This window comes from Podarcis melisellensis (genome assembly GCF_964234715.1).
Source record: "Podarcis melisellensis genome assembly, chromosome: 2".
Lineage (NCBI taxonomy): Eukaryota > Metazoa > Chordata > Lepidosauria > Squamata > Lacertidae > Podarcis > Podarcis melisellensis.
In genome coordinates this window covers 79,584,285-79,728,463 of record NC_138529.1, presented here as the reverse complement: position 1 = coordinate 79,728,463, position 144,179 = coordinate 79,584,285, and the positions used below count along the sequence as shown (strand labels likewise).

Sequence of the window (144,179 nt, the reverse complement as noted above, 5' to 3'; positions counted from 1 at the left end):
TCACTGGAATGAACTGGGCTTGCAGCACCAATCCAGAGTCCTGCATCTTTGTAATTCAGCTTAGGCTTTGATTTTAAGTACAGTGAAGCAGAAGTCAAATCTAGTGACCCAATGGGACTTCTTTCCAAACAGGTATGTCAAGGTTTGAAGAGTTACGTCTTGCATTGTAACATCGGTCCGAAAGGCAGGTGCAGGTTTCCTATGCACGCTGCTCCAGGCTATTAAATAAGGTGCCCATAGCATGTGTACACTCCACATTGCTTCTACTCTAGTGCATTTGGTGGCTACAGTACTGCAGAGTAATGGCTCATGTCACTATCCACTGTAACAGATTCCTTTGCTTTGCCTTAGGAAATATTCTATTATCCTTCCATCCAAAATTAAATGCAAATTATCCAGTGAAACCAAGTATGAAACAGGATACCTGGGATTAAAAGCAAACTAAATTTTGATCCCGCAGAGCCCCTTTCTGTCTTTTTGCAAATGGAACACAAAAACACAATTCACACTACTACCTGTACACTTATGCGGCACTTTGATTAATACTTTGTTACCATGAGAATCTTACTGCATGTCCACGGGTGCCACCTTACTCATTTTTGTCTTCCAGTGGCACTTGAGTGTGACTTATATTAGAATTTCACTGTTTCTACTCTCATCATTAGTATCTTTTTACTCATAGAGACACAACAATGGGCAGTTGGGAAGTGAGATGAAAGCCAGTAGCATTTGGGTTAACTCACTACTATCTCAATATCCAAATGGATTATTCTTCACAGCCAGACACTAGGAAGGGGTTTCACATCTGGGATGGTGCAATGATGTCATCTTGCTAACTGTCTGGATTACTACTGTTCCAGTGGACTAAATATTATTATTTATGCCTTGAACTGTCGCCCCTCCCCCCACAACTTTGACACATCTGAAAATGAAAACACCAGGTATGCCTTTCTCTCGACAATGTTAAAAATATAAGCTATTGCAAAGACAAATATTTGAAACAAAATCCTGCTGCTCCAGTTCTACAGAGAAATGCATAGCTTACAATACAAATGCCAAGTCAAAATTTAAAATACACTAAGAATCCTAATAATAATAATAATAATAATAATAATAATAATAATGCCACCCAAATGCTAGGACAGCTTAAAGACATTAGCAGTAGTACAGCTCGAAGTGCCCATCCTATCAGCATTGGTATTTCCTGTTTCATTTAGTTATGGTATTTCAAACCAAAACACAATATATTTATTTTTTTAAAAAACAACAACCCGCCAGATGGGAATTAAATACACAATTATCAAGATGCAGACAGAGGAACACAGTACTGCCAGTGCAATTGAGAGATGATGAAGAGAATGTAAAATGAGCATTGTGGTAGCTTCCGATTATTTACACTGCAGTATAGCAACCAATAGGAAGGTATCCTACTACTTTAGATAATATTCTTTATTTCAGAACAATCTACCATAAGCAGATGAGGAGTTATTACAAAGAATACCATTTCAGAACTCTTATGTCCTTATTTTTCTACGCAACTTTTGGAAAATGGCAAGAGACCACATTTTATACAAGGATTCTGAGCCAAAGGGGTTTCCAAAATTCAGGCTGTATATCTTGGATAATAACTCTTTTTTAAAGTACATTTTAAGAAGATTAGGAAGCCTGTATATGCTGTTTTTAGACATTTACCCATACCATCCTTTTTAAAAAAACAAAAAACTGGAAGGGGTGTTTTTACACAGTATCCACAGAAAAATTCTATCAGTGAAGGAAGCATTATTTAATAAATGTTGAGTATTCCACTTTGGTGTATAAAAAAGCTTAAATAATTTGGAAATATTTCAAAAGACCTCAGGCCCAGAACTGTGTTCTGCCATAACTGTTATACTTTTTAAAAATCTCCGTTTTCAAATACTAAGTAACAGTGAGAGGAAGAGTATTTTCTGCTCAGTTGTTTTGTTTCTTTAACAGCCATTAGGTTTACTGCACTAACGGTAATTAGTGAAGCATAAAAGTTTCTTCGCCTTACCAACACAACACAGGAGCAAGGGCACTCTTATCAATAGCAAACTGTTTCAATTCACCGATCTGAATGGCACTAACCCTTACCATGCAAAATACACAGCACATTCTTCATTCGGAGCAAAATCTTATTTATTTGGTGTGTTTTTTTAAAAAAAATCTATTTAAAGTTTAACTTGGTCCATTGAATCATTTCAATCCAAGCTCTAAAAATTGCATCTGGATAGCTGAATTTCACTTCGAAAGCTCATGTCTTCAAATCATGCGGAACTGCAACCCCGGAGCCCTTTTTCAACTTACCACCGGCCTGGATTTCTCATTTATTTTTAATTCATCAACAGCTATATTTAAACACAGGTTATCTGAAAGCAGGATTTTAATATAAGGTTGCATGTTTAAATGAGACCAGATGCAAGCTCTAATAATCTATAAAAGGTCTAATAATCTATTCTCCATTCTCATTACTCTCCAGAATTATGGAGACTTAGCCCAATTTCTCAAGTTTTTGCACTACTTCACAAGCTTATTACCCAGCTGTGCAGCTGAGCAGGAAGATAACCACATTCATTCTCCTTATCTGTAATGATGTAATACATCCCAGCACTGGCCTGAGATGATTGGAGGAATAATAGGATTGTAAAAACTGCAGAGATGACAAACAATAGTCAAGCCTTTGGGTCCCCCACCCCCCACCCATTGCAACGAAGTACAGCCAGAGAGAGCAAAATAAAATTTGCCCAGTTTTTGTACCTCTTGAATGAACTGTGTGTGTGTGTGCATGTGTGTTTACACAGAAAAACTGCTGCTAACATCATAATCCCCACCTAGGAAGCAAAACAAAAGCCAGGCACACTTCTAAATCTAAATAGCTCCACCACAGAGAGACAAAGTCATCTGGGTGGGCTCCGTTTAAGAAAGGGAGAGTAATCTAAAAATAACCAGTGCACGGTGAAGTCTATAGTCTCTGCAGTGTGTAAAAAGACAGCAGGCAGTTAAAAGTGTGGAGGGAGGGGAGGAGCGGAGAATCTCCTCTGACTGAAAGATGTCGTTCCTGTTTCTTCAGGGTACCAAACCGGATTCCATTTTCAGCACTAAATCCATCACTCCCGTGTGTACACCTGAAGCGATCCTTACCTTCTGCAGAAGTTGGGAACCTGAGTATTTCGCTGCGATGGATCTGATCTCCCCACCAAATGCAGAGGCCCAGAGTTTCACACTGCAAAGAGAGAAAGAATTAAAATGCTGAACGGAGGGCAAATGTAGTAACGCATGACAGTTAACAACAACAACAACAACAACAACAACAACACTCCACTCACAATCTGAGCTGCAACTCACATATATACCTGCAGCTCAGGACTACAGTGCGCACCTCTGAGGAAGCAGACTGTGGTCCACAGAAGCTCACAGCCACAAGACATTAGCTTAGTCTTCCAGGTGCCCCAAAACTATTTGTTATTTCAAAGCAGGAAGGGTGCGCTTTCTCAGTTTGAACCCCCTCCCCGTTGAGCTATTCCACTAGGCAAGGCGAGGGGAGTGGGGAGGCCTCTTTCGTCAAACTTGCCGGAGATGAAACTTTATCAAAACAAAACCTCGCTCTGCAGCAGCGGCGGCGGCGGCGTTTGTCAAGAGCTCCGTATTTGTGTTTATTCGCTTGTCCCTGAGCTCCTCGGCTGAAGCGGGACTGCGGGCGAGGAGCGAGTCGAGCGTGTCCGGCCAGTTGCCGGCCCAAAGTTCCCCCGCGGAGGGAAATTTGGGAAATAATAAGAAATAAAGCTCCGTTTCCCGCAACCCCCAATCAAAACGGGGAGAGACAAGGAGCCATCCATGCCAACCCATTTCGGCCACCCCGCTCTCCCTGCGACACTTACACGGCCAAGGGGATCTGCTGCTCGGAGCCGGCCACGGCCACCAGGCTGAGGCAAACACCTGCCCAGAAGAGGGCGAGGAGCCCCGCGGAAGCCCTCCCGAGCCCGGGCATGGTGTCGTCGCTCCTCGGCGTGCCTTCCCAGCGACGCTGCTCTCGGCTTGCGCGGCGGCGGAGAGGGGAAAGCGAGCGGGCGGGCGAGCGCGGAGCCGGGGCGCGGCGGGGCGCGGAGTCACGGCGCCATCCTCTTCTCCTCAGCTCCGCGAGCGGGGCGGCTGGCTGGCTGGCTTCGCTCCAGTTCCTGAGGCGGGTGAGGAGAAATGGGGTGTCCTCGGCAACCCGCCCCACCGGCTTGCCACGCTGCTGGGCAACCACAACTCGGCTCCGCAGTCGGCGGCGCGCCGGAGTTACTTCCGCGAGTGACCTCGTGGCTGCTCCCGCCGGCGCCTTGAAGTGCAGAGCCCGGCAGGTTTGGGCGGGAAGGAGGGAGCTCGCTGTCGTCGAGGGTCAGGTGGGGAGGAGCTGGGCGGCCGAAGCGCGGCTCACTTTGCCCAGGGAAACGCAACGAGGTCCCTCCCTCCGTCCCCTTTTGGGCGACGTGTGTACGCGCGCCTCCCTCTCCCTCTCGCCCGCCTCCCTCTCTCTCTCTGCGTTCATTCAGCGCTGCGCAGCTCCAGCGCAGCCTTCGTCCCAAATCAAGTCCGCGCTGCTAATATACCCTGGTGGAGAGCGGCGCGGCGTCGGCCGCCTTTTAAGGAGATGGTGCGCGCCGTCAGGCAGGCATCGCAGGGGGAGGGAGGAGCAGCAGGAGGAGGAAGACGAAGAAGAAGAAGAGCGAGCCAGGGCCGAAAGTGTCTCCAAGGCGGCAGAAGCGGAGCAAGTCCGCAGGAAAAAGTGCAGGACGGGAGGCAGGACGATCCGCGTTGGGATCAGCGGCAGCAGGGAGCCGGAGGGAAAGGCGTCGCCGCCAGAACCGCAGCCCCGCCGCCGCCGCCGGAGGAAGAGACCTGGTCAGTTTCGGGCAGCGCGCTCCTGCGTGACAAGCCCCGGTTAACGCGGCCCCGGCGATGAAGGGCTGACGGGATCGCTTCACCTCTTCCACCCGCGGCACTTCCAAGTCGCAGCGCGGGAGGGAGGAGGCGGAGGAGCGGGAGGAGGGAGGGCGGCGAGGAAGGCGCGCAAGGTCGCTCCCTGCCGCTCTGCCCTCCTGCATCGCGCTGACGAGGAGCCAACCTGCGGGCGCCCCCTCGGCCCTTCAGGTCAGCAGCCCGCGCGGGCGGAAGGGCCTCCGGAGCTCCCCGCGAAGCGCGTCGCCGCGCGGGCCGCCGGCAAGCATGGTGTGCTCGGCGGAGGCTCCCTCGCTCTCTCGGCTGCGGCGAGGCAAGATCCGAGAGATCTGGACGGGAACCCGGGTGGGTGAAGCGCGGGGAGGGGGGGAGGATCCGATGAACGGGAGGAAATGCAGCACAAGGAAATCAATGCGAGCCTAAGTGACTGCTGGAGCCGGGGAATAAATTATTAATCTGGCCTTGTGGAGGAATCCCCTTGGTAAGGGGTGAGGGGCAGGATCGCGAGCTAGTGGTACAACTGAAGCCAAGATATGTGTGTGTGTGAGAGAGAGAGAGAGAGAGAGAGTGAGAGAGAGAGAGAGACGCTAAGGAAGCAAAAGATGCTATTTTCAGTTATTTGGGGGGGGGGGGTTAAACTGGTCTCCTTAACCTTTCCACTTCCCCCACCTCCACCTGGTGACTCTTACCTTCCAGTGCATCAGAAGTAAAAAATAAACAGTTGCCCACCTGATTGTGAAATAAGCATCCTAAGAATTAAAGGTGAGCTGAGTCATCCTAGTATTGTATTACAGGAGGGGGGGGGAATGTACAGGAGCTGGAGCGCTCTCTCTCTCTCTCTCTGTAAGGTGACAGTGACTGTGCACTCCTGTTTGAGGATGCAGTATCCAAGGCACCCACATGCCTAACTTTCTTAATAACTTTTGAACTCTGTTCAGAATCCCACCTTCTCCACCAGGGATGTTAGGAGTACCAAGCCCCTGTGTCAAGTCTTGGTTCTCACACACACACTCCCCCCACTTTTTAGAAAACTTTAAAAGAAAAGAAACTGCTTATAAGACAGCTGAGCACTCTGCAAAGAGAGGCACTAGTGAGACCTCGGCCACCCACAGTCAGTGCAACTGTGGGAATGTTAAGGAAGGTAGAGAAGGATATGTTGTTTTGATATTACCCCTCCTCACTCACGCTAGTGAGTAAACAGCAGAGTACATTCGCTTTCAACTTATTGGAAGCAAGAGTCATCTATACATATAAATTAGCATATGCAAATTTGTGCTATTATGAGACTGTGGCCTGAATCCTTTTAACTACCTATGAGCCCCCCTGCTTCTCAGCATGTTGGTCACACTGCTTACAATGCGATACACTTCCTGCTACGGTCTTTCTAAATAAGAGATTTTGCCTCGAGAGAAACGAAAGGTTTCTGCCAACCTTACCTTTATCAATCAAGCTGGGCCTATAGGATTCAACAGTATGTACTGATTATTTCATCTCATGGAAACAAGTCCCCTGTTTTCATTTTTATGCTTTAACTTGGGTAAAGCTGCTGCAGCAGCAGCAACCTAATGTTTATTTGTGGAGCAGGATCATCAACATTTCTGCATGTATAAATCCATGCTGCTTTTCCTTGAGCCATGTCATCAGGTGTAGCGTCCACTATCAGCTGGCAAACTGTAAAAAAGAATACTGTGTGACTGGGTAGCCGTATAGCCAAAATGCGCTTCCATTTAAACAGCCAGGTGTTCATAAATACACACACCTGAGCATTGAGGGAAAGGACTGTAACTCAGCAGTAGAGCATCTGCTTTGCATCACAGAGGGTTCCAGACTTCATCCCTGACACCTCCTGGTGGGGTAAGAGAGTCTTTAGTCTGAAACCCCAGCGGGCTACTGCCAGTCAGTGCAACTGTGGGAATGTTAAGGAAGGCTAGGAAAGGATATGTTGTTTTGATATTACCCCTCCTCACTCACACTAGTGAGTAAACAGCAGAGTACATTCGCTTTCAACTTATTGGAAGCAAGTTGATCACAGAATCATAGAGTTGGAAGAGACCACAAGGGCCATCGAGTCCAACCCCCTGCCAAGCAGGAAACACCATCAGAGCACTCCTGACATATGGTTGTCAAGCCTCTGCTTAAAGACCTCCAAAGAAGGAGACTCCACCACACTCCTTGGCAGCAAATTCCACTGTCGAACAGCTCTTACTGTCAGGAAGTTCTTCCTAATGTTTAGGTGGAATCTTCTTTCTTGTAGTTTGGATCCATTGCTCCGTGTCTGCTTCTCTGGAGCAGCAGAAAACAACCTTTCTCCCTCCTCTATGTGACATCCTTTTATATATTTGAACATGGCTATCATATCACCCCTTAACCTCCTCTTCTCCAGGCTAAACATGCCCAGCTCCCTTAGCCGTTCCTCATAAGGCATCGTTTCCAGGCCTTTGACCATTTTGGTTGCCCTCCTCTGGACAAGTTCCAGTTTGTCAGTGTCCTTCTTGAACTGTGGTGCCCAGAACTGGACACAGTACTCCAGGTGAGGTCTGACCAGAGCAGAATACAGTGGCACTATTACTTCCCTTGATCTAGATGCTATACTCCTATTGATGCAGCCCAGAATTGCAGTGGCTTTTTTAGCTGCCGCGTCACACTGTTGGCTCATGTCAAGTTTGTGGTCAACCAAGACTCCTAGATCCTTTTCACATGTACTGCTCTCAAGCCAGGTGTCACCCATCTTGTATTAGTGCCTCTCATATTTTTTTTTGCCCAAGTGCAATACTTTACATTTCTCCCTGTTAAAATTCATCTTGTTTGTTTAGGCCCAGTTCTCTAATCTGTCAAGGTCGTTTTGAAGTGTGATCCTGTCCTCTGGGGTGTTAGCCACCCATCCCAGTTTGGTGTCATCTGCAAATTTGATCAGGATGCCCTTGAGTCCATCATCCAAGTCGTTGATAAAGATGTTGAATAAGACCGGACCCAAGACAGAACCCTGTGGCACCCCACTAGTCACTCTTCTCCAGGATGAAGAGGAACCATTGATGAGCACCCTTTGGGTTCGGTCAGTCAGCCAGTTAGAAATCTAGCATAGTGCTAGCATAGTCAAGACCGCATTTTACCAGCTTCTTTACAAGAAAGAGTTCGGAAAGCAAGAGTCCAAGAGTAAGAGTCCAAGAGAGAGATGGTTGTTTAGCCAGCCCTTTTATCTGGTCAACTAGGTTCACACCCATCTACCTGGTCACACACAGGGGGAGGAAGCTCCAGAGCAGGTATGACAGGAAGTCCTCCCTGTCTGGAACCACATTCCCCTATGTGTCCATTCTACGCAACAGGAAAATAATGTACTTGACTGCTTTAGTAATAATACATCCCACACAGAAAATACTGAACTAGGTGGAACAGTGGTCTGTGGTCAGTATAAGGCATATTATTGTGTTTCTGTGTGACCTATCTAGTACAGCCAGAGTGAAGTACTCCAACAATTCTTTATGTGCATGTACCTTAGAAGCAATGCACACTGACTGTTCCCATAATTTATAGAATCGTAGAATAGTAGAGTTGGAATAGACCATGAGGCCCATCCAGTCCAACCCCCTGCAATGCAGGAATCTTTTCCCAACGTGGGGCTTGAACCCATGACCCTGACATCAAGAGTCTCATGCTTCACCAATTGAGCTATCTAGGTGTATGTTCAGCACTTGCTTATTTTGCTCTGTCTAGTGGCAGTTTGCAGGAGCCTGGGTTACATAGCTACATAGCTTCTGTCCCAGTGTCTCATATGCCTACATATGAGTACTGGCACAGTGATTAGGTGGGGTGAGGCTAACATGTCATGCGGCACCCCCTGGGTGTCCTACTTTCCCCACTGCCTCGGCTGCAGACATCAATGCTAATTTGAGTGAGTTCTCACCAAAATCATGCGAGAGATCTCGTGCAATTTTGGCGCGATCTTGCCTGAAATCAGCACCGATGCCAGAGGTACAGGCGGCAGCAGCAGAGCAGCACTTCCTGTTTCACCTTGTGGCGAAATAAGGTACACCACCCCCTGACCTGCAGTGAAGCAGTCATGCAAGTCATGCTTTGTTATGAGCACAACTTGTGTACCCACCCAACCTAAGGTTGTTCATGGCAGGACACCATACCTCCAACAACTGTTCACTGAGGTCGTCCGAAACCATCAGCATCTGGCAGCATGTCCAAAAGTCATGTGAATTACCCCCATTGCTGCATTGCATTGTAACGTAAAGGACCCCTGGATGATGAAGTCCAGTCAAATTCAACTATAGAGTGTGGCACTCATCTCTGCTTTCAGGCCAAGGAAGCTGGTGTTTGTCCACAGACAGCTTTTTTGGTTCATGTGGCCAGCATGACTAAACTGCTTCTGGTGCATGGAGCACCATTGTAGTACAGCTTCATAGCAATATGGTTTCTCTAGCCATTGATTATTGCAGCCAACATTATGCCTGCAATACCATTAGTAACATCAAAACTGAAACATTATATCACCTTGTTTCTAAAGCCTGAATGTTTGGTGGCCAGGTAAAGACATATTGAAGGTTTTTGAGAGGATTTACATATTGATGTGTCAACAGAGTGAGAAGAAACATTGGACAACTTGCATGATTAAGTTCTACAACCATGGAGATAACATTTTTAATATATAATAATCATGTGTTAGATCTAGACTAAGGCAAAATTGTTTTATAATCTGTAAGAAGCCAGTGTGGTGTAGTGGTTAAGAGTGGTGGACTCATAATCTGGTGAACCGGGTTCGCGTCCCCGCTCCTCCACATGCAGCTGCTGGGTGACCTTGGGCTGGTCACAATTCTCTGAAGTCTTTCAGCCCCACTCACCTTACAGAGTGTTTGTTGTGGGGGAGGAAGGGAAAGGAGAATGTTAGCCGCTTTGAGACTCCTTAGGGTAGTGATAAAGCAGGATATCAAATCCAAACTCCTCTTCTTCTTCTAACTGTTAATGAAATTATGCCAAATTGAAAGCCCGTTAAATGTAGAAGAGGATCGGAAGGTTCCTTCACTCAGATAGGCAGAGCATCCTCCAATGGAAGGGGTCTTCCTTTGATAGAAGGACTATTTTCATTGGAGGAAGGGAATCTTTAGATCCAACCCAATGTGTTTAAACTACAGGAAGGTTGATCTAGAATCTGGATCAGCCTGGTGTCCTCCATGTGGTTTGGGCTACAACCTCCATAAGCTGGGGCACCAGGTTGGCAAAGTTAGGAGAACTGCCTACACAGGAATAGTTATGCACTGGATCAAACTGTTCAGAAAGGTGGTGCAATGTTGTCTCTTGGATTTGCCATGAAAGGTTAGATGAGTATTGGTTTCTGGTGCTCTTTAGGAAAAGTATGTACTGCTTCATTTTAGTGCAATTGATCAATCAAAATGTCTCTAATCAAAAGCAGGGGAGAAATTAGCGGACTTGAAGAAGGGTGTGGGTGGTTTATTATGGGAAACTACAGCAAAGTCACCTTGCTGCTCAATGAATAAGCATTAGCTAGACAATTGTGCAGGGGTCAGGAAGTGTTACATGACCCACTCTGGCCTATTGTTATGAAAAGATTTCCTTGCTGGTCTGGCTAGTCTTTTCCTGCAGTTCTTTGGCCACAGGAACTATTGTCTATATTGCACAGCTGCTGAGCTCCAGGTTTCCATCCACCACGACCCCAAGACAGAAGACCCGTCTTCCAGGTCTATCTGCAGATGCCAAGCATTGAACCTGGGGCCTTTTGCATACAAAACATGTGCTGAGCTACACCCTGTCCCCAGCTTCTGGTCCCTTTGAGGATTTGAATCCTGACTAACAGTTCTGATTTTATGTGAATGACATACTTTGTATCCCATCCTCAGTCTGGTACTGCTGTTCAATATTTTAATAAGGGATTTGAGTGAGAGTATAGTTCTACATCTTTAAGATCATAAAATATTTGAAAGCCTTTAAATGCTTAGGAGAACAGAAAGAAATGCCACTAACATTCAACAGTGGGAAATCTAGGAAAGAATTCAAACACACACATACAAAGTGGGAGATAATTGGCTAGGGAAAAATCACTGCTGCGAAGGAGATGTGATTTATAGTGGAACACAAACTGAACACAAGCCAGCAATGTGATGCTGTAGCAACAAGAAAAATGTTATTTTGCATATCATTAGAAGAAGCAACATATCAAAAGCATGGGAGTTAACAGCACTATTAAACTCAACAGGATTCCTCTGTTATAGTGGTGCAGAGTTGTTGTTTTTAAGGAATGGATCTGCATTAATGCAGAATTGCAGAACAATTAAAGGTAGTATACAAAGCAAATGCAGCCATGTTGTTAAGCTATAGAATACATAAGTTATGAAATGTAACACACAAGGAAAGACCAGGGATCCTCCACCTTCAACCTCTACCATCATCTGTCTTCCAATTCCCATATATTCAAGTCATAAAGCAATGAATGGATGCAAACCATGGGTGGGAGAGAGACATGGCACCAATGTGGCCTAAGCCTATAAAATCAGGAGAGTCACAGTGCAGTGCTCTTCATCAAATAGAGTCTGGATGTGAAATATGCTTCTGCAAACTTAAAGGATTTGAGGAATTTGTTTAGCATGCATTGGAAGCTGCCTTGTACCAAGTCAGATCACTGGTCTATCTAGCTCAGCATTGTCTACGTTGACTGATCAGTTCTCCAGGGTTTCTCCAAGCCTCACCTGAAGATGCCAGAGATTAAACTTTCCGCATGCAAAGCAGATGTTTTACGACTGAGCTATGGCCCATGGTTTTCAGGGAATCTTCACCCATTCTTTTTTAACAACAGAGTCTGTTTGTTTTGTATGGCTGAAATTGTAAGCACCCTCAACTGAGAGCAAGCCCATTGAATGCAATGGCTTATTATTATTTTTTAAAAGAAACTTGAGTAGGATTGTGCCGTAGATGTCCTCAAACACTACTTTTAGGGTTGGATTCCTCCTGCTGTCATATTTTTGTTTCCTACTCTGGTTCAGATCATGCTTCACATTTGCGCAGACGTGTTTTTCCTGAAGCTGTGCCTTAAATTTCATACTCTGCATATCTCTTTTTTACATTACTTTCCTCGCCTTTCATTTTAGAATGAAATATATTCATATATTATAGGCATAAAAATAATCCCACAGAGTTTGAAGTATGGTGGATTTGCTTAAAAGAGTTGGGCTTACCAAATTAACATATAAGAGGTCAAAATAGCATCGCTCTCAGGGAGGGAAATGGCCCCTCCCTCCTTGCCAACCTTAATGAGAAGGCTGGTACGCTTGCACCTCCTTCTGGCTGGCAGGAGCAGCAAAGCAATATGCTCCAATGGAGTTACTTAGCTGAGATCATATGAAACAAGGAGTTTGCCTCCATCAATACCCTGGTGAAAATAAGGCCACAGTTGTGGGTGGATACATGAACAGTCCTGTCTGAAACTTGTCAAGGAGCAGGTTTCATGCACTGCTAATATGTCTCCCCACATTCTTAGAGTCACAGGAATGAAAATAGCAACTGACTTCCCTGGTGAGCTCGGTCCCTGCTCCTGCCAACCTAGCAGTTCGAAAGCACGTCAAAGTGCAAGTAGATAAATAGGTACCGCTCCAGTGGGAAGGTAAACGGAATTTCCGTGCACTGCTCTGGTTTGCCAGAAGCGGCTTTGTCATGCTGGCCACATGACCCAGAAGCTGTCTGCGGGCAAACACCGGCTCCCTCGGCCAATAAAGCAAGATGAGTGCTGCAACCCCAGAGTCATCCGCAACTGGACTTAACGGTCAGGGGTCCCTTTACCTTTTACACTAGGAGGGTGCATCAAACGACTTGGGGGGTTTCTTTTTTGAATTCCAGTCACTCGATTTGAGGGCTGAACCACACATGACTTCAGTCATGATTTAAATAAACAAGCTTAGCCTGGCCACTTTTGCTTGGGAGCCCAGACTGTAGAATATGCTTCCGAACCAAATATTAGCACAAATCTATTTTTCTGCTTTAAAAAATCACACTCTGCCTGGCTTCTGTTTGCCCCCAGAGGTGCTACTTGATTTTCAAGGACAGAAGGAGGACGGGGGAGCAAGTGAGCCAGATTTTCAATACATTTGGAGTTGGTCTTTATGGCTGCTTTTTCTACAAGCAGGTTAAAGTGGCCAGGTTAAATTAATTTATTTTAAACATGTAGTTTGCTCTTAGAGGAGAGTTTGATCTGTATCTTTTCAGCAATTGCCTCCAATACTTAAGCCTGTGCCTTTTTTGTTGGTCATGCATCAGCTACTTTGGAAAGTTCCAAATATCCTTTCTCTGTTCATTTGCTGTTGCTTTTAAAATCACAGCAACTAATTCTAGTCCAAGGATTCAAGCCTCAGCATTTCTGTAACAGAGTCCTGGGTCCTAGGCTAGTTCTCTTAAGATGTATAGAGCAAAGTTAGACAAAGTTAGGCAGGCAACAGAAACAGATCCATGGGTTAATAGCTCTTTTGCTAGGTACAAGATTGTGAAAACTCCAAAACCCACAATGGGGCAATACCTTTATTGGCACCAACCAAAATGTCACAAGGAAGCAAGGCATTTTAAAATTTACAAGAAAATCAGAGAAAGTTGAACAACAGGGAAGTGTGTTAGGCACAGAGACAGTCTCTCAACAGCCACAGAGCAATTCTCTGTATGACAGGTATGCAAAGCAGACAGATATTTTGCACCGTCAATCAAGCCTAAACTTGAGAACCTTTATTTTTACCTGCAAGTAGCTTATTTGGTTCAGCCCTTCCCAAAGCAATCCCTGAGTTTCCTTTTGCAGTTTCTCTTTTCTATAACTGCTCAACCTAGGGAGCATGTGCTCCTGGGAGCTTGCCTTGGCCAAAGCCATCTGCATTTGCTGTACCAAACAGTGAGAGAGAGGGTTTATACCTAGGTAGTAGAAGCACCCCAGCAGAAAAGAGGGGGTGCAGAATAACTGGAAACATGAACATTATTAGTGGGCAAAGGGTAATCTTCTGTGCCTAATGATTAGCTGCAGAAGGGGTTTCTAGCACCTCATGATTCATGTCCAAGGAACGCTTGCATCAACATCCTACAATGGAGGCTATGACAGGTACCATTTCCATACCTTAAGAAACCACTTTGCTTGTGTGCATTTATCTATATTTTTGGCCAGGGGTGGTATTTCATTGGTTTTTGGTGATGTTTTTCTGTTTCGTGTTATTCTGAATGAGCTCCTGGCTGCATGAAAAGTGACAGTGCAACCAACAAAGACTGCAATCGTCTTCTACCCATTTACCTGGCAGTAAGCCCAATTAATCTGAGTTGAACTTCCAAGTAGACATGGATCCGATTGTGTTGTTAGTGTATATTTCTTGAATGCAGCGACCACACAAAAAGCCATGACTTCAGAACCTAGCATATAAAATAGTGAGCTACATCTCTGACATACACACTCAAAATTGTCAAATCCCTGCTTTAATATCTGACTGGCAACTCAACAGCTTACCTGAAATTACACACCTCATAAAGAGCTGCCTGGCAGATAGCAAGCAGAGACTTGGAGACTGTTGCTATAATTTGGTGTTCTTGGAATAGTGCAATCAACCAGGGGAGCAGAAAAGAAAAGGCATAAACAGGTGCTAGAATGATGAATGGTTATCCATTGATCCTAGGCTATTTAGTCCATAGCTCCACACATTTAAAACGCAACAGGACACCCTAATGGAATGGGAAAACCCTAATTATCAGGTTTTTGCACCCCGGATACACTATAGGTTTTCTACCCAATATGTTTTTCCCCTAGAGGCTTTTTGTGGCCAGTGTGCCGGTTTCACCTTACCTGCACTTTATACCTGGTTGGCAGGTACAGATATTACACCTTGAATTCCTGGGAATTTATGTTATTTCCACATTTTCAAAAATGTATTCCAAACACTGGAAGAACGACATGAAAGGAGGGCTGTGTGACATGCTTGGCTTGGAAAGGTGCAATTACTGCACCTGAAGAAGGAAATTAGGAAGGAGATTTTGGCTGGGCATGTGGAGCAGGGGAAGCAGCAAGTGAAAATGAAATAACTGGCATGAATGTTTATTGTGCTTCATTTTCAGGCAGCTACATACGGCAAGCTCTACTCAGATGTGTGTGATGTATAGCATCAACAAAAATAAGCAACTTTCTGATATTTGCTTTTCACCTCATATCCATAGTTTTGATCTACCCATGTGTCTCAATAGCAGAGGAGGGCAATATTCCAAAACCTCATGCAAGTATTAAACCAGAACTCTTAAATTTCCCCCAAAAATTTTTTTATTGGTTTTCACAATATTATAAACAAACAAACAAACAAAAAACAAACATAACAAACATAAATCATAGCCTTATTGAAAATTACAATTATCAACTTTGTTAAGTGACTTCCTCGCTTCCCCTTAGTTGAATTTCATTACATGTCCTTTTAACGGTTTTCCAAATCCCTATTTTTATGAAATTTAACTTAAACATTAATATCCTTAAATCTTCACCCTATATAATTAAACATATTAATTCATCACTTAACATAAACAAAATCCTAAGCCTATTAAGTATCTGCAAGCTATTTCGGGTTACCGTATTTTTCGCCCTATAGGATGCACTTTTCCCCCTCCAAAAATCAAGGGGAAATCTGTGTGTGCCCTATGGGGTGAATGCAGGCTTTCACTGAAGCTTGGAGAGCAAGAGGGGTCGGTGCGCACCGACCCCTCTCGCTCTCCAGGCTTCAGGAAGCTATCAGCAAGCTTGGGGAGCCCGCGGGAGTTCCCATAGGGCTCCCTAGGCTGCGGATAGCAGCCTGCTGAACGGAGCACAGGGCGCGCTGAAGCCGCAGCTAGGTGCGTCCTATGGGCCGGTGCATCCTATAGGGCGAAAAATACGGTAATTTAACTTGACAAATTTAACTAAATAATCATTAAATTTATTCCATTCTTCCTGATATTCCTCCTCCTTCTGGTCGCGGACTCTTCTGGTTAAGTCGGCTAGCTCTGAAAAATCCATCATCTTCATCTGCCATTCTTCTACTGTTGGTAATTCTTGGGTTTTCCACTTTTTAGCTAACAAAATACGAGCAGCAGCTGTGGCATACAAAAATAATTTAACATCTTTCTTGGGCAATTCCAAACCTGTTATTTCAAGAAGAAAGGCCTCTGGTTTCTTTATAAATGTATATTTCAACATTTTTTTTCAATTCATTATAAATCTTTTCCCAGAAGTCTTTCACCTTGGGACAGGTCCACCACATATGATAAAAGGTTCCTTCCTTTTCTTTACATTTCCAACATATATTGTCACAATTATGATATATCTTTGCTAATTTTACAGGAGTCAAATACCATCTATACATCATTTTCATTATACAGTGGTGCCCCGCAAGACGAACGCCTCGCAAGACGAAAAACCCGCTAGACGAAAGGGTTTTCCGTTTTGGAGGCGCTTCGTAAAACCAATTCCCCTATGGGGTTGCTTCGCAAGACGAAAAAAATCTTGCATCCCCCCCGCGGGTTTTTTTCGCTTTTTTTGCCCTTTTCTTAAGCCGCTAAGCCGCTTATCAGCTGTTCCGCTGATAAGCCGCTTAACAGCTGATCGCTGGAAGCCGCTTGACAGCTGTAGCGCTAATCCGCTAAGCTGTCAATGGGCTTGCTTCGCAAGACGAAAAAACCGCTATACGAAGAGCCTCACGGAACGGATTAATTTCGTCTTGCGAGGCACCACTGTATTTTCCTTTAGCAAAGTATATGCAGTGAACTTGACCCCTTTCTTCCACAATCTTTCCCAGTCCTCAATCATTATATTGTGTCCTACATCTCTTGCCCAATCTTGTTCATCTTTTGTATGCCACTCCAACAATAGCTAAACCAGAACTCTTAAGGCTGTAACTTTTGTTGTTGTTATTGGAAATTGAAGGCATAGTCCACAGCTCTGCTTAAGGGGAGAGCAAGTGTGGAATGGCCATAAGTAAGTCTCAGACTTAGCATTCCCATCTCAGCTTCTTCTGCACCCAGCATTCCCCTGCTATGCTGGTTGAGCTTCACCCTTGGTGACCCAATTCCTTGGCAACTCTCTCATGCCTCATATTAGACCATCCAGCAGTCCAATCATACCCAAGCTCATTAACCTCCTCCCCTTTAGCTCACATTTAAGGATCTATTCACTCAATCAATTTAGCATGTCAGGAGAGGGCTGATAGGATCCAGACTGATTCATCTGTGGTCATGGTGAAATGATTGTGAAATTGCAACACAATGGGTTCAAATAACAGCTGGGCACTCCAGCTTCCCCATAGCTATTGAAATATTGATGTTGGTGTTCTCAACTGATCTGTGGAGTTGAGGTGAAACACGAAGAAATGGTAATGGTCTGAAAGACCACCTCGTTATCTACAGACCCTCTTAGGTGTTAAGGTCTGCAGAGAGAATCCTCTTGGTGGTTCCACCACCCTCAGAGACTCAAGGAAGTGGTGGCAGCTGGCACCTTCACTGTACAGTTTTTGATGAATGCTGAAAACGGACTTATTTACCCTGGCCTTTGACACCTATGTATATTTTCAAGACTCACCCATCTCTTGTGGTTGCAATTTGTTTTAAACTGTTTTTAATGTATTTTACATTGTTGTAGTCCATCGTGGGATGTTCGGGTAAAGGCTGGCCTCTTCTTCTTACTATTATTATTATTATTATTATTATTATTATTATTATTATTATTACTACTACTACTACTATTACTACGGCTGCCGCTAATGCTACTCCTATTACTATTATCAACCCATTCAACCAAGTCTGATACATAAATATAATCTTCACTTTGGCTCTCACATTTACCTTCTAGTTGAAGAACATTCTATATTCAGATAATCACAAGATCTCCTAGTTTGATTCTCCTAGTTTCTCTGGGGAGAATCCTGAGGGAAAATAATGTCTAAATCAGATCTGAAAAGATGGGCTTTTATTCTGGCAGATCCACCTCTACACTCACAATTTATTTATTTTTAAAATTTCTAAGTGGTATAAGAAAAAAACTGATGCAACCACAGACAAAAATATAGAAATTTTACATTAATACAAAGTTGCTAATAGATATACAGTGGTACCTCGGTTTTTGAACATAATCCATTCCTGAAGATTGTTCGACTTCCGAAATGTTTGAAAACCGAAGCATTTACTTCCGGCAGCATTTAATTATGGAAAACTCAAAATGGAAGCCACGTGGCATGTTCGACTTCTCAAAAGTTTGAAAACCAAAGCAATTACCTCTGGGTTTTCGGCGTTCAAAAACCGAAATGTTCAACTTCTGAGACATTCAAAACCCGAGGTACCACTGTAAATCCATTCATTTTCCTTCTGAGACACACTTCCTCTCAGCTTCTGGGTTCCTACCAAGGGTCCAAACAAACTCTCAACTCACTCAGAAAAGTCTCACAATGAGAAGATTTCCTGGAAACAGTAGACATCATCCTAGTCTCTCACTCTAGACCTGCTTTTTATGGACAGGCCCAAGGTGGCCATCACTTCCTCAGGCTGCCCACAGTTGTGTCCCATTCAGCTGCATTCTCCACACCCACTTCCAGCTTCAGCAGGTTTGCTGAGTTTCCCAAAGGGTCCCGAGGATGGGGAAAGGGACTCGCAGCTCTTTCTTCACCCGCTGTCCTCTCCTCCTCTCCAGCTGCTTATAGGGTTACAGCTCTGTTAAATTCCATGCAAGTTCCTTAGTTAACTAATTCACCAAGTCAGGATCAAATCTGAAGTCAAGAAACATTTTTCATAAGTTTGTTGTTGTTTAGTCGTTTAGTCGTGTCCGACTCTTCGTGACCCCATGGACCAGAGAACGCCAGGCACCTCTGTCCTCCACTGCCTCCCGCAGTTTGGTCAAACTCATGCTGGTAACCTCGAAAACACTATCCAGCCATCTCGTCCTCTGTCGCCCCCTTCTCCTTGTGCCCTCCATCTTTCCCAACATCAGGGTCTTCTCCAGGGAGTCTTCTCTTCTCATGAGGTGGCCAAAGTACTGGAGCCTCAGCTTCACAATCTGTCCTTCCAGTGAGCACTCAGGGTTGATTTCCTTCAGTATGGAGAGGTTTGATCTTCTTGCAGTCCATGGGACTCTCAAGAGTCTCCTCCAGCACCATAATTCAAAAACATCAATTCTTCGGCGATCAGCCTTCTTTATAGTCCAGCTCTCACTTCCATACATCACTGCTGGGAAAACCATAGCTTTAACTATACGAACCTTTGTTGGCAAGGTGATGTCTCTACTTCTCAAGATGCTGTCTAGGCCTGTCATTGCTTTTCTCCCAAGAAGCAGGCGTCTTTTAATTTCGTGGCTGCTGTCACCATCTGCAGTGATCATTGAGCCCAAGAAAGTGAAATCTCTCGCTACCTCCATTTCTTCCCCTTCTTTTTGCCAGGAGGTGATGGGACCAGTGGCCATGATCTTCGTTTTTTTGATGTTGAGCTTCAGACCATTTCATAAGTTACACTACCCAATAATCTGCATGATTCCAACTCATACATAATAATACTATTGATAAAGCTTAGAAATATTTCAAAGTAATCTGCTTTTTTAAAAGGTTTTTATTCCTACTGATCTGCCATTAATTTCTTTGCAAGTCGTAAAAAAAAACCTGAGGAGAAGTTTAGTTCAACAGATACAGGTTGCAGTTTAAATCATTTCTTGAACAAGGCCATAAAACAAAACTTAAGAATAGGGGAAAGATAATCAGAGTGAAAGCAATATATCAGGTACTATCTTGTCATCTGTGTTTTGCTTTACTAACTCAAAATCTTACCTCACAATTTGCCCCTGCCCCAAGGAAATGATAGTTAATTGAGCTGAGGTGGCTGCATCAAATGCCTCAAGATGGCCGCATTCAGCTTCAGCAAACCCACCATGGGTTAAAATGCAAATGAGCAAAGCACGTTATCACACCCTAGCCAATCAGAGCTCACATTCCATTGGTAAGCTAGAATGCTTTAAGTTAATGATGTTTTTAGCTAACCAAATCCAATTTACCAGGCCAGTTTTGCTCTGGACCCTTAGCCCTGTTTCATATAGCTTTAATTTATTTTCAATTTTCAGTGACAGAGGGGGTGATGAAGAGGAAGACCCATTTTTTTGCTCCTTCAGAGTGTCCAGCTGAAAAATGAATTCTCTGTCTGCAAATTATCTTTTTATATACTGCAGGCAGGGTTACATCGCACGCGTAATGTTGTCACTGCTCTAGAAATGCTAGATACCCGAGAGCGTGTGAGAAAATTGAGAAACTGTAATTGAGAAATATGGCATATAAAAGCATGGCCTCCTGGAAAAATGAGTGGGGGGGGGGGGAGAGACCAGGAAAAGGTTTCTTCCCCTCTTTTGGCTTGCAATGATGAAAAGTAAAACAGCAATCAGAACATTGTAATGGTTTAATCTAATACATGTCCATTACAATAACCTGTACACTGGTTGTATAAATAACAGAAATTTGGATCTTAGAATTTTCCATCTGAAAAGGAGGAGTTTGAAGGAAGATTTTGGGTCAACCAATCATGCTCAGATTTGGCCTCTCTGAAACAAAATGTGCCCTTCCTCGCACACCCGTGGGTGCCCTACAGCTTATCCCCTTATAGTGCTGTTGAAAATTAACAGTCCTTCTGGGGACTTGCTCCCAAATATGTATGTTTAAGATTTCAGCCTTAATCCTCATTCTCTACTGGAACCAAGCTTTAAGTGGATTAAATTGCATTTGCCACATTCATCCCTTTATATCTTACACTTCCTTCTTGCCTCAGGGGATTTCCCCATAGTGTGTTTTAGATTATAGCATGGGCAGTGCCAGCAAGGGGGCAAGTGCCCCCAGGCAAGGAACTCATCCCCTCACTTCTGAACTCCTGCCATTAGCATTTTTTTTCTTTCAGAGAACAAGTAGCCCACCTAGTAGCCCCCCAGCACCACCAACCACACAAATTTGTATAGCCTCTTTGAAAGCATATTTTTGCCTAGAAAACTCCATAACATGCCAAGTTTACTAATGGTGACAACAGCAACAACACGGAGAACAAGGCTGAAGGAGCACAATTTCTTTAAAAAATCGAACCTAAGTGATGAAGCGGGGGAAACCAACTCCAGTAAAGGAGGAGTCACATCAACTGTTACTTCTCACAGGGCAGTTGGTGTCCGATGGCCTTGTTGCCATGGAGGAGACAAACCAACTGGAGCAGAGACCTTTTCTTGCCTCCCTTGGTCAAGCCTTCCTTCTGACCTTGTTAATCCATCTTCACTTTTTCCTGCTGAAAGTTTTCCTCTCTCTTATTCCATGTGCTTCTCTACCCTTCCCTTTTCAGTGATGGGAATGTAGTTGCAGAAAGCCCTCTAGAAAGTCAGTTGTAATAGTGTAGTCTCCATACATTATTAGGCTACTTCTTGCATTGTAATCTTGTGTGGCTCATAAATCATTTGAAAACATGATGGGCAAATTTATCTTTCACCCCCCCTTTATTTTTAAAAAAACTGACCTTGAAACAAAGGAACTGAGCCAACATACCTTTTTAATCCTGATCCTCTCAGGTATTCTGGGATAGCTCCACCTCCTTCGCCCCTAATCAACAGACGACTGTTTGTAGGGTGTAAACTGCAAAATAGTCAAAATTTGTTCACTCAGAGAAGGAGCCTCAGCAAGTTTTATAATGAAGGCAGAGCTTATGGTTTTAAATATGTATAACAAATAAAAGGAGGATTAATAACATCTGCAGCTGTATTTGTGTTTATGTCAAAGGGTTGTTGAAGCATAGATACATTTCCACTGCAAGGACTATTAATCTATCATTGTGACACTAATGTTGTAAGAAATTTCAGTCAGACAGCTATGCATATTACTATTTAATGGATCATTCCATTTTAAGCAAGCAAGCCACATATTCAAGATGTAATGTAGGTGTCTAGAGTTGCAAAGTATAAACCTCTACATATATGTATCTTAGGTTACAGAGTACATGCATACAGTATATGATCTATAGTATTGCTTTTAATCACCCTGGAGGAAGTATATACACTTACAGAAGAGGCTTAAATAATTGAATGAAACCAGCATTTCCTTTAACACTTACCTTAGAAAAATTATTTTCTAGTGCTTCCATCTTTTATCTGCCCACTATAAATTAACCGTATGAACTATAAGTTACTCTGGTATGATTTACAATACCAAATGTATTAGCTGCTATATACAATATTCAATGAGTTATGGGTTATTAATTAGCATGGTCAGCTGTTTGCAAGAAGCTTCAGGAAAAATTGCAGTGCTTGTCTGGTTTTTTTTAAATTCTTCCATAATAATATATGTGTAGAACCAGTTTTCCTGTAAGAGGGGACTCAACAGAAAAAGAGAATCTTTGAGGACAAACTGCTTTGACTTAAAAAAAAAGCAGCATACAAATATTTTCATAAATAAGTAAAATAGTACCAGAGAGGGGGAAGAAAACAGTTGGAGGAAAGGCATCAATTTGCCAATGGACAAGTTCAGCAGATATTATGAGGGTGAAGTAGGAAGCAGGCACTTAGACAATGCTAGACTCAAAGTAGCACTACCAGACTGGATGACCCTCAGTGTCCCTTCCAACTCTTCAGTTCTATGATTCTAGGATTGTAATGCTCCCAGATTTTGTGCCACCAAAACTCAAGCTCCATCTACCAGCCTTTCTTTCCTTTAGATTCTGACTGAGCAAAGCCCCAGCCTCTGTCTTCCGAGCACTTGCGCTTGACTCCCAAAGCTCCTTTGTGTAAAGAGCCATCTAACAACTAGAATATCCTGTCATAGGCTGAACCATGCAAAACTTAAGGCGGGGTGACAACCTTTTTGACCCAGGGCTGTATTCACTCTTCACCAACCTTGCAGGGGTTGCATGCCAATACAGTGGTACCTCGGGTTAAGAACTTAATTTGTTCCAGAGGTCTGTTCTTAACCTAAAACTGTTCTTAACCTGAAGCACCACTTTTGCTAATGGGGCCTCCTGCTGCTGCCGTGCCGCCGGAGCATGATTTCTGTTCTCATCCTGAAGCAAAGTTCTTAACCCGAGGTGCTATTTCTGGGTTAGCCGAGTCTGTAACGTGAAGTGTCTGTAACCTGAAGTGTATGTAACCTGAAGTACCACTGTAGTGCAATCCATGAACTCTGTCTCCTGTACCATGGACAGCTCCCAGGCATTAGACATATTCTAAGACGGCCAAACTCTGAAGTGAACATTACTGATAACCAGAGCCCTGATCCTCAAGTAAAGTGGCAAGGGATTTAGACAGACAGCACTCTGGCCTGTAGCTATGCAATGAAGCACAGTGGTACCTCGGGTTAAGTACTTAATTCATTCCGGAGGTCCGTTCTTAACCTGAAACTGTTCTTAAATTGAAGCACCACTTTAGCTAATGGGGCCTCCTGCTGCTGCCATGCCGCCAGAGCACGATTTCTGTTCTCATCCTGAAGCAAAGTTCTTAACCCGAGGTACTATTTCTGGGTTAGTGGAGTATGTAACCTGAAGCATATGTAACCCGAGGTATCACTGTATCAATGACTGCCCTCAAATTGTGCCCATAGCCTCCAGCTCCGTTTGGGAGAGAATAGTGTTGGATGATTATGGAATAGATTGGTCATCTAAAAGATCTGGCCTGCCAGTTCTAGGTTCAGGATCCGGCAATGCATCCTCCTAAGAGGAATAGTCTAAGGAGTCTCTCTTCCCTCAGAACTAAGATGCCTATTATTATTATTAACATTATTAACAAGATAGAATACCACAGATAAAACAATGAAAACCAGAAAATTTAAAATAATAAACAATGCAATAGCATACGAATAAGGACAAGTCCTAGCCACCTGACAAAAAGATGAGCCCCGCTATATGGCCCAGCTTAATTTCCAAAGGCCTGAGGTCTTAGCCCAGTACCTTAAAACTGATAAGGATTTAGTCAAGCATGCTTCCAGGATGGGGTGAGCATTCCACAGACGGAACCAGCACTGAAAAGTCATGTTCTTGTGTCGCCACCCTCCAAACCTCTCTTTGGTGGGGCACATGGAGAAGGACCTCTGATGAATACCACAGGGTCTGGGCTTGGTTCATCATGCTTGCCACTACCTCTGGATTTGCTCCCACATTGTTCCAGGAGTTCATAAAGCTTCTGTCAACATGATTCAGCTGCACAGCATGTTGATATAAAACAGACAGGTGACCCCTGTGCATTGCTGACACATTTTGCTCCCACCCAGTTGAAACATTTACAAACACAGGGGAGTTTCCTATACATCAGACAAGCCCTTTGCTTAGTATGGTCTTCTCCTTCAGGGTTGGAGTAAAGCAGAATTTCTTTTAAGTTGTGTGCCTGCAAGTCAGAGGTTGGAGCCCAGAATAAAGACCACAGGAGCAGGTGGCGATTAGTTTGGGAACACATTAGTCTGCTTTTTCCTGAGAAGGATATGTTCCCTCTGTCTGTCTTTTCCATCCCATGCACCATTGCACTCTTTGCTTATCAGCTAAATAAAAACAGCATGGGAATGAATACTGAGCGATTGTCAAGATGCTTCTGGTAGCTAATAGCTATAGCCAACGTAATGCATTGTGTCCCTAAGATGCACATGTCTTCCCTGTGGCCCTGAATGCTGTCGGCTAAAGCAATAGTGCTGTGTCAGGAGAAAGCAGCATTCCACACCAGCAAACACGACTAATTCTGAAAGCAAGAAATGCGGCTTTCAGGAGGTTTTAAAAACCAGGGAGCTGCAATGGTTGGAGATTTCTCAGTGTCCAAGATGAACAATGTTGCCTTTTGCCAAAAGAACTGGTCTGGTGTGATCATTTAATATAAAACTAGGCGGGGGGAGGGAGATGCTGAGAAAGGATATGGGGGACTAAAGCAAAACAATGCCATGATCAAGGTCATTTAGGTCATTAAAGGGAACATTTAGCACACACTGACATACTACATAATCACTTACAATGCTATCACCCATGAGACCAAGATAGGAGCTGGAAAACCCTCGCTCCTCTTGAATATGAATTGCCACCAGGGACCGGTAATAATCTCAAGGCTTGCATCATTTCACAGCTGAGTTGTTTGAAGACAGGAAGGCTGGCCATCCCTGGGAGCAGCTGGAACGTTTGGCGTCCTCTCTCATTCCTGCGTAGTCTACACTCCCAAAAATTCTCCCCCGTTTATGACTCTTCCTTTCAAACATGCTGTCGCTAATTTAATACCCAGTAAAAAATGAAAGGGCTCCTTTTTCATCTTGCTCCTTTCTTTTAATTGCCTATAGAAAGCCTCTTTAGAGTTGTTTTAAATGCACTGATGCTGAACAGAAGCTAGCTAGGATGGCACTACTATAGTTGGGGGGGGGGAATGGGGGGAGCTAGGGGATGACTTTGCTATCCCCAGGTAACCCCTTTCACTCTCTCTTCCCGCCCCCACTCTGTCACCACTTGGCTCGGCAAGCATTACTTCAGCACTTTTGTGTGCAGCTTGGCGTTATCAACTAACAGAAGGAACAAAGACACTCGTCTGTATTTCTATGGCACAAAAAAGCCAGGAGTAATGAAAGCCCATTTCGGTGCCCTTACTTCTTTTTATAGGCCATGGAGATACTGCTATCATTTATCCTGAAAGACTGGATGAACTGCTACAGACACATAGATCAACACACACAAAAGCAAATAAAACCACTTAAAAAATTAGGCTGAACGCATATTTTAGTTGTAGTATTTTCCCCCTTTGGTTCCAGGGTGTTTCGGGCTTGAAGATATCTGTTCTGCGCAAGAACTGTGTCCTAGTTATCAAAAGTGCTGCACAGCACTTCCATCTATTGTTACACAGAGGTACTTGTATCTTTGTAAGTTTACAAAAGCATAAAGTGGTAGAGATCCAGAAAATTACATGTATTTTAGAGATGAAGGTGTAGTGGGCACTCTGAAAGATATTGAATATTATCCAGTGTGATTGTCAATCGATATAACATGATACACACAGACACACTTTTTGTTCTGAAACTATTCATTACCATAGGGGTTTAAATTTGTTCTGGATGAATAAAAAATAAAAAATATTTTAAAAATAAAAAATATTTTTTAAAAAAAAAATTGTTCTGGATGAAATATATGTTTATCTCCTCAGATACCTCCCTCTTGTACAATACACAAAATCTTTCTTCCATTAAAATCATTATCAAAACTACCGTTGGCATGATCAGGATGGCACCCTTCTGTTACCTACAAATGCACAACATGTCATCAGACTGTTCCATTAGTCAGCCCCTATTTTGCCAAATCAGCACTTCCAGTGACTGGGGAAAAACATATTGCTAGCACAGAGAATATAAAGGCTCAACAGAAAAGGCTGAAGAAGATATTCCTCCAAGAAATATTACAATATTTGTAATTACAAGAAATATTGTTAACATTTTGGATGGAGAGCAGAAAATGCAGAGCACATGGAGAAAAATAAACTTAGGTTAATAATTTAACAGACTCCTCTAAACCCAAAACTAACAATTTCACTTGCTTTTATTTGCCTCGTAAATCCTCTACAATAAGAGCTCAGTACTTTAGTGAAATCCTCCTGTGCAGTTATTTATATGCTACTTATATATAAATGATATAGACTTTTTTTTTTAATATGCCGTTTTCCAATTGAAAAATGAGCCTATCATTGAACAGCATTGCACAGTGGAAGCGATCTCCTCTGCTCCAAAGCAACATTCACAGAAAGTCACCTAATATATCAATCACATATTAACAATAAGACCACCCTTTTATCAGGCCTTTTCCAACACATTAAGGGAAAGCGCCCTTGGAATCTATCATCCCAATATGACTGATGAGTCTTAGTAAGGTGTAATGCAGGAGATTGCTGCAGAGTTGGTGTATTATAAAAATAAATAGTGGCCATAATTAGCATATGTTATATAGCATGGGTAGGCAAACTGAGACCCGGGGGCCGAATCTGGCCCAAAAGCCTTCTAAATCCAGCCTGCGGATGGTCCGGGAACCAGCATGTTTTTATATGAGTAGAATGTGTCCTTTTATTTAAAATGCATCTCTGGGATATTTGTGGGGCCTGCCTGGTGTTTTTACATGAGTAGAATGTGTGCTTTTATTTAAAATGCATCTCTGGGTTATTTGTGGGGCATAGGAATTCATTCAGGTTTTTCCCCCAAAATATACTCCGGCCCCCACAAGGTCTGAGGGACAGTGGACCGGCCCCCTGCTGAAAAAGTTTGCTTAGCCCTGTTGTATAGTTTGGGTGCTGCATATTAATCAATTGATTGGGTATTTTTTCTCCATTTCACTTTAAGCACTATGAAAATTGACATTCAGGTTGTAAACTCAGCCTAAGACTTCGCATCACCAAGTCCCAAGTCTAAATCCTATTTGGGGAAATGAGTTTCTCCACTGACAACACAAAACAACCCAAGGATTTTCTATTTTTATGAAAGCTTGACAACCTTTTTTTAAAAAAAGAAAAGAAAAAGTTCAGCATATTCAAATTGAAAGTTTATTTTAAGTAAAAGCAAATCCCACAAGACATACCCACATGTGAGAAAAATACTTTGCAGATGGGTCCCACCACTGGTGTGCAAAATGTGGGTACCAGGCATTTGATGTGATCCTCACCCATAATGTAAAGTTTGAACGGAGATACTGTTTTCAGTTCATCTGGCAACACCTTGTTGTACACAGCTATATCAGAATGAAAGCATCTGCCCAATATCAGCCCATAGTCATGACCTACAAATCACTGCTAACTTAAACAATTTTGCCAGACCATTTCAACTAAGGTGGATATACACATTTTGACTTTACCAACAATTTTCACAGCTGTGTGTGGCCATGCTAGAAAAGTCTAATAGATCATAATATGAGATACAGTGGTACCTCGGGTTAAGTACTTAATTTGTTCCAGAGGTCCGTTCTTATCCTGAAGCACCACTTTAGCTAATGGGGCCTCCAGCTGCTGCCGTGCCACTGGAGCACAATTTCTGTTCTCATCCTGAAGCAAAGTTCTTAACCCGAGGTACTATTTCTGGGTTAACAGAGTCTGTAACCTGAAGCATATGTAACCTGAAGCGTATGTAACCCGAGGTGCCACTGTATTTTCTGGGCTCTAATCATTTTGATTGTCTTACCTACCCCATAAAAGAGGAAGCCTAGAGAAGCCACATATTTTTGAATGGAAAGAAAACAAACTCACCTAATTTTATGATTTTTCTCATTTTGTAAAACAGTCAGATGACTTTTTGTGGGTGACTAATGTAGAAATGTTATAAGCCAACGAAGAAAACACCAGAGAAATAAAATAATTCTGAGGGGAACAAAAAACTTTCCCTCTGGAAATTGCAACCAGACTAGAATGAAATCTAAATTCCCTAATTTCTCAAGCTGTGCACTTTAGCTGGAGGAGTAATTTTTTCTTCATTGATTTAGCCTCCTTTTATGCTTTCTAGGGAACATATTTGGACTGTTCAATAAAGGAGGAAATTCATAGAGATTTGGAGGGAAATATCAGAGGACAACCAAATCAGAACATTAAACAAGAACTTGATTGTTTCTCTAAACTAAAACAGAACAATCAGTTGTATCCAATGAAGTCATATTAAGAGTTAGACCAACTGAAATCAGTGGACATGCATAGCTTAAGCCCATTGATTTCAGTGGGTGTACTCTTGAGTATAACTGTACTGACTTCAACCCAGTAACAGAATGTGGCTTCTGATGAATCCTGTAGCCTCACAGCAGAGGGATCTTGATTATAGGATGACACCCTAAAGCTGCTAGAACAAGAAGCTCTGGGCAATTTCCATTAAGTATATCAATGGCTACAGATCATGATGGCTATGTACTACTTCTGGTACCTCTGAATACCAATAGTTGAAATCTCAATGAGGAAGAGTGTTGTTGCACCCAATGTCTGCATTTGGGCTTCACATAGGCATCTAGTTGACCACTGTGAGAACAGGATGCTGGAGTAGATGGTTCTTAGGTCTGATCTAGCAGGACTTGTCTTACGTTCTTACAGATTCCCATTGTCCAGATTAGCTTGTTAATGTAGAAGAAAAGTACATATAAGGAACTATGTTTAATCTGTGCGGATTGAACATAATAAACCTAAATGAACTGGCAGACAGATAGGTAGGTAGGTAGAATCGGTATCAGCAGGTGGCTTCTTTAGAGCATATTTGGCATGCTTTTTCTTCAATGGAGCCTTAAGCTAGTTTTAAAAAGTGTGCTGACTGGTTTTAATTAAATTGTAAAGTGGCAAAAAGTAATGATTATATGCCTGTGGGTGGTGAATCTAATGTGTCTCTCTGAGGAGCAGTCTGATAAACCTCCAGTCTAAGGAGGAAATAAAAAAAGCCTGATTACTTAAAACTAGTAGCCAACAGATTATAATGTGAGTTTCCACTGTCAAGTCACTTTGCAATGGAATGCTTGCTAAAGGGCAAGCCCAGTTCAACAGCCTCAAGAACTGAGACAGAACAACCAAATGCCCAAGCTAGCCTGGGGGAGGGAAGCCGAAGACTTCTTTTAATAGAGGATAGAGAAGAGATTCCCAATAAAATGCAGCCCACTTCAAGCTGCAGTACTATAAGCCCATTGAACTGAATGGACTTACTTCTGAGCAGTGTTGTAGCAGAGCAGGAATGGGAAGAGCACAGTTCTGGTACATCGACCACCACTCACATGAGCCAGCATAGGAAGGGAGCTCCAAAGCTTGGGCAACACTATGGAGAAAGTCTTGCCTCTGGGTACAACCCATATGACGTCAGGGACATCTAAACCAAGGTCTCCTGATGAACTTAGCACATTTGAAGATTCATATGGCAGGCAGATGTCCACTTCCAGTTGTTTTATGTGAGTTGCATTGTGAATTGCACTTAGCAATGCACAAAATACCAGTTCGAATGTTTAAGCACTGGGACAATGTGTTGAGAGGAGCATATCAGATGTAGCATATCCTACATCTGAACCAGTTGTGGCTGTGCAGGCACCTAACATATGAAATACCACATGCCCAGTTATCTAAATATGATCACATATGAGAACCAGTGTGGTGTAGTGATTAAGAGCAGTGAACTGGGTTCTGGTGAACTGGGTTCGCTTCCCTGCTCCTCCACATGCGGTTGCTGGGTGACCTTGAGCTAGTCACACTTCTCTGAAGTCTCTCAGCCCCACTCACCTCACAGAGTGTTTGTTGTGGGGGAGGAAGGGAAAGGAGATTGTTATCCACTTTGAGACTCCTTAAAGGGAGTGAAAGGCTGGATATCAAATCCAAACTACTACTATTCTTCTTCTTCTTCTTCTTCCTCCTCCTCCTCCCTACAAATGGCGTAGAAAAGCATGCAATTGCTATATGAGTCCCTGTGGTGCTCAGCAAGGGTGCCAACTGGAATAAAATATTGTGGGGCCCAGGTAAGCCCTGTTGGAATTCTGCCTGGGTCAGAGGAATGTGCCACATCGTAGGCACCGGCAGATATTCCTTGTCGACCTCCCCACTGCTACTCCCGGCAGATAAGCAGGTGAGGTCTCGGCGATTCTTCCCAGATGTGAGAAGAACACACCGTTTCTTCTCTCTCCCCTTTGGTATCCCCAGGGAGGGGAAAGAAGCAGACAGAAATCTATTTACATCCTTTATTTCTGTCTCTTACATCAGTACAGAGAAACATGTCTGCACTCAACAGCAGTAAGAATCAAACTCCACCCATGTACTTCCAGTACGGGTCATATGACACACACACTGAGCTAACATCCGGTGCTCAGTACAGAATGGAATGCCCCTTTCTTCCCATGGCAACAGTCACAAACATCCTGTCTGGCTTTCCAGCCACAAGCAGCTGACTGAGCTGCTAGAGCCTTTGCTTGCTGCTGCATTGGTGCTTTATGGTAACTTTATGCCCCGCATAATCAATCACATGACGCTGTGCACACATATGATTTGAATGGCAATGATCATCAACTTTGGGGGGTTCTAGTCCCATCAAATATTTTATTTGGGGATTGAAGTCCCTTTTGGCCCCTAGGGATTGGGTCCTATGGTGGTCAATCAGCTTCATCCACAAATGCATGTGAAATATTTAATGCCTCTCTGTCTGAAAATTGTCACCATGTATTAATCCAATAATGGTGTAAATTTAGTACTTATGAAAAGTTTGCAATTATTATATGACTCACTGTTTGCTGCGCCATACTCAAATAGAAACATTAGTTAAGTGTACAGTGGTACCTTGGTTTACAACCATAACCTATTTCAGAGGTCCGTTTGTAAACCAAAACAGGTTGTATCCCAAGGTGCGCTTTCACCAATGGGGCCTCAAAAAAAAAAAAAAAAGGATTGGAATCCAAGAAAAGGTTGCAAACTGGGACACGCACTTCCAGGTTTGATGTGTTTGTAATCCAAAATGTATGCAAACTAAGACGTATGCAAACCAAGGTACCACTGTATGCATTCTCTCTCTCTCTTTCTCTCTTTATATATATATGCAATATCATATGCTTCTATATCTGAATATGATCCATATGAATTGGTCCAAAAATGTTGGAAATTTGGTGCTTTTCTGAAAAAGTGTATGGTTGGTGAGGAATGGCGCCATACTAAATATTGCATGTTCTTTCTATTGTTGTCCTCATAATGAGCAACTCAGAGTAACAGCCTGAAGAAGGTGACAGCCAGAGACTCACTCATATAATTAATAATGAAGCGGTACTTAATAAACATAACAGAACATTCAAAATTCAACAAGATGTAGTTCTGAATGCAACACATACATTCACCACGTACACCTCCCACACACAGAAAGGAAACAGCGTGAACAACAACTGCTGAGAGGGAAGGGCTTTCTTCTGGGTGCTTGCTTCTTATCGGTTAAAAATTACCAGTTTTCCCATACATATCTCCCTGTATAGTATGCTTTTGCCAATGAATTCCAGTGGGTAGGTGCAGATTCATGTTATAGTAGTAAGACAATGGCACCATACACCACAAACAGCACCTCTGCTTTTTTAGGTTACAATTGTGAAAGCAGAGACTCCCTTTCTAAATACAATAATGCATTGAAAAGGTGGAATTAACAATCTAGCCATGCAATCCGTGATCATAACATAATAAGGGATATTAACTGGGTTTCTAATACACATTAAAGAATTTTGAATATATAACTTTACAGTTATTTCTTGGAAAATGGGGGTAAGAAACTTTTGGCCCTTCAGATGTCAGACTCCAACTGTCATCATTCCTGACCATTAGCCATCCTGGCTGAGGCCAATGCAAGTTGCAGTTCAACAACAAAAGCCATCTCTGATGTAGCAGTTTAGGGCAACCATTCCATCCCTCTTGCTGATTCCTGCTAGTCTAAAAATGGCCATTCTGGCTACAGATTAATAGTGTCAGCATTAAGGATGTAAGAAGGCACCCATTTCCATTCCATTGAGACGCAGTTTGGTTTCCACCAAATACTATGCTATTCATCTTGCTGTCCACAATTTAACATAATCCGTGTAGTTATTTATGTAATGTACGTAAGTTATGCATTTAATACAAATGCAATTATATCCATACTGTTCATTTTAATGTAAAGGAAATATCAGAACAATGGGGGGAAAGTAATTAATTGCATATGCAGGCTTTCAAGAAAATAGTAATCATATGTTTCTGGATTAATGCCAATTGTATTTCCTGGGTTGGTTTCCATTCTGCTTCTGTTTCCAGTGGAATTCTCTGGCACGCCAGTTAATGCTGCTGGAAGAGTTCAAAGGTCAGCATTTTAAGAAAAGTATTTATTCATATGCCAATAGATGCACATCTTCCAGGAAAAAAAGAGAGAAAGAAAGGGGGAGAGCAAAAGGTAAATACAGAAAACAAAGGGGGGGATTGTGTGTTTATATCAAGTGACAATGTATAGATTTAATAAATCACACGTTAACTTTCTTTACATTCAAAATTCCAGAAAGTTTTTCTTCCCAGTGCCCTTCATTTTACCACTTTCCACAAGTATATAAAACTTAAATTATTGAGTTTAGTTACACAAGAGGATGTTAATCCACATTAATTGTACAATGTTTTTGTCCCTGAGCTTAATTAGGTTCAAAGGCCTCAGGAGGGCACAGAAACTCATCAGAAAAAAATGGAGATGCAGGAAACAGTAAATCTATGCTATACATGAAATGTAAGGGAGGGGGTTATTTTTTACCTCAGTCAATACCATTTTTATGCAACTAGCAGCGGATTACTGGTGGATATAATGGTCCTGTCTACTTTTAGTTACCACTTCGAAGCTGCTGAAAACCACTACATTTAACCTTGTCAGTGTCTCAATTTTGAAATTAGGATCATCTAAGGAATTAGCCTTATTTTTTTCTCCCATGATGGTTACAAAGTACCCTACCTTTGATGCTTGAAATCCACCACTGAGATAATTAACTAGACATAATTACAATGTGCGTTGCAAATTATAGCTTTGCCCTGTGTGGAAAGGACGTGTTTTATTTATGCTTGCTCCCTTGTGGCCTTGTGACTGATCAAGCATGAAATTTAATATTAAAGGTAAGTGGCTAACATGAACCCTCATTTTCTGACCGCTAGTGAGCTTACTGCTTACTTACCCAGGAGTAAGTGCATTCAATAGGACTTGCTTCTGAGCAGACGTACCTAGGATTGCATTATCAAGCCTTCTAAATTGCTATGTCTGTGCTGAATTAATTCTTTCTCATAGCAGAACAAAATATTTACACAGAAATAATCCAGTTTGTAACTCTCAACATGAAATCATGGCTGTAAACTCTGGGTCAAATAATGCATAATACTAAATTATATGCTTTTTAAAGTGTTTGTGCTGACCACTTATATTTTGAAGGAACAGCAGCCATGCAGGGCTCTGATTCAGATCGTGCGCTCAATGCAGATCAAGGCATCACAGCAGTTTCCTGCTAAAAAAAACCCCTTTTTGGCTATTTACCCACAAAAGTGCTATTGGCCACTTTAAGGAAAAAACAGCAGCCCAGGGGGTGATCAGCAGCAGAAACTCAGCACAGGGTTCTAATCCAGACTGAGAGAGTGATTTGAATCAGACCTCCACTTTTCCTTTAAATTAAAAGTGTCAAGCTACATTTAAAACAAAAGTGTGCCTAACATAACATGCATTCATGGCCCACTCCACAATTCATCTGTTGCCATTTATGTATTATTATTTATTTTATTGATTGACCACTGTGCCATTGCCAGGTAAGTCCAAGCACTCTTGGATGAATCCAATTTTCGCCATCCATTACAGCTGAGTTTCAGGCCAGGTTTTGTCATGGAAGCTATAATGGTCATCCTGAACTTTGCCAGGACAATGATAAGGGGAATGTATCCCAATTGTTTCGCCTGGACATCATGGCAGCATTCAGTACCCTCAACCATGGTATCCTTCTGAAGAGGCTGTACTGAGTGCTGGGAGTTTGACTTCCCAGTGGTTTTGCTCAGACCTGGATGGCCAATTCCAGAAGGTGGTGCTGAGACATTTTTGCTTGCCTCCTTGTTATTTATGGTTTAGGTGGTCATTGATAGCCTTGTCCTCCATGAATTTGTCTAATCCTCTTTTAAAGTATACCTGAAGGAGCATCTCCACATCCATCATCCAGCCCAGACACTGAGGTGCAGCTCTGAGGGCCTTCTGGCAGTTTCCTCACTGCACTATGTGAAGCTACAGGGAACAAAGCAGAGGGCCTTCTAGGTAGTGGTGCCCACCCTGTGGAATGCTCTTCCATCAGATGTCAAATGGATAAACAACTATTTGACTTTTAGAAGACATCTGAAGGCAGCCCTGTTCAGGGAAGTTTTTAATGATTGATGTTTCATTGTGTTTTTAATATTTTGTTGGGAGCCGCTCAGAGTGGCTGGCGCAACCCAGTCAAATAAGCAGCATATAAATAATAAAATTATTATTATTATCCAAGAGATCGGTCTCTCTCTCCCTGCACACTGTCCTCCCTCATCCTTCCCCTCTTCCCCTCACATGCTCAGGGTGTGGGATGTACTTCATTCTTGGCTTGTATTAAACCAAAGTTCAGTTATCTGAACCCGCCAAATCAGCTGAGCACAGCAAATGTTAGTTAACTAATGCTGGTAATAAGCCATGATTGGAGCCCGGTTAGTTAACTGAGATTAAACCAGAGTTCAGATCTAATGGGAAACTCTGGTTTAATGTTAGGAATAAAGCATCAACGCCAACATACAAAGAGGCGGAGATGTGCGGGGGAGAGACAAAAGAGGAGTGAGAGAGCCTAACATTCATTCCTAGCTAGCTTCATAAACCATGATTTATGAAGACAAGAAAAATTACCCAAACCAAGCCATTGTCATATACACCCATTGAAACAAAGCCAAAAAAAAAACCACCAATGACCTACTTGACTCCAGTTTCAGATTCATAAAGTCTCTTGTCGATATAAGAAGGTTAAAATGTGCTGATCTGGACTAGGGATAAAATGAGCTTATCGCATTGGTTGCCAATAAGAAAAGCCTGCTTTCCATGACAAGACTGGAGAACGGCAGTGGAGAAATTTAGCAAGCTGCATCAGAAACAACAGACTACATAAAGGAGGTGTTTAAAATCCATAGAATGCACATGTGCTTTTACACATTATACAATTACATATTGCTTCTTTTGTGCTGGCACAAAATTTAATCCTGATTAAGACCAATTTCCTTTCTAAAAGGCACAATATATATTTTAAAAACTGCCTCTCTTTCCTTTGTGAGGATTCCAGTAAGGTTTTGCCGACTCTCTTCTTTAGTCCACCAGCTTTCTTTGGGGGAGCCCAGCATTTCATTATCGTGGCATGAGGTGTTGCTAATGGCACATTATAGCACTGCAATTAAGAACTACATTCTGAGCGACAAATTAAGGGGTATTTTCATTCTCCCGTGCCCCATTTAAACAAAAAACATACACACAACTCTTTCTGACCCCTGTTGTCAAGCACAAATAATGAAATACTATCATAAAAAGCAGGGATTTTTTTCCCATGCTAGCATTTGTGCTTACAAAACAGATTGCAAATATTTTTGAAAGATTACTCACCTGCTCTTGAATGCCCCGTGGGTGGGTACATTTGTACTGCAGCCATTTTTTCTCCTGTTAAGCCACTATTGCTTTGCATTTGCTAATTACACATAAGCGGAAAAGTGTACATACACCAGGTAGGCTTTATTCCTCAAAGTGTAAGTTTCGACTTCTATCAAACGGACAGGGAAGCATTTTGCATCAGTCAAATGAAAAATGTCTGTGAAAAAATGTTTTAAATAGCTAATAAAGTGCATAACAGTGAGATTGATGAAGCAGGCCTCCCTGGTTTTAAGAATCCAAGTCTATAAAGTTTGTTTGGTTTTTTGGCATGCCGAATCGCCTTATGTACACAAACAGGTGCTTCCACATCTACAATTCTGCAAAGGAGGCCCACTGTGTAACATGGAGTCACACACCAAGAGTCAGTTCTGCTGGATTCCTCAGTGTGTAGGTTCACTGATGTCTATGAGCAAATAGGAGAGTGAACCCTGAGAATGAATGGGAAGCTGCATGCAGCTGTGAATGCAGATCTTCAGTATCCAATGTGATCCTGTGAACATTGCTTGCTGGCCTGCTCCTTTTTCTGTGGGCACTTTCATCTTTTCTATTTTAAAAATGGAACTAACAAACACACCATTACACATCTCACCAAACAGCGAAAGCATAAACTAAAACACAGACATAATCCTGTAAAACAAGAATAAAACAAGAATAACTTGACATCCTTGCAGCCATTATGTATCAGCACAGTGTATCATTGTTAGAATGCAGGTGTGCGGAATCTGAGGCTGTCCAGATGCTGTTGGACTCCAACCCACATCAGCCTCAGCTAGTATGGCCAATGATCAGGGATAACAGGAGAAGTAGTGCAGCAACATCTGGAAGACCACAGGTTCCCCATCACTGTGATTGTGGGTTCACAGACTGGAGATAAGCCTTTGCCTGCTCTTTGACAGTAGAAAGCAACAGACAGAGGCTTATCTCCGATCTTAGCTCTATGGTCACAAACTTTCAGATCTAGGGGGATCTCAGAGGAGGGCCTCGGAAGTATTTAATATCCAGACAGATTGATACAGAGGCAATACCATACCATAGTCCTAGCTCCTTGAATTGTGTGCAGAAATGAGCCAGGAACCTGGCCCCATTTTACAGCCTAGCACCAACCGCATCCCTCAGTCTACACCACTGAGCCTTTTGGACTTGCCAATCAGAAGGTTGCCGGTTCAAATCCGTGCGACATGGTGAGCTCCCATTGCTCTGTCGCAGCATACCAGTGCAAGTAAATAAATAGGTACAGCTGTGGTGGAAAGGTAAACAGCATTTCCATGCATTCTGGCTTCCATCATGGTGTTCCATTGTGCCAGAAGCAGTTTAGTTCTGCTGGCCACAGGACCTGGAAAGCTGTCTGTGGACAAACGTTGGCTCCCTTGGCCTGAAAGTGAGATGAGCATCACACCCCATAGTCACCTTTGACTGGAGTTAAACTGTCCAGGGGTCATTTGCCCACCTTTACCTTACCTTATAGCCTAGCCTAGTCAACTGACTGCCATTTCTAGACAGCCATGCAACTGGAAAAGAGGTCCAGGCAGGGCACTTAGATGACAGGTTTTCTTTTACCCAGACTTATGCCTTGACACTACTCATTTTATACATTTATTCCTGCCCAGATGGAAGAAAATATATCCAAATAATGCCATTAATGATGTTTCTTGCAGCAATGAAAAGCTGAAAGCTTGTTACTATGGTTCTGTTCCCTAGTGGGAATTGAGGAACACTGTTTAAAAAGAAGTGACTAAAAATAATCCGGATTGATGGAAGAAGGAACAACTCCAGATTCCTCTCGTTCCGGCCTGTCATGTTGCAGAGACAGGAGGGAACTGGCCACAATGGCTGACCTCTACTTCCAGTGACAGAAGCAGTGTGCTTCTGAATACCACCTGCTGTGAATTGTTTGGGGAGATAGTGCTATTATTGCAAGCTTCCCATAAGCAGCTGGTTGGTCACTGTGAGAAAATGGGAGACTTGAGTCATAATGCCCACCAGCTAGAAAGCTGCAATGTCCTGTCATCTGTACTATATGCCCAACACATGCAATTAACATTTGAATCAAATATATACACTCCTTTGGGTGAAACCTAGGGCACCCTGTTGACTCCAATGGGGCAAAGATCTTATTCCTTATATACCGTACTTGGCTAAACTTGTATTCTTGGAACTTAACTCTTTGGGCTTGTAGTCAATAAAACACATCTGTATCCACTGTAGTATTTCCATTACCTGCAACAGAAGAGCTCACAAGCAATAGAAGAGCTCACAACTATCATTTAAGACCGGCCCTCTCAATAAGTATAAGAATGATCATACTCAGATTTACACACACGCATGCAGAGAAATGGATGCTGAGAGTTTGGAGTGTCAGTTTGCATGATGCATGGGTCAGTCTCTTCCAGTCCTTGGGTTCCTTTATCTATGGGGCTAGATAGAAAGTATGAAAGCAAGTTTACCAAACCCACCCCTTTGTCTAGGCAATGGTTGTGGCTGACTCATTAAGCACCATGATTAGCATAACCAAAGAAGCTGCTCTGTGCCATAGCATTAATGGGTGTGCCTCCCCACCTAGCTGCTCCCACAATAGCAAGGGAGAGTTTGGAGAGGGATGCCGAGCTGAAATCAAGCTGGAAACTGGATACAGAGACATGCTTGCCCTGTGCTGGATCCAAACCTGTGTTTAATAGAAACAAAATCTGTTGGGGTGTTAATGCCGTAAGCCCCTCCATCTTATACTCAGTTTGTATATATGTGTAAATAAAACCATATAAAGACACCACAGTCTCCACTGGCTTTCATTCCAAGGCCCTGGAACCTCTAGAACAGGGGTAGGCAACCTAAGGCCCGTGGGCCGGATGCGGCCCAATCGCCTTCTCAATCCGGCCCACGAACGTTCAAGGAATCAGCATGTTTTTACATGAGTAGAATGTGTGCTTTTATTTAAAATGCATCTCTGGGTTATTTGTGGGGCATATGAATTTGTTTTGTTTTTTTCAAAATATAGTCCAGCCCACCACATGATCTGAGAGACAGTGGACCAGCCCACGACTGAAAAAGGTTGCTGACCCCTGCTCTAGAATCTCTCACCGCTCAGAGATTGGCGTGGCTTGTAACAATAGAATAACTCACAATGGTTAATTATTGGGTGTTAGGTTTTCAATTGTTTTGCCACAAGTTATGCACTTACAGACAGTTTTTACCCTGCACCAACTAGCAAAGCCATTTCTATATTTATGCTGACAGCCACCAAAAAACTCTGAAATAGTATAAAATAAAAAAGAGGCGATTTGACAGTGCAAGCCTATAAATACTTACCGAAAAGTAGGTTCTATTGAGTACAATGGGACATACTCCCAGGTATGTGTGAATAGAATTACAACCTCATTCTGAACATAATAATGCCACAGCACAAATACATACCAAATAAAGCCCAGCACTTTTCTCATTTATGTTTCACCAAATCTGCTTTCAAAAATGAACTGTTTAAAATTGTTACTTACGGTATGTAACCTTTGGACTTGAACGGTATGGAAATGAATGCAAGAAATACACTGAGAAGCATTTACCTTATATTAACACAGGGGTAGCTAACACCATTGCTCTCCAGATGTTGTTGGACAGCAACTCTCAACAGCTCTAGCCAGCATGGGCAATGGTCAGGGCTGATAGCCGTTGCAGTCCAGCAGCACCTGAAGTGCAGGCACTATGTTGGCTACCTCTTCGGCTCACATTTTATCAGTAAAAGCTTGGATTGGATCCCGAAAAGCTTCTCCTGAGTGTCAGAAGAAGAGATGGGAGAGAAATGGATGAAGGCACCTTCCATGCGTGGGATCCCTGCTCATGGAAAGTTCCTCTGGCTGATTTTGAGGGGTTTCCCTCTTTCCCCGCCCCTCACCCTCTGCTACCACATGCTGGCATTTCTCTGAATCCATCCATATCTCTCCCTCTCCCTCTCACACTCTTTTTCTGCAGATTAATTAGGGCAGAAGCAGTGTTCTATACTTTCTCCTTTCGATAATTCTTAGAAGAGGTCTTAAGTGCTGGAGGACCATATATAAGCCAGCAAGAGCAGAGGTGAACAAGGTTTTTTAGAAGCATAAAAGCAAATGGGAAAGTCCAGCTGTTGTAAAACACCTCAAATTGTATATTTAATCTAGCTTTTCACACACTTCGAGTTATAAGTATAAAAAATGATGCACTACAATGTGCTGTGCAGTAATGGTCTAGAGGAGAACAATGTAGGCAAATAATAATGCAGTGTTTTTCATCTTTACAGTTGAGTGTATTTTCAAAGAGCAGGATAATACAAATGGCAGACTCGACCAATGTACATCATCATTATTTATGCTTACTACAGAGGGCTGTGTGATGAGTGCTCTGACAAATCTAATGAATAGGCCAGAGGGACTTGGGGAATTTCTGTTATGTGTGATAATGACAGAGCCAAAATGCATCTCATTTCGCACATGGCTTCTAGAAAAAAACATGACTACACTGCTTTGCCTCTCCCCCCCAAAAAAGTACTAGAAATGCTAAATAGAACTTAGGTGTACAACCAAGAAGAATGAAGCGCCTCCAGGGAAAATAAATTGAAAGAAGGGGGAAGCAGTTGATCAGCACTGCCACTCCAAATAAGTCTTATTACCATAATCCTTTAATTAAAACTGAAATGATGGTATGAAATGCATACAACAATATAGACATGAGATCCAGTTTGAACAGTAGTCATCATGTATCTGCAGCCTAAAACAGTCCATTGGAGATACACACACACACACCGCTACTTACATTGTTGGACATGAAAGAAAATAGATCACCTCTCAGAGGAGTTGAGGAGATTAAAGGAGGGACTTCAAAAGAAACATTAGTGCTTTCCCTTACGCTAAAGACAGCGAGTACCTGGCTCAAGTAAGATATAATAAAGGTAGTTTGTCTTATTAGTGTAATGCAGTTCAACTATGAATACTAGCTGGGAAGAGGACTTTTGGATATGCTCTGAAAGACTAATCGTGAGGCAGTTGTGTGGGTCGGCACAGTATTCTTCAGGATGTGTTTTCTTTGATATCACCAGAGATTTGGGGGGGTGAAACAAAACAAACACTGCTTGTGTAAGATGTCTCTACAAACAGCACAGAGGTTGGGTATGAACTTTGTGAGGAGGATAGAAAAGAGGTTAAGAGGCCGTTGTGAGAGAATCAGACAAACTTTAAGATCATACAGCCCACTCTTCCTAAGGTGCTTTGTTAATTTTATCAAAGAGGAAGCAGGATAGTACCGTACTTCCCCTCTCCTTTAAGATCGTACAGCCACACGTGCTTTTGGGGCCTACAGGAATGTAGGAATATAAGAAAAGCCCTGCCGGGTGAGGCCAATGGCCTATCTAGTCCAGCAGATTTTAATTTAACACTGGGAGGAACTTCCTGGTGGTGGGAGCTGTTGGATGGTGGGGCAGGCTCCCTCAGAGGGTGGTCGGCTCTCCTTGGTTGGTTTTTAATCAGAGGTGGGATGGTCATCTTACAAGGATTTTTGAGCTGCAATTCCTGCTAACTGACCATTGGAGTCGCTTCCAACTCAACAATTCTATGATTCTAAGGTATTGGTGAGGGCTGCTCCATAGCTTAAGTGCCACTATTACAGAGGCCCCCTGATTGATAGTCACCTGCTTGACTTCACTTGATGGGGCAACCAGAGCTTAAGATTCAGGACCCATCCATCTGCCAAAGGAATGAGAAGCACAAACAGCTATTCAACCATGAACAGCAGCAAGGAAAGAGCAGCGTTGCCCCCACTGCTTTTAGTTTGCCTGCTTTCAGTTTGTCATTTTGCTCTACCCTTCCTTCTCTTTTTAGTTTATAAGCCTAATAGCAGAGCCTTCCTCTGTTTATTTTTATTGATGTGATTAGCCTTGGGAGACAATAATTGTCTGGAAATCTGAAACAATATGTGGAACTAAGTGAGAGAGCCGGGAAATCAAAACTTCCAACGCTATGCTACTGCTGCAGTGCTTTGCAGAAAGCAGTAGTGTTGATAACTATGAGTATCCACCATTGTTTTGGGTGCCAATTGTGGTCAACTATACATTTAAGCTGCCCCATAGTTTATCTCTCACTGCAGTATTCCAGATTCTGAGTGATCTGGACATGCCTGGAGTTGATGGATGTCTCTATTGTTCTGGACGTGCCTGGAGCCAAGCCTGAAGTTCACTGAAAACCATTTGGATGCCTTTCAAATTAATAATGAAGGTGTCTTTGCTTATCACCTTTGCTTTCCAGAAGTATTTACAATAGATGAAGAGGCAGCAATTGCCATCTGAAGTGGCATATGCCATACCCAAGTTAAGACAATAAGCAATTGTTGGATAAAAGTATCATATAACCAACATTCTTATGCCTAATTAATGCATGAAGGGGGTTAATGCGACAGAGTATGCTGTCGTGTCGGGCTTAGCTAGGTCACTCCCCCTTACCTTGGGAGGAAGTGAACTTCAGGCTTGGCTCCAGGTACGTCCAGAACAATAGAGGCATCCATCAACTCCAGTTGATGGCTCCAGTTTTAGGCTCCAGTGGAATAATACATTATGTGAATAAACAAAGCCTATGGCTATTAAGCCATCGAAAGCCTGCCATTCTACCACTTGTTTAAAAGGTATAAAGCTGATCGTTGGAGAACATAAGCCACCCCTCTGTACTGTGCAGCTTCCATTTTGATGTGACTCAAAGAACTCTCACTCACCCCCATTTTGTTGGATCCTGCAAACACTCGTATGCTCATTCCCACTGAAACCAATGAGGCACCATAGGGCACACATTTTCTAAAAAAACAATTTGCCATTTTATTTCTTATGCATACTGTGAATGTGTCACTAACAAATAACTGCAAGTAATAACAGAGAGGTGAAGGCATATTTAGGGTCCAGCCTCAAGTCACTTCTCCTGGTCATGCCGTTTTATAGCTTTTCCCGCAGTGGTTTGGTTGTATTTTTTCTCAGCAGAGCATTTTAATGTTTGGATTTCAGAACCTGACTTCTGCATGCGTCTGCATCGCAGGGGGCTATGAGACTAATTTAACTAATGTTTGCTTGGCGATTTGAGAGCCTTAAAAGAAGGTGTTATTGAAATGTTAAGCCTCATTATAATTTAGTGTTATGAACTCAGAAACCTCTATCCATGTGGTTGCCATTAACACAAGTATTACTATTATTTTAAGGAGTCGGGATATTATAGATGTTAATTTAACCACATTCATGATTTGAACCCTTTTTGCAGCATACTCATTTGTGTATTTTATTCCAAACACCTGTGCTATACATTGAATGGCAGCCAGAAGATTATTTTATGATGCAACCAAAATAAATATCACTGGAGAATGTTGACTAACAGTGGGCCTTGTTATGCACAGGATTTTTCCAATTTTCCCTAAAGCAAGAGGAAAAGACTCTCACAGATGGTTAGAATCTCCCTGCAGCATTTTAATTTGGTGTTTGCCACTGTTTGTTCTGCAAAAGGCCTTCAGGAATTCCCTCATTCATTTTCATCACAGTCTCGAGGACCACCTGAAAGTGCTGCGTGGACCACAGTTTCACAGTTTCTGCTTTAGCCTTACAGAGCAGAAGAGAATCAAAATTTTAACAATGTATATGAGAAGGGAATTTAGAGCATTTTTCCTCCTGTACATAAACACAGGCTTTCAAGGGAAGCTTCTTTAAAAGGAGACATTTGACCTTGGCAAATCACTGTGCTGTGGTGCTGTTAAATCTCACAGGAGAAAAATGCCTATTTTCCTTACTGTTAATTTCTCAATATAGCAGATACATCTAAATTTAGACTTGGGGAGTTATTGAACTTTCTCTGAAAAAAGGTAAGTGAAGCTATGCCAGCACCTGGAGCCAATCCCTGTCTCTTCATCTTTTCTCTTCCAAGTCTCCTGATTTAGTAGAATACTGATGCGACTGATTTAAATTGACCTTGCTCCATTTCATGAGGAAAAGCTGAGTTTTGCCATTGGTGTTCACTGCTTGGTGGCAGTCAACATTTGAGAAGTAAAGAATGGCCATGTGTACTAGTGGGAATGTTAGCAATTAATATTTTTCAGCAGCAAATCTCCTCCATATCTTCAAATTATTAGCTAAATGTTGCAAGTTCAGTTATGTGTTTGTGTATTACACTGCCTTCATATATTTTATGAAAAGTGTGGATTAGAAAATAATAATAATAATAATAATAATAATAATAATAATAATAATAATGCTGGTTGGTGCTGCAAAGGCTGACAAGTCTTGTTTCCAATCACTGTCACCACTATCCTCATAAACTGTTGTTGAGCCAAAAGTTGGAGCCATTGAGTTGGAGCCAAAAGTTCCATTCTACCCGTGGACGGAACTTCTGTTCACAGAAGCCTTCAAAGTAGAGACCTTTATTCCAGTCAGTATAGCTTCACTACCTGGGGAAAACAGTAATATGCTGCCTTCTTCCGTGTTGCCACTGTGCTCTACCTGCCACACCACTTCCACCACAAGGCCTTGTTACTTAGCTTCTCTGCCTTGGGGGTGGGGAAGATGAGCAGCAATGCTGCACACTGGAAGGCCCCTCATCTCACTGAACTTAGTGAGGGGGGCCATTCCACAAGACCTTGGCATTCATCTTCTCTACAGCTGGGGCAAAGAAAGAAGAGCAGCAATGTCGCGCACCAAAGCATCCCCCGCTTGCAGAAACTCAGTGAGAGTGGAGCATTCCAGTGGTGGCAGAAGTGATGGGGCCAGACCCTCCAAGTGTCCCTATTTTCCAGGGACATCCCTTATTTAGAGAAGCCGTCACAGCTTCTTATTTGATCCCGGAATGTCCTTAGGATGTCCCTTTCTTCATTGGAGAAATATTGGAGGGTATGGAGTTATCCGACCCCTGAGCCGTCTGAAGGCAATCCTGTATAGGGAAGTTTTTAAAATGTTTAATGTTTTCTTATGTTTTTATATATGTTGGAAGCTGCCCAGAGTGGCTGGGGCAACCCAGTAATATGTGTGGGGTATAAATCGTAAAATTATCGTTATGGAATGGGATGTCCCTGTTTTCATTGGAGAAATGTTGGAGGCTGTGTGGGGCTGGGGGGATATTGCCTCTTGTGCTTTTGCACCCAACCTTAAGGGTGAGCAGACTCTGGCCTCTTACTTTCCTTAAAAGCAACACAACCATAAGGAAAAATGAGTTCGGTATTGGAGGTGTTATTGATGGGAGCAGAGGATTAAGAGGAATTTATTATTATTTTATTTTTCTGGGCTCACAGATTTCTGGGCTCACTAACACATCCCTGGGGCAAGCATTGCTGCTGCTGTTCCCTTTCAGTGTGTTACATAGTGACCTCTAAAGATGTTTTCCTCACAACGACATCATAGGTGTCCAATATTCTCTATCACCCAGGGAAAATAATCCAGCAAATTTGAACATCTCACCACTTGGGAGGCAGAAAGGAAAACCCCAGGGAGGAAAGACTAAGACATTTTGCTTACACTACATGGTTCCAATATTCAAACTAATTCCAAAGTCAGTGACATGAATCACCCCACAAGGAATTGGTTCCCACCTTGGTGTGTGTAAATGTGTCCCAACACACCTTATATTCAATGGACGGAAGCTTTTAGATCAAACCTTTCCAAACTGGTCCAGGGACCTCCAGCGATCCATGAGCTTCATTCAGGTGGTCCATAGTGTGTCCATGGATTTGTGGTTGAAGATGGGAGACAGCAGATCCATCATATTAAATATTCCTGTTGATTCGTACTGGCATTTTATTGATTGATTGATTGATTGATTGATTGATCGATTGATCGATCGAACTATATTTATTTAACTATATTCTGCACTTTTCATAAAATGTATTAAGGTGGCTTACAATACAGGCAGCTCCCCATTTACGTGCATGACCACTGCTTTTTTCTGGGGGTACGCAGGGGTACGCATACCCCTAAACATTTTGTGAATCTAAGTTTGGCCTCATTGAGGGGCAGTATTTCAATATGAGTAGGAAAATGAGAGTACCCCTAAACATTTTTTTAGAAAAAAAGCACTGTGCATGACCATATATATGCGCATCAAACCGAACCCAGAATTGATCCAGAAACGTCATAAAGACATCACTGAAACATAACTAAAGGCCAAATGGGGTGTTTGCAGGCTTTTTCAATGGGTTTCAATTATACACGATTTCACTGAAGCACGGTGCCTCAGAATATAACCCCCACGTAAAGAGGGGGTGCTGCCTGTATTATAAACAGAATAAAATCAGTCTATAAACATCCATAGAACATAATTAATAAAGCTCAAAATATTGATTCTTTTGTTCTTTATATTATATTTTAGTTTGAATTCTATGGAATTCTAATAATAATACAATAAGCCACAATATATAATAAATAATAAATACAATATATAATAAAATTAAAATACACTTAAAATTCATGCAGCATCTAGCCCAGGACATTACAATAGCTACAATGGAGAGAAGCATCATTAAGTGATTTGCAAAGGTCCTCAGCAAATTTCAAGTGCTCCTTAGGGGTAAAGGGTTTGGGAACCACTGTTTTAAACAATTTTGAAGTTATTTTGCTTCATTCACTATGCTTATTCGGGGGGGGGTATCCACTTGAACATCAAGAATATTTAAAAAATAAGAAAACTCAAGAATAAAAATAAAAAATAAATAAATGAAATAAGTTATACAGAAACAAAAGGGAAAGGAACTTTTGACTGGACAGTGGATTTGCATCAACATTAAAAATATCTCTTTTGTGAGCCATTGGGATGGGGGGAAAGGAACACCAGCTGCAGTTCCCAAACTGTTTTCAAAGGCCGCCTCATGTAGAATGCATGGCAGTATTCTAACCATTCTGGACTCACAGCTGTCCATGGCGGCACAGGTCAATTCTGTGTTCAGGGCAGCTGTTTATCAGCTCCATCTGGTACGCAGGCTGAGACCCTACCTGCCCGCAGACTGTCTTGCCAGAGTGGTGCATGCTCTAGTTATCTCCCGCTTGGACTACTGCAATGCACTCTATGTGGGGCTACCTTTGAAGGTGACTCGAAAACTGCAATTAATCCAGAATGTGGCAGCTAGACTGGTGACTGGGAGCGGCCACTGAGACCACATGACACCGGTCTTGAAAGACCTACACTGGCTCCCAGTACATTTCCGAGCACAATTCAAAGTGTTGGTGCTGACCTTTAAAGCGCTAAACGCCCTCGGTCCAGTATACCTGAAGGAGCATCTCCACCTCCATCATTCTGCCTGGACACTGAGGTCCACGCCGAGGGCCTTCTGGTGGTTCCCTTGCTGCGAGAAGCCAAGTTACAGGGAACCAGGCAGAGGGCCTTCTCGGTAGTGGCACTCACCCTGTGGAACGTCCTTCCACCAGATGTCAAAAAGAAAAATAACTACCAAACTTTTAGAAGACATCTAAAGGCAGCCCTGTTTAGGGAAGCTTTTAATGTTTAATAGGTTATTGTATTTTAGTGTTTTGTTGGAAGCTGCCCAGAGTGGCTGGGGAAACCCAGCCAGATGGGTGGGGTATAAATAAATTATTATTATTATTATTATTATTATTATTATTACCTGGAGGTTACCAGACGATAGGCAACTAAAGCCAGGCTACCCCCTTCAAATAGGATTGCAGCTGGCTGCTAAGAAAGGAATCCTATAAGAACCTTGAAGCACATAATTGGCCTGGCTGTCATGATGTAGATGGCTCTATCTGTGGACACACCCAAGCATACTGTGGTCCATCCTAGGCATCTCTAGATCTGAACAAAATTTTGGAATCAAATTTTATACAGCTGCAATGACATATAAAGCTGCATGCATGTTTCAAACGACTGTCTGCTCCACACAACTTAATACAGCATATCGAAAATCTAAGCTATTTTAGGGAGTTTCTCATAACCTCCCGCTAAGAGATTCTGTTAGAGATGCAAGACGTAAGTATGCTTTTAGCACCATCATTGCACAGCATTTAGATGAGTGTTGATAGTGCTTTGGTGCTGATTAAGGCTCTTTTGCTTTCAATGGACCATAGTCCATTATATGCACTTGAATATGAAATCCTTGCTTTATTTCACGGCATGATAACTCCCCCCTTTTATATATTCTTCTTCGGGTGACAGCAGCAGCAGCAACAACAACACACAGTTAATTTAGAACTAAGCAGAAGCTAACATGATGTCAAATTTATCTAATTGTCCCAGTGAAAATATTAACAGGTCAACTTTTATAAGAGGTCATCTGGAGACAAATTAGTTAGAAGACAGGGGGGAATTCAGATATTGATTAGGAAGCAAATCTATTGGCATATATGTATTAGGCTCCTTATTTGTCAACCGGGCTTTAAATCCAGAAATGAATTGGCATAAATTGACAAGAATTTCAGTAACTTGTTTGACAAAACATAAAGTGTCCATGTTGAATCCCGCCTCTTCCATGTGAGCTTGCTAGTTGGCCTTCCTGACAAGCATTGTGTCTTGAAAATCCTGAACGTAAGGTATACGATGAACCTCTTAAATAAATAAATGTGTGAGCACCTGGCCACTAGTGGTCATAACTGTTTTCTAATGCAATGTAAAGAGATGTTGTTGGACAAAAAGTCATGGTGACCCCTTGTGGGCGTCCTGATCCTCTTTTTCTTTAAGCTGATCACCTGATTGGACTTATGATCATTCTTATTGTTTCTTCTGCTTAATTACCTCTGCATTCTTCAGTCCACGTCCCAGATAATGTTTAGCTGACCCTATTAGACACAAACACAATTGATAACAGAGAGAGGTTACCTAAAGCAGTCCCACTGACTTGTATTTTAATCGCTTCTCTAATCATAGCAACTCAACATTCATCACAAAGCAGCACATTATAACACTTTTACGTTTTTGTTTGTTTGCAATGGATAAATCAGGGTAAAGGTTCTTAAAATAAAATAAAATAAAATTGTACAGGTTTTACGGAAGGAGGGGAAATTTCACCCCAATCCACAACTAAGCACTCATTACATCTAGTCAACCCTCCATGTCTGACATGTACCAGCCAGGATGGGTTCAGAGACAGCTTGCCATAGACTGTACAGCTGCAAGCACCGTTCCCATATTTAAGTTGTCAGATAACAGGACTGGAGAAGATGCTTGCCTGAGATACTAGGAGAGAGTTGCTGTCAATCAGAGCAGAAAATACTAGATGGGCCAGTGGTCCGACTCAGTAGAAGGCAGCTTTATATGATCATAAATAATAAACTGTCAATCTTCCTAAACTGCATATCACCAAGATTTCTTTTTTTAAAAAAAAAAAGGCTATCAAGCTGATACTCATTTTTAACTTCATTTATATTGGACATATTCATTTATTCCTCAGATAATTCACAGAAAACTGCCTTGTAACTATAGCAACTGAGACTGCAGAGATACAAAAATGTCAATACATCAGTGGGATATTCATTTATTCATGTATTATTTCTTAATCAAATATTAAAATAAGATACTGCAAAGCAAGCACCTGCCTTATCTAGTGGTTAATGAAGCAAGATACATGACTATCAGTGCAATTATATACATGCCAACTCAGATGTAAGCTCCATTGAGTTCAATGGGGCATGCTCCCAGCTAAATGTGTGTAGACTGCAACCTGAAGCTTTAGAAAAGAACATGCCATTCTGATTGGGGTGGGGGGAGTCAGTAATAGCTAATTCAATAATTCCCAGGAAATATAATATGAAAACAAAGACAAATGTGGACATCACTAATTACTTTGAGGCAAGAAATGTAGAATGTATGGCTAATTTCTACTGAGCAGATAATTGAGCACAGTAAACAGTGGCAATTGTGTGCATTCAGATTAGGCATTAGTCCCGGTTAGTCACCCTATGCAGAGTGACTATGCAGGGTCCAAAGATTCCTGATTATGCTGTCAATCTATGCAAGTTCCCTGACATCACTTGGAGTCTTACATATTGATTAGGCAAATGCTGTCTTTTTACACCCTTCCTCCCTGTGAATGTTTGCAGTATTTGTGGAGATTCTCCATTCATTTCATACGAACGTATATGCAAGCAAGTTCAGCAAAACAGTGAAAAATGTAGGGCATGAAATAGATGTCTGCATTTCCTTGCTTTGAGTGGCTTAAGTATTTTTTATGTTTTCCTAGTCATTCATGTGTGCTCACTCGTGTTTAAAAAAATTGAACAGTCTGTTGCTGAGATACAGCTACAATCAATGGTGGCATTCACTTTGGGGGCTTGTTCATTTTGCTCTTGCATTTGGTTGCAATTTCTTCAGCAAATACAAGGTTGCAAAAATTAAGTTTGTGTGTCTGTGTAATTGTTCATCAATGCATACTTTTAACCATGATCTTTGTTTCCCTTTGGGGACTTTTTTTTGGGGGGGGAGGGATTCAATGTAGCTCTATGGCAATTGTTTGGTCAACACAATCATTTCTGCCTGACAGGCAGAATGATCCCTGCTCTCCTACCCCTGTGTGGTTCTGGGGGTTCTCCTAGCCCCCCACAAGACAATTGGGGGTGCATGGGGGAACCCTTGTTGCGCTAACGAAAGTCCTTGCGCAGGTTTCTGTTAGCAGAACTGGGTTGTTGAATCTGCCCTGTTATTTTTATTCTCTGCAGCACACCCCCTTTGCTTGAACTTCCTTGCTGTGCTCAGATACTACTTGCAAGGTGAAAGCAGAAAGTGCATTACTGCTAATATGAGCTATCTTTCTATCATTCAAATGTTGTTATTTTGTACTGCTATTTCCTATAATGTTTCTTCTTAATGGATGGAGAAATAGGGAGTCTGTCAGAGCATCTAATTGTTTTTAACTTTTGCTCTTATTCTGTTCCTTTCCAGGGATGTGTAAAAGCATCTTTCTTTGAGAGAAATTGGTCTCACGGCAGTTCTTACACTCTGAGAGGCATTATTGTATATGGAAGTATAGATCAAAGATCTGGAGTGGGCTGCCTCACATCCCACAGATATGGGTGATTTTGCTGGAAAACCAGTAGCTAAAGTGTGCTAACTTTCAGGGTTAGATTCATCAAGACTTACAATGCAATCCTAGGCATGTATACTCACAATGTATATAGCATTGAAATTTTCACCTTATTTTTCATAAATGGACATGTTTTAATGATTGATCATTTGATGACTTTAAAATGTTAGAATGTTTATATAATCAACTTGAGTTATTTGTTGGATTGTCTTGTGTTTTGAAATAATTTAGTATTTGTTATTCTAATGATTTATTGATTTGCATTTTTCTATTGTGAGCCACTTTGAGCATATTTGTCTGGCAATGTGGCGTATAAATTGTTGTTGTTTGCCATTGAGGTTTGTGGGACTTACTCTCAGACAAGTGTTACAGAGTTGCAGGCTTAAATCATAATGAGAAATATGCTTAGCTTTTTTCCCTTCATTTTCTAACTGGGAAATGTGAGCTTGGCAGGCATGAAATACAACATATACAGTTAAAAGAACTGGGGTTGTTGTTTTTTCTCAAGTCACTCTCAGTTCTACAGTGCTGGAAAATGGGCCTCAGTCAAAGAGCACCACTATGTGGACATCAGCCAGTTTACTTCTAAAATAAATACAGAAATCAACAAAACATACTTCCACATTGTAACTTGTCACTGTATTGTCCCCAAGGAGTCATTGTCTCCCCACAAGGAGACCAGCACACAAAAGGTATTCGTTGTAGCAAATATTCTTCACACAACAGTTTATCAGCTTGAGGAACAGAATAGCTTCACATACATGGAAGTTTAAAATGGATTCAATGTATGCGCATGTTTTTCATGTCATCCACACAGTGTTGTGTTCGTTCAAGTGGCAGCTCACAATTTCCTCCTGTTTTCGCAATCCTCAGATAATGCAGAAAGGTGGGGGGGGGGGTATCCAACATAGAATTGGATGTTATCCAGCTGTGGATGTACTGAAGCACACTGTGTGGTGAAGTTTCCTTGTGTGCATGGCGAGGTTTGGCTGAGTGCCATCCATTACAACCCCTACTTCAGTTGGCAAGGCACTCCTCAGTGGGCTGCTGGAAGGGCTAGGCACTGCACATACTTTTTTATTTTTTAACCCACTGTTTTTTGCAAGTCTTTTACAGGTCCTCATAATCCTTGACCATTGGCCATGCTAACTGGGAATGATGGGTGTTAGAATCCACAACACCTGAAGGTTCCCACTCAGGCTGTGCCTTATTGACAGAGAGAACATGATGCAGAGATTATATGTTTCCCTGGTTATTTATGTTCTGCACAACCCGTTAAAAACTATGCAGAGTATAAAGTTAATGCGTACACTGATTATAAGATTTCCCAATATTAAAAATTCAAAGACTCATCAAAACAAGCCTTGCTGATATACTGAAACGATCACTTAGCACATCTGAAGCCTACTTTAATATTTTAATTACTCACTAGGGAAAATGAAGATGTGGTGAAATATAACTTTATTACACTGATGTTTTGACTAGGGAATGTTTGATAATCTGAGGACCATTAATTTTAGTATAGTAATTAGCAAAATGCACTTCATTATGATGTGTGTGTGTTTATTGGGAAGACTTGTATACTGGCAAGGATGCCTAGGGGACCACATTGTATCTCAGCACAAGAAAACACATTGTGCCCTGTGAAAGGGCCAGTTTTTTTGTTCACAAGCTAATGACAGCAATCCAGTTAGATGGAAGACAGCAAAGGGTACACTGGGGAGTGGGACACCCATTGTGTTACCCATTGATATCCAGGCCGCCGCACCACCAGAGCCCGATTTCTGTTCTTAACCTGAAGCACTATTTCTGGGTTAGCTGAGTGTGTAACCTGAAGCGTATGTAACCTGAAGCGTATGTAACCCGAGGTACCACTGTACATTACTTACACAATGAGTCCTGTCTGACTGGCTGATTCTGCTTCCCTCCTGGATCCTGATTGGTCTTTACCTGCAAGCCAATCAATTGTTGCATTCTAGGATCTGACTTAGCTATTGTTCTAGGATCCAAGCTTAGTACATAACAACACTCAACACCTGACTGCTGGAGATAGAAGGAATGATTGAGTTCCGTTTGTTGTGCAGTTGCTGGAAACCACAGAAGGGGAGAGTGCTTTTGTGGTTTCCCACGGGCGACTGGCAACTGTGAGAAAAGGATGCTGGACTAGGTTGGCCACTGTCCTGATCCAGCAGGGTCTTTCCACGTTTCCTACTTACACACTGATATCTGCTTTATTTCCTTGTCTCGGGATCACAACTTAAGCAATCAGAAGGCTACTGGTTTGAGATTTGCAACTTGTGCCTCTCGCACAACTGAATACTTTTCTTCATGATTTGGCTAATTATTCATCCTCTAAAGCAGCAAAAAAAAAAAAAAATCCCGCTTCTTTCAAATTTGCATCAAGTCACATTAGGCTGTATCACAGATGTCTAATTTAACATAACCTGAATATTTTAATTTGGCAATTTTGAAATCAATTATCTCTTACACACAAAAACACACAAAGGTAAATGATTATTGCAAATACGTAATATAAAAGCTATGTGGGGGGGGGGGGAGTAAAACAAAGTGTCTTCTTGTATTATAGGGTAACAGGAGAAAGTTAATAATCCAAATGAGGAAAATGCCTTTTATGAAACTGAAATTAATTATACATTCATCAAAATATATTACTTGCGTAATAGATCCTAATTTTCTGATTTTGATGCTGCTTGCTAGGGATTTCACTGCTTAGCCTTTATTTTGAATTACAATAAACAGATATATAGCTATATAATAAAGTACACAATAATTAATGGGATATATATTAAAAGGGGAGAAAGGATATAATCTATCCAAAATTAAGCACCTTCATTTCAACAAGAAACACACTGTAAAGCCTATACTCATCCCTCTCATTGAAATCAGATGAATGAAGGTACTTCAAAAGAATATAAGATGATGTCTCATACTGAGTCAGACCACTGGTCGATCTAGCTAGCTCAGTATTGTCTACACTGACTGGCAGTGGCTCTGCAGGTAGAAATCTTGTCCTTAAGCCAACATCCATGATGTAAGACAGAGAGAAGTTAACACCAACAAACTCAAATCCAGCTTGAATTCAGATTAAACCTCTGAATCACCACAACAATTTATAGAGGGAATCTAATTTTACAGCATGTTGTACGCTAAAAGAGAATTATATGAAAATGATGTACTGGTGGTATTTGACTCCTAGCTAGCAAACAAAATGTATGGAACAAGTACAAATACCTGCTGGAAATGTAAAGAAAAAGAAGGTACCTTTTATCATATGTGGTGATCATGTAAAGTAATAAAAGCTTTCTGGGAAATGACATATAATGCACTGAAAAAAAATGTTTAAAATAACTTTTGTTAAAAAACCAGAAGCCTTCTTATTGGGAATTATAGGTACAGACATCCCAAAGGAACAGAAAGGACTCTTTATGTATGTGACAACAGCAGCACAGATGCTACTAGCCCAGAGATGGAAAGAAGAAATAATCCCTACCAGAGAGGAATGGCAATCCAAGCTGTTAGACTACGTCAAAATGGCAAAACTGACCAGAAAGCTCAGGGACCAAGAAGACAAAAGCTTCAAGAAAGAATGGGAAAAAAATTATAATTTACTTAGGAGACCATTCCAAGCAGATGAAAACATTAGCAGGATTCTAACGTAATGTAACAAATACTATGGACAATATGGATATAAAATATAGATTATGATATACTGTAATATGCAGTTGAAAATGTTGACATTAGGACCCATGGAGGGGTTGGGGGGAAGTTTTGCGATTCAGAAAAATCTCTTTATATGGATATGCATTTGAGTTTGTTATAAATTTATATCTTTAAAATCAAATAAAAATCACACACACACACACACATTTTATAGAGGGAATCTTATCCAGCCCTGCTTGAAGAAGCTGATGATTCAGCCTAGAACCTGCCAGTGTGGTGTAGTGGTTAAGAGTGGTAGTCTCGTAATCTGGTGAACTGGGTTCGCGTCTCTGCTCCTCCACATGCAGCTGCTGGGTGACCTTAGGCTCGTCACACTTCTCTGAAGTCTCTCAGCCCCACTCACCTCACAGAGTGTTTGTTGTGGGGGAGGAAGGGAAAAGGAGAATGTTAGCCGCTTTGAGACCCCCTTAGGGTAGTGATAAAGCGGGATATCAAATCCAAACTCTTCTTCTTCTTCCACATCCAGAGAAAATGCTCTGCTACTGAACTACAGCCCTTCACATTTACCTGGATCCAGTTCCAGTGCCAGGCTATTTTACAGCCCAGCCAAGGCTGTTTTATGCCCTGGGCAAAGCTAGCTGCTTGCACGCCACCCCAAAATTTCTAACTTCAATTTTCAAAAACATGTCAATGATGATGATGATGAATTCAATTTATATACTGGCCTAATGATTGCACTGGACCTGCCTGGATCATACCTGTAGCATCTTAGTTGTAAAAAAATGGGTAGAGCCATAGCTCAGTGGTAAAGGATCTGCTTTGTTTCTTTTTGATTTGATTTATTAGGCTTGTGTATTGCTTTATACAAAAAAAGGAGTATTAGAGCTATTTACAATGTTTATTATTGTTGTTATTATTACTAATTATCTCCCTGATCCCTAAGGATGTGCTCTACTCTGTGTTATGACCGACTCTGTGCTATGTCTTCAAACGTAACATGAAGGCTGGCAACATCAACCGCACCATGTGGGAATTCCTTGCAGACGACCGCAGTGCCTGGAGACAGGCAGGTCATACATCCATAGCAGTGACCAGAGGAGGAATGACCACTGGGAGGAGCACAGAGAAAAGAAACACCTTGGTGCATCTGCAACAAAACATGGGTCCCCACAGCAGCCACAGCAGGCGCTATAACCTTCCAACAATTGGACTTCACTCCCAAAGGCGCACTCCTCCATTGTCTCCTGAGACGGATGGATGACAAGCATCCCTGTGAAAAATGCACGAAACTTTCCTTCTGGAAAACGCACTCCAGTTTAAGCTCTTTCCATTAGTTGTGTGTGTATGCCCAGTATACAGATCAGATGACTCTTACTCTAGATCAGGCATCCTCAAACTCAGACCTCCAGATATTTTTTGGCCTACAACTCCCATGATCCCTAGCTAGCAGGACCAGTGGTCAGGGATGATGGGAATTGTAGTCTCAAAACATCTGGAGGGCCGAGTTTGAGGAAACCTGCTCTAGAGCCAAAAAGCCATACAAATATTTAAGTCCTTGAATTAGAAATTTGATTAGGGGTCCTGTTTTGAGGTCTAATGACCAAGTTTATTGCAACCCTTCCTGGGAAGAACTGAACAGCATGGGGGAGGGTGTTGCCTATTAGTATTCAACGAGACTAACTGCTGCAGCTGTAGAAGTTGTAGCCATCATTAAAACTATTTTGAACAAGTGTTCTGGTCCAGTTGAGTTTGAAGGGGAATTTAATAAGACCTTCAAAAGAGATGACATAGTAAATTTATGCTGGCAAGAGATATTTCACAATTGTGAAAAGGAAGCAGGGAGAAAAGCACACGGTAGGAACACACGAGGCTGCCTTATACGAAATCAGACCATTAGTCCATTTAGCTGAGAGTATCACCAGTTGCTGGAACCTGTTGTAAAAGAGAGAGTTGTTGCACTCAGATCCTGTTTGTGGTGTTCCCATGGGCATCTGGTTGGCCATGTAAACTAGATGGGCCATTGGCCTGATCCAGCACACTCTTATGTTTTAGTATTGTCAACATGGATTGGCAGCAGATCTCCGAGCTTTCAAGCAAGTCTTTCACAGCCCAGTCAGGAGACACTAGACACCCTCTGCATGGAAAGCATGTGTTCTAGGGCTGAGCTGTGGCCCTTCTCCTATAGCAGGGTTGCGGAACCTTCATCATCCTGATAGACACATTCCCTCCTGAGCAACCTTCTAGGAGCACATGCCAGTGGCGGGACCACATACAAAAGTGGGTGGAGCAATAGATGTATATTTCACCACTGTAATGTAAGCTAGTTTCTACACATACTCACATTCTTGTCTCTATCTTGCATCCAGGGACTAATGGGGCATTATTGGAGTTGAAGGACACATTTCCGCCAGCAGAAAGGAGGGTGTGAATCAGGACCAGTGAGACGTGGGGAGAAGGGGAGTGTTGGGGGAAGAAGGTGGGGTGAGAGTCCCAAGGGCCATATTTTCTATGAAAGTACAGTTTCTACACTATCATGGACTGGTTGGATGCAGAGGAATGGTGAGAGGAAGCAGCTGTGAGAACCCCCATGGAAAGACGACTCAGAGCCTGGGGACTGGTGGTGGGACAACGATGAGTGGGAAGAGGGAGGAGACTGGGAACAGCAGGTGGAAGCTGAAGAGATAACAGGGCTTAGTGAGCTGGGAGAGTGCCAGGGGGAAGTCCAGAATCAGAGGCAGAAGCCGAAGCAGATCGAGTGGCAGGAGCAAAGCCAAGAGGCAGAGATGAGGCAGGCTGGTGAGGAGTCACAGGTGTCTACCACTCCTAATGTGACAAATTCCCCTCCCCCTCTGTCTCCCAGAACCAGAAGAGGGCTGAAACAGGAAGACAACAACAGACTGCATGCAGGTGCAGTCTCTGATGGCTTGGGAAAAGCCTGGGCAGGGGGGTGGCTTAGACAGCTGTGGGGAAGTGGGGACATGCAGTCTCCGCAACTGATTCATGGGTTGAGACCTAACGGGGATGAGCTGCTGTACTCATTTGGCCTGACACTCAGCCAAGTCTGTGAAGATCCTGTTTTTGCTAATAAAGAGTTAACTCCATCTTTGAACTGTGGGAGATTTACTGCTAGCTCATTCTGTGACATACACGTTTAAATAATAAATAATAGATGTAGAGAGGCTTGGAGAACCTCACTTAGCGCTCTGGCCTGAAGTTCAACACTCTTGCCCTTAGGGGTGAGGCAGACACAAATAATCTGCACCTAATATTTGCCTGTTCTGTGGGTGAGGGAAAGTTTCTGTGATTAATGGCTTTCCCCCCTATATATAATATGGCTCAACCAAGCCATAGGATTGCCAGCTGAACACTGTTCAAATGGTTTTGTTGTTGTTGGCAGGGCACTGAGAGTCTGAGGTATATACTCAGCTGGATGTTACTGAAAACAATGGGTCACAATTTAGCCAAACTTCTAAATGCTTTTACGTTCGCCTGATTTACATTTTGAGGTGGGGGAGCAGGTGGAGGACATGTTCAACTCTAATGTTGAAACCAATGAGCCTTAAAAATAGGGGGGGGGGGGAAATCACAAAATGGGTTACAAAAAAAACCCACAGGAAGAAAAACTGCAACACATAAGAAAGTAGCTTATTGATAGCACCTTGCATCATAAGAACATAAGGGCTGTTTCACACAGCTTCCTATTTCCAGTAGCAGCCAGAAACTCGAAAGCAAGACATGATGGTGAGGGCCATCTTGCTGTAGCTCTTAGCATCCTATATCCAGTCAGTGACATACTGCCTCTCAACACAGGAGTGGCATTTCACTAGCATTTCTGAAAGCTAAAAGAATAGACCTGTCCTAGGGACTCTCAAAGGAAGCCATCAGTGTGTGGCAACTGTGTGTAGCTCTAGACAGGAAAAGTGCAAGTCCTCCCTTGTGCACATGCAAAGGCTCTTCCCATTCTCTTTGGAAGGGCTCCGTGGAATCTAAGCATACTTTGGCAGGTGAATATTCCCCACTCTTACATTGAGCTTGAGGTTATCATCCATTGAAAGGGCTGGCTACACCCACCAATAATTGCAATTTGATCCTTCTGGTTCTACTCATTGTAGTTTATTTTCTTTTTTAAAAAAATCAAGTATATAGTTACTGTGCAAGAGCTTGGCAACTAGTTAACTGCATTATCAAACCCGTAGACTATTTATTTGGGTGAGCCTGGGTTAATCTGGAATTATTTGCAATTACCTGGAATGCAGTGATGTGCAATATTCATCCCTTTAGATGTATCCCATTAGAGTGGGGGGGGGGGAAACCCTATTAGAGCTGATAAAGGCAGATTCAGATGCCTGGTGCTTTGAATGACATTCTAATGATGCTCAGGGATTCATCAATGTGTCTTTTTTTTTAACCACCCCAGATTGTAGGGGTATATAAACAGACACACAGGAGAATTACTGCAAGTCCCGTTTGTAACAAAAATATTTCCAAAGATAAAATTCATAAGCAGCGGAACTTGAAAACAGAGTATATTATTTCAGTGCTGAAAAATTCTAAAATTATAATGAGATGGTTCATGAACATCCTCATTATGCTAATCCAGATTCCTTCAGGAACATCCAAGATAAAAGCCAAAACTGACAGAACCTATTTGTGGATAAGCAACAGTCCCTGCACTCACATTGCTGAAGTGCATGTTAGTTCTACAGAAATGCTTTGTTCCTAATCTCTTGAGCTGTACTTCATTAGACATGTAAAGCTCATGCTAGTATAATTTGACTAGGTTGAAAAGGCAAAAGGAAAGTTTAGATGCTGAGTGTTGCAGCCTAGCTGCAGATGAATATGGCCAGATAATTGACACAGTTATCTGAGATGATCAGCTGATATCTTCTTTTAACTTGCTTTAGTTGAAGAAAACCTTCACAAACAGAAATTATATCTTAGAGCTACAAAAAAACAAACCAAAACAACAAAAATAAAGCTAGAGATGGGGCAAGAAACCGTTGACCCTCAGATTAATTTTATGTGGGTAGAAAAGAGGAAGAAATGTGGGGAAAGGGAGAGAAGGGGGTGGCAGAAAAGGAGAGAGTAAAAGGTGATGGAAGAAAGAGAGTGGAACTCCCATCAGCCTCAGAAAGAATTACCAAAGGGATGATGGGAGTTGTTGTTCAGCAAAAGCTGGATAGCTACATGTTCCCTCCCTTGGTTCTAATGAATAGACTAGCTGATATTCTCTTATAGCCCTACTCAGTCCCCATGACCCTTGGCAAGTTCAAAGGCAACTTTCTGAAGTCTGCTTCTGCTGATGTAGGCTCCTTGGGTGGTGTACAACCCTGATTTTTGAGGGTTCTACAGTTTGCAGAAACCTCCATGAGTACAGTAGGCTTGAATACATAGAGGGCAATGGGGTTGAGGAGGTAGAGCATGTCCTCACACCCACCTCGCACGTTGAACTTCCCATTTATAACAACACCTGCGTATGGTTATGTACACTGCTTTGTGCTGGTGGAATGGATTTTTTTATTTACCTCAGAATTGTCTGAACTGACTGAACTCTCTAAAATTTCAGACTAGTGTCTCTCCCCATGCTACCTGGAGCTGCCAAGGATTGAACCTGTGACCCATCTGCATGGGTTATATCAGAAATATTATAGATTCAATGCAACATCTATGTGTATATCTCACCTTTCACCAAGGACCTCAAGGTAGCATTCATAGGTCTCTATTTTCACCTCACAACAATCCTGTGAAATATGTTTGGCCAAGAAATTGTGACTGGCCCAAGGTCACCTTGTGAATTTGTGGCTTGGTAGGGATTTGAGCCTTGATCTCCCTCATTCTGGTCCACCACTCTAACTACTACAGCACACAGGCAGATAAGACAATGCAGCTTCAATATTTGTATATAAAATTAGCAGGCCCTCACTGATGAGGGTGAGGCCACCTCAAGACATTTTGCTGCCTGGGGTGAAGGACAAGATGGAGCCTTTCCCCAAGGCACAAACAGAAGTGTGTCTGACTGTTAGTTGAATCTTGCCCCAATATTGGGGAAAGGACTGTATCTTCCACTGCACCTGAGGGCAGAAGACTAGTGTCCTCCTCATACCTCAGCAACTGCCTCACTCTGCCTCATCATAGGATCGTCCCTGGATGAGGGTACACATTGTTAAGGTACAAAAGACAGAGACACATTGGGTACAGACACACTTAATGTGCACTGATGACTATTATCCACCATGTCATGCAGGAAGCACCTTTTATTTTAGCTTGAGAGTCCCACCCCCACCCCCCACCATCACCACTCTGTTTCTCTTCTTGGCTGCAGGAAAACACGTAGCATTGTCTTGTCTGATGTTTGGCACACAGGCAATGTGTAGCTCCTTGCCAGAGCCATCAATATCGAGCAATGCCAGTGCAGTGTTCATCATTCTTTCATGGTTATTCAGATCACTTTGTGTCTGAACACTGAGACACGGTGTGCTGGCCTTGTCAGTCATTGCTAGCATCTGCATTTTGGCTAGCGATGCTCGGGAGTTTTCAGATTTCCTTGGCAGCATCTCCGTGTGCTGCTGCATCTCTACACCTGCATCTTTGTGTGCATCTGTATCAACAAAGGCAGCTTGTGGTGGATTCACCTATGATTGTACAGGTCCCCAGTGCTCTTTGGAACACATCTGCCTTTGGGTATACATGGTGCTCTGAAATGCTGTGCTTAAAACAAACAAACAACATGTGATGTTACAGTTCAGCCTTAGGAAATCATGGCTCCACAGGCGAGGAAGCCAGTTTTAAAATTCCACAATCTGAGCAATATAGTTATATGTGTCAACAAAATAGTTGTGCATCTGTGCCACACTGACCTGCCCACTGCGTTGCTTCTCCCTTTCAGTAAGCAGCACTGGAGGTGACAGACTAAGGGAAGGTAAGCCATGGTGCTACAGGAGGCTTTTGCACTCTACCATCACCTGCACACTTGCTAAACAAATATTTTAAAAAACAGATCTCCCCCACCCTGCTGCATGTGCAAATTGGGGCACACATGCAGTCCTCCAAGTGTCCCTATTTTTCAGGGACGTTCCTGATTTAGAGAAGCCGTCCTGGTTTCTGATTTGAACCTGGAATGTCCCATCTTCATTGGGGAAATGTTGAAGGGCATCTGAAGGCAATCCTATATAGGGAAGATTTTTTAATGTTTAATGTTTTGTTATGTTTTTATATATGTTGGAAGCCACCTAGAGTAGCTGGGGCAACCCAGTAATATGTGTGGGGTGTAAATAGTAAAATTATCATTATGGAATGGGACGTCACTATTTTCATTGGAGAAATGTTGGAGGGCACATGGCTTTAGAAGCAAAAGCGATCCACTATGATGTGTAGTTTGAGCCTGAGGTAAAAGGGCCTAACTGCTTGTAAAAGCCTGCTGGTATCTGTAAGCTTCTTTTTGTTATTTCTACCCAACTTTTCTGTTTAAAGGAAGCCTCAGAAACCTTACTAACATTAAAGTACACAATAAAAATAGTTAAATGGGCAAAGTGATCTGAACACCCCCAATGAAAACAGCATCCATATTAACAGAGGACTGTAGAAAGATTAGCTGCCTCTTTAGCCTTGTGCAGCCATTTTGCTGATCCCAAGCGAGCTTCAGGACCCCAAGCAAGAAGCCGCTGCCCCCTGCCCAAGGCTTGAGCATCTTTCTTCCATTCCCCTCACCCTTGTCAGGAACCTTTGATAGATCTAAAGAGAAGAGACAAGGACAGTGCCCATGCTCAATGACACACAGCCCAATTAAATTATCTTTTCCATCTGTCTTACAGCCAAAATATGCCGTTTAATCTTTCCTGTCTCCAAATCGTAGCGAACATTAAGCAGTGCATTAGAGGCACTGGGCTGTTCTCTTAAACAACAAAACAAAGGTACTGGACTTTGCCCTTTTGTATCAGTAAGCCCCTTGCATTCTGATGAGGGCCTCTCAAAAGGAGGTGTAGCAAAGCAGCAAATTAGGTTTTTAACGAAAAGCCCAGCCGCACATTACCAGCCAAAGATGGCAACATTTGAGGCCACGTTTCATGAGCTTAAATTGAACTGCCCTTGGGGACGAAATATCATTTATGCTACTGAACCTCCTTTTGTGCATAGATGCCATTTCACACCCCATGAACTTTTAAACATTATTCATCTAAATCAAAGAACCAAATACAAAACCTGGCAGCTGGGACGTCGTAGGGATTTTGGAAGCTCAGTGGGAAAATGCAGGGCACTGATAGCACTGGATGCATTGAAATGGTTCATAGAGGTGGGGGATTTCCTCCTCTTCATTGTATGCCCCCAAAGCCATTAATATAATAAGGGGAATTATAATTTTGCCTAACTCTTTTCAATGTATGGCAACATTACGTGGAAACAGATTTTACAATGAACTGCGGCTTTAGTGAGTCTTGGCATCAGGCATGTCTCAGAATCAAATTAAGGACATTTCATCTGCTGCCACCTAGGTGCTGCCAGGCTGTGGTATGTTTTCTATAGAGCAGAATCCCCTCCAATGAAATGGTGCAGAGCATTTTGCAGCTTTGCTTGATTCCTTTCCCCTCCCCACACACTTTAAAAAGTCACAATTAGCATTTGAGATTAAAGGTGGGGGGGGGGAGCTATTCTCATGATGTGTTTTTGAGAAAACAGAAACAAAAATGCTACTTGCACTTGCTACAAATGGCCTTTGCTTCTTTTAGCATCCCTGTATATAAATTGGTTTAATGCTCAGTTTCTGTGGACTGGAAAATGAGAATTCTGAAATGTGGGGCAAACCCACAGATGAAGATAAAAATGTGGGTTGCAGCTGATGAAAGTGACTCTTTCTTATCAGAGTGCACGCCTTCCACAGTGTCACTCTCTATATGTCTACTCAGGAGTAAGTTCAATGTGGTTTTTGCCCCAGATTAAAGGAGGTGGATAAATTCAGTTGGTTAGAGTATGGTGCTGACAACGGCAAGCTTGCAGGTTTGATCCAGCTGCATATTCCTGTACTGCAGGGGGTTAGACTTGATCATCAGGGTCCCTTCCAACTTTATGATTTGTTGAGGCCTACTATGCACACGGGTGGCGCTGTGTGTAAAAGCCTCAGCGCCTAGGGCTTGCCGATCAAAAGGTCGGCAGTTCAAATCCCCGCAGCGGGGTGCGCTCCCGCTGCTCGGTCCCAGCACCTGCCAACCTAGCAGGTCGAAAGCACCCCCGGATGCAAGTAGATAAATAGGGACCGCTTTATAGCGGGAAGGTAAACAGTGTTTCCGTGCGCTACGCTGGCTCGCCAGATGCAGCTTGTCATGCTGGCCACGTGACCCAGAAGTGTCTGCGGACAGCGCTGGCCCCCAGCCTCTTGAGTGAGATGGGCGCACAACCCTAGAGTCTGTCAAGACTGACCCGTACGGGCAGGGGTACCTTTAGCTTTACCTTTGCCATGCATTCCTACACACACTTACCTGGGATCAAGCCCTATTGAACTAAATTGAACTTACTTCTGAGTATACATTCATAGGATTCTAGTTTAAGCCCCTTTGTTATTAGAGTCTTGTACGACTACTTCCCTCCAATTAAAACCAAAACTCTATACTAATCAGATTATTAATGGATATATTTGAAATAGAACAACTTGGCACCAGTTGTTTTAAAAATGGTAAAAAGAAATGTAATTTTGACAACATGACAAAATTATTGCTTAACAATTTAAAATAATAGATTTGGGGCTGAAGCTTAGGGAAAACACCGTTGCATATCAGAACAAAATTGCCTAGGGAGGTTAATAGAGGTTTGATTGTTATCATGTCCCAGCCCCATAATCAGTTATGTCAATGGCAACTGGTGATGGGCTTGAGATTTGAAATCTGTGAAAAGAATGAATAATCAAGCTTGTGGTTTGTTTATTTGTTTGTTTGTTTGTTTGTTTTTTAATGCCCCTCCCCAACTCTTTTCTTTTTGTGTCATACCTTTTAGATTTAGATTGCAAGCCTGGTACTGAAAGGGTTGGAAAGCAGAATATACAGATGGAGAATGAAAGATTACTTGTTAGATGACCAAGAGGTAGTAGAGAAAGCTCAAATAAGGTTTAAGGAATACTTTGAAGACAATTTAGGCAATGACACAAAGCCGAAAGTGGTGTGGGACGCAGGAAAGGCGGTGATGCGGGGTTTTCTTATTCAACAGAGTGCAATCAAGAATAAAAAAAGAGAAAAAGGGAAAAAAGAAATCTTACAGCAAATATGGGAAAATGAACAAAAATTAATTAAAAACCCCAAAAATAAGAGAATAAAAGAGAATATTAAAGTTTTACATTCCCAGTTTGCGATGTTGATAAATAGGGAAATAGAATGGAAAATAAAAAAAATAAGACAGAGAAGCTTTGAATACGCCAACAAATCAGGGAAGTTACTAGCCTGGCAACTCAAAAAAAGGAAAGAACAGAATACAATAAATAAAATAGAGGTGGAAGGTGAAGAAATAACCAAGCCTAAAGAAATAAGGAAGGCATTTCTGGATTTCTACAGAAGACTCTTCAGTAACACCGAAAGGAATAATCTGAGGAAAATAGAAAGGTTTCTAAAAGGTAAGAACATAAAAAAGATCCCCACAGAGGTAAAAGGGAAACTCAGCGCCCCAATAGAAGAAGAAGAAATCAAAGCAATAATAAGGGACTTAAAAAAAGGGAAAGCCCCAGGCCCAGACGGGTTCACTGGCAGATTCTATAAAGAAATGGAGTCAGTGGTACTGAACCCACTGCAAGAGGTAATGAATAATATTCTCAAAGAGAGAGAAATTCCAGAAACATGGAAGGAGGCATTAATCACACTAATTCCCAAACAAGATTCGGATTTACAACAGATTAAGAACTATAGACCAATTTCCCTATTAAATATAGACTATAAGATCTTTGCGGGAATTCTGGCAAGGAGACTAAAAGAGGTTCTGGTAGAAAGACTAAATAAAGATCAAGCAGGCTTTCTGCCGGGTAGGCAAATAAAAGATAACATAAGAAACATTGTAAACATTATAGAGTACCTAACGGATAGGTGTGACAAACAAGGTCTGCTGTTATTTGTGGACGCTGAAAAAGCGTTCGATAACATAATCTGGGACTTCTTACTGAAACAATTGGAATACATGGAAGTGGGCACAGAATTCTATAATGGGATAAAGGCAATCTATACAGACCAAAAGGCAAGACTAATCATAAATAATGTGGAGACCGTAGAAATAACAATAACAAAGGGAACAAGACAGGGATGTCCGCTGTCCCCACTGCTATTTATAATGGTGCTAGAAGTGCTACTAAACTCAATAAGAGAAAACAAAGGAATAAAAGGTGTAACAGTCGGGCGGAACGAATATAAAATCAAGGCATTCGCAGACGACTTGGTCGTAACAATGGAAGATCCAACTGTCTCACTAAAAGAGGTACTTGCAGAATTTGACCAATTTGGAAAGGTGGCCGGCTTCAAACTAAATAAAAGGAAAACAAAAATGATAGTTAAGAATATGAACACGGACAAAGAACTACAAAGAGAAACAGAAATAGAGGTGACTAGAAAGGTGAAATATCTAGGAATATGGGTAACACCAAAAAATATAGATCTATTTAAAAACAACTACGAAACAGTATGGAAGGGAGTCAAGAAAGATATAGAATCATGGGGTAGGCTTAAACTGTCATTTTGGGGCAGAATAGCCACAATTAAGATGTCTGTGCTACCAAGAGTACTGTTTCTATTCCAGAATATCCCCGTGATTAAAGGCATGAAGATATTTAAGGATTGGCAGAGGGTAATTTCAAAATTTGTCTGACAGGGCAAAAAACTGAGAATAAAATACAAATTGTTAACAGATGTAAAGGAAAGAGGGGGCTTTGCCCTGCCAGACCTGAAATTGTACTACGAGGCGTCATGCCTATGCTGGGTAAAAACATGGATAAAACTGGAAGATAGGGAAATGTTAGATCTAGAGGGACACGACAACCGGTTTGGTTGGCATGCCTACCTATGGCATGGGCGCAGGAAAGTACATAAAGACTTTGGAAATCATATCTTTAAGGGTCCACTGATTGAGGTATGGGAGAGGTACAGAGACATGCTAGAGCCCAAAACACCGCACTGGCTGTCGCCACTAGAAGTTATGGGTGTCAAAAAGATAAATATGAGGGCCAATTGGGCCACCTACGAACAATTGCGGAGAAAAGAAGAAGGAAAATGGACAATGAAGCCGTACGAGCAGGTTAAAGAACAAGTCTATGACTGGCTGCATTACTTTCAGTTAAATGACATGTTTAGAAAAGACATTAAAGATAAAGGATATATGGATAAAGCCTCCAGATTTCAGACTGAGATACTAAACAATAATTACAAAACCCTATCCAAAATGTACAGTATGTTACTAGATTGGAATTTAATAGACGAAGAAGTTAAGCCGGCAATGATACACTGGGCTAGGGACTTCGGTCATAATATATACTTTGAAGAGTGGGAAAAGATTTGGAAACAACATATTAAATTTACGGCTTGCGTGATACTGAAGGAGAACCTAATGAAAATGTTCTACCGCTGGTACCTAACTCCCGTAAAATTAGCCAAAATGTATGGTTCCTGTAAAAAGTGCTGGAAGTGTAAGAAAGGGGAGGGGTCTTTCTACCATATGTGGTGGGAATGCCAAAAGGTTAAAGGATTCTGGGAGAGCGTCTATAACGAAATGAAGAAAATTTTAAGATACACCTTTGTCAAAAAACCCGAGGCCTTCTTGCTGGGTATGTTAGGAAGGGAGATAAAAAGGAAAGACCATAAGCTGTTCCAGTACGCAACAACGGCGGCAAGAGTATTATTAGCCCAAAGCTGGAAATCAGAGGGTATACCAACAATTGAGGAATGGAGAGCGAAGCTGTTAGAATATGTGGAGATGGACAAAATGACAGGGAAAATCAGATACTTAAGGGATCAGAGGTTTATTAAGGACTGGGAAAGCTTTACGAACTACCTGGAAAATTTAAGTGAGGGACAAATAACATTGGTGGGTTTTAAGGGAGCTCTGTAAAAAAAAAGCAAAGGGTATTGTCTAAAGAGGAATGGAAGAATCAGATAGATCAACGACATTACAAAATAACAAACGCGAAATTGTATAAAAAAGATTAGTACGGATGATTTGTGGAAAGGTTGAAGGAAGTCACATTCTAGATTGGTGAAAATGAGCATTTAACGTTGTGTATTATGTTCTTGTATTTTTCTTTTATTATGGAAATCAATAAAAAGCATGTTGGAAAAAAAAAAAAGCCTGGTTGGTTGGCATCCCTCAGTTTCCAGAGACAATGGAGTGCGCCTTTGGGGGTGAAATCAAACCGCTGCATTAGCAGTACCAAAGTGACCGCCCTGAGGCACAAGCTTGGGCAGTGTGTATGGAGGTCCTCAGCTGCCCAGACGACATAACTCTCCCCTTGGCCTCACTGATACGGTCCAAAGGTCTGAATACTGAGAAAGTTGTCAGGGGGATAATTTTCTGTTCTGCCTTGTTACAAAATTCTCTTGGACACCTTGTCAATAAGTACAACTCAGTCATCCTGTCTGAGCTTCTGTAGATCACCTGTAACTCTTTTTCGACTAAAGAGGATTTGGGGATTTGGACAGAGTGAAGGCATATGTGAAGAAAACACTCTTGTCTATGAATCAAAGAAGTGACAAACCTGCAGGTCAGGTACTGTCTAGCTTTTTTCTTGTTTTGACACATGCATAGTTGGAGAGCAACACTCCATTCTCTTTTAACTTTTCATATTTTTCTTCAAATCCTCAGACATGCCTGGAATCATTTTCTCACTTAGCCTTCTTTCTTTTGTAAACTTGATCTCCTTAGGGCTTTATAAAGTTTTGACAATGAACCAATGGATATTTTTACGCTCTTTGAAATTTTATTACATAAGGTAGTTATCCTTTTTCTTCAGCCTTCTTTTCCTGTACAAAATGTCTGAAAATCGTAATAGGGCAACAATAAAGCAAACTCACCCCAAATATAGAAACTGACTTGCGATCCCTCCCACTTCTTTCAGAGACGATGGACTCTGAATTACAGCCCCCTGAAAGCACATAGACTCCCCAGTGTCTTACGTGGCAGACAGAATCCTGTGAGCACATGGGGATTTGCCTGCTACAAAAGAGGAAAGGGGGACATGGCCTGCTTCGGATCTAAAGAGTCCCCTTGCAAAGTGTCTTCTCACCATGGTCTTCTACAAGCTTGCCTGCTGCCACCAGCAGAAGCAGGTCTTGTCTTTTAACACCTACATAGGGCTGCCTCTGAAGACAATTGAGAAACTTCACCTGGTGCAGAATTCGGTGGCCAGGTTGCTAACCAGAGCAAAGACAGTTTGAGCATATTACACAGACCCTGATCTGACAGTACTGGCTACCAATTAGTTTCTGGGCCCAGTGCTGGTTTTGACCTATAAAAGTCTTAAATGGCTCAGGACTGCAATACCTCAAGGACCATCTCTCTCCATAAGAACCTACCCACACCCTGATATCGTCTTCTGAGCCCCTTCCATGTGTGCCGCCTCCATGAGAGGTCCAGAGGGCGACAAAACGAGAACAGGCCTTTTCTGCAGTGGCTCCTCATTTGTAGAATGCTCTCCTTGGGAAGGTTCGACTGGCACCTTCATTATATACCTTCAGGTATTTATTATGGGAGCCTTTTGGTGGAACCATATGGTCCATGGTAAATCTGGCAATGGAAAATTTACGTGGTGCCCCCCCCTTCCCTTGATGCCCTAAACATGTGCTTATTTTGCTTAATGGTTAATCCAGCCCTCGTCATGAACCTCACTGGGTAACCTTGAACCAGTCACTGTCTCTCAGCCTACTTCACAGGGTTGTTGTGATGATAAAATAAGAAGGGGGGAGCCATGTATGCTGCCTTGAGCTCCTTGGAAGAAAAAGTGGGATATAAATGGAATAAATAAACAAGAAAGCAATTCAGCACTGGGCCCTGTCAAGGTCCCACAGCTGCCCAAGGGTGCCAGGTGCGAAACAAGCCCAGATGAGCATTGCCACGCAAGAACTACAAAGTACATTGCTTTTTAAAAAATTGTCATTTCCTCATATTCCATCCCAGTATGTCATAGAACCGGGTTGCATTTACCGGATGGCTCTCATGTTCACTAGAAACACAAAGATAGCATAACTTTAGGATGAAGCTCATGGGAAAACTCATAATGTTATTGTGAAAAGCAGCATATGTGTTTCCCAGCTGTAACACAATCACTACATGTGCCTGCATGTATTACAACTGCAGAACTGAATTGAAAACTATAACCAATATTAATTTATTATTAAGAATAATTCCCTTATGCTGAAGCGTATGTGACAGGATGCCAGGAGATAATTAGATGCCAGTGATAAACTTGTTGCACAAAACTAAGTTCCATGGAAACCAAAGGGACTTAATTCCAAGTGGTTTGTGTTTTCATATTTTTTTGGAACGTGTTATTCATTGTTGGCAGGCTCTGATGGAATAAAATGTATTGGAAAAGCAAACATTATCTTAACATAGAGCAGAGTAAACGGGATGAGATTATGTACAAAAGGAATGCCAGCAGCCTGGAAAATGCAGACAGTGAAAATAAAATCAAAAATAAAATAAAATTAAGAAGCTAATAAAAAAAAGTCACACACACATATACACCCAACTACACACTAATTATAACTGACAAAAGTTACTAGCAATGCAATTAGTACCATTTCTACTCAGAAGTAAGTGCTACTGAATTCAGTAGGGTTTACTCTCAGTAAGTGGGGTTAGGATAGCAGCCTTAGCTAAATATGACATGATGATACTAGGAGCACTTATAAGTACATGCATCATTCTCAGAGCTTCTCAGGGCTTGTTTCCAAATCTTGTGAACAAAGATTCTTTCATGTTCTTTATATGAAGTCCTATATTTGAGTTGGTTTATGATTTAAACATTTCCACACTGCCCTATGTACATGCCCTGGAACTTTCCAGCTCACTCAAATCGGCAATGATGGGCAAGGGTCAAGAGCACATGTTGCCACAGAAAGCACCATGTGCACATCTTCAGATCTCAAAAAGCTGAAGCTGATCCCATAAAACCAAGCCAGATAGTGCACCAGGCAACTTATTCAGACTTTCTTCTAGATGTGCCTTGCAAACCTGTCAAAGCAGGCTTCTGAGGGTTCCACCACGGTACCATTCACCAGAGTAGATGTTCTTAAGCCCTGCACCACTTGGAGAAGCCAGACAGTGCCTCAAGGATGCAGTGGAGACATGAAAGAATGGTCTCTCCACCACTTCCACTGCCATGCAGTAGGTGATCTAGGGAGGTTCACCTGAATCCCTTTGCACACTCAGAGAATGTGTAGGGGGATAGTATTGTATATGTACAACCTGAGCTCTCCTCCCCTGCCAGTACTTTTGGATCCACTTCTGTTACGCAAATCGACTGGAATGACAGAATGTGTGTGGCCATCCCAAAATAGTCGAAAGCACCAGTTGCCCTGGATGCATATTAAAAGTCCCATCTGGAGGCCCCCCCAAGTGCCAGGGTGCATGGGGAGGTTCTTGCCTAGCTCTCTCCCAAGCATTCTGGTTTCTTTTGTGCAGGAATTTCTTCATGTGGTAGAAGTTTTTCATACAGGCCCCCACCAACAGCCTGAAATGGTACAGTTTTACAACATGGCATGCTCCTGTTCAATGTCCCAAGCAGTCACCAGCGCCCTCTCCCAGGATACTCCATTCCACCTCCCTCTTACCTGGGACACCATTTTCCCTCAACAGTCAGGCAGGATTCCATGGCCACTTGGGTCACATCCATACTTGGGTCACTATACATTTAGCATACATTTACCATGCATGGTGTTCACCAACAGAATCCTGGGAAATGTAGTTTACCCCTCACTGAGCTGTATAATTCTGAGTACCCTTAGTAAACTACAATACCCAAGATTCCTTGGAGGAAGCAATGTGCTTTAAAGGTATGGTGTTGATGTAACCCCAGTCTTCATTGTGTTGTTTTAGGGTCCTAAAAAAGAGTCCTCCCACTTGAAGCTTTTTAAAATACTTTTCTCAATGCACACACATTTCTAAACATATTTTATCCTAAAATATAATGATGATGATGATTGTTTTATCATTTATACATGACCCACCTGGCTGGGTTTCTATGCATTTCTATGTATTTTGTACTTTTTTCCCCATCTAAGAACCATATTACAAAATTTGCAGAAGGGTGAAATCCGAAAGATAATAATGTTCTGATTGGGTATTAGTCCCAGAGATGTTGATTGGGTTGGTTTGCATAAACATGTTTCTCCTTCCCTCATTATGCTTGGATGGTGCTGTTTTGGCTACCTGTGGATCCACACTCAAGAACTTTGGCACTTCAGAAGCAGAGGGGATGCTCCTACTGTTATGTCTTCCCAGACTGCTGATACTGCCACCCTCTATTTAACATTACAGCCTTGTCCCCCATCTGCAATTAACACACAGGCTCATAGCCTAGCATGCATAATGTCCCACACTGTTACAGCTCTCAAATACCCAGGGATGCTCTGCTGAGACCTTCCTCCCACTTGCAGAAGATGTAAGGCTGCTTCAGAACCTGCATGCACCAATTAGCACCAGCGTTTTGCTTTCATTAAAGAGTTGTTTGATTCCTTCAACATCTTGTACAGCCATGGATAAATCATTAAAATCTGAAAATGCAGCTATTCCTTGACATGTGTTAAAAAAAACCATATGTTTCCAAGTCTGTCAAATCTTGGTTGAGTTTAAATGTATAAACGAACAACAAAGCTAATCTCTAATACTTCCTTCACTCCCGTGAATGGTTCCTGCATATGGCTTAAAATAAATACATTTCTGATTTCTGTCTCCTCTTAAATCATGTCAGTGGACTTGGGAGAGCACATTTTATTCCTAATAAGTCTCTTTCATGGACCAACTCTAGGTATTTGGATTACCATAAATATGGACAGACTTCTGCATTCTGTCATCTCTCCATCCCAGAGTTCAATCTCATGAATTAGAGTGCTTGGTTGCTTCAATTGTTGTTTCCTTACGTCATCTCAGGCAAAGGATCGTTGAGATCAAAAGGTGATATGAAACCTTCATACTCTTGCCAGATTTGCACCAAGGACAGCTCAGGTTTAGGGTGTGGGACAGTTGTAACTGAGTACAGGGTTAGGCTGTGTCTGCACCATACATTTAAAGTATACCCTTCCTAAGAATCCTGGGAACTTCAGCTTATGCCTCTCACAGCTATGATTCCCAGCACCCTTAACAAACTATACTTCAAAAGATTCTTGGGCGGGCAAGAGGTATGCTTTAAATTTATAGTGTGTATGCAGCCAGGTTGAGCTCAACAGGTGCTCATCGTTAGTGATGACCCTGTGGGATAGCAGGAAACAGGATGAGCAAAGAGTCCGAGCAACCACGGATCACTATGTGATTGACTCACAGTTGTATTCATTCTTTGCCATCCTAACATGGCTGGCAAAGCTGGGACCCAAGGTCACTCAGCAAGTAATTTTTGGGTGTATCTCGTTACAGACTGATATATAGGGAAAGCTCATACCTGCACAAAAGGAAAATCAGCCTTGACCCTTGGAAGAATTTTGAGGGTGAATTATCATGTTAAAAGTAATGACAGCTGGTGCCCACTAGACCAAGTGGGGCTATTGAGAAGTCATGGGGGTGTGGCCACCAAGAGGTCATGGGTACATGACCAAATTCTGGTTCTCTCCACATTCTCCCTCCCCTTGCAAAGATATTGCGGGCACTTAAGTATTGCTGTTTTACAAATAGCACCTAGCTAAGCTAACAAATGTCTTACTTTGGATTAGAAGAGGTCGTTGCTGTCACAGTTGCTTATCTGTTAGGAGAAAACTTGTGCAGCCTCCATCTGTTCTGGTTCTCTCCCTATCCTCCTCCTTTGCATAGAACAGTGGACACTTAAACATTCAGAGCAATGTGAGGTAGCATAAGCAAAGTCTCAGCAGCAGTTCTTGTGCAGAGGACGGCAACCAAGATGATCAAGGGTCTGGAAACCAAGCCTTATGAAGGAGTTGGGTATATTTAATTTGGAAAAGAGGAAACTGAGGGGAGATATGATAGGCATCTTCAAACATCTAAAGGGCTATCAAGTGGAAGATGAAGGAAGCTTGTTTTCTCCTGCTCAGGAGGGTAGGACCCGAACCAATGGCTTCAAGTTACAAGAAAGGAGATTCCAACTAAACATCAGGAATAACTTTCTGACAGTAAGAGCTGTTTGACAGTGAGACAGACTCATCTGGGAGGTGGTGGACTCTCCTTCCCTGGAAGTTTTAAAGCAGAGGTTGGATGGCCATCTGTCATGGATGCTTTAGTTGAGATTCCTGCATTGCAGGGGGTTGGACTGGATGATCCTTGGGTGTGCTTTCCAACCCTATTATTCTGTGTTTGGTGATTTATTTATTAAAAATATTTCTGTACAGCTTTTCATTTTTTAAAAAAATCTCAAAGTGGCTTACAACAGTAAATCAGGTGGACATGCAAATGGCATCGAAAGGAAGAAAAACAGCAGCCTTACCCACATAGGTACTCCAGATGCCTACCTCTTAGCCACGCAACATCCCACATCACATGTGGTCCTGGCAGATGTTGCCCAGACGCTGCTCATTAACGTCCTGGTGCATGGAGTAAAGAGCTTTTTATACTCGATGCTAGACCCGTGGAACACCTACATGGATAAGTGCTTTTCAGAGGGCTGTGTATGGCAGCTGCTTGTGACCTTTAAATCTGACTTCAATCTTTGGATGCTGGCACTGTGAAAGGGAGCATTCAACACAACTGAGGATCAGGGTCAAGTAGCTTTCAATGTCAATCATAATGCCACAGAACAGTCTAATGGATGGAATCAGAATGTGCTAAAAGTCTGGAGGGTAACAACAACTCGGGGTTGCTTAGTGCAAGAAAAACAAATCAGATAAATCTTCTTTGCTATTAGAGAAAGTTACATGGCCAAGCACATCTGTGCTTTTTTGTATTGGAATTCTGCTTTCCAGTCTATATTCCCTGCAAATTATAGATGGTAAAGTGATTCCTGCATAAGAAACAAACACGCAAATTAAGTGTAACATCATTACAGACTTCACTGTCTAATGTAACTTCATTGACATTATTCCATAGTGCATGTTTGTTTGTTCTCTCTCTCTCTCTTTGCAATTATTAAATATGCATGATATAGTGCATCACTTTTGCTGCCATTCAGTGACAACCACGTGCAAACTGCTGACTAACCAGCCACAGCTGTACAGGAACTTGCTGTTGTAGCAATTCAACCTCTCTCAGTTAGTTGCACACTACAAGCTGATGTGGCTGAAATATTAAGGAAGGTGTAAATGGAGGTCACAAATAGGAACTAGGAGACAAGTTCACTGTGCTGAAGGAAAACAACAGGTTAAAAACAAACAAACCCACAACACCACCCAACTCTACAATCCACAAAACTGCAAAATGATTGCAGGGGCATTGAAAGAATTGGTTACGCAGAAAACATCTAGGGGACAGCACAGCAGCAAATGTTTCATGTTCACAGGAACTGATAATGGCTCTATTACTAGACCGAACCAGATCGTTATGGGACCTGACAGAGTGGCCCATTCACAGCAGTTTTCTGGTGGGCAAGCACTAAAAAGAATCAATTAACCACACCCTTCCCAATGGTACTGCATAATGTTTAAATCAATATGAAACAACAACTGCTTTTCCTAAGCTTAAATCCATACTCTACCCCCATCCATCTATCTTCCCCAACAGGCCCGCTTAAACCTAGGGTCACAGGAAGTTGCCTTATACTAGGTCAGACTAGGCATCCATTTAGCCCACAATTATTGTTTACTACGGCTTGCTGTGCTTCTTCAAGATCTCAGGAAAAGGAGAAAGAGGACACATGGCAACTCTACCTACCATCCTTCCCCATGCAGATGTTTCTAGGTGCTCTTTTTTTAAACACAGTAAATATGTGGCTTTCACTCAGATCCAGATGCTTATTTTCAGGGTAGCATTTCTATTATTTCCTTGTATTACCTTTGCCCAGGGCTTCAGGTGCAGTGTGTGGTCACTGGGGCAAAGTTATTCAGGTCGGGCTTCCATCGCTATAACAAATGCAGGGCAGATCTTTTCCTCAATCCAGACCAAGATTCTGCAGTGCTCTGGCCAAAGCATAGGATTGTCTACTCCAGGAATTGCAGAGAATTCTGGAAGGAAGAGCACCACTCTGTATGTAACTGGGGGCCAGGAAAGTACTCTAAAATAAGCCTCTTCATTTAACAACCATAGTCTCAGTCCATGTACTGATTTTAGTAAGAGTCCCTGGCCTCTGAACTCAAAACTGGTGACGAAAGTGATAACTGATACCACTAGTGACAATGAAAGCAAAACAGAAAGAAGACACTGAAAGTAACAGGAACTAAGAGAGTGTTCTTTTTCATGCACCCAGATGTTTGTCCCCCCCCCCCCCGGTGTGGTTTATATATGAGATAATTCAACAGGACTTGAACTCACCACAGAAGCTATAGAGCAGGGGTCGTCAAGGTTTATAGCATCAGGAGAAAAAGATTTTGAATGCATCAGTTCCACAATATGACAGAAGACTTATTGACCCAGCAATGAAGTGAGGAAAAGTCCGGGTAGCCTAAATGTGGTTCTTAAATAGTGTCAAAGAACTTCTGAGGAGCAGAGAGAGAAAGAGAGACTGGCTAGCATACGTAAGCTCTCTTTAAGCCAAAGTTTATTGACTCCATTATGCATAATTTACAGCAGAAGAGTATTAAGCAAAATGCACATTAATATTCACACCATTTCCTTACTTCTAAAGATTACAGATGTTCTATGTAGTCAAATGGAGTTTAGTTCAATTTATCATGTAGTATGGTGTCACCTAGTGGAAAAGCAGAAGAAATACAAGGGTGAATCTGACTGAAAAAGGATTTCTAATCTATACCTGAGTGTATACTATCCATTCTGAGAGAAATATTGACGAATTTCACTCTACCCCCTCATCCCACACTCTCAGTGATACTCTTTCTTGATAAGGAGACACATTTGTATTCTTCTCAGACTCAAATATATTTTCTTATTCTGTTATTTTATTCCTATTTTACAGTTGTTGAAGGACAAAGCTATAGCGTTAAATTCAATAAAGAATTAAACATTATCCTGTTTTAGCTGCAGAAGAGCCTAAGCACACTGCCCTTATTAAGTATGCACATACTAATTAAAAAGCTCAAATTGAATATTTACATTTCTGTTCAATACTGTCTTCCTTTGTGCACTAAACATCAGGGCAGAAATACATAAATTCAGTTTGATCCTTTTTGCTTGCACATGTGTACTGGACATAGTGTTGAAAATGCTAGAATTGGCAAGATGTGTGTTTTAGTCTTAGGGTAGCCAGGAGCTAATAGTTCAATACTTGCTTTTCGGCATCTAAATCTACAATGTATACACTCTGGCTATAAATATCTGGCTATAAATACTCACACACAAAAAAAAAACACACTGTGTGTGTGTGTACACTGTTTTTGTGTTTGTTTTGTGTGAGAGAGAGAGAGAAAGAGAGAGACTGCATGGGACAGTGCTTATCAAGTTGCTTTATGGCTTCTTAGAGAAGTTTTCCCTGCAACAGGGCAAGTGACTGGAAAGCTCTGGCGGCTACAGCAGGAGCAACAGCAGCTTCTTTGATCAGCTGTGCCATCTTTAAATGCTCACGATGAACATCTTCAAAGGTTTCCACTTGTAATTCCCATCACTGCTATTATACCAGTTTGTGGTGCCAACTTTGCAGTGAAACAAAATGACTTTTTATCAGGGTACTTTACATTCCGTGCCAGCAATTGTCATGTTTTCAGATCAGGAGTTTTTATTTTTATTTTATTTTTTAAAAAAGGTTAGTCACTTTTCATTTTAAGATAGATCCTCTTTCATTTTACTTAAATCTGAGCAGGTGGCAGGACTTATTCCTTATTTGGTAACATGATGGAGAGAGGAACGGTTTTTCAAATCAATCTTCTTTTGCCACAGTTCCATGAAATATGTGCAGCTCTGTCAAATCTAGTACTTGCCTTTCGGCAGGCACTTAAAAAAGGACAGCTATTTTTAACAAAATATTAATATATTAACCTTTTAGCACAACCTCTCTTCTTTGGAATATTAGATCTCCTGATCAGGACCCACAACATACTACAGATTGAGGGGGATACCTTGCAATGTACCAAGCATTATCTAAATTCTCAGGTTTGTGGCTGGGGCCATATGCCAAACTGGATAAGAATACAGCCCTCATAGCTGTTATCTATTTATTTATTTGCCTTTTACAGTTGTTTCAAGGTGATTTACAAACCTACCATGAAAATGGTTTTAGAAACAACTAAAGATACGTTTAAAAACGTAAGGTAAGATATGGAATATGCAGGAGAAATGATTTTCAGGAGATATAGAGAATGTTTGTAGAATTTGTGCTGTTAAAGGGGAAAAGGGGTCAAACCATCACAAGAGGTGGTGAAATTTTGGGAGGTTGGATAGGTACAATGGAATGGTCTCGGTGGTGGGGTGCACATGTTTATTCTTGTTTATTTATGATTATTACATTGTCAAAATAAAATAAATACAATTCCAAATTAGCACCTTTTCACCCAACTGGAACTTTGACACGATAACGTCTTCAATTGTTTTTGGAAAGTGCAGATAGTAGCACTCAGGGGAAGACTTTTGGAATCTTTCATAAGATAGCATCCTGAACAAGGCCAAAATTTGGCACCCCAATTGGATCTTCTGAATTATGGATCTTCTTATTTCTGCATGCACCCTCCTGGCTTGGCGCCCTGTGCAGGGGAACCACCCACACCGCCCTAAATCTGGCATTGTGTGCACCTGTCATATCTAAGTGGCGATACAACAGGGGAAGCCACACTGAAAGCCCTGTTTGGCGTTACTGTGGAGCAGCCTTCTGATATTTTGAGGACTCAAAGGAGAAACTATTTTGCAGAACGCAGTGACCTATTGGGTGTATAAGAGATAAGGTGCTCTCTCGATGAACCTAGTCCTTAACTGCATACTGTAGATCAAAATCTTGACCTTGATTGGCAGTCTGTCAAATGCCACACACAAAATGCCACATGGTGATGGTAATTTGCGTACGCGCGCGCGCACCCACCCACCCGAACCACTGCTTTCTGCACTAGCTACAGCCTTCAAGGACTACATCCCCAAACCAACTGGAGGTTACCAATGCTGGTCAACTATGGTCAAGTTAGTTGTCAGCATAAGAGTTCCACTATGAATGACCCACATCTCTTTGGTCCTTGCTATCACATGTCTAAAATAACACTGAAGTAAATGCTCCAAGTCAAAGCCTTCCTATAAGGAAATTTGTAAGGTCCCCATTGTGCACTGCTAGAATTCAACAAATTACACCAGCACTGCAACTTTCCAGCTGCTTCTCTAGAAATCCATTATATTCTCTGTGTTGTGTTGTACTGCAGCTTTTGATATACTTAAAGGATTGACGGCATCTATTTCCTTTAGAATAAGGCCGTTTTCAATTTAGTGCCATTCAGCAACCTGCAGATTGGAGTCTATGAGGCACTCTTTAGAATATCACTTTCAGATGACGGATGTTTTGCAGGTGGTTTTGTAGAGAACCATGAAATGCAGCTGCCATGAAACCTTTGATGAGACGTAAGTAGAACAACATCAAAAAGTATGCATTTCTTTTGAGCGAATACATGAAAGCACAAAACTAGCTGACACTGTCACATCACAGAATTCATTTTTGTTAGCAGGCATAGACCAAGAGGAGACAAGCTTTCTGTTTTCATAGCTAGAAATTCAAGTAGAAAGGGTATGGAAACGGCACACACGTGTGTGTGTGTGTGTGTGTGTGTGTGTGTGTGTGTGTGTGTGTAACCCCACTCATTACTGAATCCAACTGCCCAGTTGACCCATGATGCATTCCTGAATGCAAACCACACTGAAATTCATAGCAATTGTTTAGGAACAGTGCCTCTCTGGAGAATTGCGTATTATGTCTGAAATGCCACATGCAAAAATCCTATTAAAATAGTCTTTAATTAAAGTAGGATTGTACCCTGTATTTGTGTTTCCATAATTAAAGATCTCTCAGTATTTCAACTAAAACAGTTTGTTCCCACCACCCAGTACAGCTAAAAATCTGGCTGATCCAGGCTTCAGTATTTTTTAAATCTTGGGTTGCCTTCAAGATAGCGCTGAGGTGAACATTGTGTCAGCACAAGAGCTTTTCTTTGCACCGTGGAACATTCTCCCCCTCTCCCCCTGCACACACCCTAAATCTGTCTGGGGGGAGTTTTCCCCAACCCTCCTGAGCAGATTTGTGGATGGCGCAAATAGGAGGGAGGAGATGGGGGAAGTCCCATTACCCAAGTAGAAGCTGTTTCACTCGCACCATCTGAAGCCATACAGGACCCCACTTAGCTTTTGTTTAGTTGCCTGACACCCCCTATTGGAAACAACTGGGCAATGCTTTATCCTGGGTTCAGAACTGGGCGTCTTCAAATAGGCTCCTGTCTGAAACCCTGGAGAGTCACTGCTGTTCAGTGCAGACAGTGCAGGGAGCGAGATGGGCAGCCTCGGCATAAGGCAGCTTTCTATGTTCCTCCATCAGATCCTTTGGAATCAACTGATGCTTTGAACACATTTAAAAGCAAGTTCTGTGCTTATTTGGCCATCATATCCATGTTAGATTTTTCCTCGAGCTGTCGCCTGCCAAGTCTTTCTTAAGAAGCTGGGAGACTTAAGGGCTGCAATACAACAAGGAAGCGCAGGGTGGTAATTATCCTTTGTTGCCAGACCCTTGAGTTAAATCGCCATCCTAAAGTTACTGTTAGCTATAGAGGAGACAACTTACAGTCTCCTTTTTGGTGCTTTCCCCTCCATAGCTAACATCAATCTTGAAAGGGGCAGCTTGGACTGGGCCTTCAGTGCGGGGGCAGAGCATTAGATTCCTCTGCTTGCTGTGGCCTCAACCCAAATCAGCCCTACCTCCTCCAGGGGCTGCTTTTTAAGAGATAAAATGCAGAGAGCTCCTCCGGTCACTGAACACCCAAGCCTTGTCTAGTTTGGGCCTCTTCCAGCACATACAAGAGCAGTGGGGAACCTCCAGTCTGCAGGCCTAATTTGGCCCACCAGTCCTCCCCCTTTGGTTGGCATAGTGGTTTTGAGTGGGAAGGTAACATCTACCTCTCTGTCACATAATGTATGAGTCACTGGACTGGTGAAGCCATGACCTAAAAATTCCACAGTAGAAACTGAGAGTGTGCTCTAAGTGCACTCCCAATTCTTCCTTTTCAGCCACTGGAGGTATGCGGGTGGTGCTGTGGTCTAAACCACTGAGCCTCTTGGGCTTGCCCATTGGAAGGTTGGGGGTTCAAATCCCTGTAACAGAGTGAGCTCCACTTGCTCTGTCCTAGCTCCTGCCTACCTAGCAATTTGAAAGCACACCAGTGCAAGTAGATAAATAGGTAGTGCTGCAGCGGGAAGGTAAACGGCATTTCTGTGTGCTCTGGTTTCTGTCATAGTGTTCCATTGCACCAGAAGCGGTTTAATCATGCGGGCCACATGACCTGGAAAGCTGTACGTGGACAAATGTTGGCTCCATCGGCCAGAAAGTGAAATGAGCACCGCAACCCCATAGTCACCTTTGACTGGACTTAACCGTCCAGGGGTCCTTTACCTTTCCAGCCAGTGCTTTCTTTATGCATTTTTTTCTCTGTTGTTGTGCCCCCAGTTCCCCCATTGAAACCACATCAGGCCTGCAAAGCAATAACAGGGAGCACATTTAGAGCATGCTCCTAATTCTTCCTTTGCAGCTGCAGCTTTATATTTGAATCACCTGTTGCCCTATCTTCATAATTCTCATCTGTTTATTTGTTTGTCACTTTCCCACAGAATTCTGCCCACAGTTGCTGATAATATATCAAATGAGCAATAAGTACAATGGCTCCAAAGGCCTAGGAAACAATTCGAAATAACTGCAATATGAGCAAGACAACCCTGCCCACCTATCAAAATGGCTCATGGAGGATGAGCTGGTTCTTTGTCTGTTAACACTAGCGGGATCCTGTTTACCACTTCTGGTATGCAGAAACCAGAAGAAAACTTCTTGATAGCATTTCTCACATTAATATAACCCGCTTTCCTCTGAGGAGCTCAGGATGAAATAATAGGGTGTTCCCCATTTTTTCCTGACATCAGTTCTTTAAGGTTAGATTGAACATGTGTGACATCTATCCTGAATGCACCCAGGTGGCCTCTGGGACCTAAGTCCCAAACCCTAATCACTACACTTTATTTGTTCTTTATTTTTAGAGGCAGATATAATTTTATGAGAATCAATAAATATAGTTATTTTAAAATGTAAAAGAAACCAATTGTTCAAAGTATAACTTAGTATACATTTTAAAATTAATTCTGATAGCACTGTGACCAGTCAAATACCATATAAATATATTGCATATACCTGACAACAATTTGTCCTTTTAAACAATAGATAGAGTAGATAGACAGATCAAAGTGTTAAAGGCAACTTATATATTCAATGTCCTGTTTTACCTTATTAAACAGGTACCAGCTAGTTAGCTGTCACAACAATATTAAAAAGAGGAGTTTTGACATAGAAAGAACAGCTTCTGTAGCCTCAAGTTATGTTGGTAAGACTTTAGGGATTTGTACAATGACTGACAATGAAAGAGCATCAGCCAGGATACTCCCCAAGTTCCTTTTTCCTTGCAAAGCAGGATGTTCATTAACAATGAAGAATGGCTGTTATTAGGCAAGCTTGATGACAGTTCCCAATTGTCACTGTCAGAGCAACAGAAGCAGAAGGGCATTCCCCCAATAACATTACAAATGTTCATTAAGGCTGTTTGCATGCAGCTTCAAGTTAGACCTGAATCAACCTGCTCCAAGTTTCAGATCCAAATCCATGAACATGTTCACAAAACTCCCAAGTCCCACAACCACAGCTGCCGCCCCCTGTGCACTGCTCCCCTAACCTCTGCTTACCACTGCCATTTTAATGCACTGCACATATGTGCTTAGATATCAAAGTAGTCGCTGAACAAAAAGGGAAACAGGAGTGAATTTGAGGCTGTGTGGAACTCCTTGTGTGGTAACCTCTCTCAATAAAGATGGGACTGAGGTAATGTGAGGTTTTTTTTGAAATTTAGACATTCCCTAACACTTGAGAGACCTGATATTATCTGTATGTGGTAGTGTTTTCTTGTAACTAGCATCAATGAATTTTAATAATGTGAAGGGAAAACTTGTGACCACTTCTCTCCTAGCCAAAGAATCAAAGCAATTATGAGGTGCTTTGTAAACAAATCTGGAATTTTATTTAAACACACTCAATGAAGGTTATAGCTCTATGGTTACTCTGATAAAGCATAATACTTGGCTTCAGTCAAAAACTCTGTAGAGTTTTGTTGTTCCTAACACAGCTTTTTCCAGTCCTCTGCCCTCCCATCATCCCGAAATATTGACCGTGCTGGCTGAGGCTGACAGGAGTTGGAGCCCAAAACTGGCTGAAGAAGGCTGATTTACCTTGTGAGTTTCCATGTTGTGCAGAACTCTTCTTCAATCTACATATCTGGGGGGAAATAAGCATTTGAGACCAGCTTGTTACAAATTTACAAAATACCATGCCTACCTAGAGTAACAGCAACAGTGCACTCCCTTTCCTTTTCAAGAGCGCAATCAAGGGATTATCTTAATGGCAATTTTGCCTCTGTTCTTAACTTCCACAATACTTCCCCCCACCCACCCCAGCATGAAAGAGCTCTTCTATTTAACACACATAACATATGCAAATACACTGCTAAGTATTAACGTCTTTAACTAAGGTAAATGCATTAGCAAGAACATGCTGACAGTGTTACAATTAACGACCCAGTGCATTAGCATGTGATATTAACATAATGATATTAATTGCAATATTAGGCCTGCTGAAGAACAATCAGTTCAGTGCCCCTGAAAATCCTGAAGCAGCAACTTTATTCATAACATTAAGGGTGCAGTGACAGCTATGCTCTTCAAGTAACTAAAAACTTTCCAGTTATTGGAGAGTTTCAAGGGTGGGCTACTGTTTGCGTCACTATGAAAGGTTTTTGTGTCCTATCCTCAACTGTTTTCATGTTATGTACAATATAATCTGAAAAGAGAAGTTGGTATAAAATTTGCCTGGTTGACCTACACAAAAACTGTAAAGTCAAGTCTTCCTTGGCTCTTACTTACCGTTTTCAACCTGCAGTTTATATACTCCAAACTGTACCTAAATATGAAAAGACAAAAGATTGAATCTTGCTGGTGACTTCGGCAATATCCTGTTTCATTTCTGTTTGCTCTGATTTCTGTAATTCAAATAGATAGGAGAGGTTAGCGGTTTGAGCAGGCCAGGCTCTACCATTAGGCAGAATGAGGCTGTGTACACACCATAAATTTAAAGCACCCCCGAGACTCATGGGAACTGTAGTTTACACACCACAGAACTATAATTCCCAACACATTTAACAAACTGCAGTTCCCATGAGCTGGTTCAAGGGCCGACACCAAACACACTATATCAATGCATTCCCCTTCCCCTGTTTGATACATGTACATATCTTTCTTGTTTGTCCTTTAGGAATTATAGGGTTAACCTGAAAATCTCACAAATGCCCTCAGGCTCAGATCTCACAAATGCCCTCAGGAAAACTCCACTGCTTGTGTGAATAATCTTGTCTGAGGGTGGGAAAATTAAAAAGCTCCAAACTTCTTTGAGCCTGTAACCCGAGGGCAAGAGGATGCCCTAACCATAACATGCATTATTATTTCATTGATGGCAATGAATTGTAGCAGAAGGAATTGATAAATGTGGAAGGAAAACTTTGGAAAACATTTTGCATGCAGTAAAGGGTAGCTTCAAATATAGTGTTGCACACCACCACAATATCTGAATGGTGCAAAATTCCAGGTCTTTCCCAGGTTTTGTGTTTCCTTTTAGAAATGAGGCACAGTGGAGACTGCAGTGTCCTTATATTGTTTATTTACGCATATATACAGCCTGAGCCTGCAATGGAGGGGTTCACAGCATTAACACTCCAAAAGGGTATTGTTTCTTTCATAGCCACAGCCTTGCATTCAAACAGAAATCAAACATTGCTCTCGTTGCCCTGATTCTCCCTCCAGCTTGTTGCTTTTCTTCTAGTTCACATCACTGCAACTCAGTTCTAAACACTGGCTTTTCCTTCCAACTAACCGAGACCTGGCCCATCACCCAGGCTATCACCTCAACACAAGAACCTAGCCTGGCTTATTTTTTTTAACACTTGCTGGAACCAGGGGTTAGAAGGGTCTCACACAGAGCCCACTTTTGCCCCACCCATCCAACTCATAACAAGATATACTTACCAATCATAAGCCTGTGGAGGGTTTTATGCATGGACTAGGGACATGTCCAAAGTATGTTAAAGGTGTTAAAAGGTGACCAAAGAAAGAACACATTTTTGCCCGCGTATGCATGCTTAGTAGAGAAAAGCACACACATGTTGAAAAGTGATGGTTTTGTGCCATGGCAAATCCACAGCAGAAGCTGTTTGCTTGCCAAGGCCTTCACTAGTATACTGAGGTTCTTTTCTGAGAGTAAATAAATTCCGAGCCAATTTATGTTGTCAGGGGTACCATCTGCAGAGAGAGTGAAGAGAGAGTTTCGGGAATGAAACGGAAAGGTCTATAATCTTCGTTCTGTCCCCTTTCATTCTGACTTTCCAGTTGACATGGGGAACCCAGGTGGAAAGATTCACTCAGCATGTCAGGGAGGGAAAAACCATAATTGATTATTCCTATTAAGGAAACTGCTTTCCCAAATGCATTTAGATTGCACAGGTTCATTCTTAAAATGAATTATGCACTCCACTGCCCTAGGAAAAATAAAAAGTTCTGTGCAAGACATATTTCTCTGCTGCAGTAATTATGATGAGTGTAGTGCTAGATTAATTAGAAAATGAATGATGAGGGGAGAATTATGATCAAAGAAATCCGGATCTAAGGATTTGCTTTAAATGTTGTGTAATCCATGGAATATCATGCCTTGTATTTCTTGAAACATCAAACGAGAAGGGGTTTCATATCTAGAGAAAAGAATGACTGGAGACTGACAGGTAGCACAACGCAAAAAAGCTCAAATAGTATTTTATCTCAGCTTGGTGTCTTAACAACAAATGGATTCTTTGGACACCAATCCCTTGTCAGTGAATGTCAGCACAGGAAGAGTGGTCTTGATGCCTCGTATTGGTTACACTATAATTGCAATTATCATGGCAATATCTTGCACTTTATCAGTAATTCTAAATACAACCGTTATTGCAGTAACTATAAAATACAGACAGCTTCGTCAGCCAATTAACTATTCCCTGGTCAATTTAGCCATAGCAGACCTTGGAGCAGCCTTGTTGGGAGGAACTCTGAATGTAGAAACAAATGCTGTTGGGTATTACAACCTGGGTAGAGTTGGCTGTGTCACCGAAGGCTTTTCTATGGCATTTTTTGGTGAGTACTTGTCTAAAACTGATTTGTTGTATCATAAGTTAGAAAGGAGCCAGATGCCAAAATGTTTAAAGTTAGCACAAGCAACTAAATTTTCTTTGCATGGTAGGAAGAGCAACAGATTTCTGTAAGACTCCTAGCTGTGCTAGCATTTCAACAATGCTGGTCTCTTATTTATTTTTCTCCCTATTGCAGCAAATATGCTTACAGTTTTAATATGTGTGTGTTTTAATATCATGCATTTTTTATCACAATCTTTTTAGCAGGTAGAGTTATGTCTTAAAAATAAAATTACATCTCTCTTAGCTTTGCATAGGTGCAAAATCAGGGGGTAGAAATGGAGCAAATTGGACCTTTGTTTCTGACTTTGCTATCAGTAATGCAGTTAGGTAATTTTAAATAGTCTTTGGTGGTAATGTCACTTCAAAATGTGCTGCATTTGGGAGCCCTCCTGCTGATTCTCCTGTGGGGGTGCCCTGAACCTCTGCCCCAAAATATTGCCTCTGTTTGCCATTCAATCGGTTGGTATTTAACTGTAGGAAGTTAAATAAGCCTCCATTGCTTCTCTGGGTGCACCACCTATCAAATAGAAATAGCTTTTGACTTTACAGTATGTACCATATGTATGCCAATTATTTTACAAACCATTTATTATGGAATAGTGTTGGAGTATTAACAACCTAGCGCTAGTGCTGCAGAAAAAGGGAGGATTGTTGCTCCTTAGCTTTCACTATGTCCAGCAGCAGCTGTAGGGCTGTGGATATGATGGCAAGTGCACCTCTTCAAGCCACCTCTACTTCAGGATTGCTTTGCCTGTAGGTTTGTTTCCTTCTCTGTCCTCACTTCTCCTTTAATCAAGCCCTGTCTTCCCTCCATCTTTTAAAAATAACAACACTTAGAAATTAGGCAGCGTTTCCCCTAAAAGCTCAAAGCCCTTCGCATACTGTCTTTCAGTACATTTTAAATGTGCTGAAGATAAAGACGATATATGATGAATTAGTTAAGGAATAAACACTCATAAAGTTTCATTTTTAAAAATTATAACATGTCACATATTATTATCCAGAGGCGTAGGAAGGGAGGGCGGGGGGAGGACCGCCCTGGGTGTCATACCTGAGGGGGGGTGACATTCGGTGCGCCGCCCACCCGCGACTCCCAAGCGTACCCCGAGCCATCAGGGGAAGGGGGGAGCTGCGCCGCTTTGCCTTCATTTTGACAGCTCGGGGGAGGCTTGGGAGTTGCGTGTGGGCAACACGCTGAATGTCACCCCCGGGTGAGCCACCCGCCTGCAACTCCCAAGACTACCCCGAGCCGTCGATGGGGGAGAGATTGACAAAAAAAAATCCCGCACCAGGTACCACCTGACCTTGCTAGGTAAAGGTAAAGGGACCCCTGACCATTAGGTCCAGTCGTGACCAACTCTGGGGTTGCGGCGCTCATCTCGCTTTATTGGCTGAGGGAGCTGGTGTACGGCTTCCGGGTCATGTGGCCAGCATGACTAAGCTGCTTCTGGTGAACCACAGCAGCGCACGAAAACGCCGTTTACCTTCCCACCGGAGCAGTACTTATTTATCTACTTGCACTTTGATGTGCTTTTGAACTGCTAGGTTGGCAGGAGCAGGGACTGACTGAGCAATGGGAGCTCACCCCGTTGCGGGGATTCGAACCACCGACCTTCTGATTGGCAAGTCCTAGGCTCTGTGGTTTAACCCACAGTGCCACCTACTACGCCTCTGTTATTATCCTCATGTTTCATGGGATGGGGTTTTTTGCTGAGGATAATAATAGAGACCCCTGAGTGAGTCCATTGCTAAGATTTGATCCAGGGACTTCCTGGCTCATACTACATGCTCTTAACAATGGCAAAACAAAGCAATGACAAGAGAATAGAATATGCTCAGGAAACATACATGTTCACATTTTTATGTTAAATCTTTACTAATCAAGATACTGTACTGGCATGTTTTTAAAATGCTGTGCTCCTTCTAAAAACATTTTCCTGAGATGAAATGTCATCTACTACACTATCAAAAATTCTATGCCCTTTGCCAAAGAACTCAGCTGAAATAATTGCCAACCTATAAAGCACATATACTGTTAGTTGTTGCAATACCAAGGGCTATTGCTAAAAAATAAATAAAAAATCAAGGGTTAGTCAACATATAAAAGAGTTTTTTCACAATAGAGAAGCATTTCTTGAGAACAGTTGTGACAGAAATTTGGCTCCAGGCAAGCAAATCAAAAATAGCAGCTTCAGTGTGTTTCAGAAAAGAAATGGGTTTTTATAGTGATGCTCAAAATGTTTTTCTAAAAAAGCTCCTGACATGTAAAAGCATGAGGTGTCACTCTCTTGGATGGAAGTGCAGTGACCCAAACATGGGGAGGGAGTTGTTCTAACAAAGCATTTCTAAAGAGCCTATTTCTTCAGTGAAGATTATGAAATGAAGTTAGCCTTGTAAACTCCCTCTGAAAACAGAGGCATGATTCCCAACGCTAGGGCTTCAGAATGAGGGCCCACCAAGGAATCTAACTCCCTGTTCTTTCTTAACCTTCTTTCATGGATGCACTGTGTACCAGCAAACCCCCAGAGGGCCAGGCACTCAAATGATGGCTAATAATAATAAGAATAATTTATTTATATGCCACCCATCTGCCTGGGTTACAAAGTGCAAAGGCTGGCGACCTTTTTCTGTTAAGGGTCACATTCCCGCGGTAGGTGGAGCCAGGATCTTTGATGAGCACAGCGAGAGACAAACGTGTCCTGGATTAACTTATAGAGATCACCATTCTCCAGTTTTCACCATGGCTCTCTCATATTAGAATTCCCAATCCTATGCAGGTCTTTTCAGGTGTAAGCTCCTCCAAGTTTTCTGGTGGCATGGTTTGGTTGGTTTTTTTCAGTTAAAGCACATGTAACACATGTAAAACTAATATAGCTACTATTCAAGAAAGCCAGAGAAGGAAATTCATTTCCTCTTCACACGCGCGCGCGCGCACACACACACACACACACACACAGAGAGAGAGAGCGCGCGCGCAGAAATCTATCAATTTGCTCTTTCCCGCCAAGCCATACAACCAGAGTTACTTATTTATTAAAAATCAATTAAATAAAACATTTCCCCTTCCAATTGTTCAGAAACTACTTTGAAACGAAAGGGGAGGACCACTTTTAAAAACAAGGGAAAAACTAGAGGGAGGAAAAGGGGGCAAGCCAGGAGAAATACAACAGGAAGGAACTCTAGTGGAATGGAAGAATGGGGCACCATTCAAGAATGAAGTTAGGGGCTTCACAGGATTGCCCACGTAAAGTCCAAGCCACTTCAACTGCATTCCCAAGCCACCAATGAGGTCCCATGCTGTTCCCAGGCCCTTTTGTATTGCAATTTTAAAAAGCTAAGCAGCAATTGAAGCTTCAGCTGTCCACCATAAATGGCATAATATTATAACATAAGAATAGTTTCGTCCCATATAGTTCAGTAATGCTGTTACATTTGTTAATAGCTCTTGGTGTACCCAAAATGCCTTGGGTGGTACATATCAAGTTTCTCGTTTGCCCGAGAATGCAAACTGAGCAACCCTCACTTCCAAACCACTATTACGCACACATACAGAATGGAAGAGGAGGCGAGAACCTTAGAAGCCAAACTACTTATTTATATAATGTTCCACAAAAGGCCCTTATATACTGTCCTCATATTATATTAAAATCGGACATGTTGTCCTTTCCACTCTTGTACTAAGCTGTCATTTACACTAGGGGTATATTGATCCCTGTGAAGCTTTCTAAAATCACGCCGCCCCCCCCCCCTCCACCACATAAAAAAAGATTAATGATACAAGGTTGTCTCTGCAAATAGAAATGTGCAACTGACCCTAGTAGGCATCATTTGCACTTCTGCAATGTCAATCCTAGACAACTCCCGCCCGCCCCATTTCATTTATTGCATTTATGTATATCCCACCGTTTCTCTCAAGGAGCTCAAAGTGGCGTACATTGTTTCCCCCATTCCCAATTAATCCTCACAACGGGTAGATTAGACTGAGAGGCAGTGACTGATCCAAAGTCACCCAGTGAGCTTCATAGCTGAGTGGGGGTATGAAGCTTGGTCTCCCAGGTTCTAGTCCAACACTCTAACCACTGCACCACATGCACCACACTGGATTTCTATACAACACATTCTCTGTAGGGCTGTTCTTGACAACTATTAAAAGTCAGAGTGCTTTTCATCATATATTTATTTTGAGTTTATTTCTAGGCGCTGGTGTGACAGAAAGCCCTACATGGCTTAGGCCAAGTGTATTATTCTTGACTATACCATCTGTCTTTGTGCCCGGTTTATACCAGTGTAGTGTTGTATATCATTGAGCTTGGAGTGGACAAGTTCATTGGGTGACTTAGGGCCAGTCACAGTGGCCTACTTTACACTGAAGTAAATTTGTGTTTAGGCCAGGCTTCCTCAACCTCTGTCCTCCAGATGTTTTGAGACTACAATTCCCATCATCCCTGACCACTGGTCCTGCTAGCTAGGGATCATGGGAGTTTTAGGCCAAAAACATCTGGAGGGCCGCGGTTGAGGAAGCCTGGTTTAGGCTATGCAACTTTACATGGCTGGCGTTCTCCCAGATTCCGACACTGTCAGGGCTGAGCTGTATGCAGCTGTCAGAGCACAGGAATAGGGAGCCAGGATTGTGCAAAGGAATTGGAGCGGGGAGCCCAAGCCTGGAGCCCAAGCCAAAGAACTCTTCCAAATGCCTCATAGCTAGGAAATCCATTGTTGCTCAGGCAGACAACCAGCTTAAACCCTGCTGCGGGGGGGGGGGGGAGAGTAATAGTGTCATTCCTTCTCCCCCTCTGCTGCAATGATATTTAAGGGGTGGGAGTGGGGAGAGAATGAGTGAATGGGGTTTCAATATAAAACAGGCATATAGGATGCCTGCAAACTGCCTATTTAAAGGGACCCAGCTCACTTTTAAATCCATACAGCATTTTATGTACATTACAACAAAACTACTTTTTTCTCATCTATCCCCCACAATGCACATTTCCTTTTTATATGCACCCGGCATCCTTTCTTTAAAAAATCAATCTTCATTGCCATTTCTAAGCTTGCCACACTGTCTATTTTTATGATGCAGTAATTAAAACGTGGCTCAGTATTCATGGGATGGCTTAACAAGACATTTTATAATCTCATCAGTTCTTTTACTTGCATCCCATTGTTCAGCCTAGGAGCTCAACTTCATATGGGCTGTCCTTAGAGAACTCTAATTTTTATAGCACTTACTGGTGAATGAAAATTGCACTGTTTTCAACACTTTTCTTCCTGGTGCATTAAGAGATGACAGTTGAACTGAGATGAAGTATCAATAAGAAATTACACTTTACTAGCTGCAGTTAGTTGCTTGGAATACAAAGCTTTATATCTGACTAAGGAGTGAAGCCAGTATTTATCAATAAAATAAAAGTGGGCAAATAAAAACACTGAATGCAGCACAATTACAAATCTCTGAGGATAGTTTCCTAAAGCCGGCATCTTGATAGGAACAATCCTAAAGTGCATGTAGCCTGTTTCACTCTGGCTAGCCAGATTTCCCCAGGAAGGTCAATAGCCAAACATGAAGGCAACAGCTCTGCTCTGATGTTTCTCCACTCCCTACCCCAGGAACTAGCATTTACTGGCCCATAGATGAGCCATCTTTAACAGTGTGAGGAAAATGTGCACTCTCCTATCTCTTCCTCTAGGAGGAGGAGTACCATATTTTGTTCAACCACAACTTGCTGTGTTATTTCAGCAGTGGAGGCTCATTATTTAGGGTGAATGGATCACTGTCCCAAAAACCTCAATCTGCCCTCAATCAGGCCCCACCTCCCTATCTTCTTTCTTACACCAGGTTCCACTTACAAATTGATGCTCAATAAACAGGTTGGTCTAGAAGTGACCACCATATCCCAATGTGCAGGTTCTTCATAGCTAGGGCATGCTTCCTGAATGAGCTTAAAAGCCCCCTTAGACCTTTCTGCTCAAGATGGAAAAGTCAGGGTGAAGGGGGCATGCATGCACTCATTTAGTGAATGAAGCTGATATTATATACGAGTCGGCTTTAAAAGCAGGGGTGGGGAACTGGGTCCATCCAGCAGGCCAGATCCTTATCTCTCCCATTCCACACAGGCCAAGTTTGACAGATGTGGAGCTGGTCTTCTAAAATCAAAATGATGTTGGGTAACCTGTATCTCACCCCCACCCCCACCACATGGTATGAAATCAAACTGTACAAAAGCAAAGGCAAAGCCCCATGCACTGTGATCTAACCAGAGACTCTCTTCAAATATTCTGTTGTGTGTTGATGATGAATTATTATTATTATTATTATTATTATTATTATTATTATTATTATTATTTTGTTGTTGTTGTTGTTGTTGTTGTTGTTCTGAATAAAGTGGCAAGCTATTAAAGCAAGTGATCCCAAGTTCTACTCTTATGGGTGAGGGATAAAAGTTTCTCTCTTCCACTTTTTCCACACTATACAGAATTTTAAAACTTCCTTCCTGTTCAGACTTAGCATACCTCTTCTCTACACTAAAATAGCTCCAAATGCTTTAACCTTGCAGTGTTGAGAGTTTTCTGCTCCTTTTCTTGCTCTAGAACTTCCTTCTTCAGGTAGAGTGTTAAAACTGTATGCAGTATTCCAGTGGGGTGGTACCATACATTTTTATATGGCAATATTATATTGGTGATTTTATTTTCAACTCCTTTCCTAATAATCCTTCACTCAGAATTTGATTTGTTCAGTGTTAATTTGTAATCTGACAAATGACCAGACCCAATGGGTTTTAATGGATAGTTCTAGAATGTCATATTTTAAATTTGTTGTTGTTGTTGTTTAGTCGTTTAGTCGTGTCCGACTCTTCGTGACCCCATGGACCAGAGCACGCCAGGCACCTCTGTCCTCCACTGCCTCCCGCAGTTTGGTCAAACTCATGCTGGTAACCTCGAAAACACTATCCAACCATCATTTTAAATTACTATAAATTTTTAAAAATGCTATAATTGTTTACCACCAGTATGCTCTTTGGAAAAACTGTTTTGGCTGTATCGCTAATTTATATTTATTTTGCCAGTGTTTGTACTACTTTTAGTTCTTCTCATTTTGGCAAAACTTTCTCTTTTACAGATGCCCTTTTTGCCTTTTATAGCTTTCTGGACTCTGCTTGTTAAGCATACTTGTATCTTATTGGAATTATTAGTACCTTTCTAAATTTGTTATATACATTTTATCTGTGTGTCTATATTAATGATTTTTAAATAACTATCAAGCTTGCTGAAGAAATCTAACTTCCCTGGCTCTCTCTTTTAACTAATCTACTTAACTTTGGAAGTGGGGCAACTCCATTTAAAATTAAATGTGACCAAGCTAAATTTCCTGAATGTTGCATATATTAGCACTTAGTCTGCTTCTGAGTTCTGGTAACCCCTAAGTTAGATTACTTCAACATGCTATGCATGGGACTGCCTTTAAAGACAGCAGAATTCAGTGGCCAGGTTGTAGCACCGATCCTGGCCCAATTGCACTGTCTGCCAACTAGTTTCCCGGCCCAATTAAAAGTGCTAGTTTAGAATGATAAAGCCTTAAATAGCTCAGGAGTGCAATACGTCAAGGACCAACCCGGACCCTACAATCATCATCTGAGGCCCTTCTTCATGTGCCCCCTCCACAAGAGGAATGTGGAATGGGTGTGGAATGCTCTCCCCAGGGTGGCTTGCCTGGTGCCATTATTATACATCTTTAGATGGCAGCCAAAAACATCCCTTTATGGGGATGTTGTCCCCAGGCCTTTGTCCCTTTCCATGGCCTTTTAGAAGTGAGAGAGGTGGGGAGATGTTTTCAATGTATTTCTTCCCTGGTTTTAATATACCTATGTGGCTTTTGTTTGCTGGCTTGCAAATTGCTTTGGGTTGCCTTGGGCAAGATAAAGCAATGGACAAATTTAATAAATAAGAAGTAGAAGAATCAGGGGGAGATACTGGAGTGTGGAACCTGTGACCTTCCAAATGTTGCTTGACCCCAAACTCCCACTAGCAGAAGTCAATGGCCAATGGTCAGGGGATGATTGGAGCTGTGGTACAACAGCACTTGGAGGGCCACACAGGTTCCCCATCCCTGATCCAGGAGATACTAGTTGAAAGTAATGTTGTCAATGGAAGGAAGATTTCTTGTGAAGGATGCAATTCAAAACTACAGCAGAATGTTGCAAATTCCTCATGCTGGCTCCCTAGAAAGGTAAGGATTTGAATGCATCGAGGCTCTTCAGAAATTCAACAGTACCAGTTGTGATACAGTTTGTGTAATATTCTTAATATTAAAAGGAATGAATAACATATTTCCACTTCAATTGCAGGCATTGTAGCTTTATGCACCATAGCAGTGATAGCTATAGACCGTGCGATTGTGATCGGCAAGCCTATGGGAACACTTACTTTTACCACCAGGAAAGCCATGATTGGAGTTGCTGCGTCCTGGGTCTGGTCTCTCGTTTGGAACACTCCCCCTCTTTTTGGTTGGGGAGGATACCAGATGGAAGGCGTCATGACCTCCTGTGCTCCGGACTGGTACAACAGTGACCCTATTAATGTTTCCTATATTGTCTGCTACTTTCTATTCTGCTTTACAATTCCGTTCGCTGCCATCTTGGTTTCCTATGGATATCTACTATGGACTCTGCGCCAGGTAGTACTGCATTTCGTATTATGTTTTGCTTAATTTGCTGACCTTAAAAGTGTTTTAGCACCATTAAAAAAAATTCCAGAATTAAAATGTACTGACTCATTCAAAAGACAATCTGGCCCAAGGGCTTGAGCTACATTTTAAAAAAAACAAAACTGGGTCAATATCGGCTACTTTATGTTGCATACTGTCATCATTCAAGGAATCGGAGCACATGGAATCTGAATTTAGGCAAATGTTAAACTGGTGTGCTTAGACTTCACTAAGCATGGGTGCTCATATCTTACATATTTTCCATACCAAAGCATAATTTCATTAACGATTTATCTGTGATTCAGATTCACACATAGCATTGGGGCTGCTTTTGCCACTCACAAGGGCTGTGTGCGCACACACATTAATGTGTGCAATATAAGATAATGTTAGGTGCTCCTAGATCCATCACTGTCACTGAAAGCACAGGTGTCCTCTAGTGTCCATGCATTGGCAACCTCAAATGTGTATTAGTGCAATGTGCTCTATGTGGAGCTATCCTTGCAGCTGGTGCATAATGTGGTAGTTGGGTTGCTTGTGGTGGCAAACCAGTGGCAACATATTACAACACCTTGTTTGTGGGATTTGCTCTGGCTGCCAGTCTGCTACTGAAGCAAGCACAGATTTGCTGAACAGAAACCCACACCACAGGTTAGCAGGGGAACTGGCTATGAGACAGATTACTGTATTGTATTTGGAAGGTGTTTTCAGTGCTAGTTCAAATTTTCAAAAGGTTGTAGGTTCAGTCTTCTGTGGCTTCAAGTAGGATGGGGAAAGGTTCCTGCCTGAAACCCTGGAGAGTCACTGCCAGTCCGTGTTGGCACTCCTCAGCTAGATGGAACAATGGTCTGACTTGGTATAAGGCAGCTTCTCACATTCCTGGCTTTGAAAAGTGTTTACAATTTGTTTTAAATTCACCCTCTTAACTAAACGCCAAAACAGATATTTCCCCTCACATTTATCAAGCAAACCTTCTGTGTATAACATATGAAGCACTTCTTTAAAGTCTGCTCAGATGAAAAAACAAAAACAGGCCTACAAGGAATTTATCTGTCCATCACACGGCCAGTTTCCGTGTAGCAATGGAGTTTGGTCCGTGCCTTTACTGCTTTCCTCGCTGCCACATTAGAGCGTTCAGGCCCAGACCCTGTAGCATTCCTGTATCTTGGCAAATTGCATTTCCTCTGGCGTGCCTTTTTCCATCATATGCTATGTTTAAGGGAGAACTTTGGTCACTCTGGATTTCTCATTTCTTCCCTACCTCATGGAACTTACTTTCACTGCGCTTTCCAATCTTTGGCCTCACAGCTCCTCCTTTTCCCAGCTTTTGCAGCCAAATGTCTTTTAGGTGAACTCGTAAGACTACACAGTTGCAAACATTTGGAGGCAGACAGACTGAATCAAGGGTACCCAATGTGCTACCCTCTAGATGCTGATGGACTTCAGCTCCTATCAGTCCCTGCCAGCTTGGCCAACGGTCAAGAATGATGGGAGTTGTAGTCTATAATGGCTGGAGGGGACCACATTAACTATTCCTGTTCTAAGACATCATATCAGCTCAGAACATGGATGCCACTGTCACCTTTACATGTCAGATTGCCAGTATCCATACACTTGCTTCTGCATCCCTCAAGACCTGTTCAGACTGGATATTTGCAAATTAGCAGATTATTACAAAAGCCTCCTGTTCTCTCTTTCCCAAAATAAACTTGCTCTGTAAAGGCTGACCTGAACTTCCTGCTGGCATGCAGAATAAAACATTCTTAAGCACTTCCACATGAACTGTCATCCTATTCTTTTATGTGCAATGAAATGTAATTACACTGATGTATGTCCTATTTTTGATAGGTATTGAATGTGCTATTTTTAACTAGGTTGCTAAAGTTGGAGTAGCTCAACGAGGCTCAACAACGAAAGCGGAAGCTCAAGTGTCACGGATGGTGATAGTCATGGTGATGGCATTCTTGATCTGCTGGCTTCCTTACGCAACTTTTGCCCTGGTAGTTGTGGGTAATCCTCAAATCTACATTAATCCTATTATAGCCACCATTCCTATGTACCTGGCGAAAAGCAGCACGTTCTATAATCCAATCATCTACATTTTTATGAACAAGCAGGTGAGTTTAAACTCAATATGATCTGTGGAGCATGAAAATCAAAGTATAAATATTGTATAGACTCAACATCCATTGGGAGTCTTTTTTTAAAAAAAATCCACCACCCTGCGAATTTTACTTCCAAATCCCTCTGCTCCCTCTTCTGAACTACACTGCAAAACAAAATCCGCTGCCCTGATCTTAACCCCCACCCTGCATGATATGTAGAGTATACTATACCACAAATCATCTATCTGCAGGTCTGGACTTTCCCAAGAAAATAAAATTGCTTACATTGCTTTTATATCTATTCAGGCATGCCAGCTTTCCTTGCAGGCTCACAGGGATGGTACACATTGCAAAAAGGGAAATGTTCTCTAACCAAGAATTTTGTATGTGCTTGACCTGCTTTTTAGGTTGCACAACAGATCAAACACACGTTGCTGTCTGTTCACTAGTCAGGAAGTAAATCGAGCAATACAAAACATTCTTGTGCACAAAGAATATAGCATAATGCTCTGGTGGGTTTGTCCCAAGATTGCCTTAAAGCGGCCTGCTGTATGTGCAGAATTATTTTCTATGCTGCCACCTTGTGGCTAAATGAATTCTTATTATAATGATTTATCAAGGATGCTTTTTCTGTTTTCTTCATGCACTTGTTTCAGTAACAATTATATCAACATTCAGGATTTTTTGCCCAGTTACACAAAATAAGATCCTAATCTATTATAGCATAAAAAATGCCTTTGAAACTTTCATCAGTGCATAAAAATAGTATGAATGCTTAATGTGCTTATATTAAGGTAAAGGTAAAGGTACCCCTGGCTGTACGGGCCAGTCGTGTCCGACTCTAGGGTTGTGCGCCCATCTCACTTAAGAGGCCGGGGGCCAGCGCTGTCCGGAGACACTTCCGGGTCACGTGGCCAGCGTGACGAAGCTGCTCTGGCGAGCCAGCACCAGCGCAGCACACGGAAACGCCGTTTACCTTCCCGCTATAAAGCGGTACCACTTAGGGGTGCTTTCGAACTGCTAGGTGGGCAGGAGCTGGGGCCGAAAGACGGGAGCTCACCCCACCGCGGGGATTCGAACCGCCGACCATGCGATCGGCAAGCCCTAGGCGCTGAGGTTTTACCTACAGCACAACCCACGTCCCCATATATTAATAACAAATAAAAAAACGCAACAGAGCTAGGAAGCACTAAGCCCATAGAATACAATGGTCTTAAGCATGCCTAAATCTGTGCTGGATTTAAACTTAAATATCATTTTAATAGTAAATGAGTCTTTTGACATACATACATACTTAAAGAAGATAAATACTTATTGCTTAGAAATTTATGTCATAGCATGCATAATAATATGTTGTCTTTAGAGCAGTGGTCATTTTGGGGATCACTGACCCCTTTGAGAATCTGATTGAAAGCTATGGAACCCCCTGCCTAGAAAAATGCATATAAATATATATAGGCACAAGATTTTGCATACAATTTGTTTTATGACATGGAGGAGGTGGCTTTATTTTTTGCAGCCATTTAATGGACCCCTATGAAGCCACCGGTGGAAAAAACCCTACTTTAGAGAAAGAGGGAAAATACCCTATTCTAGCTGTTAATATGCAGGAAGAATCTGTTTTCTAAACTGCTGGCATGCAAAAACTATGTGCTAAATCCCAAATCAATTTTGCTTTTTGTTCTGGTTTGTTTTTAAAACTTGTGGTTTTCTCTTCCCGCCTCCGCCCCCATAAATCAATTACCTCTTCTGAACGTTTCCTTCATCCTTTTTATCTCAATGCCTCCTGTCCTTATCTCAGAGGCAGATTTTGGGGAGCACAACTGTTTCCGCTGCACTGGGCACTGACCCTCCATGTCTCAGGCTGCTGTTTAAGGCATAGGAGCAGGGCCAGGGATTTCACAGTGGCAACCCTAGTTGTATGAGGTGGGTTGTAACATACCAAACATACTGTGCCAGTGGGGTTCCAGTCTCTCTTCTCCCTCCCCCCCCCCCCCCCGCAATCTGCTTCAGAGGGTTTACCCCATCCCTCCAGAGCTGATATTCGAGGATGCAAGGGGAGGAGTGGCAGAAAGGAACAGGGAAAGAAGAGGAAATTTAATTATGCACATGGCAGCCCCTTCTACCCGTAGAGCTGCAATGTTGGATACAGTCTTTACGTGTCTCACAGCAGTACACACACACAAACACACACATATATATATGTGTGTGTTTGTGTACATGAATGACGTATAATCAAATGTGGCATGAGCCAAAAGTAAATTTGTACTTTTCATTTCCAGTTCCGCGATTGTCTCGTTAGGTGTCTCCTGTGTGGAAAAAATCCATGTGCTTCCAATCAAGTGGATGAAACTGATCTAGAAGTTTCTACTGTTGCCCCTGCTTCCTCTTCAAGATGCGGCAAAGTTTCTCCACAGTAGAACACAATTCAATATATGTATTTTTATTGACTTAGAGTAGAGCGCTCTGCATGTTTCCTCAGAAGTAAGTCCCACTGGGTTTAGTGAGGCTTACCCCTCTATATGTGTGTTTTAGCACTGGAGCTCTTGTTATCCTCTTTTTCTTTCTTTTCCAGTTATTGTCTAATGCAAAATCTGAAAGCCTGACAACTCTTTCTTGGCCTTTGAGTCTTTTTGTGAAAGGTGGTTTTATGGTGTATAAAACATCCTGCAAATAATCACTATGTTTGGTAGTATTTATTAATATATTTAATATCTCATTTACACTTTAAGGCACCTGAGGTAGCATCCAGCAGTTAAAAATAAAATTGGAAAAAATAACAATAAAATACAAATACAAAGACTCCACAGCAGTTAAATGTTAAAAAGCAATAATCAAGAACAAACACAAATGAAATGCATGCATAAATCAAATGCAAATTAGGAATCAAATCAAATGCAAACAGTAAAAGCCCATAGGGCGTGAGAGAAACAATTAACTGAAGTTCAAAAGAATAAAGTTGTTCTAAGTCGCTGGTGGAAAACAATGAGAGGGAGCAAGACTATACAGATGGCCACATCCCACTATCTCACTAGCTGGGAATAGAAAGCAGTATCTACTGCAATGATTTCAAAAGGCCCTATAAATATCAATTTATCAGCAGTTGTATCTTCTGTTCTCCAGTCCCTGTATACTGGAGAGATAAGAAGATGAGCTTGCTTGATCAAGCCATTGACCCATCTAGGCCTGCATCGTGTTCTCACAGAGGTCAACCAGATGCCTATGGGAAGCCTTCAAGCTAGACTTGAGCACAACAGCACTCTACCTTCTTTTTAGTTGTTGAGGCTTAGGGCCACGAAAGTAGGAATGGAAAGTTATGCTTTTGCAGCAGATCAATCTGCTGTTAAAATGATCAGCAACAGATAACAAATGAAATTGTGGGTGGTTTTCTTCTTAATGAGATGTAGAATTAGGTGCACCTTTTAGATAGATTCACAATGCATTTGTAGACAGAGCCTATACTCATCTTTGTGGGCTGCAAACCACCACCACTCAGCTTAAGCAGCAATTACGCTTAGAAATAAACTTCTATCGACACGAATATCCTTTTTCCTAAGCTTAAATGCTGCATGGGGAGCAGGAACAAGGAACAAGCTGGATCCAAAGCATCCACTAGAGGCCACATATGACATGCAGGCCTGAAGGTCCCCATCTGCACTACAGAAAGGCAACTCTTTGAAAACAACCGAAGTATAGTGTCCCAATCAAGGGAAGTAATATTCCCACTCTAGCTGCCTTGGTCAAACCACACCTAGAGTACTATGTCCAGTTCTAGGCAATTTAAGGATACTGACAAGCTGGGACATATACAGAGAAGGGGGACCAAGATGATCAAGGGTCTGAAAACCAAGCCTTATGAGGAACAGATGAGGGAGTTGAGTATGTTTAGGCTAGAAAAGAGAAGACTGAGAGAATGTATGATAGCCATTTTCAAATATCAAAAGGGCTGTCACATGGAAGATGGGGCAAGCTTGTTTTCTCCTGCTCTGGAGGCTAGGACTTAAACCAAGGGATTAAAGTTACAAGAAAGGAGGTTTCAATTAAATATCAGGAATAACTTTCTGACAGTAAGAGCTGTTTTACAGTGGAACAGACTCCCATGAGAGATTCTCCTTCCCTGGAGAATTTTAAGCAGTTTGGATGGCCATCTGTCATGTATGATCTACATGAGATTCCTGCATTAGAAGGGGTTAGACTAGATGTCTCTCAGGGTCCCTTCCTACTCTACCATTCTATGATTCTATGTTAGGACATGTCTGAATCAGCATAGTATTAGGCTTGCAGATCTGCTCCTGGTGTTCAGGCCACTGAGTACAAAGACCCCTGAGTGATGAACAAGTACTGTGGCAAATGGCGCTTTTTAATTGCCCACGGAACATCCTGGATTCCATCTCCAGATAGGGCAGCCTTCCTGGATCTCCATTGCCGGTCAATGTGGACAATACTGAGAGAGATGGACCAATGGTGTCTGACTCACTATTATATGTACCTACAAGACAGCAGTTTTATACACACTTATTTGGAGGTCCCAGAGGATCCGGCTGGAAGTACACAGCCTAAGCGTCAATGTATTATTACATACCGTTGGCATGGCAACAGTTGTGAGGCAGTCTATTATCTGCGCTCAGCCAGTAATCCCTCTTCAGCTGGAGCTTTCTTCTGTGCTGAGGAAGAGGTCCTATGAGGTTGGGGAGAAGGAGAAAGGCAAGAGAAAAGAACACCTGGGAGGCAAAAACAACAATGCCCTATGTTTCAAACGGTGAGCTACAGATACTGGCACTGATCTGAGAGAAAAAGAAGAGTAGGAGGTATTTCAGAAATTATGTGGAAGGGATATTGCCACCAGAGGTGTATTTAAACTCCATTGCGCCCTTGGCAGGGAGCTGTATTTAAACTCCATTGCGCCCTTGGCAGGGAGCTGTCCCTTGCGCTCTTTGGCAAATATTGGCATTCCTGTGTCCCTTGTGCCCTTGCAGAGGAGCCTGCATGCCACACCCAGCCACCCAGAGCAGCAGAGGAGTGGTCCAGGGAGTGTGTAGACAGGCTCCTAGCCGCTCCATCCAGAGTGGGGAGGCACAATTGTTGCACACTGTAGCGGGGAGTTCCCTGGGCTCAACACACACCCCGGGCCTGTATTCTTCTTGGGGGGCCAGCCTATCCAACACAAATGATCTCCTCTATTGGCATGAAATCATATAATTGCTTTTGCTCAGACTTCTACACTTTTCATCCTTTCGCTCTTGCGTTTTCCTCTATGGTTATGCTTATTAGTTCTTTCTAGCTTACAGAACCATAAAGACAATGCACCAAGAATGCTCCAGTGTAACCCCTTAACACCTGGAAGCTTGTTTTTTTCTGGTTCCAGCTTCTCATGTGCAGGCTACCCAGGTTGCAGTCCTTAGGTGCCATTTTGACCAGACTTCTATGAACTCCCCACACACTGCTCAGCTTCTCATATTGAACCTGGCACACAAACACACCCCATCCATCTCCAGTCGTGTACTATGGCATATCAAAGCCGCCGAGTTTCTCTTTATTTCTGTTTCCCGCCCACCGAGGAGCGCAGGGCGCGCTGCTCTACCATTTTCCTATCTCTGTGGTCTAAATGAGGCGAGTATGCTGTCAGAGCCGCCGAACTGGCAGGCCAAGGGCGGAAGGAGCGGCTGCGGCAGCTGCGGCTGCTTAAGGGAGGCAAAGTGGTGACGCAACGGCCCATCCCGTGATCGCTCGGCCTATGGCGTCTTCCCAGCTCCGACTTCCTGGGTGACAGAGGAGGGGCGGGGCTGGAGCAGGAAAGAGAGAGAGAGACCTCTGAGCGTTCGGATCCGGGACGGTGGGGCGAAGCCATGGTTTATATTTCGAACGGTGAGGGGCAGAGATTCCGCGGTGGGGAGGGAGTGGGGTGGGAGTGGGGCAGAGCATGGGGTGGGAGTGGGGCAGAGCATGGGGATAGCCATGATTTGTTTTAGGGGGGGGCAGCCTTTATGTTGGGGAGGGTAGAACAGAGTTATCTGCAGCGCAGTTGGTTAGTTAAGTATTTTTATTTATTTTCTTGATTTAGGGAGGCAGCTGCCCCACCCGGCTACGCCCATGGGGCAGAGGAAAATTTATGCCTCATCCTCTCTTTTTCTGCTCCTTTTGTAGTGGAGGTGGAGGTGGTGTAGATCGAGGCCCCTACGCAAGATCACGCTTTCTGCAACCTGGTAGATCCGGAAGGCTGCCAGTAGTGTTTTCATAGTTGCTGAATAAACTTACATAATTCCTGCTGCTCCTGTCTGAAAAGATGCACTGAAAGGGTTGTCATGTTCGTATGACAGGGCTTGAGGTTGTTTTTCAAAGGGTAACTCCGAAAGAACCCGGGCGAATGGCTTCGTGCGGATTAAAAGCCTGTTTTATTTTTCAAAAGCGGGATAATTAAATCGCCTTGTGGGCACCTCGAAGTCATTATTCAGATGCACAAAGAATTGCCTTGGTCTGTAAATCCTATAAGGTTGGAAACAGGAATATGATTATCATTGCAGGTGTCAACCCAGTACATACCTCTTCTGATAAATTCTGGCTCACGGCCAATGCAGTTTTAACTAGATTTCGATTCATATTTTTAATTGCTTGGTTTGTCATCTCAAACCATTCTTCTGCCTCCTAATTTGGACTGTCACCCCAGAAGAAAGAAATTGTTTATATGCCTTAATTTACAAATTTGGGGTGGAATTACTTTTGGCTCCTCTGCTTCATGTTAGCAGTAGGTGATAATCTTAAACTCTGTTGAACTTTGTTGAAGTAAGCATAGGATTAAGCTGTACAAATAGCATTTCAGAGTAACTATCAATTGATCTACCTAATGTGCGTTGGTTCTCTGAACCTTGACTATTGCTCAGCAAATTAGAACTCAACTCTATACGTTCTTAAAGAATAATATACTTGACTTAAATGGTCATTGATTTGCGTTCTCAGTGCTGACACTAGCAGGTAATTGTGGTTTGATTAGTGCTTTTGGGGAATGGGAGAAATCTAATAACAATGATAAAAAGCCTAATGATTAAAATACCTTTTTTATTATTAGGGCGTTAATAAGCCTGCAGTAGTTCTTGCTAGTTTGCATTTTCCCTCTTTCACAGACAGCACTGAAATGTAAGCTTATAGTCTTTTAGCAGTCTGTTTAAAAACAAACAAAACATTTCTATCAAGGGAACTGCTGGTGGAGAGGTGGGATCATATTTCCCCACCCTGGTTTACTGAGTTTTCACTCTGGTTGTGAAGGAAGGTAATTTTCTTTTTCTGTGCTATCCAAGTAGGCTGACGGTGGAATGATGGAGCAATCTGTCCCTCCTCCACCAGCCGCCTTACTGGGTTGCTTGAAATTCCTGGTCACCTGTTGTTAAGTACAAGACTGGGTTTAGCACTAGAAGAATTAAAAAAATTAAGCATTGATTGCAATTTCGGCTGGAGAACTAGTGTATCTTGTCTGTAGTTTGTAGTAACAAAAATGTGCAGGAGTACAGAAGCTAGGGCTGCTATGCTGTGTTCATTTTTAGGAGTAAGATTTTCTAACCCGTACATAACTTCTTAAATATATAGGACTAAGCTATAAGAGAGCTTTTAGGTGGAAGGATTTGCTAGTGATGGTTGTTGCTCCAGATGGGTTGAACATTGGAAACATAGCAACTATGATGCAAGAAACTAGCATTGTTAGGTGTGTGTGGGGGGAGATGTTTCCACTTGATTTGTTACACATTAACGTGTGTTGCAGAATGGACGAGTAAACTTAGATTTGAACAAACAGAAATTTGCAGTTGGGCCCATATCTCCAGTTACAACTATTTTAAGTGACTATTTTTATGTCAAGTGAAATGTTACTTCCAGTAAACCAGGGGTGGGAAATTCTCCGAGTTTTGTTGGTCTCTTAACTGTCAGCAACCGCTGACTAGTCATTAGAGATGATGGGAGTCACAGTATAGCAACATCTGGAGGACCACAGATTCTCCACTCCTGTAGTAAATTATGTTAGGGAAGCATATAACAACTGGTAAAGTACATTCCTTGGCCAGGTTCCCAGGCTTTATATTTTTCAAACAGTAAGTCCCCATGCCACATGATTAAAGGGAAATAATACTGATTTGTGTTTTAACTTCTAAAATACCATTTTTTGTGAATAATACTGCTTTCTTCTTCATAATGATGTGTACATTGTTATTTTGAGATGATATTTATTATTATTATTATTATTATTATTATTATTTACAGGTCAAGTGTTGGATAGCCGGAGTCGGGCTCCATGGAGCTTGTCATTTATAACTGACTTCTTTTGGGGAATAGCAGACTTCGTAGTTATGTTGTAAGTAGAATTGTTCTCTTAATCTAAATCTTAAATTGTGCAACTTCAGAACCATCTGGAACTAGTCTTATGGCAGTGTCGATAGATGATAGATAGATAGATAGATAGATAGATAGATAGATAGATAGATAGATTATAGGATGCAATTAACAGTCAATTGAACACCAAGCAAAGCTTTTCTTCAGTAAAATAGACCTAGATTTAAATCTCTCATTGTGAAGAGCAGTATGCATCTGATAATAAATCCTTTAGGTCGTCCCTTCTTTTAGAGTCGTGAGATGACAATACACAAAGCAAGAAAGAAAAAGAAATGATTGATTAAAATTAAATTGATCAATGCACAGGAAACTGACTGAAATGTCACATGAGATGCTTGTGACATCTGAAAAAAGGAAACCAGCATTCTAGGCTTTTGGGGACACCCTGATAATATTTTGATGTCTCATAAAGGCTATTTAAAATAAGTCCTGACTCAAGTTTAGATTTTGTCAGTCTTCCATTCAATTGACAAATGTTGGACCGGGATAGATAGATAGATAGATAGATAGATAGATAGATAGATAGATATTCTCTTCAGAAGATATATATCAGAGATATATATCTTCTCTTCAGAAGTAAAGATAGAAAATAAATTGTAGAAAGGCAATTTTACTGTTCATTTAAACTTAATACTACTACTGAACTGCTTAACCCTGCTGCTTAACCCTGTTATTTGTAGCACTGGATTAATGGGAATCTTTTGTCATTTCAGTTTCCAGAGCATTATTCACCCAGACTTGACAAGGAGAGGCTACACATCTACCTCCTCTTCAAGATACGATGATGGAAGGGGGTACTGCTTTTTCATTTTAATTTAGGGTGGGAAACTTGCTGCACTCCCGATGTTTTTGGATTCCCATATCCCATCAGCCTAACCAAATAGGCAGTCGATTTAGATGGTACACAAAATACTACTATCTTCTTAAAAAGTCAGGTTGTTATGTGTGTGTTTTACTGAAAGAAAAAAAAAATATGAGCAAACAATATGTGACAGATTATATGGAAACATAAGATATTTAGGCCTGATTCACACACACACCCAGTATTTAGATCTTGCACATGGTGAAGAACAGGAGCAAGGTGAGGGAGCTCAAGTAGAATCCCTATTGTGAGTTTGAGCCTGAAAATCCATTTACAAGTAAGCTGTCACCAGATAGCCATCATCACAGAGGATCATATGATGTGGGGCCCACTTGTGTCAGGCCTTGCTCTATGCTGAAGGTCTGTGCATAGCCCAACTGGATGCAAAACTACATGTGGAGGCCATATGTGAGCCCCACCCTAACTTCAGTTATTAAAATCTTCCAAATTTAGTTCAGAATGAGAGATGCTGCATTTACTTCAAGCTTAGCTGGCCATCCTTGTAAAGATGCCTCACATTATAAAGGTATAAAGCAAAGCTTTGAAAACTGTGTGTCACAACACGTTAGTGTGTCGGCTGCCATGTGTAGGTGTGCCATGTGAATGCTCCCTGCTCTCGTCCAAGGGCTGGAAAGTTTAACCCAGTGCATTTTTTTCTAGGGAAACGAAGGGGTACACATACCCCTAAACATTTTGTGAATCTTCGTACTTTTGTCCATTTACTGTATTTATTTCCCCCGATTTGAACTATAAAATGGTGATTTTATTGAGTCAAAATGAGAGTACCCCTAAACATTTTTAAAGAAAAAAAAGGACTGGTTTAACCTCTGGTTTGCTAGTAAAACTGAATTACTGTCTCATGAAATGATGCATGTCTAAAAAGTGTGTCACCAACATGAAAAGTTTGGAAAGCTCTGGTATAAAGGTATCTTATCTGTTGATAAGGAATCTTGCATTTTGGGGAGCCTAAGAAAGGAAAACTTATTTTACCAATCTTAGAAACCCATAATCTGCTACATCTGAAGGTGCTTCTCTGATGGGATTTCTTGCCAGGTGTTTTCTCTTCACATTTTGCTTTTGTTTGTTTTAGGCCTCCAGGGATTCCTCGTCGTAGAATGGGTCGAATAAACCACTTTGGAGGAGGTCCAAGTCCTCCACCAATGGCTGGAGGTGGATGAGGAAGGTAACCTATGAGCTGTCGTTTTTTGGATTCTGAATTAAAAAATGAACTTTAGTTTGGCTTAGGAACACGATATTTTCTTTTGCAAAATCAGAGGAAAAATCTAGTAATTGGTGGCTGCAAAGCTAAATAATTTTATAGTTTTAAGTGCATATAGGGCAGATGGGTGAGCTTTAGATTTTGCCGTTCCTCCTCCTGCCCGCTATTCAGAAAGGAAAGGTGTCTGCTCTACATGCTTTGACATTAGGCAAAGATCTGCGAAGGGAAAAACCAGTGTTCCCCTTTTTTTAGTACTGTACTTGGTTTGGGGTGTAATTTTAATCCCATTTACCTGGGACCAAGCCCCATTGAATGAAATACAGCTTACTTCAGAGTAGTGTTGTTAGATTTGCGCTGTGTCCAGACCTATAGTGTTCTAATATTTTGAATACTTAGTGGATTTCAGTAAGAGAGGTTGAGAGATAAGGAGCTGCATAATGTATCAAGGGGATATAAACTGAGCAGCAGTACTATACAAGTGGGACCTGCAACAAAATGTTGCATTGTGAAGTGCTCCTGATGAGGCTTCTTGGTAGCTAAGCTCTCTTCTCTGCCTTCTGTTCCCCCTTGGCTTTTCATTTATTTCCCCCATAGACATCATTTGATTTGTGGCAACTATGTTCAGCCCTCATTGGGCTATTTTCTAATTTATAGAAAAAATCTAAGTTTTTTGCACTTCTGCAAACCTAGAAGTGTGAATGGTACCTTTTATTTGTTTTGTTTTGTTTTTTGTTTTTTGTTTTGTTTTTGTTACATAAGGATCAGCACTCTGATAATGAGTGACCTTTCTGCATCCTAAGAATATGCTGAAGCACATTACCAGGACAATGACAAACTCTCCTTCCTGGCTGTTATTGTTCTTTTTTAGCACGTTAAACATCACTTACTTTGGATTTCCATGGTCACAGCTTCCACACTGAACTTCAGCACATGTCAATTTTTGGTCCAGCTCCAACAGAAACTTATTTGTAGAGAGCCAGCTACTTCAGTAAAAAATCTCTGCAATTAGAATCGGTCATTAGAATCCATCCTTATACTGTACAGAAATTCTTTGTATATTGAGGATGATTATGTTTTATGCTTTGTGTTAAATAATGTTTACTTAAAAGAAATATACTTGTATTGATATCTTACTGTAAATGTATCATACTTTGTTTAATAGCCAGGATTTTTAAAAGCTACATAAGACTCAAGTAAATCTAATGCGATTTTAGATTTCTTTTCTTTTCTTTGACTGCCCCATACTACATGACAAACCATGTTCAACATTTTTCTGGGTTCAAAAGCAGTTTTGTCAGGTTTGGTGGAGGTTGCCGCCTGAAGAAAAACAAATGTGATGACCTCATGAGCTCCTGGTGCAAATTTCATTGTTTGTAATGTATGGAATGTATGCAATCGCAACATAGCCAGAAAACTAATCAGTATTTTCTTCTTCTTAGGTAAATGCCTCTTCTGAGAGGCAGACAACTGGACATACATTTGCAACACTGAAATGACCTCCTGGCAGATGGACCAAATGGGTCTGAGTGTTGTGTGTGTGTGTCTAAATGATTCACTGCTCTGTGGATTAGCAGAACAATGAAGTTGTGCTGGGAATTCCGACGTCCAGGATCCAGTGTAACTGAAATGCAGTTCTATTAAATTAAATGCACCTGTTTAATGTCTGTTTTAAGCCTTTTTGTATAGTTTGTGAAAATTTTGTTGTAGCTGTAAAGTTATAAGAAATAAATATAGCTTTGCAAAAGACTGGCTTGGAATAATTTTCTTTTAAAAAACTGTTCTAAAGGTTCACAAATCATGCCTATGACAAAACTTTTTTTAAAGGTTGACTTCAGAATACATGAATTGAAGAAAAGGGTAGAATCAAATTCACACCCCACGCATATCTAAAAACAGCATTTCCTGTGAAACCACTACTTATGAATGGCAATAACTCATCCTCGCTGGATTGTGCAGCCCCTAAACTAGTTGTGATTTGCTCCATCGCTACTGTCTTTAACTGAAATTTATAGAGCTTATGGTGGAATTTAAGAATTGATTTAAATTTTTATTCTTTCATATGATGTATAGTTAATCTTCAAGTAATTTCCAGTGCCATTGAATATCACTTGTGGAAGTCCATAGCTTAGCAGTAGAGCACCTCATTTGTTATACCATATTCAATCTCTGGCATCTCCAGGAGGGGCTGGACTATATTCCTGTCTGGGGAAGTTGCTAGCCTTTTCCCAGCCAAGTGTCCTTTCTTTTGAATCCCACTCCCACCAGCCCCAACCAGCAGTGCCATAGTAGTTCAGAGCATATGGGGGGGGGTGCCAGAGGTTGGGTGGAGAAGGCTGTTGTAGCCGATACTGAACTACAGTGGTACCTCTACTTGCGTTCACCTCTGGTTATGTATCCTTCGGGATACGTGTGTGGCAAACCTGGAAGTATTTTTCTGGGTTTTGTCCTGCGTGCATGCGCAGAAGCACTCTAAACACCATGCGCAGCACTCTACATGTGTGCATGTGCAGAAGCACTAAACCGCACCATGCGCAAAAGCGGCACCTCCGGTTGCGAATTCCTCGGGATGCGACCGGAGCTCCAGAACAGATCCTGTTTGCAACCGTAGGTACTACAGTAGCTGGGTCGCTGCCAGGGCTGGCCAACCCATGAGGTGACTGCTTCAGGCAGCAGGATCCACAGGGTGGCAGATGCCAGTGTCGCTCTTTCTCCCCCGCCCCCTTAAGTAAAGGTAAAGGGACCCCTGACCATTAGGTCTAGTCGTGACCGACTCTGGGGTTGTGCACTCACCTCGCTTTATTGGCCAAGGGAGCTGGCGTACATGTGGCCAGCATGACTAAGCCGCTTCTCGCGAACCAGAGCAGCGCACAGAAACGCCATTTACCTTCCCGCCAGAGCGGTACCTATTTATCTACTTGCACTTGGACGTTCTTTCGAACTGCTAGGTTGGCAGGAGCAGAGACCGAGCAATGGGAGCTGACCCCGTCGCGGGGATTCAAACCGCCAACCTTCTGATCGGCAAATCCTAGGCTCTGTGGTGTAACCCACAGCGCCACCCGCCCCCTTATCCTTAACATAAACCTTCCCTGGTGGGATGAGGAGCACCATTTTGGAGTCCACCTCAGGCGCCCAAACATCTTGGACCGGCCCTGGTGGCTAGTGTGAAGTATGACAGCTTTCTGGGTGCCTAGGGATAATCCCACTTGCTCTCCCTGAGTGCCTCTGCCATTCCCCTTGCCACAGGGACCTAGACAGGATTGATTTATTTGGGGAGGGGGAGGCAGAATCGATTTATCTGCGATGCAATAGGTCAATTAAGTATTTTTATTTATTTACTTGATGGGGGGCGATGCACCCCACTGGCTACGCCCATGCCTCGCCTATAAAAAACACAGCAAGGCAGGAGGGGAAGAAGTTAGTACATATCGGGAAGCTCAGCTGAAGCACTAAAACGCCACTCAGGCCGTCTTGCGGCGGCCGCTCACTTCCGCCTGGGCCTTGTCTCTGCGCCACACCCGCCGCAGGGTGGCTGGAGGCGGAGGAAGGGGTCGGGCGCCAGCTTCCTCGTCGCAGCCTTTTCGGGGCGGAGAAGAAGCGGCCTCCGCCTCCCCGGAGCCTCCCGCTGCCTCACTCGAGCGACCCGCGGAGGAAGCGGGTCGGGGTCGGGGATGACCCAGGCGGAGAAAGGGGAAGCGGCGGCGGCGGAGAATGGGAAGGACAAGGAGCGCGACAAGGAGAAGGAGCAGCGCGGCGCCAAGAGGCCCATCGTGCCTGCCGCCGTGCCGGAGTCCCTGCAGGAGGTGAGTGAGCCCCGGCTTAGGCGGAGAGGCTCCTCCCGTGGCCCTCGGGGGGTCGCTCTCGGCTCTGGCGGCGGCGAGGCCCGGGAAGCACGGCGCTCTGGACGGGGCTTCTGCGCCTCCGTCCTCGCTCGCAATAGCCTCTGCCCAGCGAGATCCCCGCGGAACAGCCTAGGCCCGATTTCATAGGGCCGGTGGAGTCGAGTGGTGAAGCTTTCCCTGGGCTGCGCCCCTTCAGAGAGGTGTCCCACGATGGGATACTTGCAATTGCCTTTTATTTTAATGACTTGAACTCATTGCAACATGGAATCACGCAAAGCATGTCAGCCTCGTGTATCCTCTTTTCTGATAGGCGGAACACAGTATGAATACATTAAATGATATTGCAGATCTCATTTGCACCTATACAGTATTTCCAAGCAGCAGTTTACTCACTGATCTTTAATTTTATTTGTAAAGCACTTCACTTATATGCCAGCTGTATTGCCACCTTAGCAAGGATGTGTGAAAAACCTTGAGCTGGTAATGAAAATGCTATAGAAGTGAAGTACCTTCCCCTAGGGCAAGCTAATGCTGTTTCAGTGTGTTGGGGCATTTAACATGAATTTCACTCAGCAGGAACATATCCCCTATAGCATCCTATGAAAAGAGGTTCATAATAGTTTCTAATAGTAATATTATAGTGCCTTCTCCTATAATGGATGGTGCTCACTATTGATGCTGTCTACTGATGTTGACTGGTTGCCTTGTTGTCGTTTTGTCATTTGCAAATGAGATCTGGAATATCATTTAATACATAGAGCATTCATACTGTGTTCCTCCTATCAGAAAACAGGTTGCACGAGGCTGACATGCTTTGCATTGTTACATGTTGCAATGAGTTCAAGTCTTGGGTTCTCTGAATGTCTAAATGATATTAGCATTTCCATATTACATATTTTGATAAAATTGTCTGCATCAGATGTGCCACTCAAGGCATGTACCCTTTCTGTTAGTTTTTCAAATACAGTGGTACCTCGGGTTACAGACGCTTCAGGTTCCGCGTTTTTGGGTTGCGCACCGCATCAAACCTGGAAGTACTGGAATGGGTTACAGTGGTACCTTGCAAGACGAATGCCTCGGAAGACGAAAAACTCGCAAGACGAAAGAGTTTTTCGGTTTTTGAGTTGCTTCGCAAGACGAATTTCCCTATGGGCTTGCTTCGCAAGACGAAAATGTCTTGCGAGTTTGTTTCCTTTTCCTTAAAACCGCCTGAAGAGGTGCAGTTGCGACTTGACCGTGCTTCGCAAGACAAAAAGACTCGCAAGACAAAAAGACTCGCGGAACGAATTAATTTCGTCTTGCGAGGTACCACTGTACTTCCGTGTTTCGATGCTCACGCATTCACAGAAGTGCGGAATTGCGACCTGCGTGGGCGCAGACGCAGAGCTGCGGGTCGCAAACATGCCTCCCCCACAGATCACATTCGCAACCTGAGGTTCCACTGTACAGCAATTGTCCATCTAAAACACTATTCCAGATGTGCAAAAAAGCTTACGTAAATGTCCATTGTGGGAGGGGAAAGCACTGTTACAGAACTTAATAGCTATATTTTGCTGGTGGCAGCTCAAAGTGTAAAAAGATACAGATTTTCAAAATGAGGCATAGACTGTATGTTTGGGCACCTACCGAGTACTGTGCTTTGCTGGTTCCTGTTCCTGTTTGTTTATCTATTTTACTATTTTTAGCAAATACAGAGCAACTTCATTGTTGTGATACATCCTGGCTCAATGACTTTAAGGATTGGAAGAGCTACAGACACACTTCCTATTGGCATTCCTCACGTCATTGCAAGAAGGCACAAGCAGCAAGGGCAACCCACATACAAAGACAGTTGGCTTCTAAGGGAAGGACTCAATGTAAGTCTTAGAATTTGAGTATTATGTAAAATTGAACTGTTTCATTTCAACTACATTTTTTTTTGGTGTGTTAAATTTTCCTAGTCATCCTTACTTCTTTGGGTTGCACGATAACAGCTTGCCTCTGTAATAACATGTGTTTGTCTTGCATCATCTATAGCAGCTACATATGGGAATTAATGCAGGCTATGGCATTAAACTTACTATAAATGGCACAAGATTTAAGAGGGACAGATTTTTGCACCAAGCACTGAGGACCACATCACACAGGACTCTCTTTTATGTAGATATCAGTTTGGCACAAAAAAAAATTGAATGTACAATGTAATATTATATATATAGGTATCTATTTTTATTCAAAGGTCACCAGCAGTTCTTTAATTTACACAGGCATTTTTTGCAGAGTAGTGTAGCAAGTATAGCTTTTCTGGCTTCATTGATAAATCACCTGCTTCTGACAATGGTGGCCATCATGAAATCACAGTCAAAGGAAAAGTAAAGAAAAATGAAAATATTGTCGAAATGAGTGAGCCAGCAGATTTTTTAAAAATGACTTTTTAAACAAGGAGTGGGAAAGGTATTGTTTTGTGGATCTGAATGGGAAATGCATTAGCTTACTCTGCTCCTCAAACATTTGTGGTCTCTAAAAATGCAAAGTCCATGGACAATATAAAGAAAATCATAGCAGTTTTGCAAAGGACTATGCTTGATTCTGAGCTTTCTTTTTGGGGCAGAGGGAGAGAATGTCAACGTGCTTATGCAGCTGCTTACATTTTATTGGTTAGAGAGCTATTTTAATGATTATTTTATATTTTTAGGGTGTTTTAGGTTTTATTGAATGTATTGTGCCTTGATATTTTACATGAGTTTTAAAATATTTGAAAAAGTATTTTGAAAATAATTTCATTAAGAAAGTCAAAAGACCCACTTCTATGTTTAGAGGACGGTTACTTATTGTTTGCTTTTATTTAGAAACCTGAAAGTACTGAACAAAGACAGAATGGTCTTAAAATGGTTGACCAAGCAATATGGTCCAAAAAGATGTCAAATGGTGCCAGACGTATACCAGTGTCACCTGATCAGGTATCTCATTTATAAACTGATTGATAGAAATTGCTTTTTGAGGGGTGTAAAAGCAGTGAAAAGCCTTGTAGCAGCACTAATAAATCTAGGATAGTATTCAACTATGTTTTAGTCAGAGTAGGCCCATTGAAAGCAATGATCATGACTAAGTTAGGTCCATTAATTTCACTTGATCTACTATGACTAATCCTTACTTGAACACTACCCCAGTCTTCAAAATACAGTGGTACCTCGGGTTACATACGCTTCAGGTTACAGACTCCTCTAACGCAGAAATAATACCTCGGGTTAAGAACTTTGCTTCAGGATGAGAACAGAAATCGCGTGGCAGTGGCATGGCAGCAGCGGGAGGCCCCATTAGCTAAAGTGGTGCTTCAGGTTAAGAAGAGTTTCAGGTTAAGAACAGACCTCCGGAATGAATTAAGTACGTAACCAGAGGTACCACTGAAGTTTAAAGACAGGAATGGACCATAGCCCTGGGCTTGACATTCAGAGGATCTCAAGTCCAATCTGTGGCATCTGAAATTTAAACAAGACCAGGTAAGCAGCTGATGTGAAAGACCGAGGCCCTTGTTGCTGACCACGAGTCAGATTAGATAAAACTTAGCCTTAGCGGGCTTGTCTAAGGCAATCTCCCGTGTTCCCTCTGGAAATTTATTTTCTGTCGTATAATAGTTCAATAGAGGGATAGCAGTTCAACAGAGGGATATAAATTACGATAAATTTTGAGCAACTCATAAAGCATATGACTACACATGTTTGTGCTCTTAAGATACTTTGAAAAATAGTTTAATTTTAAGTGTGACCATTTCCCCCCCTATTCCTTGTTTCAAATTTCCATTTCAGGCCCGATCTTACAATAGGCAGATGAGACCTGCTATTTTAGATCATAGCTCTGGAACAAAATGGACAAACACTTCCCATCATCCCGAATATGTCATTGGAGAAGAGGTAGGAACACCTTGCCTCATTTCATTAAAAGTAATTCTCCTCCTGTATCTCATGTACAGTTCAGCAACCATAAGTATTTTAAAAAAAATGTATTTGGGAAAAACACAGTTTTTACATTAGTTGTTTGTGGATCTCCTGAAGTTTGAAAAAGAAGAAGCAATCATCTTGCAGTTCACACAGAAATCCCTGCTGGGTTGCCTTGAGGATATTCCTAATGCTCACAAAGCAAGTGGCTATTTACAAGCCTGAGAGAAAGAAACCCAATTAGTGAATGCAGATGGAAACACAGTAATACATTTTCAAATGTAACCTATCAAATATTAACTTTTAAGCTGTTTTTATAAAAAGGTAAAGGTACCCCTGCCTGTACGGGCCAGTCGTATCCAACTCTGGGGTTGTGCGCCCATCTCGCTTAAGAGGCCGGGCTTTCCAAAGACACTTCCGGGTCACGTGGCCAGCGTGACAAGCTGCATCTGGCGAGCCAGCGCAGCACACGGAAACGCCGTTTACCTTCCCGCTAGTAAGCGGTCCCTATTTATCTACTTGCACCCGGGGGTGCTTTCGAACTGCTAGGTTGGCAGGCGCTGGGACCGAGCAACGGGAGCGCACCCCGCCGCGGGGATTCGAACCACCGACCTGACGATTGGCAAGTCCTAGGCGCTGAGGTTTTACCCACAGCGCTACCTGTGTCCCAGCTGTTTTTATAACAGTCTTCAATTGAATTTTTAGTGTTTTATACTGGTAAGAAAAACATCTCTGTCAGGATTCCTCCGCCACCCCTCTACTATTGACACCAGTGGCAGACTTGGGGCTCTCAAATTTCAGCAGCCCCCTGTGCAACCCTAAAATTCAGTCCCCCTTCACCTGTTGCTCTCCCTTCTACAGCATGCAGGGAAAATAGAACTGAAGACTATGCAAAGCAGCTGCTTTTTCCATTCACTGCTGCTGTAATATGGGTTCTGGAACACAGGCCATCAAGGGCAGTGTGGCAAAATGCAGTGTTTATGATGGTCTTATTTTAAGAACAGCAGCAAAAAGAATTGCTAGTTTTCTACAGAGAATATGGCATTTGGAACAGCATTTTCCAGTGGGAAAAATGCAGTTTATACAGAGCAATGGGCGAGCTTAATAATAAATGGGAATGTTACAGAAAAATGCAGCATTAAAAAAGGGACAAGGCAAGGATGCCCTATGTTGTCACTGTTATTTATCCTAGTATTAGAAGTGTTGACTAGAGAAATACAAAAATTGATGAAACAACAGGAATTAAGGTCGGGCAGGGAGCGTACAAAGTAAAAGCCTTTGCAGACAACATTGTGTTGACGTTGGAAAATCTGATAGTAAGCGTCCAAATGATAATAAAAACTATAACAAAATTTGGCAACTTAGGATTCTGTATAAATAAGGAGGGAAATTGATAGTAAAAAGTCTAGACTCGGAGGCAAAAGATAAACTTGAGACTATCACCGGGGGCAGGGAGGTTAAATATTTGGGGATATGGATATCCGCTAAGAACTTAAACCTTTTCCAGGATAACGATGTTAAAATCTGGAATGAAATTTTTAAAAGTCTAGAAAAATGGACTAGAATGAACCATTCTTTGTGAGGAAGAATATCCGTAGTCACAATGAATGTTTTGCCCAAGATGATCTCTTTATTTTAAACATTGCCCGGTGATAAATAGCCCAAACTGTTTCAAACAGCCGAAGAAAGATGTGACAAACTTCATTTGGCAGGAGGAAACACCCCTGAATTAAATATAAAAATCTGACAGATGTAAGAGAAAGAGGGCGCTTTGCCTTTCCAGACCTCAGACTTTATTATGAGGCAGCAGATAAGATCAAAAAAGGAAGACTTGAGGTGATAATGGGTGGAATATCAGGATATGCAGCAGATCAAGGTTTCCCTAGAATGCCACCGAGAGATGGACTGAGAAGTGATAAGTGGTGGATATTGTATGGTGTGTGTATAAAACCTTTAATTGGCATAAATAAAAGTTTTTGTCTTTTTTAAAAAAAAATTGCTAGTTTTCTGTTACCACTAAAGGCTGAACCGTGTTGTATGTTTCAGTTTGCTTTGGAATGCTTTTTTGTGTCAATGTGTTACTGACTAGCAAATGTACAGAAATTCCAAGTGTTCGCAATTAAACTTTGAACGAGATAAATATAGTCAATTCTTCTTTTCAGGCATTATATGTTAACCCTATGGACTGTTACAATGTTCATTGGCCTGTTCATCGAGGGCAGTTGAACCTTCACTCAGGGCCAAGTGGTTCCCTTACTGCAGTCCTAGCTGATCTTGAAGTTATATGGTCGCATGCAATACAGAAGTATTTAGAAATACCTCTGAAGGATTTGAAGGTGAGCTATGGCAGACTTCATCTGTTCATGACAATGACTGTCAACGTTTCATCATTGTTGCTGCAAAAGGGTTTGACTATTGAAGCCTTTGGCAGTCTAGGTCCTACATTCCTTAGTAGCACCTTCTTCCATGTATACTTCCCATCGGATCATCTAATGCACTACTCTGTTTAAAAACCTTTAGAATAAGAGTTTAATTAATTCATTAATATCCCGGCCTTTCTCTAAAGGAGCCCATGGTGGCAAACATATCAATACTGAAACATTAGAATGAAAACAGTCAAAAACTCCTAAAAATAATTGCCTACCCTCAAAACAATTGATTTCAGGGTTTTCAGGGACAGGTCTTTCAGCCATCAAGTACCTGGGTAAACAGGAATGTTGTTAAATTGCTCCTAAAATTTAATGAGAGAGAGCAACACACCTCATAGGAGAGGGCATTCCACAAATGGGGAGCAACCACCAAGAAGGCCCTGTTAAGGAGGTGCTTAGTTTATAACTGTGGTGTTCACCTTGCAGTTCCCTACCAAGTGAGCTCTAGTTGTTTATAATTAATTCCTTTATTTTTGAAAATACTTCTGCCCCGCCTGATTTCACAAAGGAAGCTAACAAATCAGATAATAACAGTAGAAGAACAAATGACCCCAAATTAACCCTCTTGTAAAATGCAAAATATAAGCCTGAGTATCAAAACTAAAGAAAAGCCAGAGGAATTCTGGTTCCCTCCCTATTAAGATTTATAGCAAATGGTTGTGGTTGCCTTCAGGAGAGGGAGAGGATGTCCTGTTGTGCAGATGGAAGGTCTTGTGCTAGTTAGTACCTGTGTGTAGGTTACATCCTCACCACTTTGTGGCCTCCCTTGTGGGTTGTCCAAGGGAGAATGTAGACTCTGACATTCTCCAGAGAGTATGAAAATCCTGCAATTAGCCCTACTGCATTACAAGAATTGGTTCCACATCCAGGAGGAATTTTGGCACCTCACAGCCAAGCTGCTAGATTTCCCCATGCCCTGGATTAAAACATTTCAATGATGTAATTGGCCCTAGCTCTTAACCAATATTTTCTCTTCCTTCAATAATTGAAATTGTTTAGATAGCTCGTGGCATGAACCCGTTCCACTGTATGAAGACCAACAGACCGGAAAATGAATCCTGGTTTGTTCTTTTCTCTTTCAGTATTACCGGTGTATTTTGCTAATACCAGACATCTATAACAAGCAGCATGTGAAAGAAATAGTAAATATGATCCTAATGAAGATGGGATTCTCAGGTAATAAAGCAACATCTGTCGTCAGCTGCTTAGTGCAAGGGTTTTGAAGATACCTTTTGTTTCTAAGTTGGAATCATGAAACTTCCAGAATGTTTTTTTGCTCTTACTGCCACTCATGTCTCATCCAGGTGAATAAATAGTTCAGTCTTTGGCAACATATATCATGAAATTAGTAATGTGCAACTCTATGGCCAAATTTTAAAGAAATTACTTCAGTGTTTGGTCAATACAAAGTTGTGTTTGCTGAGTCAAAACCATCTAATCTACTTATGTATCTTACAGAGGTATTGTCATCTAGTTTCCACTATAGCAGTGTTTCCCAACCTTGTGCCTCCAGATGTTTTTGGACTACAATTCCCATCATCCCTTGCCACTGGTCTTGCTAGTCAGGGATGATGGGTGTTGTAGTTCAAAAACAGCTGGAGGCACAAGGTTGGGAAACACTGCACTATAGGACAGGCCCCAGCTGGATGTAACACTACTGAGATCCAGAGCCTTTGCTACAGTCACTCCCAGCTGTCTCCTACCAACAACTGCATTGGGCAGATGAGTCCTGCTCCGAATAGCAATTTTCAGCTCACTGTCTAAAAGACTGAAGTTGGTTGGGAGATGCAGAGACATGAAACACTGATTTTAAAAAAATATTAAAACAGGGAAGCTGGAAAATATTATCATGGTGACATGTTGATCTATTTATGAAACGCATGGGTAGCAATAAACACATTTCTTCCTCTCTTTTGTTTAAAACACTTCCCAGAGTTTTATATATATATAAGAGGGCATGTTATGATGACGATGATGATGATGATGATAATAAATTTTATTTATATCCCACCCTCCCCAGCTGAAGCTGGGCTCAGGGCGGCTAACAACAATCAAAATAATCCAACATTCTAAAAATATTCAGTAGTGGGGCCCATATGAGTAATGTTTCTGAATAGGGTAGCAAAGCAGTGTATATAACAGTATTCCTGCCATTTTGTTTTCAGGCATAGTGGTCCATCAGGAATCTGTCTGTGCTACTTTTGGAAGTGGTTTAGGTAGTGCATGCGTCGTTGATGTGGGGGATCAGAAGACAAGTGTCTGCTGTGTCGAAGACGGTGTTTCGCATCGTAACACCAGGTAATTATTATAAAGTGACAGTAACATTCAGGTGAAAAGAAGCAAGTCTTCTAATGGCTGCTGCTGCTTTTTTTAGGTTATGCCTTGCATATGGAGGTTCTGATGTGTCAAGATGCTTTTATTGGCTTATGCAGAGAGCTGGGTTCCCTTACAGAGACTGCCAACTAGCTAAAAAGACAGATTGCCTTCTCCTGCAGCACTTAAAAGAAACATTTTGCCATTTAGACCAGGTAAGTTCAAAGACCTAGATAAGGAGCTCCACAATTCTGATTTGCTGTTTCCCATGTTTGGTCAGAATCTAGTGTGACATTATAGATTTTTAGCTGTATAATTAATGGTAATAGAGGTTATGAAGTTACCAACAGTGGGGAGAAAACTGAAAATTCACATGTGTGGATGATCTCTTCTCAGTGTAGTTTGAAAGATTTGAAAGTTCATTAAAGCATTAATACCTTTTTCTATGTTTTATTATCAGGATTTATCTGGACTAAAAGATCATGAGTTTCAAGTCCGTCACCCAGATTCTCCAGCTTTGCTGTATCAGTTGCGCTTGGGAGATGAAAAGTTACAGGTAAAGACTGGGTGGGGTATACATGCACATAAGGTGCAAAGATATTTTCCCTTCTCTCATCCCCCTCTGTGCTCCCTAAACCTGTTATTTTGGTTCTCCTAACCCTCCAGGGTAGATTTAGCAGGATGCAAGAATGCAGACCACATTCTGTGTACACAACTTAGTTGAATCCTGCCCTATGATATGTTGGGGTTTGACCGAGCTACTCCTCCGGTCAAGTCCTCCGACGTTGATTAACGACCTGAGCCTTTGATGAGGCTTCAGGCACGTTCCCTCATTACACAGAGTATCCAAGCAGCAGCGAAGGACGAGAAATATGAGCTACATTGCTAAGAGTTTATTTCTAACTACGTTTCTAACAATTTCTAACAATTTCTATTTCTAACAACTGGACAAAGAAACAGGAAACCAGTTACATCAACATCCGTCTCCCGTGAGACTTCCAACAGTCTGGAATGTAAACAGAGTCTTGTGACTCCAAGCACTGCACAGTGGCAACAAACAGAAACCTAACATGATAGACATGCCCTGGGATGTAGATACGGACTTAAGTGCAGAAGTCAATGGAAAATAGTGGGGTGTTAATTAGTTTTCAGCAGCTCAATCTGCATGTTTCTCTTCTTATAGTCTCATTGAGTGCTGTGATATTCAGGAGATACACAGCAAATACAGATGTGGCATAACTAGCTCAAATGCTTAAATGTTGAATTAAATAAACTTGACATATGTTTCTATCTACACCGCTGCTGACAAGTATTATATCGTTTGGAAGACAGGGCTGTACCCTATGCAGCTCTAAGTAGCTTGTTACATCAGCAGAAGGATTTAAGTTTGTACAATATAACTTCTCCCTCCCCCCCCTGCACACCCCCTAAATCTGTTCTAGTTGTTCCTCTAGCCTTCCAGAGCAGATTTGGGCAGGGTGTGAGAGGGGGAGAGTTCCATTGTGCAAGCAAAAATCCTTCTGCTAACAACAAGTGCATTAGATACCACCCAAGATCTTTATCCGCCTCTGAAACTGATTGCTCTGTTAGAAAGCAAGTGCAAGCAAGCATTGATGAAATGGTAAAGATAATTTTAAGCTCTTTCCCATCTCTCATGATTAGGCTCCCATGGCATTATTTTATCCAGCAACCTTTGGAATTGTGGGGCAGAAAATGACATCTTTGCAGCAACGATCACAAGGTGATCCTGAGGATCCGCATGATGAACATTATCTCTTAGCTACACAAAGTAAGCAGGAGCAGGTGTGTTGTGTGTCTTTTTCCTTGTTTTCTCTTCCTAGGAGACTTTTCTGCACAGATCTAATTATACTTAATTAAAGCCTTCCTCTTGGAGAATAGCTAGAAGGTTCATGCTAATGTTGTAAACTGCCATGTGATCATTGGTTGAAGGGTGGTATAGAAAATATAATAATAATAATAATAATAATAATAATAATAATAATAATAATAATAATAAAGGGTTCAACTCCTCTTTGCAGCCATGCCAGAGGTCTAAGAGGAGTTCAGAAGCTTTTGCTTTGTCATTTGAACCTGGATGAGCGGTGGTTAATCTCAGCTATAGTTAATTGTAGGAAGCCAACTTCAAACCACAGTTTATAAAGCTGGCTTGTTCCAGCTAAGCATAGTTAAAATTTAACTAATTTAACTAATTTTTGGGTTTGGACAGCATGCAAAACAGCAGTTCATTTAAAACAGAAGTAGCAGTTTCTGATGTTTTCATAGTCATTCTGGATGAGAGCAAGTGAGCTCAAGGCTGACAGACTTTTATAAAGTTAATCTTTGTCTGAAGGCAGGCATAGTGTGTGTGTGTGTGTGTGTGTGTGTGTGTGTACATACTAACAAGAAGTACTAACAAGAATCCTTTCAAAGCATTCCATCGTGTAACAGCAAGCTATCACTCTGCTTGGGAACACATTTTTAAAAGAAAAGCCTGACTAGCTTTTCAGATACATTTTAATTGAATAACTTTCTAAAGCAATGCCTGAAGTAACTGATATTCTAGTTTGAAGTCCTGTTTGTTCTGTTATGTTTTACTCCAGGAAGACCCATTTATTCTAAGTACAACCCAATAAGGCAGACATGTATCTACAAAATAATTTAGTTAAAAATGTGATCCCATTGAGATCACAAGATGAAATTTTGCAGGTAGATCTTAGAAATATTTAATAATACAATTTCTTTGGAAATTTTAAATCAAATTAATTTTTTGAATCGCTTTTTAAAATTAAAAATTTTGTAACCTACCTTTGAAATGTAAAGTAAGCCCATCATGTGACATATCATATTAAAGCCCACAATGTTCTGAAGAGATTGGTATTTTTTAGTTTTGAAATATCTTAATTCTGGACTGAGCTTTTACAGTTTTTGTGTAGTCAGACATGGTCAAAATTGTCAATTTGTTAAAATTTCCAACTATCATGACTCAAAAACAGGATGTGATAAAAAAATTAAACTTTTAGATTTAAACTATTCAACAAGTGTGCAAAATATTAAGAAAATTGGATGACATGAGGTTAAAAAAAATGGATCATGATATGGAATGACCCGGTATGCTTGATTTTATTGTCATTACCTTAGTTATGTAAAAGCTTTTTACAAAATAATAAAAGCAAAACTTCAGTAGTATTTCTTCAGCTACCACTCATCCTACAGGTGGCTATAGTTTGGGTGGCACATGCAGTTGCTTCCACAAAGGTCGCTATGATTCTATACTGCGTATCGAATGTGCTGAGCCATTGGAAATGGAAGACTTGGGGAAGGGAGCATATGGTGTTTGTGCCAAAGAATATGAAAATAATATGGCGAAAGGCCAGAAGCAGCAGTGTGGCTTTACTCGCCGCCCAGTCCCTTAGTGTCAGGTGTGATATGTGGGACTGTTTTTAACTGCAACACTCCTCACACCTATTTTGGCAGATGCAGTGGAATGTGTTTTGCATCTAACAAAATTAGATCTTTTCAAATGATAACCTGCCCTGTTTTGCTTTTTAAAGTCCGCGAAAGCAACAGCCGACAGGAAGTCGATTTCCAAGCCTAGTGGATTTGAGGGGGATCTGCGTGGCCAATCTGCAAGCGTTGCTGAAAATCTCTATCCTCCAGAAGTCGAGATCAGCACTTCGCACGGTGACTGCATTATGGGTGGAAATGAGTCTGAAGAACCCCTTACAGCTCACATGTCCAGGAAAACTGCTGTATCTCAGTTTGAAGGGAAAGCGTTAGGCCTTGACAAAGCAATCTTGCACAGTATTGATTGCTGTGGTAAGAAAACTATATATACTTGTTTATTAACAGTAATACCGGTACTTTGGGTTAAGATAGATTCTAGTACAAGAGGATTCATAAGTTTGCAGGAACTAAATATCTACTCTCGCTTTCATCCATTTCTTCTTTAGTTACCTGGTTCAATCTGTTTTAATGTTAACGGCTAATTCTGTATTGTTTCAATTCATTCTTCACAGTTTACATAAAACTTATTTTGATTTTGATTTCTCAGCATCTGACGATACCAAAAAGAAAATGTACAGTTCTATCCTGGTTGTAGGAGGTGGTCTGATGTTCCACAAAGCCCAAGAGTTCCTTCAGCACAGAATTCTCAACAAAATGCCTCCTTCTTTCAGGAGAGTTGTTGAAAACGTAGAAGTTATTACAAGACCAAAGGTACTTGTGTATGAATCTAGGCATACTTTTAAGTCAGGGTTGGGAAATATTTTCTTTTCTGTCAGGGGCCACATGACTGAAGTGGTGGGTGGAGCTAGAATCAAAGGTGGGTGTAGCCACCTCCTCTGTCTATGTTAATACACTTGCTACAGCAGCTCATATCCTCTTCTAGTTAATTATAAATTGCAGTTACATGTATTGGCCAGTACAGAATGTTATTTGTATATTCCAATAGTGTAGTATATAGCGAAGAACACGCATTGGTTCTTTTGTGCAAGGGGCTTGACTAATAAACTAAAGGCCGTCTCCTTCTGCTTAAAATTCATTAAGAACAGCAGCAACAAAGCGATTCTTCTTTTGCTACAAAAGTAAATGGTATCTTTTGTGCTGATTTGGGATTGTAAAGATTTTAAGCACTGAGCACAACGTCTCACAGTAGCCTCAGTTAAAAACAGTAACATTCTTAAAGCAAATGTAAGTGGAGTTGTGGGGTTTAGTTTACACCATTTACCTTGCTCATTCTTTTCCTTTGCATTAATCGTAGGACATGGATCCTCGTTTGATCGCATGGAAAGGGGGTGCTGTTCTAGCCTGCCTGGATACAACACAGGAGCTCTGGATATATCAACGAGAATGGCAGCGATTTGGTGTCCGTATGTTACGTGAAAGAGCTGCTTTTGTCTGGTGATCTTGTGCAATATTTAGATAGGATAAAATGCTGAGTATTACTTTTTCTCTTTATAGCTCTGACATTTGTGTTTTTAATAAAATCCATATAAAAAGAATCATTTTTCTTCTGGGCTGTTTAAGAAAACTGTAGTTGTACTCAATATTTTCTTAAAGCTTTTCTCTAGTTTTATGCTTTGGAGTGGTCTCAATGAAGCACATGGCCCTGGTCTAGCTCATATTGTGACTAAATTAATAATTCTCATTTAGTATGAGGGAGGTATACAGCTAGGGGTTGTCTCCATCTACTGTCCAGAACAGGCAGTCATCTGATTTGTTTAGCTCACTTTTCAGTTCCTTTCTTGCCTCCTCCAGGATCAGACCAATTTTTCAGCTATTCCTCTTCAGCATTTTCTCTCAGAACTTAATTCTTCCCCTACTCATCATTTGCTCACTTCTTTCTTGCCCCTGTTGACTTATCTTCCTCCACTTTAAAATGGGATGACTGAGGAAAGGTGACAGCAAAGCTGATAAAAAATAGCATGTGTTCATACAGCCAGAGGCTTCTAAAGGTTATTGAGCAGGCACTGTTGAGTCCCCAGATGAGAGGTACCTGTCAGAACCGTGGGGTGAAAACCCAGCTGGACAGGCTCCAGCCAGAGCGTCTCCCTTCTCAGACTTGCCACTGTGGAGACCCATCAGTCATCCTCCAACTTGCATCTGCGACTCAAGCTATTTAGCAGGAGCACACATTTGCTCAGCAGTGTAAACACACAACAGATCAGGCTCGAGGCGTGGATACTGTACTATACTATGCATTTATTATACATAAATCAGGACAAAGAAAAACATGGCCTCTCTCCTTGTCGTTCTTCTCGGAGAGAGAAAAACAAAAGCAATACAGAGTGGATGTTCCACTCATGGGACTCCAGCAATCTGTGCTGGAATGTAAACAGACATGTGACATATAATAATCCCCTATATCTGCAGCAAGGGTGGAATGGAATTCCCAACAGTACCAGGGTGACTAATGTCCAGAACAAGAGACAGAAACGGACAGGACTTCAGTTTCCCAATTGATAAAATCACCTAGGAGTGATGCAACAATCTACTAACAGTCATAGTGAATCTCTTTTCTTGTCATCTCGTCTCAAGGCCAAAGGTCCAGTAGTAGGTCACTGATTGCCGTATTGTATAAACATTGCAGAATGGGTTGAAACCATGAGTCTCGTGTGTGTCAGGTTGTGATTATGTGGAATCTCAAATGGTCTCTTCTTTGGTTAACAGTTAATAAAGTTTGAGGGATTTTCCTTGCAACTTATGTCACACTCCCTCCCTGTCTCCCAGAAGCAGGAGCAAGCTCAGCTAGGTGGTGAGGAAATTAAAAGTTTCAGAATTTTATTCTGTGGAACATTTGGACACATATGCTTCAGAAGCAAAATAGGATGAGCTCTAGAAGTGGGGGTACTAAAGGGTTCCAGGAGAGCTTCTGCAGAGGATGTTTGGCACCTTCCCCCTTAGAAAGAGATGAAGTCCTGAGGGCTGGGGACTTCCCTGCTCCCTTCTCCCCATGCTCCCAGCATGAAGCAGGTAGATTTGGAAAGAACCGAGAGCTGCATCTTTGACTCCAAAGCCCTGAGGGGGCAAACAGGGGAGTGTTTCCAAGGTCAATAAATTTTATAAAATGCCCAACAGGGATCCTACTGGGCTTTAGGATGTAGCCTTGACGACCATTGGAGTCTTCTGCACCGTCTGAACTACATGAGATGATTATAGTCAGTGCTTTTTTCAGGCTCAAAGGTATGCAGTGCCGGCAACTTTTTTTTCCTAGAAGAAAAGCACTGATTATAGTAATTGTAATGTTATTCTTTATGCTAGTTATTGTGTGCTGCTTTGAGCTCTATATCATTGGAAAAGCAGAATGCAATTATTAAAATCAAGATAGATCTGACACTAACCTTGTACCTTCACTATACTTTGTGCTCTGAAAGGTCTCTACAAAAGGAATCAATATCCTTCATTAGGACATACTTTGGACAAATATTCAAAGGACTTGGGAGACTGTTCGTTGGATTCTTTTCACTGAAAGAAACCACCATGTATTTATGGAGAGAAGACTGGTTTTTCCAGTCACTGCAAAAAAGGTTAAATGCAAACTTGAACATACATTCAGAGTTCCCACTGTGGCTGTCTACAGTTGTTCTGCAAGTCGAATCACATGCAGGATTTGCATTGTTTGGACTGAGAAAAATAATTTTATCAGCAATTTCTTTCTGAGTTGCAAGCCACTGCACTGGTCCCATTTCAGCAATTCTCAGTTTTTGCCATGCATCTATAATGACATTACTATGACAGCATTCATGTAGAAATTCAGCAAAAGCAAGGACAGTATGCTGAAAACATACTTCTTGGGAATATACAACAAGGATTGTAGCCGGTATGTGTTGCATTAGTGGAGAAAGAGCCCAGTTTCTACCTGCACCTGTTAACAAAAGTAAAACCCACAAACTGTTAAATGCCACCTTTTGGAGCAAGCAAAGTTCATTGTTAAGTGCCTTTAAAAATAGCATTTGTTTTCTTGAACTTACAAAGCAGAAAGATTTGTTTTAAAATACACTTGTCTAATATGTACAAAATACTAAACATATAGAAACTACACCAAATACATAACTATTAATACCAGGAGGGAAAAGGTTTGTTTGTTAATACCCGACCTGCTCCTGTTTTTGTAGAGAAAATTGGAAGCCAGTAGTTGATAACACATTACTGTCTGCCATGCCTCAAACTATATATATTCCATAAATTTGGGAATTCATTATTTTCCCAATCCTAATCAGAAATGTTTCTTCCCTGAGCCTCCCAAATATTTGCTACAGTATTTGCCAACAAGTGCCAGACATGTATTTCAGTCCTATGCACACAGGAGGAGGGGGGAGCGCACGCCCCCAGCAGCGCGATCCCAGTGGGGTGCCATCGCACCTCCCCCCCTGCATACCACGCCCCTACGGGCAGCGTGCCACGCCCATGGGATGCATGCCAGCCCCGCCCCTGCCTGCTCTCCGCCCCCCGGTGCCGGAGCATGAAGCTCTGCCACTGCCTATGCATATCAACTCCGAATTGAGTTCCGTTGCCCTACGGTTAAATCCTAACCATACTCTCATATTAAAGAGTAAGTCACAATGAAGCTTACGGTACTTTGCTACTTCAATAAACATGGCTTTGTTACCTGAATAGCACTGGACTGGAAAAAACTAGTTGTGAAATACCTGCCAGGCTACAATACACATATGATCACTTACATCTAACTTAGTGGGTTACAAGTTGTGTATGCCTAGTTCTAAAACTTGTTCAAAGACTTTAAAGCTAACATGATCCAAAGTAGATATTCAAATATGAATGCAATACTGTGGTGAATATCATGGAATTAATATTCCACCTTTCTATGCCATTGGTTGTAAACTAGTTTTATTGGTGAAACAATTTATTTAGAAATTGGAGAGCCTTGCTGCCTGAAAGTCGAGTTACCGTAGATTCCGGTGTATAAGGCAACTTGTGAACCCCAGAAAATCTCCAAAGTCGGGGGTCACCTTATACGCCAGGTATGGTTGTGGCAGGTGGCGATGGCTACGCAGGATGCAGCCAGGCAGCAGCTGCAGGTTCGAGAGAAGAACCGGTGGTGACTCTTCCCACCCACCCCGTTCCAAGCTTTGCCCTCTCGCTCGCTCACCCGCCCTGCCACCATGGGGAACATTGGATAGCAGGCAGCTATCCCGAAGCAGCAGCAACTGCAGCCTCCCCTACCCGCGGCTAGGTGGTGCGTGGCTTCGGCTGGGGCTCCAGGGAGCTGGGCATCCCCATAACTGCCAGAACTACCAGCCGGTGAGCGCATCCCCCTGCTTTGCTGGATGGCCGATCGGGGCTCGCCTTGCCTCGCCTCAGGCTGCTGCTAGTTGGCTGTAGGCGGGGGTAGTCTTATACAGCGAGTATATCCCAAACTCTATATTTTAACAGGAAAAGTTGGGGGTCATCTAATACACCCAGTCGCCTAATACACCGGAATCTACAGTACCACTTCTCCCAAATGTTCTAATCTCCAATTTCCCTCTGTACTGGATACAAGGGAATGACGGCAAAGGAGAGGTCAACACATAAAACCTCAGTCAGCTTTCTCTTCTACCCTCCCCTTGAGAAAAGATGCCAAGGAAGAAGAAAAGGCTCTGTTCAAGCAAGAATATTTGTCATCTCATTTACACTCAAGAGCTTTGTCTCTCCCTCAAACTGCTTACGGAACTACATCAGCTTGCAACCCTTGTAGTCGCAGCAAAACAAAAACACATATACCATCCTTCACACAAAGTGCACAAGTGCATATTATTTTAGTGTAGGAAAATTGGCATGTGTGAGAGTGATTGAGTCTAAGGAACCAAAGTGTTTCTTAAAAAAAAAAAAAGCCTTATGGCTTTCTCTGAGGAAAGACAAAAACTTACCATACTTCCTCTTGTAATGCAGTAGAGCAGCAACCATGCATACTATCAGAAATAAGGACGCAAGTAGGCAACAAATAATTATGTAATTGCCTACAAAATCTGTTGAGACTAGAAGAGAAAAAGAATTGTCAGTTGCATAAGAAGCCAGTTGTGAATAAGCATATAAAGCAAAGGCCTAGTATATAAAAAAAGCTAAAATTGGCTTTTCTACACCCACAAAAGCTCTTTAAAAAGGTAACTCAGTTGGACATCACTAAGAAAAGTTAGAAAGTAAACTGGAAGCAATGTTCTAAGGCTTAACAGAGGCAGAAACAGATAATTTCCCCTATGAGAGATACATTTGAGGGGAAGATCACTGGGGAAAAAAGAGATTTGGCCAAGGTTAAAAAAACGAGTCCCTCTTCCTTCCACTTCATCTATTCCAATTTTTCCTTCATATTCCCCCTCTGCCTCTTTCGTCCTTCTGATAAAGGCCAACCACTACACCAGCTTACTGTTGCCTACACTGAAGTGAAATTCAGCAGGTTTCAGCTAACCATCTGTAGGTTCTTCAGTACACAGCTCCTGATGCTCTGCATGTCGTGGGCAATGACCTTCGCATAGTGGAAAATGAGGAATTAGCTGGAAGATTTAAAATAAACACACAATGCAGCTAAATTATGTGCTCACAAAAATATTCTTTTTATTTTTCTTAACAACCTTGTTTCCCTGATTGGCCCCTCCAATTTCTTATTGTAGTACATAAAATAAAATTCAAATCTGAAACTAAGGACTGTATCCAAAGGCTCTGACCCTCTGACTAAAGTAATCTTCCTCCAGCTAAGGGAGGGAACCTTTGGGTACAACCCAGTATTTCCTTAAAATATTTGTTTTCTTGTTCAAACTTGACACAAAAAGGCTTAGCACAGTATAATCCTGTACATGTTTACTCAGAAGTCAATCACATTATATTCAGTGTAACTTACTTCAAATGTAAAAGATGATACTGGTCACAGTAATCCTAACATCTGAACTGTGCTGTTAGTGGGGGGGGGGGGGAGGATTCTTTGTCACCAGTAGCAGGGGATTGCATGACAAATGCCACAGGTAGTTTGAATCCTAAATCCCCTCTCCAAAAGCATATTATTGTTTCAAAATTAAAAAAAAAATGGGACTGGGTCTCTTTTAAACAAACATGTATTGCGTATAACGTACAGTCAGCCCTTTAATATGGAAAAAGGTCTGAAAACATGTTTTATTAGATTTAAGCAGTAGTATGAGAAAGCACATGCAGAACGATAATTAGAAACAGTGACTAGAACTCACAATAGATTTGTTTTTTCCTTTTAAGCTGAAGTTAGATTTTACCTCTTTAAAGGTTCTGTTGCTTTGATCAGTCAACAATATTTTTTCAGAAATTCGAGTATCATTCCCCTAATCCAAAGAAAAAACAAGATAAAAATTATATGCCTAATTATTACGTACAGCTTCAAAAGAGCAAATACATATTTGTACAGAGCCCTTTGGATTCTTCTTCTTTTTGCTTTGTAAAATTCTTGACTATTTTTCTTAAAAGCAGTAAATTTGCACTAATGCTTGTTACTCTCTTCACCTACCTTGGTAACCACAATATGATCATACAGGTCACCTGATGGATCAGGCTCATGAAGGCGGATTACATATTTGGAACAAAAGGGACTTGCTGTAAAGTTCACTACCACTTCTGACTTCTTGTGGCATACTGTTATATTTGGGACCCATAAGCTTCCTGTGAAATAGAGAAGTGTCTGATAAAATCTTATGCCAAAATAATTTCTATTGAAATTTCAGTAGTCCTTAAAGAAGTGTTATCCTACATGGTGGTGGCCTTCCTATGTTGTTGGACACCCAACTCCCATGAGGCCCAGCCATCATGGCCAATGATCAGGGATGAGGAAAGCGGTAGCGCAGCATCTGAAAGATGACATAATGGCCACTCAGCCGTAAAAAGCAGGCGCACAATTGCTGCTAAGGCACCATACCCAATCAGCACTAAACATATAAAAATCCTACATGTTCAGTTAAAGAACTGATGTACTGTAGCACTGATGTTTCAAGTGCTTTACTTCAGATTGCCAACCACCTTGCAAAGGTAATGGGGTGGAAAGGTGGGAAGCACCTGTTTTGAATAATGATCAGATAGCCCTGAGCCGCTCCTCCCACCACTACTGCATTCTGCTTTCTACATATTGTATCCCAGGGATAGCCTAACTACTGTAATTGATGCTCTGGTAACTACTAGGTTAAATTGCTCTTTCTTCCTTTGCTTGAACAAGATGTCTTCATTAGATACAACCCATTACAGTGGTACCTCGGGTTACATATGCTTCAGGTTACAGACTCCGCTAACCCAGAAATAGTACCTCGGGTTAAGAACTTTGCTTCAGGATGAGAACAGAAATCATGCTCCGGTGGCGTGGTGTCAGCTGTGGCACGGCAGTAGCGCGAGGCCCCATTAGCTAAAGTGGTGCTTCAGGTTAAGAACAGTTTCAGGTTAAGAATGGACCTCCGGAATGAATTAAGTACGTAACCAGAGGTACCACTGTATTTGAAACCCTCTTTTTATTTGGAATGAAAATACTTTTCAACATCACTAATGAATAGTTTGCACCTACCTTTCTCTATGCAGGTTTTACAGTATTTTAACACACTGTCTTTACAACCTGAATTTAAATAAAGAGTTTTTATAATTAGAAACTGGGCAAACTTTTTATATCAAGATACAGCATATTAACTGAAGAATCTCATTTGCACAAAATATTTTCAGAATGGAACCTAAATGTCAAATACTAAACTGTTGGTTCACCTGGAAAACAGATATTAAGGAATCCTATCATGGCAACTGGGACACAAGTGGCACTGTGGTCTAAACCACAGAGCCTAGGGCTTGCCAATCAGGTTGGCGGTTCAAATCCCCGCGACGGGGTGAGCTCCCATTGTTTGGTCCCAGCTCCTGCCCACCTAGCAGATCAAAAGCACGTCAAAGTGCAAGTAGATAAATAGGTACCACTCTGGCGGGAAGGTAAACGGTGTTTCCGTGCGCTGGTCTGGTTTGCCAGAAGCGGCTTAGTCACGCTGGCCACATGACCCGGAAGCTGTCTGTGGACAAACACCAGCTCCTTTGGCCTATAGAGCAAGATGAGAATGCAACCCCAGTGTCGTCCATGACTGGACCTAATGGTCAGGGGTACCTTTACCTTTACCTATCATAGCAACTGCAGTAGCTTTAACAAATACTGCAGAAGTATCTTACAATTGCTTTGTAGCTCGATGAGCTTTGTCAGTAAAAGAATTCTCATATCACTCTGTTTAAGGTTTTGTGTAATTGTAGTAGTGATAAGGGGGAAGCACTGTAGCTAAGTAGCAGAACACCTACTTTGCAGAGGCACCAATTCAAGCTCCTGGCATCTCTAAGCAGGGCTGGGTAAGGCTCTTGTTTGATACTGCTGAGCTGCTGCCAGCTAACATAGAGAGCACGGCACTAGATGGCCCAGTTGTCTGCTTGGTACAAGGCAGTTTCCTATTTTCCTTCTCTTTTAAAATGTTTCAGTCTCCCAATCTTGAAATAAATATATTTTCAGTGGTTAGGTTCACTTTAGTTAACAAAATATTTTAAAATGTCAGAGAAAGGTTCGTTTTACACATTACACAGCTGGGTTTGCCATCACATGGATAATTAATTAGCAGCATGCCTTGGCTGATCTCATTAATTGGATAATTCATGTATTTATTATGCATCCATGTTGGTTGCATTTACACATTGCATTGGAGCCAGAAAAGCTTCCTGTGTCAGAGAAAACTTAGCTGGATCCATTACTTTTTCAAAGGGGTGTGCGCGCGCAATACACACATATATATCATATTCATGAATGAAAATATTATGATTTGGATAAACTGAAAACAGTTTATGGTTCTCCTTTTAATAGCTGTTTGTTTAATTTGAAGATAGACTGAAAAGCCCATCAAACTAAACTTACAGCAGGTATTTTCATGTGAAAATATTTAAGATCACATTTGTTCAATTACCTGGAGAAAATCGTTTTATGTGTTTTTTAGGAGGATCAAGACCTGGATTTGGTGGTGGTAGGTTGAAAACTTCAATGTGGTATTCATTTTTTTCATCTACTGGAAATCCAATATAGTAGAATTGCCACTGAAATAAGACAAGTTTGAAGATCATAATATATTCATATTTGAGCATATATTTTTTTAGGAACAAAAAATGAAGATGCTAGAACAGGGGTCGGCAAGGTTTACCTTGCCTGGGCTGGTTCACTGGGCCGGATCGTGCGTGCAGCCGCAATTTCCAGCGTCTGCGTCTGTGCAGACGCAATTTCTGGCACCACGGAAGCGAGTCCCCACACCACGCTGTACCGCTTTAGCACAGACTGATCAGGATATAACAAACAGGAGCACCAGCTATATCAACCAGAAGCTTCCAAAGGGTTCCCAGGAATATATTTGGATACATCAGTATTCATTGGTATACTATTCTTATCCTCCCTGCCTCCTTCCTACAGTGGGATAAAGCTGCTGCAAGGAGGATGGGAATCAAAGAAAAATCATCCACAGCAAAACACAATCTTCCAGCTTAACAAAATCACAAAATCCAAAGTGTGACCTATCCTATCCAATAGTCCAATAACATATTTGGACAACCCCCTGATTATTGTACTCCACCCTTTTTTTATAAATAATAAATAAATAAATAAAAATAATGTCAGATCCCAAGCTAGCCTCTACAAAGTAACCTTGACATGTATGTTGTTGTTGTTCCATCAGACCAGTAAGTCAGTGGATCATCAACACTAACAAACCAAAAGTAAAAATTTAAAATATAAGCCACAGAAGCATCAGCCATGTGTTTTGTTGGGGTGTGGGTCTGGCTGAATTAAGTACCAAACAGATAAATGGATGATAACCAACTAAGTCAGGAGTCAGCAAACCTTTTTCAGCAGGGGGCCAGTCCACTGTGCCTCAGACTTGTGGGGGGCCAGACTATTTTGGGGGGAAGGTGAATGCATTCCTATGCCCCACAAATAACCCAGAGATGCATTTTAAATAAAAGGACACATTCTACTCATGTAAAAACACGCTGATTTCTGAACCGTCCGCAGGCTGGATTGAGAAGGCGACTGGGCCCCATCCAGCCCCCAGCCTTTGTTTGCCTACCCATGAACTAAGCCATACTCACAGAAGGCTTAAGTCCATTGATTTAAATGAGAGTACCAGGAGTATGGCTAACATTATATGTCAACCATCATGCCTGTATGTGCTCTTAGAGGATAGCTATCTGAACCATATGGACAGATTTGCTAAAATGTGTTAAGATTCTGTGTTTCAGTACAGGGAGTTGTGCTGCAATAGCCTTCAAGCTTCTTTCATTCCTGCAATCTTGTAAAAGTTTGCAGTGTTTGATTCTCTGCCTGTTCCATAACCATATCGGTTTGCGGGCTCTTATCTAGCTTTCTGGCTGTAAATCCTTAGATAAATTAAAATGAATTCACATTCTTCCCCATTGCCCCACAGCAGCACAATACAAAATCATTTTCTTACTTTTTCACCACTGAGCATGGTTTGGTTTTGAAACCTTTCTGTGTAATCACATCTAATACAGCTTCGACTTCCTTCCTTCTGCAAACATATCTTGGAGGCTTTCAGGAATATAATGCTGCCTGGAAAGAGAACAAACAAAAAACTCGCATTATCTTATTTGTGTTCGAAGTGTTATAGAAATACTAGCTGTTTACTAGCCATTGCTCTGGAATTCTAATACACCCCCCCCCCAAAAAAAATCTGAGGTTTTGAAATCAGCAATTAAAATCACTGCAGTGGGAATGCCGACCTATTAAACAATTTTGGAATGAAATATATGAAGAAATCAAAAAGATGTTTAAAATATATTTCAGTAAAAAACCGGAGGCATTCCTTTTAGGTATAATCACAAATGATATTCCTGACAATCAAAGGAAAGTATTCCTTTATGCAACGACAGCTGCCAGGATGCTTATAGCAAAACATTGGAAAGGGAGAAAAATTCCATCAATGAAAGAATGGCAAATTAAATTTTGTGAATGTATAAATCTGGCAAGCATTCATAAGGGGACAATCGGACCAGAAATTATTAAAAGAAAGGGGATGTGCTAAAGAGTATATGAAAAAACATTGTTCTGGGGTAAGCATATCAGTATGTAATGAATGATGCTTTGCAGGGTTAAAGAAAAAGAAATTTGGTGTAAAAAGTATAAAGATAGAAGTAATCTACATTAGATACAACAATTTAGAAAAAGTAAAATTTTTGAGGTCTTAGAACAAAGGAAGGAAGTCAATATGTGTATATGTATGTAATGACTAGATTAGAATGAAGATACGGTTTTATTTATGCTTTTTTGTTTTTTATTTCTTTCTTTTGTGTTCTGTTTTTGTTTCTTGTTTGTATAGTTTTATTTTGGAATCAATGTTTGTAATTTTTGTTGTAATTTTGCATTGAAAATAAAATTTATAAAAAATAAAATCACTGCAGTTTTGAAAGATTCAGTCTGCTGTCTTGATTCAAAGTGGCACCCAGTTGTCTCCAAACAGACAAAAACCTCCTTCTTAATCTCAGGAACCATTGTGCAAATTCTGGTTAAAGCAAACAAGTATATATTAATGTCCTAAATCAGGGGTGGGGCACTGGCTCTTTAGATATTGTTTGCCTCCCAACTATCACCAGTTTCAGCCCAGCATGGGCAATAGTCAAGGATGATGGGAGTTATGGTTCAGCCAACATCCCAACCCCTGCTCCAAGTAAATATGCAGTGAGTGCCTCTCCAAATTCACACAAAGCTGCTTCACAGAGTGACATCTCTGCCCACCATTATGTTTTGTTCCAGTTTCTACCACGTGTATCTGCATGCTTTAAATGGTGGTAAACATGTGTGTGCCAGTTGTGTGTTCACAAAGGACATAAAAGTATTTTTGTATGTGCTTATCGGCTGGATGCCAGGGAACTGAGGAGGAAGAGAGCAGGGAAATAAGGAACTGGGGTGTGAGTTTAAGATTTCAACACCCACCCACACCAAAGTATTAATCTAAGATAAATAATCAAATCAGTATTATGCAAAACAAGGCTAGGGGAAAGTGACCTTGTTGTGATCAATCCTTCTCTTTCTCGTACTGTACGTGTGATTATTTCTCACATATCTGATCAGTTTTACTGGGTTTCCCCACACAGGTTTACAGTTAAATAATTAAGTGAACTTAGATATACACACCAGGCATACATGTTACAGTCAAACCTCGGATCCTAAATGCCTCCGTTTTGGAACGCTTTGGCTCCCAAACACCGAAAACCCAGTATATGCTCCAGTTTTCGAACTTTTTTCAGACGCAGCTTCTGCTTGAGTGCAGAAAACTCCTGCAAGTAATCAGAAGCTGTGCCTCGATTGTCGAACATTTCGGAAGCCAAACAGGCTTCCGGAATGGATTACGTTCAACAACTGAGGTTTGACCGTACTCCCTATTTTAGGAGAAAGGCTGTGGCTCAGTGGTACAGCACCTCTCTTGCATCACAAGGTCCTGGGCTCAATCCCCATTATCTTCAGGTGGGGAAAGTCCCACCTGAAAGGAATGCAAAGAAAGCACCAACCGCAGAGGCTCTTAAAGCACACTGCATATTTTCTTTTGTTGCATTGCATTTATGTAAGTGGAAACAACCTTACTCTGAATATTCCTCCTCCCCACCAAACTGAACTGGAGCCCCTGGTTCTATTGCTAGCAGAAGTCAGGGCTGAAAGGGCCAAATCAAAGCAGGATGGACTGGTACTCTTGATGTATGTAAACATATGTTACACTTCAAACTTGAGTGCAAGATTTGGTGTGGGCTACACTATTCATTCTACAGGAAATCAGCTCTGAGTGCTCACTGGAAGGACAAATCCTGAAGCTGAGGCTCCGATACTTTGGCTACCTCATGAGAAGAGAAGATTCCCTGGAAAAGACCCTGGTGTTGGGAAAGATTGAGGGCACAAGGAGAAGGGGACGACAGAGGATGAGATGGTTGGACAGTGTTCTTGAAGCTACCAGCATGAGTTTGACCAAACTCCAGGAGGCAGTGGAAGACAGGAGTGCCTGGCGTGCTCTGGTCCATGGGGTCATGAAAAGTCGGACACGACTAAACAACAAGAAGAATAAAAAAGACGGCCTCTATCCAATTTTATAAATGAATAAGAGTTTATAAAGTATGAGTTTCATAATCAGTCTGTTGCACTAACTACGAGACATACCGTCTACACCAAGGCTCCAGGTTATATTAAAGTTGCACTTTCCCCGCCTCTCAATGATCTTTGCATCGAGGCCAGAAATATCTGATGGTACAAATTCATGCTCCTTCAGCAGCTCAATAGAAGGCCCTTGGAAAGACAAAGAATCAGAGATCAGTGCAACCTAAAGGATTACCTATTTTAAAATAAACACTGCTATATCCCGACAGTTGTCCAGAATCTTTAATAGTTAGTATCACTTAGCATTCAGGATTCATAGTACTGCCCAGGACCCAGAAAAAGACATAACATCAAAACATGGAATATCATGAAATTATTTTCCAGCTAATGGCCATTGGGGGTAAAATTCAGGTGTATAAGCAAAACAAAAGCAACTTGTCCCAGTGGCACGGGAGTGCACATATTCTGCTGGCTACTACCTTTTCTTATGGATTTACCCCCCCACACAAACCTAGGAATAAGTGGCAGGAATAATTTTAAAAGAAAGCAGTGGATGAAACAATATGAATATATAAAGTGCCAAATCACTGCACTGTTCAGCTGTTTTCACTGCTTTCCTGCTGACTATGACACAGAAATTGGTGGGCTCACTGGCTTCCAGAGCAGGCTTTCTAGTTAAATTCTGGAATTTTAAACCATGACATAATGAACTGGAGTGAATAATACGAAACTGAGGATAGCAAGAACTCCATCATTACTACTCCACAACCATCTATGTGTAGTGCCTTCCAATTGCGGGAACATATATATAATTTAGCATCCCCTGTTTGAGTTTATGCAGCGACAAGCGGGTTGCTAACTCGCTTGAGTCCTATCAATAATTATACCTTCCTGGTTGATAATCCCTTTCTGTCCCTCTTAAAGAAAACACACATGAATCTGAATCATACTAACACAAACTACTTTACTATCAGATTCATTCAGGTTTACAGAGTTGTTCATGAAGGCAGGCTTAGGTTACATAACAGATAAACTATATACAGTGGTACCTCGGGTTAAGAACTTAATTCGTTCTAGAGGTCCGTTCTTAACCTGAAACTGTTCTTAACTGTTCTTAAAGCTACCACTTTAGCTAATGGGGCCTCCTGCTGCTGCCGCGCCGCCGTCGTGCAATTTCTGTTCTCACCCTGAAGCAAAGTTCTTAACCCTTGGTACTATTTCTAGGTTAGCGGAGACTGTAACCTGAAGCGTCTGTAACCTGAGGTACCACTGTACTAGATAATAGTGAGTCATGAGAAGACTGCATCCGAGCAGTTACCAGTTAACACTCCTAGCAGCAACCAACCGACCAACCAACTGACAAAACTGCCTGCCATATAGAGGCAGTTAGTCCTCTCAGAATGTTGGACTTGACTGGCAGCTTTATATCCCACACCAATTCAATGGATAACATTGTTAAATGCTAAAAAAAATCCTTCCAATAGCACCTTAAAGACCAACTAAGTTAGTTCTTGGTATGAGCTTTCGTGTGCATGCACACTTCTTCAGATACCTGGTATCTGAAGAAGTGTGCATGCACACGAAAGCTCATACCAAGAACTAACTTAGTTGGTCTTTAAGGTGCTACTGGAAGGAATTTTTTTTGTTTTGACTATGGCAGACCAACACGGCTACCTATCTGTAATTGTTAAATGCTATGATTGTCTCTTTCAATGGATGCTAGGTGGCCATCTGTCTGGGTTTCTTTAGCTTTGATTCCTGCACTGCAGGGGCTTGGACTAAATGACCCTTGGGATACTTTCCAACTCTACAATGACATTATTTACTACAAATGATATCAATCAGTGTTAGTGGCCCTTAACCCTTTCCACAAGTGCCCTCTGGCTGTATGACAACACAGTAAAAAAGAAAGTAAGAAATGCTTCACAATATGACCATTAATTAAATTTAACTTTAATTAGTAAGATTTTAATTAAATTAAGCTATTTATATATTTTTGTAATTTTGCCCAGCTCTGCTTTGATGCAGAACTTTACTTTTTAATTGCATGTGTCAAGGAGTTCTTCTAAACCTCCCATTGATATATTTATTAAAGCATTCACATTAGCAAACAGAAGGCAAATTCTTTCAGAGCATAAAATTCTACACAGTGGTGGAAAAGAACACTAAAGCGTAATTATTCTGTTTGGGAACAACCAGGGATGAAATGCCACTTCATTCATTCCAAGAAACAGCACAAACCAAGACCAGGTTGAATGGAAATACTGCATAATTGCTTCTGATAAGTTGTTCTCCGAGAGTTGTGTGTGCCAGACAACTGAGGTGGTTGGGTAGGAAATGGCTTATGCCTAACACATAAAATGTAACTCTGCCAAAAGGCCCCTATTAGTTTCTCCTCTAGGTTTTTAGAAAACTCTCAGCTTCTTTAAGTCAGTATAAATGCTGAAAATCTTCCATAGGGATGCAGCATTGCTGAAGAAGTTTCACTGAGTCTGGTTAACAGCAACACATTTTCCAATCGCCATTCTAACATCCATTGCCACCAGAAGCAGGGCCTGAATCCTTGCCAACTGTTGACTAGGGTAGGGACTGAACTTCCTCTATCTGAATGCTTTCCCAGGATTTGAATGATCTCTTTACATAAAAAAACAAGAACCCCTAAACTGTACACATGATCCAATTCTGATACATTTATTTCAAATGTTAAGTTTATGTGCTTGGATATAATTACAGACCCTAACAGTGCTCCCCTTCACCCCATTCATTATCCCCGCCCCCCAGTCCCTAACGGATAATCAGATAAATTAGGGTCCAGCACTCCATCTATTACACCACAGTGACTCAGGAATCACCTGCCCTTTAATCACAATTAAAACTAAAGATTATTTTTGAGACACTAAAGGAAAAACTCAGCCATAATCTAATACATATAAGTTACCACTCATTGCTGAAAAGATATATTTTGTTTTTCAATATTTGTTGTGGAAATAAAAAAGTCTTTAAAAAGAATCTGAAGTACATTCTTAACTTGCAATTTTGATATCAATTGATCAAAACTGGCCATAACCAATTGATCTATAGGTTAAATCTTGCAGCAATATCCAACATACAATAGGACTGCATTGATAAAATCTTAAAATACATGTTTTATTTATACATACCATTTTCTTCGTAACACTCAATGGACTGTAATAAAAAGAAAGTAAGGATTAAAAGAAAGTAAGATTTATTATTATTATTATTATTATTATTATTATTATTATTATTATTCCCTGCCACGGTTTACAGATAAAAATAAGAGCAGTTAAAAACATAGGAGGAAACAATTAAAAAATAAACTGATATAATTAAAACAGCACGGCACCACCCATTTCATTAAAAACAGTCAGTTCCCATAAATCTGTCAGAACAAGAAATCTTCAGCAGCCAGAAAAAGAACAAGGAGGGAGCCAGTCTAACATCTACAGGGAGGGAGTTCCAAAGTCTGGAAGCAGTCACTGAGAAGTAAAGCAAAAAAACCCCAAAATGCCACTTAGTCCTAGTAAAATAAAATTCCAGTTGTATAGATGCATGAATTTCACATGGAAATGTGAATTTTATGCAGCTAACAATCACCCCTCCTACAAAGCCCTCACTACTGGGATAAAAAAAACATGTATTTAGCAAACAATGATCACAACCAAAGTGTGTTGGCATCAGTCTACCCTGGGAGACAATGGAAAAGTGCACTTCAGGGGTAAAGTAGGAATTAATAAATCCAAGGATTTTGAAAATAAGTACTGACACAGGCTCAGCATTCATTCTTCACCACAAGATCTCCCAATACTAAACTACTTTTGGGGCCCAGTATCACTAGCCACAACGATTCTGGGAAGAAATATGCCACTTTTGGGATTTCTAGCTAGCTGGACTCTATGCTTTTGTTGACATACAGAGTGGCACTCACCTCCACATTGACCTTCCTACAGAGTTTAAATGCAGGGATTGCTGAGCTTGTATTACCATTTTTAAAAGAAATCCGATACTCTAACCTAACCAATTAAACTTTTAGTTGACTATCCAGCTACTTAAAACATTTCAGCCGTATATTTCACGCCTAATTATTATTTTTAAGAGAAATGGTTTAATTTATTCCTTGCATTTACAGTCTGTCCATCATCAAATAGTGGATGGATTACAAAGATAAAACATTTGAAGATAAAGGTAGAATTGAAACCTTTAAATAAAAACCACAAAAACAATCGGTATCGGAGTGAGGCAGCAGCACAAAACTGCAGGGCACAAAAATGCACAGCGATATGAGTTTGTTTACACACATCCCCGTGTCTGTATTGAAGATGTTGGAGTGCAGAAGATGAGGTCCCAGGTTTAGTTCCCGCCAGGTCGGCCGGTAAAAACTCTGGACTGAAAGAAACCCCAAGCGCCCTTCCCGCTGCAAGCAATGCGAGTTGGACCGGTAGTCTGACTCTGGTCTGAAAGCATCTTCGCATGATGGTCCTACTGGCATCCCAGAGAAAAAGGGACCACTGTGAGCGCCGCGCCCCACAGTCACCTTTGACTGGACTTAGCCGTCCAGGGGTCCTTTACCTTTTTACCTTAACATTAGTGTTACAGGCAGAAACCCGACAGGGGCTGCGCTGCAGGCTTCCCCGAGATGCCTCACGCGGGGAGGGCGGCAGCTGCAACCCGCAGCGCACGGCGGAGAAAGAATAAAGGGGCTTTGAAGCCCCGCTTACCTGCCGAGCTTCTCCCTCAGAACTGCCACAGTTCAGCCCCGCGCTCAGCAGCAGCCACACAGCCGCGTTCATGCTCTTTCGCGTCTGCGCCTCCGCCTCCTTGTTCGCTTGCTGGCTTTCCTTCCTGGCCGCCTTCCCGCCATTTATAACTTGCCTCCCCTCGCCCCCGCCCCTCACCGGCCTCCGGTCAGCCGGCAACTAGTTGCTTCAAGGCAGCCTGTAGCCAGGACTTCAGCGCCTTCGGTACCAGCCCTCTCTCCCGCCTTCCTGCAGGGCTCGAGGCCCCGAGTTCATGAAAACCAAGCGACCGAGATTATTTCCACGTGCAAGCTTGTTTGTTGCAGTTGCTCGGTCTTTGAGAGGCGAGCAGCAAAGAGCCAGTTTTTCTTTCTCTCTTTTTAAGTGTCTATCTGCAGTCATTGGTCAGCAACTCCAAGGTGCCCAGGGGTCCCTTCGCTCCAATAAAATATTTGAGGGGGCCGCCCCTCCCCCCAGTTGATGGCCATTGCCAGGGCCGGATTTAGGTTTGATGAGGCCCTAAGCTACTGAAGGTAATGGGGCTCTTTACATGTCCTGCTGTCCTTTGTCAACAACAAATTGTCGCTGTTTTTATATGCTGTGTGGTAATTTATGGCTCTAATAGGTATCTAAAGCCATTTGCACATAACAAAATATATATTTTATCAAAGTAATTGTTACAACCAGTCCATGCAGAATGTGCGCACCCTATATATAGAAATGAGCAAACCAGTGATACTTTAGGGAACAGGCTAGCGGGCATACTTACATAATAGGAGCGTACACAACACAAAACACTGTTGCTGTATGTAGGTTTCATTTCATTTGTTTTTTATCTTATATTTTGGAAAGGTACATCCAGGTAAATTTTTTGGGGGGGAGGCAAGAGAGTGGAGCTGTAAGTTATAGCTTGTTTAGCTTATACGTAAATCCGGCACTGGTCATTGCCATTCAAGTGGTGTGCATGCCTCTTGTGATCGATTATGCGGCACAGGGCTTACCTGTCCGTCCCCCCCAATAATATATTCAAGTTGTCGCCCCAGTCAGCAGCCTGCAATAAAGTTCCTTTTGAAAAATGCTGCTCTGTTATGTTTCATGAGGGGAGTATTAAAGCTTATAAAATGTTGTTGAATTATGTTCCGCGAGTGGAATGTTTTTGAAGGCTATATTAAACTGTTAGGGCAAGGGCATGGCAACGGATAGCGACAGAAGCATACCTTGGCTCCCTTGCACCCTCTGCAAGGAGCTGTATCAGAGACCCGCTCATCGTTTGCACCCTTGGTAAGGAGATGTATCCGTGCTCCCCCCCTTTGGCAAGGAGCTGTACAAGCACCTCAAAACCCAGGAGAGACCATGGATCAGGACAGGGGTGCCAGCTTGCATAAAATAGGGGCAGATAAGCAGTGCTCCACATAATTGAGCACATGACACAGCGCACACAACATTTCAGTGACAATGCTCATCAACTTTGTGAGACCCTGGCCACTCAATTGTTTTAGTGGGAGTGCTGATGTTACCTTGGCCCCTAGGAGTTGGCTCCTATGGATCAGAAACTCAATGGGGAGGGCCCCCTGCAGGGCTGCTGCAGTGGGCCATGCCAGTGACCAGATTCCTCCGCCAAGGTGCCCAGAGGAGCCTGTGCTTCT

At 41.9% G+C, this 144,179-nt stretch overlaps 5 protein-coding genes across 11 annotated transcripts in view; 3 read left to right on the top strand and 2 right to left on the bottom strand.

Annotated features, from left to right (window-relative positions):
• The window catches only part of CACNA2D3 (calcium voltage-gated channel auxiliary subunit alpha2delta 3), a 514,138-nt gene extending 509,940 nt beyond the window's left edge, over positions 1–4,198 (bottom strand). For 2 of the 3 annotated variants that reach the window (XM_081898304.1, XM_081898305.1), the window contains exons 1-2: positions 3,897–4,198; positions 3,160–3,241 (exon numbers count right to left, since the gene is read on the bottom strand). In XM_081898304.1, coding sequence (XP_081754430.1) covers positions 3,160–3,241; positions 3,897–4,006 — 192 coding nt within the window. In that variant the 5' untranslated portion in view covers positions 4,007–4,198. Of the gene's footprint in view, positions 1–3,159; positions 3,242–3,363; positions 3,462–3,896 lie in introns of those variants that run through there. The other variant, XM_081898306.1, reaches the window with a different exon arrangement.
• Positions 4,199–86,050: 81,852 nt separating this feature from the next.
• LOC309362644 (parapinopsin-like) lies at positions 86,051–99,696 on the top strand (the record flags this gene model as incomplete). The annotated part of the gene is made up of 4 exons (XM_081898351.1): positions 86,051–86,378; positions 94,777–95,105; positions 97,010–97,252; positions 99,523–99,696. The coding sequence occupies 4 exons, from the start codon at positions 86,051–86,053 to the stop codon at positions 99,658–99,660; spliced, it is 1,038 nt and encodes a 345-aa protein (XP_081754477.1). The 3' UTR covers positions 99,661–99,696.
• A 2,269-nt stretch (positions 99,697–101,965) lies between these two features.
• SELENOK (selenoprotein K) lies at positions 101,966–109,440 on the top strand. 2 transcript variants are annotated; one of them, XM_081898368.1, is made up of 5 exons: positions 101,966–101,999; positions 105,485–105,575; positions 106,327–106,407; positions 107,566–107,658; positions 109,134–109,440. In XM_081898368.1, the coding sequence occupies exons 1-4, from the start codon at positions 101,981–101,983 to the stop codon at positions 107,651–107,653; spliced, it is 279 nt and encodes a 92-aa protein (XP_081754494.1). In that variant the 5' UTR covers positions 101,966–101,980; the 3' UTR covers positions 107,654–107,658; positions 109,134–109,440. The 2 variants fall into 2 exon arrangements, with proteins under 2 accessions (XP_081754494.1, XP_081754495.1); XM_081898369.1 differs by lacking the exon at positions 101,966–101,999 and adding an exon at positions 102,943–103,105.
• A 1,549-nt stretch (positions 109,441–110,989) lies between these two features.
• Positions 110,990–125,189, top strand: ACTR8 (actin related protein 8). The gene is made up of 13 exons (XM_081898328.1): positions 110,990–111,494; positions 113,219–113,389; positions 114,362–114,472; positions 115,319–115,423; positions 117,610–117,783; positions 118,959–119,052; positions 120,042–120,174; positions 120,251–120,404; positions 120,650–120,745; positions 121,852–121,992; positions 123,741–124,005; positions 124,241–124,404; positions 124,949–125,189. The coding sequence occupies exons 1-13, from the start codon at positions 111,363–111,365 to the stop codon at positions 125,090–125,092; spliced, it is 1,884 nt and encodes a 627-aa protein (XP_081754454.1). The 5' UTR covers positions 110,990–111,362; the 3' UTR covers positions 125,093–125,189.
• A 680-nt stretch (positions 125,190–125,869) lies between these two features.
• On the bottom strand, positions 125,870–142,670 carry IL17RB (interleukin 17 receptor B). 4 transcript variants are annotated; one of them, XM_081898341.1, is made up of 11 exons: positions 142,516–142,670; positions 140,941–140,965; positions 137,843–137,968; positions 135,132–135,250; positions 133,602–133,728; positions 132,191–132,238; positions 131,153–131,304; positions 130,905–130,970; positions 130,094–130,178; positions 129,558–129,665; positions 125,870–127,552 (listed from the first exon to the last, which is right to left on the bottom strand). In XM_081898341.1, exons 1-11 carry the CDS (start codon positions 142,585–142,587, stop codon positions 127,041–127,043), a joined length of 1,440 nt encoding a protein of 479 aa, XP_081754467.1. In that variant the 5' UTR covers positions 142,588–142,670; the 3' UTR covers positions 125,870–127,040. The 4 variants fall into 4 exon arrangements, with proteins under 4 accessions (XP_081754467.1, XP_081754466.1, XP_081754469.1 ...); XM_081898340.1 differs by lacking the exon at positions 142,516–142,670 and adding an exon at positions 142,096–142,284; XM_081898343.1 differs by lacking the exons at positions 140,941–140,965; positions 142,516–142,670 and adding an exon at positions 139,098–139,171.
• Between the last annotated feature and the right edge of the window lie 1,509 nt (positions 142,671–144,179).

What these genes read in the sequence shown, in the direction of transcription:
- SELENOK (XM_081898368.1), top strand. An exon ending in GCAGACTTCGTAGTTATGTT is followed by an intron (nt 105,576 to 106,326) that starts GTAAGTAGAATT and finishes TTGTCATTTCAG; the next exon opens with TTTCCAGAGCATTATTCACC. An exon ending in AGATACGATGATGGAAGGGG is followed by an intron (nt 106,408 to 107,565) that starts GTACTGCTTTTT and finishes TGTTTGTTTTAG; the next exon opens with GCCTCCAGGGATTCCTCGTC.
- ACTR8 (XM_081898328.1), top strand. Translation starts at nt 111,363, where the DNA reads ATGACCCAGGCGGAGAAAGGGGAAGCGGCGGCGGCGGAGAATGGGAAG. An exon ending in AATATGTCATTGGAGAAGAG is followed by an intron (nt 115,424 to 117,609) that starts GTAGGAACACCT and finishes TCTTCTTTTCAG; the next exon opens with GCATTATATGTTAACCCTAT. An exon ending in AAGTTATTACAAGACCAAAG is followed by an intron (nt 124,405 to 124,948) that starts GTACTTGTGTAT and finishes CATTAATCGTAG; the next exon opens with GACATGGATCCTCGTTTGAT.
- IL17RB (XM_081898340.1), bottom strand. Translation starts at nt 142,269, where the DNA reads ATGCGAAGATGCTTTCAGACCAGAGTCAGACTACCGGTCCAACTCGCA. An exon ending in CATAAAACGATTTTCTCCAG is followed by an intron (nt 132,239 to 133,601) that starts GTAATTGAACAA and finishes ATTTAAATTCAG; the next exon opens with GTTGTAAAGACAGTGTGTTA. An exon ending in TAAAACCTGCATAGAGAAAG is followed by an intron (nt 131,305 to 132,190) that starts GTAGGTGCAAAC and finishes TCTATTTCACAG; the next exon opens with GAAGCTTATGGGTCCCAAAT.